This window comes from Gambusia affinis, linkage group LG05 (assembly GCF_019740435.1).
Source record: "Gambusia affinis linkage group LG05, SWU_Gaff_1.0, whole genome shotgun sequence".
NCBI lineage: Eukaryota > Metazoa > Chordata > Actinopteri > Cyprinodontiformes > Poeciliidae > Gambusia > Gambusia affinis.
The window spans coordinates 30,220,268-30,327,984 of NC_057872.1; the positions used below are offsets into that span (position 1 = coordinate 30,220,268).

Sequence of the window (107,717 nt, forward strand, 5' to 3'; positions counted from 1 at the left end):
CACTCAAGTTCTCTTCAATGAGAGGAAGAGGAACTCTCACGGATCACAGACTCAGATCGCTCCAGCAGCTGCTGGACATTTTTCTCATGTTTAAATCTTTATTATTTTCTTTGTGAAGAATGAAGAGCAAAGAGGGAAACGACATTTATCCTACAGCAAAGATCAAAAGGGAAAGATTTCAGATTTCATAAATATTTAAAAGCAACATTGTAACTCAAATCCACTTGATATGTTTTTATCACCTCTATTGAAAGCTGTAATGTGATGTAATGGGAATTATTTTTCTTGTTGTTTGTTATAACCTGAGCTCATGGGAGCATGCACATATTAAACAGTCTTCAACATGGAGCGCTGCATGTGCGTTTTAGAAACTCTGGTTAAATTTACTTGTTGACACAAACAAGCCGCAAAGAAGAGGAAGTGAAAATCTTCCTAACTGTGATTATAAGGATAAGAAGCTGAACAAGAAGAGGAAAAACAAGTGAAAAAAATAGTTAGATCCCAAGAAAGTTTGCATGTTTTGAAGTCAGAACTAAAAACACTGAGAGCTGAAAGAAAATTCAAAGCCAGTAAAGGATTTTGTGACTGGACTGCAGAGATCATAACATCGACACCAATCCAGGCCTGAGTGGCACCAGAGACTCAGGCCTGGATCCAAACAGGATGTAGAGTGAAGGTCAATGAATAATTGAGACATCTTTTACTTTGAACTACATTTAACTGAGCTCAGATTAAAAATACAGCCCCATGTTAGAATGTAAAACTCTGCAGCCATTCTGATCCTCATCGTTTCTTTCAGGTCGAGCAGAAGAGGAAGCTTCAACACTCTGTCGCTGCTCTCTGATGCTGCTGTGTTTTCTCATTTTTTCTGCCCTCGTTGCTGCAAGAACCGTGATCACCATGCAGAGTGAGTTTCATTTCGACAAAATAAACTCTACATGGCTTCTTTTATGATGAGATTTCAAAGGTTAAAAGCGTAGGAAGGCACGTGTAAATCAGTAGAAGGAGTTATGACGGTTAAAAAGGGACGCGGTAATGACGTCAATTTGACTTAATGCTGCCCAGTTTAAACCTACTGAGATGTTAAAGTTTCAGAAGAAGAAGCTGGGAGCTGAGCTGGCCTGCAGATCAGCAACAACAAGCTGAGTGGGACAAACTTTTGCTTTTATGAGCCCAAAGTTGAGCAGAGGTAACCGTATGAGTTTAACTGCTCAATAAAAAGAAATCAAGGATCATAAAAGCAAAAATCTTTCATCATTACTCAAATCAACAAATCCCTGATTCATGCTTTTCTCCCGAATGTCCTGTCACAGGTAAACATGTGCAATGTAATCTTGTCAGTCACTAAACATCAATCAGCATTTTGTTAAAAACTAAAAGACCTTCAGCTGCACCAAACAGATATTAAAAAATACGCTTTTGTGGTTTTGACTCACTGGATAAAAATGGATGGACGGCAAGATTTCCAACATTAAAGCACAACACACATAAAATAGTATACTTAGCAATAAAATGGTATAAAACACAGTATTACAAAATACACATCCATCCACTGTCAATGCAGGGAGGCTAGACAGGCTTTATTTCTAGTGGTCACTAGGCGAGAGACGGGCTACACCTTTCACAGGCTGCCAGTCCATCACAGAGCAACACGGATACGACCAGGGCAAACTACCATGCACACACTCATACCTGAGGGCAGTTTAGAGAGACCAATTAGCCTGATAGTCACGAGTTTGGTCTCTGAGAGGAACCTGGAGTACCCAGAGAAAATCTGCACATTGAAACAGTCATTTTACTGTTTGGTTCCTAGAGTTGAGCAGGTCTTACCACCAGGGGGCGCTTATTGCCTTTCCTTTTGTTGTAATTCTGTACAGAGCAAGAACTTATTTCTATGCTGTTTTACAGAGGAGAAATATCGGTGATGCTGAGGGGTGCAGCCTTTGTGACTTTTCACATGCATGAGAAGATAATGAAAGTTCAGTGCTGTGGAGATCTGGCTTTTCAAGGTCAAAGTGAAATAAAGTGAAAGTGACAAATAAAAAGGCGATTGAGGGAATTTCTAAACCATTAACTTACATTTGTAATTTATCATTCCAAACGGGACAATTTCCCAACAAAATGAAGACAGCAAAGATCAAACCAATGTATAAAACTGGGAATAATCACTAAGTACAGGCCTGGCTCTCTTCTCCCTCAGGTCTCTAAAATCCTAGAAAACCTTAAGAAGAGACTAGAAAGTTCATAGACAGACATTCACTACTTAGCAGTCGTCAGTATGGATTCAGAGCAAATCGCTCAACATCACCATCATCATAAATTCCCAAAGCAACAGATAGTAAGAAATTAGCTGCAGGGGTTTTCATAGATCCAATATAACAAAGTCATTTTCACAAGATATAGAAATATGGGTGATTGTTGGCACTAATGTGTACATTGAGTGGGTGGGTATGGATGTATAGATGTATTTACTTAGACATGGAACCCATATAAAATGGAAAATTAATTAACCTATGTCATTTTATTAATTTTTTGATTTAATAATGTGGATCCATCTGAAAATATAGTATGAGTTTATGTGGTTAGGAGTTCATAACTTTCTTACTTCTTCCTACTCCTTTTCAAGCACATTAAGATTATTGTACAAAAATATGTGTCTTATTTTGCTTTCCTTATTTGTGAGTGATTTTATACTTCTATCATGTTCAAAATAAATAGAATAAAATAAATAAAATTAAGATAATAAAAGTGTGGAATGCTTCCCCCCTACGTCCTGCTGATTCCTGTTAGCGTGGCTAACCACCGATGCTAACTCTTTCTGCAACCTGAAGACATGCAAACTGCACATTCAATCCCTGGACTTTATTGCTGCAAGGCAACAGTGCTATGAATACAGCAGCAAAAATTAACAGTGAAGTGAAATATTAAACTGCTGTTTGACGCTTTTTTTTTACTACAAAACAAGTAATTACCTTAAAATACATAAACATATTGTTGCTTTATCCTTATGTCCTCTAAATTCATGTATTTATAGCTTATAACTGAACTTTGTGGAGGCTTGAAACTGAAGGCTGACTCTTCTTCTCTGATACAGGCAGATTTAATGACTTTCTGATTAATTTATGTTTTACAGTGAGCAGGAAGACGACCACGCTGCAGACAGAAATCAATAACCTAATTAAAGAAAATGAGCGAATGACTGAGGAAAATGAAATGATGCAGAACAAAACCAAGGAGCTGAGCCGAGAGAGAGATGGCCTGAACAAGACTCTGGGATTCATCAAGACGTTTGACAACTTTCCTGTGAAAGACTACTGTTCTAACAAAGGTGATTAATGGATCATCGTTACTTTAAACACAAATCTTCATTATAAACAGTAGTTTAAACAAACCTGACTGTTAGGTAAAGTCCCTTTCGCTCTCTTGTCAGTAAAACTTTTATTTTGAGTGTACCAAGTATAGAGCCCTGTGGTACGCCACTTCTAATTTGAATAGTAACTTAACTTAATCACCTTCCAGCCTCAACTAATTTTGACGACTGAAACATTAAATATATTCACAGGGATTTCTTTTATATATATTTTAATTTATTTTGCCCAAGTTTCATTTGTTTCTGCTCTTTCCTCTCGTCTGATGGATCCAGAGTGTGGGCCGTGCCAGAAAGACTGGATTCTCTTCCAGGAAAAATGCTATTTTTTTTACAACCCACATCCTTGGCTGACCTGGAGTAAAAGTCGAGAGTTCTGTCAGGACAAACATGCAGATTTGATTGTTATTGATGATCTGGAGGAGCAGGTAAAATCTGGCAACGCCACGTCTGGACGTTTCTGTGTAAAATTGATGGCTTGATGTAAGAATATTTATAAAAATCTAAGATAATCTGCTCACAGGAATTTGTCAGCAGTCAAGCCAAATACTACTATGACATTTACCACGGATACTGGATGGGACTACAACAAACTAACAACAACTGGATCTGGGTTGATGGACGAAGAGACACTCTTGGGTAAGAACCAAACCAAACAAAAATGTAAATGAAACATTTTCGCTTTTTCCCCCATAAACCAGCACATTTCCAGGTTGCCTCAGCAGACCAGTGCAGTAATCAGGACGGATTATTTCATCTCTGTTCGGTGGACGTGCTCACAAACAGATTTAACCGATTTGTGAACAATATCTGAGAGAAAGAGTAAATAGGAAAAGTCTTGGATCTTTGTGTTCAGCTCATAAAAACAAAAGTGTGTTTCATGTAAAAAAAAAAAAAAAAAATTAATAAAAAATGTAAATATATTCACTAAGCTTGTAGAAGAGTTAAAGCTTTTACGATGGTTGCCAACCAAACAGGTTGTTATGGTGACAGAATCACCTGATGATGCAGATTTATCCGTCACTGAACTCTGGATTTGTTCCCAATGTGGGTATAACTGAAGAACAAACCCTAAAAAGTAACATTATGATTGTTAGAAGTAAAAATAATAATCTGATAACTCCTGACCAGGGTTACAACCGTTTTTAGTCCATTACAGTTTAGTTTGATTTCTTGTGACTTTTTGTCTAGTTTAGTTTTAATTACTTTCAGCTCTATGCCTGAAAATATTACCGCAGTATTGAGTTGTGGTTTAATATACATCCACTGGGTGAAGAAAACTCAACAGAAGACACTTTGCTGTCGCCATTTTGCATATAGAGCGCCGTAATTTGCCAACAGCTAACATAAACGGCTTGTTTGAGGGAAAAAAAATAAATTTCACGAGTTCAAAAAGCTAGTAAATAAGTTCATAAACACAAAAACGAAGAATATTAAATCTATAATAGCTTGTTTTACAAACATACAATACATTTCCAGTTAGTTTTTACCCATTAATTAGATGTAACGGTAAAAACAACAATATTTAGATACTTATAATCTAATCTTGCAAATAAGATTAACTTAATACTGATGTTATCAGTTTGATATCAATGAGCTGAGATTTAATTTTGTTCTGAGGTTCATGTTTCTGTCTTAAAGGTTCTGGATAAAGGAGACTTTCCATACTTCAGGTCCAAAAGCGCTGCTGATCCCGGAGAGAAAACTCACAGAAAGCTGGGCCAAAACAGAAAATGGTTTTGCAAACAAATTCATCTGTGAGCGTGAAGCTTTTGTCAGGTTCATGTAGCAGGATTTCTGCAGGAAGGATAAAACATGTCAAAGATTTCTGGTAAATTTCAGAACTGAACATGAAAACATCTTTATGTTCAAGTTGTCACACTTTAGAACAGAAAATATATTTAAAATAAACCCAAAGCATAAGTTGATTCAAAGCTTATTTTGACAGGAATGTGGATTCCTGTCCACACTGGGTTCACTTCAGGAGAATCTGGTTTCAGAGAATTTATTATTGGAGTCGACCAAATGAGTCCTGATGTCTGCCACTTCTAGCTAGAAATCTACCTTATACAATATTTATTTTCGTGTTTGTGTTTAATTGGGAGGAGCTTACTGAAACCAAAAATCCTTTATGTCTGCAGAACTTCTTCACATTAAGCAACATATTATTTTGCATTAACAGACTTTCACTTTGCTCATCAGAGTAAATAATTATTTTTAATTCAGTACAAGGTTTATAAAAGGCAACACATGCAATCATTTCTCATGTATCTGTTGCGTTTTTATTTATTATATTTTATGTTTTTCATTTACTTTAGTAGTGAACAACTGCATGCTTATTTTTTTGTCTAATAAAATATGTAAAATAATTTTGTTGGTTCATTATTTTATCTCCCTATGTTTCCTAAAGAAAATGATTTTACTAACACAAATTACAGTACATGAGGAGGTCAAACCGAACATCAGCAGGTGAACTGATGCATTTTAGGCTTAATGCCACTAAGTCCATGTTGTTTCCAAAGAAATTGACTGAAACTTAATCATTTTCACATACTTGAATATTGCTGCATAAAAATCCCCAAAATGTAAATACAATTCACCAAGTTTGGACCTATGGGTTTTCTATAAAGTACAGTGTTTATGAAATCTGCAATCATTTAAAAGAAGAAGAAAAGAAAAACCTTGGGGCCCCAATAATTGTCTACTGCCCCTGTGAGCCTTTCCTAAAGTCTGGCCCTGTGAAAAACTACTTGTGTAAATTTGAAACTGCTAAAACATATGTGAATGTTGAAGTTCACATTTATGTGTTGTGTTACCAGCTGTAGCATCGATCACATCCTGAAATATGCAGACGAAACAATAATTGTGGGCCTCATTCAGGACAACAGTGAAGTGGATTACAGAGAAGAGGTAGAGCATCTTGTGGACTGGTGTAGAGAGAGCAACCAGTGCAGGCCTTGCTCCAACATTCAGATCTTTATATTATACTTTAGAACGACAAGGTCAACTGCAAGAAGAGTGAGATTTTAGAAAAACAGGTACAAGTCAAAAAAAAAAGCTGATTTATTTGAAGATAGTCTCAAGCCTTAAAATCCGTTTAAAAGTTGAATAGAGTTTCTAGCTGAAAAGTGGTTAGCTGTGAAATAGCACAAAGTTACTTACTGTGGAATTTCCATCATTTAAATAAAAGTAAAGGAATTTACAAAAAGTAAAATATGTTAAAGAATAGAATATACTTTATTGTTTCGGTGAAGTGAATATATATATATATATATATATATATATATATATATATATATATATATATATATATATATATATATATATATATATATATATATATATATATATATATATATATATATATATATATATATATATATATATATATATATATATATATATATATATATATATATATATATATATATATATATATATATATATATATATATATATATATATATATATATATATATATATAATGTGATGTAGTGTTGTAGTAAATTTATATATGACTAAAATAAATAGGAAAAATAACAAGCAAACACAGTATATGAAATGGACATATGTTAATCTATAAATAAATGTTAAAAAATAACTGGAAAGGAGCCGAATTAGATGAACGTCTTAATACTTGAGTGGTTGAAATAGCCCAAAGCATATGCAGACGTAAAGACACGCGGCAAAAAGTGTAGCAGCTATAAGGAAGTAGAAAAATAATAAAGAATAAAGAGAAACGGGAAATAAAACAGCAAAACAGACATGTGAATTTAACCGCTTCTCATCTGCACAGACAAGCACACACTAACTGTTTTAGCAGTTTAAAAGAAGTAACGGTCCGCCGCTGGAGACGCTCCGAATGCAGGCGTAACCGAAGAACGGTTCCAAAAGAGCGCGTACGTTGTGTACATCCGCCGATGTGCGCAGCGAGTCCGCCATTAAATAGAACACTATCTAAAGGCCGAGCGATCCGTTGACCTTGCTTGAGGGCATACAAGAGGCTGATTTCTATTTTTACAGGTGGGTTATGTGTAGAACCAAGACATAGGCACCGTTGTTACAAGTGTTTATAAGTTCAGGAAAGTATTTTATTAACATCAATTATATTCTGAGATATTTATAAGTGACTGTTTATTGCCCTTAGCTTATATGCTAACGGCAGTTAGTATTTTGAAGGTGCTTGACAACTCAACACTTCCAAAATACAGGACAGCTCAATTGTGACAACATCGTACAATATTTCTTATTTCCCCAGGAACATTTGAGTTATTTCTAGGGTTGCCAACCGTCCTCTAAAATGCGAAATCGTCCTTTATTTGGTACTTAATTAGGTTGCGTTCCATATTGAACTGATACAGGGCGAAATTTTTCTGTATTTTCACAAATATGCGATATATATTTAACACTAAATGTAACATTAAAATAAAACGTAGGAAAGGTCAGTAAAAATGTCGCAGGGGGGCCAAATAAAGCCTCCCGGTTCGCTGCTAACGGCGCTGCCAGCAGGAGCTGCTCTCCTGGTTGCCTAGAGACAGACACTACACACCTTGACGCTTTCTACATCCGCGCGTTTTTTAAATGTCCGCTCGATAGTCCACCACCTCACCAGAAGAAAATAGGACAGAGTTAATGTTTTACATTAACTGGCCTCCAATGAGCTACAGCTGAGCTCCTTCAAATAAAAGATATTTTCTAATATCTTTTTCTAATACTTATTTTCTTTGTAAAGGATGAAGAACAGCAGGGACAATGACTCCAATTCTACGCACAATGACAGTCGTAAGTAACTCAATACATGTTTTATGAAGACTAAAACGTAACATTAACACCAACACTGTAAAACATTTGAGCTGCACTTAGTTATGTCTATAGAAAATCAGTGATCAGCCAGAGAACTGCAATCGGTGCACCCTACTTTCTTTCTGTAACAGTAATCAGTATGTAATTGAGTAATGATCATTAATACAAACAAAATCTATTTAACAGCTATTGAATAAGTACCAGACATATTTTGAATACGTCTCCATATTTGACAGAATATTCCCAAGGAAAACAAATCTGTACACTAAGGTGCTTATCCAAGATGTTGACAGTCGTTTACTTGCTTTGTCACACAGTATTGGTTGTCCAAGAACGAGGGGCTGTTAGGCATCATGAAAATTTTTATTCTACTGGTGTTTATTCTACCACGTGTTTTGGTCCACTGCTGGTTACAGTAACAAGAAGACAAGAGAAGAAAAGAGATATTATATTCAAAGGCCTCACTATTAGAGCTTACCACATCGATTTACTGACATCCCTTGATGCAGACTTGTTGTTAATGGCTCTTATGAGGTTCCGTGCACAATGTGGGAAACCAGCTGAAATCTGCTCTTCTTTCAAGGAAAGTGCAGTCCGCTCTAGTGACCAGCGCAGCCACTTCACGCATCACATCTGACATCACGTCCGCCATACTCTGGGGCAAGAGGAGGGGGCCCAGCAGGGGGGTTGCGTTTATAGCTTTGAGAGTGTGTGTTTGTAAGTAAGTCTGCAAACACCGTCCCAGATATCCCTCCCAGCCTTTGTGTTTGATAAACGATGGAGCGTCTATCGGTACAGTTCTGATTCAGGTCCACAGATGTCCAAGGAAGGGAGTGAGTAATGGGACCAGGGCATCTTGTTTACATAACATCCAGGAGAAACTGAGATAGCCAGCCTTCCACCGCCGGCACAGGGGGAGCCAATCAGAAAACAATGAGTGTAAAGTCTCACTGGTACGACTCAATAGCAGCTCCAAACAGCCGTATTCGCTGTCAGGTCGACTCAGCCAAGCTTGCCCTTTACCCAAGGTTTGTTTCCTCCCAGCTGCAAGTCCAGGAACCGTAGGTAGCCAGTGATCCTGCAGGATTACATCCAGCTGGTGATTCTGCTCACACTGTGTCTGAGTCTGAGTGTTGATAGCAGCATATTTCCTCACCCTGACCAGAGCAGCTGCCGACATTTTCTAGATTTGTTGATTTGTTGATATATTTGTTGATTTGTTGATGTGTAACTTCAAACTCCCAAAAGTAGTAATGCTGTTAACAAAAATCCAATTATTTGTTATCTTCAACATCCTTGATGAACAAAATGGACAGACGTGATCGTCCACCTGTCCCAGGAGTCCATCGTGTATCCACTGGTTGTGTTTACCTAAACCACTGAGTCACAGCTCATTTTCCAGGTTTTCCTGTCCTGTTTAACTGGCACTAAGAAAATAACTCATACCTCTCTACAGGCATCCAGCCCCTCTGATGAATTATAACTTTTATACCTTAACAAGTTCATTGTTTCTTTCAGGTGAAGCACAAGAAAGATCAGAACTCTCTAACTCTCGTCTGTTTTTGGGGTGCTTGTGGATTTCTTCTATCCTGGTAGCTGGATCAATCATCTACAGTGAGTTTCATTTCAACACAATACATTTTAAGTAGCTTTTAGAGTTTTTAGAGGTCTAATGCATTGAATACAAGTGTCCTGCAAGAGGAGGAGTTATGAAGGTTGGCAAAAAGTCAGGGGCACTGAAGCATCACCAAGCATCAATTTAACCTGCTGCCCAGCTTGAGACCTGTCAAAGTGTTAAAATTTAATATGGAAGATCTAAAGACGAAGTCGTGGAGAACAGGATGTCTGGCTTGTGAACCTCAGGATCTCGTCCACGAAGACTCTCTGGAGGCTGGCCGTGGGTGGCCACGAGTTCAGGGGCTAGTGATCCTGAAACCAAGGAGCCATAGATTGAAAGGCGATGCTACTGGTTCAGCAGCAGGAGGGAAAAAAGCGTCCAGTCCTGCAGACGTGGCTGGTTCTGGAGACGTGGCTGAAGCTGCTGCTAATTGTGCAGCAGTGGGCCAGAGGACATGGGTGTGGTGAAGATGGACTGAGAGAGAGTGGGTGGAGATGGGGAGCCTGCTGCTGAAACACTGGTGGGAATAGCAGGTTCTAAAGTTCTGATAGATGGTGCAAGATGGGAATCATGAAAACAGTGACAGAGACAAGGAGGAGCTCTGGAGGTGACTGACTCACCAACAGGGGGAGCAGTGGAGGCGTCGGTCCGACCCACTGGAGGAGCTGTACTGGTGCTGTTGAGGAATGGTGTTAAACTGAGGTGGATTGTGGTCGAGTGGAGTGGGTCTGTCAACCTGCTGAGCGAATGCGGTTTGCCGGTTCTGCTCCAGCTTTTCAAAAATGTCCATTAATCCAAGAGATGAGAGGAGTGAAGATTCTGATTCTAAAACTGATTTGAGGTGAGCAGCGGCACTCGCCTCTAACCAAGATGGGTTATGGAAATATTGCCCTTTTTTAAGAGTTGTTTTATACTTTCACACTGGACAATTTCTGCTGGGTCCAGCTGGCTGGTTTCTGCTGTCATGATGTGTGTTGGTGTACTTGTAGAACCCAAACCCAGAGAGACTGCAGCAACAACTGAATTGGATATTTTAATGAAAAAGATGATGAAATACAAAAGACTCACAGAAATACCAAAACAAATCCAAAGGACATGCAATAAGGAGAATACAGGGAAGCACGAGGAAATGACGGGAGAAACCAGCAAGGAGGAGCTGAGAATGAGTTTCATATTCTTGTTCAGGTTGATTACTGAGCAAGAAACAAACGGCTTATTAGAAACTAGTTGCAGGTGTGAGGAGAGAGAGAAAGTGGGTCAGGGGTAGAGGGAGAGTACCCTGGGCACTATAAAATAAATGAAACACAAAAGAATAACTTGACTTAAGAAACATAATAAAATAAGAGTAATGGTGCGTTCACACCAAACGCATCTAGTTTACATTCAAAGTCTATGTGGAGGCGCATCTGAAGCGTTTGACCCGTTAAGCTCATATAACGCATCCGACAAACATCTGCATTCAAAATGCACGTTTCGAACCTGAAACGTGGGATCCGTTTTGTGTGAACGCACCATGACTAACAGAAGGACTAAACACTCTAACTAGAATCACTAAAAACTAACTGAAATAAAATAGAAACAATGCAGAACTAATAAAAAGAATTCAGGATCACAAGTAACAAAACCCAAAACAAACTCTAGCAACCCAAGATCCTGACACCCAGGGATTCAGGACCTTATTGCTGCAAGGCATGAGTGGTACTGCCACCCAAAATAACAACTTCATAAAATATTAAAATCAGTTAAATGTCATTTGGTTCTATCATAAAAATACTGTCTGATACCCTGAAAGGGCCTGAGAGAGAAACTGAAAATGTTGATGCTTCTGTGACACAGATTCACTGACTTTGACTAACTTGTGTGTTTTTATAGTGAATGTAGACATGAGCGAGCAGCAGGGAAGTTTTAAAGACCTTACAACAGGAAAAAAGCAACTGATTGACGAAAGAAAGATGGTGAAGCTGAGTCGAGAGAGAGAAGAGCTGATCCGAGAAAGAGAAGAGCTGATCCGAAAGAGAGAGGAGGTGACCCGAAAGAGAGAGGAGGTGACCCGAAAGAGAGAGAAGCTGAGCCAGAAGAGAGAGGAGCTGAACCAAGAAAGAAAGGAGTTGGACCAAAAGAGAGAGGAGCTGAACCGAGAGAGAAAGAAGCTCACCCAAAAAAGAGAGGAGCTGAACCAAGAGAGAGAGCAGCTCACCCAAAAAAAAGAGGAGGTGACCCGAGAGGCGGAGGAGCTGAAATGGGTCCTGGGATACTTCCAGAAGTTTGACATCTTTCCAATTAATGACTACTGTCCTGCCAAAAGTGATTACATTTATAGATTACCTTTAAAACTTTTGACTATTTATTTTATTATGTTTTTTATGAAACCTTCAATTATAATCAGTTTTTCTAAACATACCTGACCATTATTAGTGAGCCAGGATCTGGGCTGGCTCACTTCACAGCACTCTACAGGTTTACAGCAAAGTTTTTATTTCAAAAACGTATATGTTTTGAGTGAACCGAGCATAGAGCCCTGTGGTACGCCACTCCTAAATTTAATCGTCTTCCAATACTGATCTGTGCTCTGCCTTTGAAATCTTGGCTAGAGTAATTTTGACTATTGAATTATTAAATATTACACACACATTAAATGTTATTTTTCTACTTGAGATTATTTTCACCAAAGTTTCACTTCTTTCTGTTCTTTCCCCTCATCTAATGGATCCAGAGTGTGGGCCGTGCCTGCATGACTGGATTTTCTTTCAGAAGAAATGCTACCTGTTTTACGACAAACCAGCTCCGTGGAAGACCTGGGAACAAAGCCGAAGGTTCTGTCAGGACCGACAAGCAGATTTGGTTGTGATTGGTGATCTGGAGGAGCAGGTAAAATCTAACGCTAGAAATCTAGAGCTAATCTGGAAGTTTCCGGAAAATTGATGACTCAAAGTAAGAAGATTAATGGCGATGTAACAAAATCTGTTCACAGGAATTTGTCAGCAGACATGTCAAATCCTACTTTGATATACAGTTGGGATACTGGCTGGGATTACAACAAACTAACAACACCTGGACCTGGGTGGATGGACGTGTAGACACTCTTGGGTAAGATCTACTGTATTATGTAAAAGTATACATTTTATCATGCAAAAGCAGCTTTTCCTCATGTTATTCCCTCATCAAAAACATACCTGGAGTTTTGCCTTGATTCTTTCGTGCATGTTTGAGAAGTGCTGTAATCTCCTGTGGCAATAACTGAGCTGTGCAAAACGTCTGTTTGGACCCGACACCGCCTTCCAGATGCAGCTCATCCTTATTCTGCTTGTATGTTTAGGTAAGATCAGCAGATAAGTGATGGTCCAGAAAAGCAGCAGGTTAAGATTCCCTTCAAAGCTTCACTTAAGACTCAATGCAAAACTGTAAAAAATAGTACAAATATGTCTCAGTTACGTTGTCTGCATGAAGAAATAACACTCATTAACTGAATAAAACTGGAGCAGCTTTATGCTAATGTCTGTGGAAAAATCCACATAGATGCCAACTGTTAGTGAATTCAGGCAAACAAAAGATATAAAATGATCTTTGTTCATATGAGATACGAGATAACCTCAGTATCAGTTATACTGTAAACACAAACACACTCACATATGATGTGATCTGTTACTGTTTGGTTTTCTCACATAGCGTAAAGCCCTTTATGTCCTAAATTTAAAATGTACGCCTGGATATTTTTGCTTATTCTAATTGGTCTCAGTTCTTTAAATGTCCTGTGAGTAAATATATTTTATCCATAACAACTGGAACTTTCCATATGTAGCGAGTTATTTTCACAATGTACCATCTATTAAAAGAGTGCCCCTCAGATTAATTTCACTCCCCGCTAAGGTGGGGGTGAAATGATCGTAATAACCCGATATTGACTGGAAAACACAACGTGTCCCTTTTCAGAAACTGTTGGATTTGTTCCAATAGCTCAAAGTGTGGCGGGATTATGGTACTGCAAATTTGTCTGGATCGCCAGCGCTCGGTTTTGGACTTATGGGTTTAACACTACACAGGGAAACACTAAAGATAGAAAATAACACTGCTGTGAAAATTGTGACCACTAGAGGTCCTACTCTACTTAGTGATGTACTGACAGAACATTATTCTCCCAGGCTAACATAAACCTTTATAACACTGATCCCCTTTTATAAGTAAAACAACCTCAGAGACAAGTCCAGAATAAACCTTTTTAAACCCTGTCCCAATACCCAATACCACTTTACAAACTTTAAAGTCTTTGCAGGGATTGCCATTCACCACCACTACGATGGGCCACTCGTTTCTCTTGAAACATCATGTCCTTCTGACAGGTTTGGCTTCTCCACATGCCTCTTTTGCCTTGGCTGTAGTGATGTCAGGTATTCTTGATGCCAGCGTTTCCTGAACGCATTTGCCAGAGCCTGGATCTGCTTCCTGTAGAGGTCGTTGAGGTCACATTGTCCAGGTGGTGGCAGCACCAGATCAATCCTGGGAGTCAGGAGCTTAGCAGGCGTCAGAACAGTTGGCATGTCTGGACCAGAAGAAACGGGAACCAGACGCGTTTATGATGGTCATGACTTTGGACACGAGCATGACCAGAACCTCGTGTCAGATGAAGTGTTTTCATCTTGAGCAGTAGAGCATCCAGTCCTCTGAGCATCGTTGTATTTAAACAGAATGAACACCTGTCTGTCTGCTGCCCTGTTGATGCTGAAGGTAAGTGTAGCTTTACAGACAAACCGGAAAATAAATTTCATGTTATCCCAGTCTCAACAAGTGGGTACAGAGTTGCAGATGTTTCTGTGTGTGATGAAAGAACCAAATCTTGTCGTTCACAAAGACACAAGAGCTATAAATATCTGGGCAAGAAGAGGTTCATCCTTTAAATCAGGGGTCTCAAACTCAATTTCCCAGGGGGCCAATGGAGGTCGAGTCTGGGTGAGGCTGGGCCGCATCGGGTTTTCCACAAGAAAAGCTCTTACAAAAACATTCCAATGTTAGCAAATGACTTTATTTTTATTTTTTAAACACAAAATAAGATGAAAAAATAAATAAATTAACAATTCATAAGAGAAAAAATTAATCAGTAATAAATAAATAAAATATAATAATAACACAGCAGCTATAGAAGACTAGATAAATGTAATTATAATATTTCAGATTCAAATGGCTGTATTAACAGTTCTTTAACCTTTAACTTTCTGAACATGAATGGAACATTGAACATAAACTGTTATGAATATAACAATTTATAAACTGTTTATAAACAGCGCTTCCTCTCGCATAGCCGAGCCACATTTGGCTTAAGGGAGGACGCAGTTGAGACCCTAAGTAGAGCTTGAAGATGCTCGTCAGTAAGTCTGGACCTGTACTTGGACTTATTAAAGTTCAAGGTAGAGAAGAGCTTTTCGCACAAGTATGTGCTCCCAAAAAGACACATGGTCCGCTTGAACATTTGGGAAAGCTCAGGGAAGCTGGGTGGCAATTCTCTCAAAAATTGCCCAAGCTTGTCTGCTTTTCCACTCACCTCCCTGAACTTGGCTTTGAGTTCAGAGTGGCACTGCGGGTCAATGAGCTCCATTTGAAGCACTGTGATTGGTAAGTTAGTTCAGCTCCGCACACAACACTGAAAAGTGCCAATCATATCAAACTCGCAGGCAGTGTTGGTATAGTTACTTTGAAAAAGTAACTTTAATCGGACTACTGATTACTCCTTGAAAAAGTAACTTAGTTATATTACTGACTACTTGATTTGGAAAGTAACTAAGTTACACTAAAAGTAACTTTTTAGTTACTTTCAGCAGGTGCTAACAACAACGCTCTGCCTCCTGGGAAAATCACATTGATCTTTGCCAATACTTTTTTGTAAGCTATTTTATAATGGTAACATCAACAATGTGTCTCCACTGATAAGGTTGAACTGAAGAGGAGATTGTAGAAAAATAAAAAACGTGAGTAGTTTGTGTGGTCCACTGTTGTCTGGAAAACTCTAAGAAGGATTTTAAAGCCCCCCTTTCCCTCCCCCCCAGCCTCCAGGTTCTGCGTTACGGCCCTGCGTTTGGTGTCACTGCGCACAGAGCTCCTCCTGCAGCTCACAGCTCAGATGGCTGCACAGATTTGTGACACTTATCTTAGTATTAATAATTAGAATTAAGTTGCCATTATAATTATTGGAAACTACGGACACGTTCATTCGTGGCTGTTTTCACGTTTATTGCGCTGTTTAAATTAGTCTCGATGTTTGCAGTTTTCTGGAGCGCAACGCGAAGCTCGACGTCATTCAGAGGTAATACAGTAACTTGCCGTTAACAAAGACACAGCGGGACGGATCATCTGAGAAATGATGAACAGGGAGAGATGGAGTAATGACGAACAAATTCTGGGATTTAGCTATTATGAGTCTCTGCTTATTTCCAAACCCAAATGAGCAACTTCACGTTCAAAAACGAGCCCAAAAAGGCGCAACCCGTCACTCATTAAATCGGCAAGCAATTTTAAAAAATGAAGCCCAAAGCCGCTTATAATAATCGGACTTGTCGGCAGAATCTCAAAATAGTTCCAGTTTTTCCACCAACAAAATGCGCATCTCCCTCCATTGTTTACATTTCTGTCGCATAGAGACGTCGGTCACTCGACAAGATGAGTAGGGGAAATATGATTAAATAACAAAAGAAGATAGTAACGCAAAAATGATTTTGATAAGTAACTGTAGTCTGACTACTGGATTTGAAATAGCAACGCGTTAGATTACTGGTTACTGAAAAAAGTGGTCCGACGTCAGTAACACGTTACAAATTAACGCGTTACTGACATCACTGCTCGCGGGCCACACTAACATTAAACTTTCATATTAAGGTGGGGGCCACAAACTATCGTCCCGAGGGCCGCAGTTGGCCCGCGGGCCGCGAGTCTGAGACCCCTGCTTTAAATCGACTCAAGATGATTAAATAAAATAAAGACTGGACTATAGACATTTTTTATAAATGTCTTTGTGAGCCTACTCCTTTATTATTAAATTGAACATAATTTCAGATTTTTGTATAATTTTTGTCCAGGTTAACTTAGAAACTGAGCCATTATTGTTACAAGTTAATTTTCTAAACTACAGAAAAGTAATTGTAGGGGTGCTCAAATGTGACAATTTGAGTCAATGTTGATATCTAATAGTAACATTTCTGTTGTGGTCGAACTTACCAATCTTTTATTTGATCAAATTTTATTTGATTACTCAATTAATCGTCAGAATAATAGATGGATTACTCGATTACTAAAATAACCATTACCACAGCTCTAAAGATAATGTTAATAAAGTTTTCATATTGTCCAATATTTTTTTGCTGAAACTGTCCAATCAAAATAAATCTGTGCATTTGGTTCACGCAGCCTCTGTGTTCTGTTAAATAATAAATAAGGTCTTAAATGTATTTTTGAAGTGTTGGATCAGAACACTGTACCAGCTGACAGTCAAAATAAAAGAAGGCACATCCCTTTTCTGAGGTTCGTGGTTCTGTTTTAAAGGTTCTGGATGAAGGAGAAGCTCAGAACTCCAGGACCAAAAGCCAGGCTGATGCCAGGAAGAAATCCCTCAGAGAGCTGGAACAAAGCAGACAATTTCTTCCAGAACAAATTCATCTGTGAGCATGAAGCTTCCCTAAGGTGCATCTAACTGACTCTTCTCTTAAAGTTTCATGCAGGAAAGCTCAACTGTGTCATGAGTTTCTATACATAAAGTATAACATCATGACTTTAATAATCTGCTTTGTCTCTTCATTCTTAGTGTTTATGAACTCTCACCTAATGAACCTGTGTGTGTTGCACAGCCACGGCTAGATTTAAATAAATTGATAAATTGAAGCAAGCTTAAAAGTTTTTATTTGAATGATTCATAATTTTATTCTTTTCTCCCAAAAACTGAATGACAACAACCTTCAGTCTGGTGCTTTGGTCTCAAATATATTACAGAGATGCCATATTTCCTTTTATTTCTAGTTTCTGTTGTTTTATTTATTTTGATATTTAAAATGCCTTCCAGTTTCAGTGTTAAATGTTCATTATAATTTAAAGTTTATGGATCTTTGAGAAAGTGTTCTTGCATTTTTATGGTCTCAAAACATCAATATTATTGTTTTCTGCATTATCTTCTGGGACAATTTATCATCCAGCAAAATTTGTTACTGTGACAAACCAAGATGAACGTTAACGATTTTTAGTTTGTGCCACTGGAGTTACAGAGCAAAAAAAGAAAAGCAAAAATCTAAATATGTATCTTACAACTTACAAAAAATCAGACAAACAAAACATTTTTTTAAATCTTTTTTTTTTTTATATATTATTTCTCAATTTTATTAAAATTGAGAAATTTTAACAAAAACTGCATGTGTGTGTCTCTGTCCAGGGGATTTTATTTTGTTAAAACAGACTTGTTCTTCATTCAGTGGAGTTACTCACAGTGGGTCTACCACTGGAGAATCCAAATATTTTACTCCAGAGTAATACCTTTTACTCAAGAAAAAGTAAAAAGTACAACGTACTTAAAATACTCCTAAAAGTATTTTTTGTTGTTGTTGTTGTTTTTTTGGGGGGGTTTTGTTTGTTTGTTTTTTGTTGTTGTTGTTTTTGGGGGGGGGTTACAAAAAGAAACTCAAGTAAATGTAACTAGTTACCACCCAACTCTGTTAACTGTTTTAACAATTTATTTACTATCTTTGGTGACGTATGGCTACGAATACGGCCGTAACCAAAGAACGCTTTGAAAACATCGCGTACGATGTGCACATCCGCCGAGAGCGCAGCGAGTCCGTCGTTAGATAGAGACGTTGGCCAGTTCAGCGGACCTGCCCTGCTTGAGGGCGAAGCCGTTCCGAAGTTTTCTCTTTTCACAGGTAAGTTAAGTGTAGAAGTAACAGATAGGCGCCGTTGTCAGGAGTGTTTGTAAGCTCAGGGGAGTGTTTAATTGTCATCGATTATATTTTGAGATATTTACAAGTTACTGTTTACCGCCGCTAGCCTAAATGCTAATTACTAATGTAGGGTTTGCCAAAATACAGTTAAATTGTGACTTCGTTGTAAAATATTTCTTATTAACCTAACATTTTAGCTACATTTAGGATTGCCACCTGTCCTATTTACCGTCCGCTGCGTAACGGCGCTGCCAGCAGGAGCTGCTGTCCTGGTTGCCTAGAGACAGACACTACACACCTTGACACTTTCTACATCCGCGCGTTTTTTAAATGTCCGCTCGACAGTCCACCACCTAATCAGAAGGAAAAACTCTCATAAAGACCGACGTGAGTTATTTGGAAGACGCTCATCGCAAGCTGAACACAGAGAAGTCAGGAAGTACAAGCTTCTGATTTTCCCTGGTTTTCGTAATCGTATTACTTTTCAGTACATTGAACATAATGGCAGAGTTCACACTGAAGGCTTTAATGCTCAATTCTGATTTATTGTGAAAACTCTTCTCTTTTTTTCTTTTTATTTTTGCATGGTGGTTCACAATTCCAAATAAATGCGACTGTGATATCCTCTGTGTGAACTGCAAACTGGTACCGTATTGCAAACGATCTTAAAATGTCCCGTATGCGTAGTAGAGTGCGCAGTAACGTCACACGTAAAGAGCGTGCTCAGTGTTTGCGGAAGTAAAAATGGATAGTAATGGTGGAGCTTACCTTACAATTTTGAAATTGTTGTCCAACCGGAGCTAGGACATTAACAACTTAATCCTCATTATCGTTCGCCATGGTGGATGTTTTTCTTACCGCTTGGGCTCATACGGGGGCAGAATAGTGACGTTTGTCGAGCATCAATGACGTTTGAAAAGCTCAGATACAAATTGTCTTTTAGAACCAAATGTCCAAGATGCCTGGGTTGCATTTGTAAAGATCGGATTTGTGGTGTTCAGACTGTCATAAAAAGGTCAGATACAAGTTGCATTAAGGCAAAAAAATAAAATAAATAAATAAAAATCGGATTTGGGTCAGTTGGGGCTGCAATGTGAATGAAGCCAATGTCAAACTGCTGACCATACTGCCAGCAGGTTTTTATTAATTGTTGAAGACCAGCACTACAAGGACTAAAAATAACCATGTCATCTGTATACATGAAGTGGTTAATTATGATCCCACCAAAATTCAACACACCCTCTTTCACAATTTTGTAGCCAGTTTGATTAATCATCCCTGTATACTTTCAAAAGCTGAGGACAAGAATGCTTCCCTCCCTGCGTAACCCTGTTCCTTATTTTAAAAGGAGCTGTCGATCTGGGAATCCCTCTGCTATATAGCTTATAAAATAACTTTTCATGATTAACAAGGTCAAAAACATTCCAGTTTGAGACATCAGTAGAACATAAACATTGTGAAATTGGGTTAATTATACAAATATAAGATCTCTTTCAAAGCTAAAATATAAATATCTGTGCCATGGTTTGATTTAAAGTCAAACTGATTATTATGGAGAAAGTGTTCTATCTTATCAGTATAATCTTTTCCTGGACAGTACACTGGATAAAGCTACGGGCCGATCATTTACTTTGCCACTTTTGTCTTTTATAATAGTGTCTAAATGTGAGGTAGGCAAAGTACCATGGACTAAAAAAACAGAAAAACACAAGGCAGGCAAAGGAAAGAGTTTTCTGCTTGAGAATCTTAACACCTCATCCATACCACCAGCCTCATTGTTCTGTAAGCTCAGGACTGGATAATACATTTCTTGAGCTGAAACTTTCATATCTTCATCACTTTACTTCTTCATCTTATAAATACTGCTCACCTTAAAAGAAGAACTTTTAACTACTTCAGTTAAATAGTTCATGATAAGAAAAATCTTCTCTCGACATTAGTGTTTTAATCCTGAAAATGTTCTTCAGGTGATAGAAGACCAACTTTATAATTGTCTTTATGTTCTGATGCTTCATCAAACCCTGATGTTGTCTTTTGAAAGGTGGAAGAGGAACCTCCCTGCTTTCCAGTGAGCTACAGCTGAGATCAGTCAAGGAGACGTTGGACATTTTCTAATCTTTATTCTTTTCTCTGTAAAGGATGGGGAGCAGCGAGGACGATGACTCCTATTCTACACTCAAACATAGTAAGTGACTCAATATATATTATATATTTTATGAGGCTTGAAAGGTAACAGTACTGTCCAAATGCTCTTAATTAGTTATAAGTTAAAGTGGGATTTTTTTTTACATCACTTAATCTCTTTGCATCATCGAAGAAATCTCTTGGCAAGGCAAGTTTATTTGTATGTCCCATTTCATCAACAATTCAAAGATCTTTACATGATGAAAACATAAAAATTGCAGAACACTGAAAAAGATCAGTTGTTTTTACAAAAAAAAAGAAACGGCAGCTGTGATTGCTAGAAAAATTAAACAATACAGTAGAAACAGTTTTTGCTGACCAAACAGTAATTATGGTGTTACGTTGTAAAACAAACCGATTGACTCATAATTTTCTACAAATCTTGAGTGTGATTTTAAAAGGGTTATTTTCATAACAATTTTATCAAGTAAATTTAAGTAACGTTTTCAGTCGAATTGTCTCAATAATGTTATTTTACATTTTCTTCTACTATTTAGAATTTTTTTTTTTTTGTTGTAGATCAAATTGTATTCAGTCTTACTGAAAAAATACTTTGAAACAACAAATTAACTGTTAAAATAAAATTGTAAATGTTTTAATATTTTTAATAAAGATGAATTTAAGTTTACTTTAAACGTTTTATTTTTTGATAATAATTATATTTTCAAATAATATCTAAAAGCATAAAATTTCAAAGAACATTTATCACTTAAATGCAACTTTTTCCCTCCTGTGGTCTTAAGAGATGGGCTTATTTAATTAGTCAATCAATCAAACCTTTTTACTCTGATTCATATATGGTTCTTAATAAACAAAAACAGACAGAACAACAACAACAAAAGGGCACAATAACAATAAAATGATCATCCATTATAATGTAAACTAAGACGCCAGTGATTCCACAGATTAGAGAAGAGCTTCGCTGATCTTTCAACAGAGTTGGTCAAAGTGTGAATGATTGTGTTTACAGAGTCTGTTGACCAGGTCAGCGGTGATGTAACGTCCCAAATGTTTCTCATCACTGACTTGACTTGACTGCTGCCAGACAGAGAGAAGTCAGGGAAAGATAATTTAGTGTCCTTTTTGCTCTCGACAGTCCTGATGTCACTCTTTCTTGCATTATATTTAATATCATAAACCAATCCATGCTGAGAGCAAACTCTGAACAGTTGCTGCAGACCAGCGCTGTCTGGACAAAAGATCACAGCATCGTCTTCATCATCCAACATGTTTAGACCCAGACGTGACCAGAATATCCAAAAACTGCACTATTTCAGCATATTTTTACTCAAGTAAATGTAAAAAGTAGCCATCAAAGAAATTGCTCAAGTAGGAGTAAAAAAGTATTTGGTAAAAAAAAAAAAAAAAGCTACTCAAGTACTGAGAAACTGATCAAATTATCAATCATTTAATATTTAAGAATTACATCATCAGACTGACCAAAATGTAAAGCTATGTAGAAATATTCTATGAAAATAATTAATATGGTTACCAAATAAAATTAGACAAACAAAAAATAATTCAAAATTAATTTGTTTCAAAATAAAACGTATGAAACTTTCACAAACACTGCAGGTTTGTGTCTGGTGAAGTTTTGGTTAAAATATTATGTTTTATTCAGTGAAGTTACTCACAGTGAGAATTCAAACATTTTACTCAAGTAGCAATGCTTCATAAGGTTTCCCAAGTAAAAGTAAAAAGTATAGTATAGTAAAACTACTCCTAAAAGTACATTTTTGGAAAGAAATGACTCCAGTAGCCCAACCCTGTTTAGACCCCATATGTTTTTAACTCTGTGCGCGGTCTGGCTGGGTCACACTGACCCCGTGTGCGCTTTTACAACAAGGTTTTTTTGTGGGTATGTTTTTGGAAAAGGACTATCTGACAGAACAACACTGTCCTACCGTGACATCAACGCTCCTCCTGAATATTGCACTAGGACTGTGTTGGGGTTAAAATACAAGGAAGCCACATATTAAGAGTATCCTCAGTGGAAAAGACACAAAACAGCTGTAGCTTTTTTCTGTGTTGGCTGGAGCTCAGCTTAAAAAGGGTTTGATTCAACCACAGTTTCACTGTTTCTCAGGTGAAAAAGAAGATGAACCATCATCACTCTTTCAGTCTCGTCTGTTCTTGGGGTGCTTGGGGATTTTTGTTGTCCTGGCAGCTGGAACAATCATCTACAGTGAGTTTCATTTCAGCACAATGCATTTTAATAATCTTCTTTTATGACAAGTTTTTAGAGGTTTAAAGCATCAGGATAGAAGTGTCTAACAGTCGGCGGGGTTATGAACCTCAATTAAAAGTCAGGGACACTGAAGTGTCACCAAGAATCAACTTAACTTAATGCTGCTCAGCTTGAGACCTGTCAAGGTGTTAAAGTTTAATATTGTAGATCTAAAGTTGTGGAGAGGACGATGTCTGCTTTGTGAACATCAGGATCTCATCTTTTTCATAGACAATGTGTTTCTGCTGGTTCCAGTAAACTCCTCTAAGTCTGAGGCCATGACTCTGCACTTCGCCCTCTGAGTTGGCGGTAGTCTCTGCCTGGAGTGGAGGAGTTTAAGGACCTTGGTGAAAATCAGCCCAATTAAAGAGAAGACTTCTGACATAAAAGCTCCACACATGCATAAAATAGTATAATTAGCAATAAAATTGTATAGCACACAATAGTAGGCTACACCTTTCACAGGCTGCCAGTCCATCACAGAGCAACACGGGTCCGATCAGGGCAAACTACCATGCACACACTCATACCTGAGGGCAGTTTAGAGAGACCAATTAGCCTGATAGTCACGAGTTTGGTCTCTGAGAGGAAACCTTATTGCTGCAAGGTTACAGTTCTACCGCCATGCAGCCCCCAAACATAAGAGTGTTAATGAAATATTAAATCAATTTACTGTTCTTTGGTTCTAAACTGAGAATACTGTTTGATATCCTGAAAAGATCTGAGAGAGAAACTTAAAATGTTGATGCTCCTGTGATACAGATAAATTCACTGACTGACTAATTTGTGTGTTTTTATAGTGGGCATAAAGATGACAGGGCAGCAGAAAAGTGTCAATGACCTGACAACAGAAAAAAAGAAACTGGTTAAGGAAAGAACGATGATTAAGATCCGCAAGCTGGACCAAATGAGCCAAGAGGGAGAGGAGATGTTCAGAAATAAAGAGGAGCTGGACCGAGTGAGAGCTGAGATGAGCCAGGCGATGGAAGACATAGGACATCTGAGTGCAGAAAAGGACAATTTTTTGCTCAAGAGAGACAAGCTGAGTCAACTGAGAGCGGAGCGTACCAAAGTGAGCCAAGTGAAAGATGAGCTGAGCCAAGAGAAACATAGGCTGATTCAAGAGAGAGATGAGCTGACCCGACAGATTAAAAAGCTGAGCCAAGAGAGAGAAGAGCTGAAGGAAACTCTGGAATTCATCCAGAAGTTTGACACCTTTTCAGTTAAAGACAACTGCCTCAACAAAAGTGATTAGATTTATACATTACCTTTGAAACTCTGGATTATTCATTTAGTTATTTTTTAAATCTTATAATCTTCAGTTATAAATAGCTGTTCAAAACATACCTAACCATTATAATCACAGACACGGTGCTGATGTCTGACAAGGTGAGCCAGGGCCTTGGCTGGGGTGCAGAAAAATGTATTCAATAGCAACGAGTTTAGAGTAAAGTTTTGATTCAGAGAATATTGTTGTTTTTTAGTGAGCTGAGCACCGAGCCCTGTGGTACACCACTTCTAACTAGAATGGTAGCTTAACTTAATCACTTTCCATTATTGATCTGCATTCAACATTAGAAATCCTTGCTTAAGCTATTTTGACTATAGAAACATTAAATATAGACACAGGGATATCTTTAATACATTTATTTTTTGTCCTTTTTGATGTTTTTACTAATGTTCCACTTCTTTCTGAACTTACCCCTTGTCTAATGGATCCAGTATGTAAGCCCTGCACAGCTGAATGGATTCTCTTCAAGCAAAAATGCTACCTGTTTTACGACAAACCAGCTCCTTGGAAGACCTGGGAAGAAAGTCGAACGCTCTGTAAAAGAAGAGGAGCAGATTTGGTTGTAATTGATGATCTGCAGGAGCAGGTAAAATCTAACGCCACGCCAGAAATATAAAGCTCATCTGGACATTTCTGGAAAATTGATGACTCAACGTAAAAAGGTTTATGAAAATCTAAAAAAAAATCTGTTTTCAGGAATTTGTCAGTAAACACATCAAGTACTACCATAGTAAACACCACGGATACTGGATAGGACTACAACAGGTTAACAACACCTGGACCTGGGTTACTGGACCTGTAGACACTCTTGGGTAAGAACTATTATCTATAAATATACATATTTAGGTACAAATGTAAATATATGTTGACAAGCTTGTAGAAGAGTTAAATATCCTGAGTGACAACGACTCCAGGATCTCCAGGACTTCTTCTAAAACCAAACCTTGGTGGACTGTGAGAAATGTTTGGGTTCATTGTTCTGTTTGGACGTCCAATGATGTCAAAGCTCACTGGGCTTCCTCAAGCTTCAGGCGTCCTCACAGACAGCAGGACAGTTTCTCACAGACAGCAGGACAGTTTTATTTTCTGTTTAAATTGAACAGTTTGGCTTCAGTGACAAAACATGTAGATGCTGACAGTTACAGTTTGATGTCAATGAGCTGCTGTGTGATTTTATTTTATGTTCTGAGGTTCGTGTTTCTGTTTTAAAGGTTCTGGATGAAGCACACGGTCACCACTCCAGGACCAAAAGCTCTGGTGATTCCAAGACAAAATCCCTCAGAGAGCTGGAAGAAAGCAAAGAATGGGTTTCTGAACAAATTCATCTGTGAGCAAAATGCTCAACTGAGGTCCAACTGACTGACTGTTCCCTTAAAGTTTCATGCAGGAGTGCTTAACTGTGTCATGAATTTCTATATAAAGTCATCATCACCTTAATAATCTGCTGGTCGTTTTGTGTCTTCATTCTTAGTGTTTATGACCTAGACACCTAATGAACCTGTCTGGTTTGCACAGCCAGGGTTAGATGATGTTTTTCTGCAGCTGCTCAGGAACCAGACTGTCTCTCCATGTTCAGGATTCCTTATCTTTGGTATAAACCCATGTGTGGACTGCCTGACAGAGCAGACACACATCATGTAGTTAATTCAAAATTTCAAAACTTTTATTGATCTGAAAAGGAAATTAAATGTTGTAATTCATATTAATTCAAATTCTTCAAAGAGTTATTGTAGATAGTGATGGCTGTTGGCAGGAAAGCTTTTGTAGCTGTCTGTATTACAGCAAATTTGAAGAAGCCTCTGACTGAAGACACTGTTTTCCAAGACCAACCAGTCATGAAGAGGATGGTTACGACAGGTCTAAGGGCAGTTTCCCAAAACGAGGATAGTGAATTAAGCCGGGATTTTACGCATATCCTAGCTGAATTAAGCCCTGATTTGGTTTTCACAACTTTATCCTGTGCAGCTAACCTGCTTCAGACAAGGCTGGCAGTCAGGTTTAGTTAATCCTGGAGCGTCTGTTCAGTCAGCAGTCACATCGGTCAGAAACCAATGTGTTTTGTCCATGATTCCGTTTTAGGAAAGGGAGATTGGCAAAAGAAAAATATTCAAATTTAATATAATAATAATCATGCATTCATTTTTTTCCTTATTATGCACCCCTGAATTTGAGGTTGAGGTTAAATTTTAAATATAATTTGTCCATCTGACTCTGAAGAATTCAATACGTCACTATAGGGGTCCGAAGAACGGCTTGAAAAGAGCGCCTACGATGTGCACATCCGCCTAGAGTGCGCAGCGGTCCGCTGTTAGAACACTGTCTGGAGGCGGAGTGATCCGATGGTCAGTACAGCGGTCCTGGCGGCGATTCCGTCCCGGAGTCTTCGGCTATCTGGGATCAGTGAAGAAGCTGATTTCTGTTCACAGGTGCGTCAAGATCACAAGTAACATGTTAGAGGTGTTTGCTAGTTCAGGGCAGTTTTTTAAAAAACTTAAATCGATTGTATTTTGAGATATTTCTGTGTACTAGAAGTAACTGTTTACTGGGCTAGCCTAACTGCTAACTACCGTTAGAATAGGACTGCCAACTCAGCATCTCCAAAATACAGGACAACTCAACTGTAACAATATCCTACAATATTTGTTTATTTCGCCAACATTTGAGTTGAATCCATGTAAAAAATATTTTTCTTTTTACTCTCTTACATTTTTTCAGCTGGTGGAGGCTTGAGCAAAAAAGGAAGGATGTTTGAAAAGCAAGATTGCAATTGAAGCAACTTCAATCCGCATTTTTACTCAGAAGCATATAATTTATTTATCATTAAGGTTTACTTAAATCTTAATGGTAAATTAAGTTTTAAATAGGCTTCATTATTAAATAAGTTTATTTATTAAATACGCTTATTGTAAGGTTATTCTCAATGAGAACGATTTCATGGAGATTAAATCATCCTCTTGTCCATTTGAAAACTTTATGGCATAATTGCTAAAAGCTTTAATCACGTCACAACTAATAGGTAACTCTTTGTCTATTTTGTTCCCATCTCTTTTTGCAACTGCATTGTCTCATTTTCTTTGTTGGAGTGCCATTTAGTGTTTGTAAATACAAATTGCAGGGTGCAGTCAAACACGAAAAACGCTGCTTACATATTGTTAGCTTTCATACTAACGGCAGTAAACAGTTACGGCTTAACTTCTACAAAGATGCTAACGTTGTAACATTCAGAGTAACAGTGGCTAGAATTTAGGCTAACGGCAGTTAACATTCGTATTTTCCAGCTGTCCCATGTTAACCGTCATGTACCGTATTTTAAGTCAAATTCAAGTCCTCTGTACGGAGCGCTCTGTTGTGTTTCCTATAGGCTTCGCCCAAAGGCTGCGCCTATACTCAGAATCTGAGGTAACAACCGTTAGCATCTTTGTAGAAGAAGTTGGGGAGCTTTACTGTTACTCCGTCATGGTTTGTAGGCTGGAGGATAGTTAGAAAATATGTTGTATCTTAGTTCAAACGACTTGATAATTGTACTTATAAAATCGTGATTTATTTCTATTATTAGGGTAAACTAAGTTTATGTTTGTCTATACTAATTAACATGTTTTATTGTATTTTCAGTTTGTAAAGACAGTACAAACTGCAATTAACATTTTAGTTTTATTAACATTTTAGTCTACCTTGTGTAAACCCACAAGAAGCTGAGTGTAACCGCCATTACTGAAGAAACTGATTCCAGTTTTCACTGAATAACAGATACTTTATACCCAACCAAATCAGTCGTCCGTAGTGTGTAACAAAGACACTGACAGGCGGTCCTAGCCTATTCGGTGCCCTGGGCAAACATGCTGTGTTGTATCAACCTTCCTTCCAGAACCCTCAGGTCTTCTGGTTCTGGTTTGCTCTGCATCCTCAGAACCAGAACCAAACATGGAGAAGCAGCATTCGGTTTTAATGCTTCTCTAATCTGGAACTAACTTCCATAAAACTGTAAAACGGCTGAAATGTTCAGTTCTTTTAAAGTTGCAGTATAAAACTTTTATAAAAATATATATTTTTAACATATTTGTTAAAAAAAAATACAACAAGCAATAAACATTATATTTGGTCAAATTAATGTTTCAGTTATTATTAATCAAAGACAACTCTAAACAGGTGGGTGCTTAGGACAGTCTGATTTTTAGAGTGTTTCTGAGGTACCTAAGATTGGTGGATTGATTTGAAGCTGCAGTTTGTAACTTATTTAAAAATATCTTTTGTAAATATTTGTTAAAATTCTCCATGTTATCTTTCACAGACAGCTCCAATTGCTGTCTGAAAAAAATGGCTGTTCCAGACAAAAACAACCCATCAGAGCCAGAAGGGAGGTCCTAGTGTTGTCAATAAACCTCACGTACCCGCTGCTCAGTGTGCTAATGGTGAAGAAACACTTTACTATTTTTCCACTGTCATTGGTGGCCATGCTAACTATACTGAACATTCACAAAATTCTCTGCTAACTGCAGCTTAGTAGAAAGGAAGTGGAGGAAAAGAATGAGCAACACCACGCAAGGTGGTGATTGACAGTGCTAAGACACGGCTCCTGGTTCTGAGTTTTTGTTCGCAGTTAGCACTCGGGAGAAGGTAGAGGAGATCAATGTCTTTCACAGGTTATCTGTCTCATGCTATACCATCAGGGCAGGGTGACCCAGCCGCATCTGTCTGAATGATTGGATATTTTTGGTCAGACCTGTGAAGACACAGTTGCAGTAATCATCACAACTAAAGACAAATTCATGGATGAGTTTCTCTACATCTTGTTGCAACATTAGTTCCTAAAGCCTGGAAATGTTCTTCAGTTGATAGAAGGCCGACTTTGTTTGATGCGGCATCAAACCCTGGCATCTTAAAAAGCGGAAGAGGAACCCGCCTGCTGCCCTATGAGTTACAACTGAGATCATTCAAGCAGATGTTGGACATTTTCTAAAATCTGAATCTTTATGATTTTGCCTTTAAAGGATGGACGGCAGCAGGGACAATGGCTCCTATCCTGCAATCACTACTAACATTCACAAATATTCTCATGAAAGTAAGTGACTCCATATATATTCTATGAGTATTAAAAGTAACAATACTGCCGAAATGTACGTAATACATTACTATTTCATCTGTAGGACGTTGCAGTGTTATTTTAAATCACATGTAAACCTTGAGGCTTAATCTCTTTGTGTCATTGGAGAAATCTCTCGGCAACGCAAGGTTATTTGTACAGCACATTTCAGCAACAAGACAATTCAAAGTCCTTCACATGATAAAAACATAAAAAGAGGAGTAGCTACAATACAGTGGCATAATAAAGGAAAGTAAATACGATTTGGAGTATGGACTAATATTAATGTTGTTTCTAGGGGTGCACCAATTTATCGGCCAGGAAATGATTGGAAATTGAAATGATTTCTTTAATTTTGGGACATTGATGTTTGGCCAAAACTTAATTGTGAAGCCGATCTTATGCACTGATGTTATGTACCTCATAACATCAGCCACTGTCCTCCTCTGCTCTACAGTGAGAGAGGTTTGACTGACAGACCAGCCCACCAGGTCATTTTTCCACGTTTGCAGTTAACAAAATTCACCTCACTGTTGCCAACTCTTGCTATATTTAGCGACATTTCAGTTAAAATACTTTAGTAACATCCAGAATTGGCAGGTCAGGCTTTTTAAAGATTAGTAATTGCCAAACCATCCACCAAGTGAACAGTAGACCTTCTTTGGTCTACATGGTTGGTCTCTGAGAGCTGGTTGCAGCTCTTGCTGCAAGGCAAAGGGACGACCAACCGCGCCACTGTGCAACCCTTGTTCAAACATTCAGATCTTAATTTTGAACCTTAGAATAACGTCCAACAAGACGAACGGTGCGTTAGACCCATACTTATTTCTTGCTCTCTCACTGATCCATGGTATGACCCAAGTGGTGGGTGTCCTAAATAGATACTCCATTGATGCTCCTTATTATCAATAGAAATTGTCTAGCCACTGTTCAGTACAATCCAGCAGGAGACGTTTTCTCTCTGCCGTTGTACGGCTCAGAGGCAGATCGGCAGTCCGGTCTGGTCTGACGCAGCTGGTTGTGTTTACCTAAACCACTGAGTCACAGCTGGTTTTCCATGTTTTCCTGTCCTGATAAACTGGCACTAAGAAAATAACTCATACCCCTCTACAGGCATCCAGGACCTCTGATGAATTATAACTTTTATATCTTAACAAGTTCATCGTTTCTTTCAGGTGTGGATGATGTAGAGGAGGAAGCAGAAGAACCATCATCACCCTTTCGGTCCCGTCTGTATTTGGCGGGTTTGGGGATTTTTTGTATCCTGCTAGCTGGAACAGCTATCTACCGTGAGTTTCATTTCAGCACAATGCATTTTAATAATCTTCTTTTATGACAAGTTTTTAGAGGTTTAAAGCATCAGGATAGAAGTGTCTAACAGTCGGCGGGGTTATGAACCTCAATTAAAAGTCAGGGACACTGAAGTGTCACCAAGAATCAACTTAACTTAATGCTGCTCAGCTTGAGACCTGTCAAAGTTTAATATTGTAGATCTAAAGTTGTGGAGAGGACGATGTCTGCTTTGTGAACATCAGGATCTCATCTTTTTCATAGACAATGTGTTTCTGCTGGTTCCAGTAAACTCCTCTAAGTCTGAGGCCATGACTCTGCACTTCGCCCTCTGAGTTGGCGGTAGTCTCTGCCTGGAGTGGAGGAGTTTAAGGACCTTGGTGAAAATCAGCCCAATTAAAGAGAAGACTTCTGACATAAAAGCTCCACACATGCATAAAATAGTATAATTAGCAATAAAATTGTATAGCACACAATAGTAGGCTAAACCTTTCACAGGCTGCCAGTCCATCACAGAGCAACACGGGTCCGATCAGGGCAAACTACCATGCACACACTCATACCTGAGGGCAGTTTAGAGAGACCAATTAGCCTGATAGTCACGAGTTTGGTCTCTGAGAGGAAACCTTATTGCTGCAAGGTTACAGTTCTACCGCCATGCAGCCCCCAAACATAAGAGTGTTAATGAAATATTAAATCAATTTACTGTTCTTTGGTTCTAAACTGAGAATACTGTTTGATATCCTGAAAAGACCTGAGAGAGAAACTTAAAATGTTGATGCTCCTGTGATACAGATAGATTCACTGACTGACTAATTTGTGTGTTTTATAGTGAGCATTAAGGTTAACAAGCAGCAGGAAGATATCAATGACCTTAGAACAGAGAAAAGGAAACTGACTGAGCACGGAAAGATAACAAAGAACCAGGAGCTGAGCCGAATGAGCCAAGCAGGAGAGGAGCTGTTTCGAAAGAAGGAGGAGCTGAACCGTATAAGAAATACGCTGCAGCTAGTGAACGGAGACAGAGCGTTGCTGAGACGAGAGATGGAGGAGCTGAGCCGAGAGACGGAGGAGCTGAGCCAAAAGAGAGATGAGCTGAACCAGTTGTACAAAGAGAAAGATGAGCTGAGCCATGCAAGAGATAAATTAACCCAAGAGATTAAAAGGCTGACCCAAGAGAGAGACAAGCTGAGCCAAGAGAGAGAAGAGCTGAAGGAAACTCTGGAATTCATCCAGAAGTTTGACACCTTTTCAGTTAAAGACAACTGCCCCAACAAAAGTGATTAGATTTATACATTACCTTTGAAACTCTGGATTATTCATTTAGTTATTTTTTAAATCTTATAATCTTCAGTTATAAATAGCTGTTCAAAACATACCTAACCATTATAATCACAGACACGGTGCTGATGTCTGACAAGGTGAGCCAGGGCCTTGGCTGGGGTGCAGAAAAATGTATTCAATAGCAACGAGTTTAGAGTAAAGCTTTGATTCAGAGAATATTGTTGTTTTTTAGTGAGCTGAGCACCGAGCCCTGTGGTACACCACTTCTAACTAGAATGGTAGCTTAACTTAATCACTTTCCATTATTGATCTGCATTCAACATGAGAAATCTTTGCTTTGCTATGGAAACATTAAATATACACGTTTCTATATATGTGTATTTAGAAACATTTAAAAAAAGTTTGGACACGCAGTTGTGTCCAAACTTTTGGTCTATACTGTGTGTGTATATATCTACACACATTTGACTTTGAATGAATGTTTTCTTTTTACTTGACACTATTTGATATGGACAGTGTTATGAGATTTATTTGACTTATGAACAATTTAGGGTACTGAGATCCTCACTGTTAAATATTATTTTTTAACAGGTTTTCAATTGTCCTTTTCATTGAGTTGCTCCTGTATCGTGCCTGCAAGTATTTTACATCTTTTATGTCTAAATTAGATGAATATACTGCCAGATAAATGTAAAAATTTCACAGATAGCATTTATACTTATAGCAAACAAATTCACAGCCAATCCAATTGATCGGAATCGGAGTCGGCAGTTGAAAACCTGATCGGACCATCCCTTATATATATCTTTCTGTTCTTTTCTCTTGTCTAATGGATCCAGGGTGTAAGCCGTGCCTGCAAAACTGGATTCTCTTTAAGAAAAAATGCTACCTGTTTTACGACAAACCAGCTCCTTGGAAGACCTGGGAACAAAGTCGAAGGTTCTGTCAGGATAGAGGAGCAGATTTGGTTGTAATTGATGATCTGCAGGAGCAGGTAAAATCTAACGCCACGCCAGAAATATAAAGCTCATCTGGACATTTCTGGAAAACGTAAAAAGGTTTATGAAAATCTAAAAAAATCTGTTCACAGATATTTGTCAACAAACACATTAAATATTACTATAGTAAACACCACGGATACTGGATAGGACTACAACAGGTTAACAACACCTGGACCTGGATTGATGGACATGTAGACACTCTTGGGTAAGAACTATTATCTATAAATATACATATTTAGGTACAAATGTAAATATATGTTGACAAGCTTGTAGAAGAGTTAAATATCCTGAGTGACAACGACTCCAGGATCTCCAGGACTTCTTCTAAAACCAAACCTTGGTGGACTGTGAGAAATGTTTGGGTTCATTGTTCTGTTTGGACGTCCAATGATGTCAAAGCTCACTGGGCTTCCTCAAGCTTCAGGCGTCCTCACAGACAGCAGGACAGTTTCTCACAGGATTCTTGATTCCTGATTGAATCCATCTTGACCTCCACACTCTGCAAGTTTCCAGAGGAAACCTGGGGTCGGGTCGCGGGGGTAGCAGCTTAAGAAGGGAGGCCCAGACTTTCCTCTCCCCAGCCACTTTTTCCAGCTCTTCCAGGGAAATCTCAAGGTGTTCCCAGGCCAGCCGAGAACAAGAACCCAAGATACTTAAACTCCTCCACTTGGGGCAGGACACCCCCTCAGACGCGGAGAAGGCACTCTACCCTTTTCCGGCTCAAGACCATGACCTCAGATTTGGAGGCACTTGATTTTCATCCTGCCCGCCTCACACTTGTCTGTGAAACACTTCAGCGAGAGCTGTAGGTCACGCCTCTTTGAAGCCAATAGGACCACGTCTGCCAAAACGGATCCCCTCAACACCTTGGCTCGTCCAGAGATTCTGTCCATAAAAGTAATCAATAGAATCGGTGACAAAGGGCAGCCCTGGCGGAGTCCAACTCTCACCGGAAACGAGCCCGACTGACTGCCGGCAATGCGGACCAGACTCTGACACCGGTCATACAGGGACCTGACAGCCCATATCAAGGAGCCCGGTACCCCATACTCCTGGAGAACCCCCACAGGGCTCCCCGAGGGACACGGTCGAACGCCTTCTCCAAGTCCACAAAACACATGTAGACTAGTTGGGCGAATTCCCAGAACCCTCCAGGACCCTGCTGAGTGTGTAGAGCTGGTCCAGTGTTCCACACCAGAACCAGAACCACACTGCTCTTCCTGAATCTGAGGTTCAACAATCCGACGGACCCTCCTCTCCAGAACCCCCGAATAGACCTTGCCAGGGAGGCTTAAGAGTGTGACCCCCTGTAATTGGAGCACACCCTCCGCTCCACCACCACCACCCTGGTCTGCCAATCCAGGGGAACTGCCCCCGATGTCCATGCGATATTGAAGAGTCGTGTTAACCAACACAACCCCACAACATCCAGAGCCTTGAGGAACTCCGGGCGGATCTCATCCACCCCCGGGGCCCTGCCACCGAGGAGCTTTTTAACCACCTCGGCGACTTCGACCCCAGAGATTGGAGAGCCCAACCCAGAGTCCCCAGGCTCAGCTTCCAAACCAGAAGGCATGTCGGTGGGACTGCGGAGGTCTTCGAAGTATTCTGCCCACCGGCCCACAACATCCCGAGTTGAGGTCAGCAGCACACCATCCCCACTGTAGACAGTGTTGGTGCTGCACTGCTTATTGGAGTTATCGGGCCTTTTTGTCCGGTTATTACAGGCCAAAAAGGCCCGATAGACTCCTTCAGCCTGACAGCATCCCTCACCGAAGGTGTCCACCAACGGGTTTGAGGGTTGCCGCCGTGACAGGCACCGACAACCTTAGGGCCACTGCTCCGATAGGCTGCCTCGACAATGGAGGCATGGAAAATTGTCCACTCAGACTCCATGGCCCCCACCTCCCCCTGAACGTGTTCAAATATATTTGTTAGAGTAATTTTATTTTAAGTGTTTAACCTTAGGGCTGCACAGTGGTGCAGTTGGTAGAGCTGTTGCCTTGCAGCAAGAAGGTCCTGGGTTCGATTCCCGGCCGGGGGTCTTTCTGCATGGAGTTTGCATGTTCTCCCTGTGCATGGTGGGTTCTCTCCGGGTAGTCAGGCTTCGTCCCACAGTCCAAAAACATGACTGTCAGGTTAATAGGTCTGTCTAAATTCATCTGAGGTGCCTGGTGTGTGCCTGGTTGTTTGTCCTGTCAATCTATGTGTTGCCCGGTGATGGACTGACCTGACCAGGGTGACCCCGCCTCTCAGCCATTGACAGCTGGAAATAGGCACCAGCACCCTCCGGATCCCAATGGGATATGGGTTTCAGAAAATGGATGGACGGAAGTGTTTCACTGGTTTTACATAATTGTTTATATATAAGAATGTTTCAGTTTTGTCAAAAATGCAATTTTCTGTTTAAGATTAACAGTTTTAGATCCAATTGTGAAAACAAAGACGTCTAAATCTTAAATCTCGCTACTATTTACAACTCCTTTAATTTAATTACTACTCTGGCTTCTTTTTAAATCCGTCTTTATTTATATAGTGACAAAACATGTAGATGCTGACAGTTAACAGTTTGATGTCAATGAGTTGCTTTGTGATTTTATTTTATGTTCTCAGGTTCATGTTTCTGTTTTAAAGGTTCTGGGTGAAGGAGGTCAGTTCAAAAACACATGGATTGATACTCCCAAGAAAAGACGCCACTGAGAGCTGGGAACGTCAAGACAAATGGTTTCAGAGCAAATTCATCTGTGAGCAAAACGCTCAACTGAGGTCCAACTGACTGACTGTTCCCTTAAAGTTTCATGCAGGAGTGATCAACTGTGTCATGAATTTCTATATAAAGTCATCATCACCTTAATAATCTGCTGGTCGTTTTGTGTCTTCATTCTTAGTGTTTATGACCTAGACACCTAATGAACCTGTCTGGTTTGCACAGCCAGGGTTAGATGATGTTTTTCTGCAGCTGCTCAGGAACCAGACTGTCTCTCCATGTTCAGGATTCCTTATCTTTGGTATAAACCCATGTGTGGACTGCCTGACAGAGCAGACACACATCATGTAGTTAATTCAAAATTTCAAAACTTTTATTGATCTGAAAAGGAAATTAAATGTTGTAATTCATATTAATTCAAATTCTTCAAAGAGTTATTGTAGATAGTGATGGCTGTTGGCAGGAAAGCTTTTGTAGCTGTCTGTATTACAGCAAATTTGAAGAAGCCTCTGACTGAAGACACTGTTTTCCAAGACCAACCAGTCATGAAGAGGATGGTCACGACAGTCCATTATTTTCTTGATTTTATTGAAAGTCTCCTATTATGCAAAATTCACATTTTCAAATTTCATGTTTCCATCTTTCCATTTGGGCATCTCCTGTTCCTAGAGACAGTACAAGAGCAAAAATAAAAACACCCAGCAGTTTTTTGGGAATAAATGTTTCGCAGGTCGTTTTTGAAACAATTAATTTCAAAAACTTTTAAATTGATGCATCACAATTTTATAGCTAGCAAGCTTGAGCCAAACCCAGTCCCTCACCTGGCAACCCAAGTGGAGCTCCGCCCACTTCTTTCCAAGTTACCGCTGTACAATGGCTGCTGGAAAATAAAAAAGTTCACAGAGCTGCAACGCTTCATTTTATCTTTGCCGTCAATGTCATTGTGATGTTGCCAAAGAAAGTTGTAGTTTGCACCAATCAGCTTAGGAAGGATTCCTCTAAAACTACCAACAGAACAGAGAGGATTCACCTGGACTGAAGGAAGCCTCTGTCTCTATGGTTTGTCACAAATCTGCAGTCTTGTGTGCTTTATATTATTGTTCGGCATGAACATGATTTGTCATTTAGGATAAGCTAACGCTGAACAATAGCCTCTGTTAGTCCTGTGTCTGATGTTACTGTCAGTGTTGAATTGGAAATGATAGTCTATAGCAGGGGTCCCCAAAGTGGGCCGGCCTTCTGCATGTTTTAGTTCTCTCCTTGGTTTAACGCACCTGGAACCAATGATGGCTCATTAGAATGCCTAAGAAGAACATTGACATGCTGAAGAAGTTGTTACTACCACCAGGGAAAGAACTAAAACATGCAGAATCCCGGCCCTCGAGGACCGACTTTGGGCCCCCCGGTCTATAGGTTCAGGAGTCGATTGATCACAAAGCTGATTTGTTGGATTCTGTGAAGACGTTTACAGTCTAAGGACATCCAACCCAATTCCAGAAGAAATGGGCCTCATCTCTTCAAGTAATCGTTTGGTTTCATAAATGAAGCTACAGGCCTCAATATGTTTCATGTGTTTTTAATTCTTTGAACCGATGAAACCTTTCCATTCAGGGACTAATGTTTGGTCTCCTGTTGGACATTTGGTCTGTTCAACACTAAGGTCAACTTAGTGACCCCTGCCAGTTCGGTCTCCTGTGTGGAGAAGGTACAGATGAAGATGCTTCATGGCAGTGAGACAAGAAAACACCACACTGATCTGTCTACTTCTGGTTGGACCTGTGGACAACATGGACATTGACTGAGAGACGGTCAGCACAACCCAAAGAACCAACACAGTGACCCAACGGGAGGATTACGCTGCAGCACCAAGAGGGCAAGCAAGGCGGTCCACGAGCCACAGACTGAAACTGCAACTACTAAGTTCAGCAACGAGCCAATAAAAACGAATTTCACCAACTAAAATGTAGAGATGTTCTAAGTTATGAGTCCTAGAGTTAAAAACGATTATATTAAAATAAATTTAAAGGAGTTGAAATAAATATTTTTAAAAGATTAAAATGGTAAAATCTTTTCCCACTTTTGAAGATGGGGACACAGGCATGTGCAGAGTGGGGTGAGCATCTAGAGAGCTTTTTGAGTTTTCTTCCATTTTTTTATCTTCATCTGTGTGTCAGGAAGCATGCTTGAGCCCCTCAACATTAATATTTAGCTAAATATAACAATTTTTCAAAATAAGAGTCTGGCTGCCCTTGGTGTCATAATGAAGATTCTCAGGTCCTCCATGTTCAGACAACATGGTGAGGCCCATAGTGAAGGGGGGGGATCTGCACCATCAATCAAATTATGGGCAAGAATATATTTCTTTCCTAACATACACTTGTTTGTGAATAAAAACGTAGATCTGATGTTTAAGTTAGAAAAAATTTATTCATTTTTGTAATTGTCCTGCAATAGCAGGAAAAACCCTCATCGCCCCTAAACACAGAAATGGTTCGGCTGCAGAGAAAACTTCTGACTTTAACTTGATCAGGCTGCTCCAGAGCTGCACAAAATGCAGCCTGGGTCGGTTCCGCCGACGGATGTAAAGAATGCCTGATATAAAGAACCGGTACCGGATTGTCACAGGTGGTACCTGCTGACTGTTTGCTCTGCTTTACGTTTCTACCAGGCGGGTTAAAGCCGCTGTTGACGGGATCTGGGCTGGAGGTTTGCGGCTGTCAATAGAAGTTACTGCAGAACCTCAACTGTTAAAGGAAGATTCCCATAAACATCAACAAAAATACTGTAGCAATAATTAGAACTGCAGCATGAAGCCAAACATGCAACAATTAAACAAATCAAAATGTCCTAAAAGCATCAGTGGACTGACATAGAGGCCACTGGGGGATTCCAGGTAGATTCCAGGTAGATTCCAGGTAGATTCCAGGTAGATTCCATGCATGAAGATGCAGCAGCTCTTCATGCAGGGTCGGCCCAAGGTAATATGGGACCCTGGTCAGAATCACCATTTAGGCCCCTGCCCCTCCTACTAAGAACCTCAGCATTACCAACATGTTTAAATATGGATTTAGTAAAGTCTGTGATAGGGAGCCCAGGTTAATTGGCTGAGTTTAAAATCAATAATTGATTATTGGTTATTATTTGCTGTGATGTATTTGTGAGCAAACCCAGCTCAAACACAAAGATCACACAACATTGTAGCCATGGTAACACAACAATCAAACTATCAAGATGAATCTTTAGGCTTTTACAAAGTAAACTTCTTAATTAAATCCCAAATGTACTATACATTTTACTTTCTTTGAATGCATTAAATAAGATTTAATAGCATTATCATTCTCAGTAAATGAATGCTGCAGGTTTATATACATGGTCTGTGTTACAATTCAACCATTTATAAGAACTCTGAATGTTTGGAGGACATGGAAGAAAAAGAAACAAAGACTTAACACAACTGTGTGAATATCGTCCCAATGGCATCAGCAGGTATACAGAACAAAGGTTTTCTACATCTGTACTGTTAGAGGAGGCTGGTATCAATGTAAGGATGAAAGGAAGAAGCTTTAATGTCCAAAACGTTCTTTAATCGAGCTGAATGTGGTCTAAAATAAAGAGCAAAGGAAAACTATCAGTGGACACTTTATAAAGTTATTTCTGATTTGTCCCAAACGAAAAACCAACCATGCCTTCCTGTTATCTGAACTCTTAAACTTACTATATTAATATATTTAGGTTGCAGATTCACAGCCTCCTGTTCAAACATAGAGAAAACTTACTTTTCTTCATCTTTACTAATTCAGCCTCCATCAACTTGATGAACCACGATCATGTAAAACCATGATCATGGTTTTACATGATTTAACAGTGTGTGAAACACTGTTACATTCGGCCATTTTAAACCTCAGTGTAAAGGCATGACTCACTCACTCATTCATTCATTCATTCATTCATTCATTCTGGAGTGACAGCCATTACCACAGGTCACATGTAATGTGGAGTTCCTGACTTGGATCTTGGAGACACCAAAACAAAACGTAACGAGTCTCCAGTCTGATTAATCCTGTTAGTCTGAGCTGAAAGTGAAATGCCGTTTACAGCCAGTTTAATCTGTGCTGTGAATAAAATATTCTGTAAACTTCATCTTCCATTAATCTAATTTGACTTTATGTATCTAACTTGTATACCTGCAGTTTGAAAAGTGCTATTTTTTAAATAAAGCCTAACTTTTTATTTTTATGATCATCAAAAATAATCAGTTCATCTGTTTCTTTGCATGCTACTCTGTCACCTCAGACCTCCAGACTGTAGTGAGCCTGGTTCTGGTTCTGGTTCTGCTGGAGGTTTCTTCCTGTTAAAGGGAGCCTTTCCACCTGCCTCCACTTTTAAAACTTTAGATAAAATTAATAATAACTTTATTTGGCAAAGGAGGAAACCAAGAATCAGACAGAAATTACTGTTAAGCCCAAGAAGAAAAGGTCTGCCTAATTTGAAACTGTACTACTGGGCAGCACAACTCGGCGTTGTGGTCGAGTGGCTTGTACAGGATGAGGAGACCAACTAGATTGGTCTGGAGAACAATGCTTGCCCACTGGTACGTCTTGAAGCGATGCCATTTATGGAGGGAAAAAATTGGAAGGATTTAAAAATTGAAAACGAGTGGATTAATTGTACATACAGAGTCTGGTCTCTAGTGAGGAAGAAAATCAGAGCACCTTTAACTATATCACATGATAAAAATAAGCAAGATTACTGACTTTTTTCCAAACAAACTAGATATAAAAAAAACTAGAAAAAAAAAAGGGAGCCTTTCCTCTCCACTGTCGCCTGTGCATGCTGGTCGTCTCTGGATGCTGAAAGTCGTTGACTCGGTGCAATCTGCTGGGTTTCCTTAGGAACCTTTTAAAACACTTTGAATAATTAAGTGAGCTTCCAGCATTGAGAACTTGAATCAACAGGAATGTTTTGTACGACTGAACTGAAATTATTTTTTGTAAAGTGCCTTGAGAAGTTTGGCATTTTGCATCTAATTTTAGGTATTTCTGGTCACTTTAGCTGGTTTAAATGTCCAAAATGTTTAGTGACTCATAAACTCAGGTTAATGTTTCATTTCAGTTAAATTTAAATGTATTTAACATTTAGCTATGACACTTCTCTGCCCTCTGGAAAGACTTTGTTACTCTGACTTTGGAAGCTGATATTCTGTATTTCTGTTTCACATTAAGCCTCAGGTTTCATTTTAATGTTAACATTCTGCATAAAAACTTTTAATCGCTTGTGTTGAAAGGATTTTCATTAGTCTTGTTTTCTCTCTCCACTTAGAATAAGATAATATAAAATGACCATCAGATTATTAGAGTAATGCTGTAATACCTTGTATACAGAAGTTAATGACAGTTAATATTCCAGCATGAATATTTAAGAGAGCAGTTAGATAGATTAAGGATGGCGAGAGTCACGCTCACAGATGAATTTGTTCAGAAACCCATTCTTTGCTTTCTTCCAGCTCTCTGAGGGATTTTGTCTTGGAATCACCAGAGCTTTTGGTCCTGGAGTGGTGACCGTGTGCTTCATCCAGAACCTTTAAAACAGAAACACGAACCTCAGAACATAAAATAAAATCACACAGCAGCTCATTGACATCAAACTGTAACTGTCAGCATCTACATGTTTTGTCACTGAAGCCAAACTGTTCAATTTAAACAGAAAATAAAATTTTTGACAAAACTGAAACTTCTTTAACATTTTCAAAAAACTAATCTAAAACATGTTAAACACTTAAGTAGAACTAATGTAACAAATATATTTCATCCAAATTCAGCATGAAATCCTACTTTCAGTGACGCAGTATTAAAATGATTCCTCCCTCTGAACAGATTTCTTCAGATGGGCCTGCGTTTGTAAAGCAGGTGTTTTATCTTGATCTCCCCTGATGTAACAATGACGGCCCTCACCCATCCTGTTTGAGGAAGAACACTTCAAATGCCCTGATTACTCACCTCAATGTTTCATTGGATGCTACAATAATGGCCTAGTCCAAGGAAGCCTCCAGAAGGTTCAGGGAAACCCATTACCATTAAGAGAAGCACAAAGGTAGCAAAAGCCTGAACGTTCATAGAGTTACAGCTGGAAGAATAAAACCCAACTTTAAAGTTACAGGGACAATGGCTACGCCCCCTAGTGGCAGAAACAGAAAGCCGCCACATTCCCAAGGAGGCAGGTGGTAAAAAACCATCAACTATCCTGGGAGAAACTGTCCTGCTGTCTGTGAGGACGCCTGAAGCTTGAGGAAGCCCAGTGAGCTTTGACATCATTGGACGTCCAAACAGAACAATGAACCCAAACATTTCTCACAGTCCACCAAGGTTTGGTTTTAGAAGAAGTCCTGGAGATCCTGGAGTCGTTGTCACTCAGGATATTTAACTCTTCTACAAGCTTGTCAACATATATTTACATTTGTACCTAAATATGTATATTTATAGATAATAGTTCTTACCCAAGAGTGTCTACAGGTCCAGTAACCCAGGTCCAGGTGTTGTTAACCTGTTGTAGTCCTATCCAGTATCCGTGGTTTTCACTATAATAATATTTGATGTGTTTGTTGACAAATTCCTGTGAACAGATGGTTTGTAGATTGTCATAAATCTCTTTACTTTAAACCTTCAGCTTTCCAGAAACTTCCAGATTAGCGTTAAGCTGCTACAGTTGGCGTTAGATTTTACCTGCTCCTCCAGATCACTAATTAGAACCAAATCTGCTCGTCTGTCCTGACAAAACCTTCGACTTTCTTCCCAGGTCTTCCAAGGAGCTGGTTTGTCGTAAAACAGGTAGCATTTGTCCTTGTAGAGAATCCAGTCATCCGGACACGGCCCACACTCTGGATCCATTCGACAAAAGGAAAGAGGAGAAAGAAGGGAAAATAACATCAATTAGAAATAAAGTGTAAATTTTTAATGTTTCAATTGTCAAAATTTCTCAAGCAAAGATTACAAAGGTAGAATGCAGATCAATATTGGAAGCTGATTAAATTAAGCTACCATTTCAATTAGAAGTGGCGTACCACAGGGCTCTATGCTTGCTCAAAAACGTAATAATTATCCAGAATCAAACGTTTACTGTAACCCCGTTGCTAATAAATCAATTTTACTGGATCAGTTTGTTGTCAGACAAGTGGTCTTCGCTCTTCCGGTGATAATAATGATCTTGTGACAATGACAATAAAGATTTATCTTATCTTTAGTGGCTTGCAGAATTATTCATACACCTTAAATTTTCCACATTTTGTAACATTACAACCACAAACATAAATAAATTGAATTCATTGGAATTTAATTTGAATCCTGAGCACATTATGGGGTGTGAATACTTTTGCAAGCCATCGTAAGTCTTGAAAATTGTTTATAACTGAAGAATCTAACAACAAAAATGAAGAGTTCCAAAGGTAATCAGGAAATCTAATCACCTTTGTCGATCTCCAGGGTTAGTGCGTTGATCTGTCCCTCCATTATCCTAGTTTCCACAAGCAGCTGCCTTTTATTTGTTGTAAGGTCATTGATATTTTCCAGCACCGTGACCATCCTTACACTCACTAAAGAAAAACACAAATTAATCAGAGTTAGTGAATTTATCTGCATCAGAGGAGCATCAACATTTTCAGTTTTTCTCTCAGATCTTTTCAGGATATCAGACAATATTCTCAGTTTACAACCAAAGAACTGTAAACTGATTTAAGCCTCTTCACAAAGCAGATATCGTCCTCTGCACGACTTTAGATCTTCCATATTAAACTTTAACACCTTGACAGGTCTCAAGCTGAACAGCATTAAGTCAAGTTGATTCTTGGTGACACTTCAGTGTCCCTGACTTTTAATCAACGTTCATAACTCCTCCTGCCAGGCCTGCTCAATGCAAACTAAGAAACTGCTTAGGGTGGAACTGATTTATTTTTTTAAGTAATGATTTCTGTGACTATATTAACAGAAACACAATTTCAATGTAAAGTTGTGATTGTTTGTTGTTTTTTTTACAAAAACATATATTTGATTATGTAGATTATGTATTGTTCATAGTTGCACTTGCCCAGGTAGGTAACACTTCACTGGTAATATGAGCTACAATGAGCATTCCTCATTCAAACTGCCAAAGCACCAGTGGAAGATAAGTCATCAAAACAATGTGACAAAAAGGACAAAATCCTTCAGGGACAGAGAAAAGAAAGAGGAAAAAGAGAAAAACCCAAGACCAAGGCTTGTTTTAATGAGTCTTTGTAAAGTAATTTTTATCCAGAAGATTTGTGGAGCTGCGAAAAGACAATTGAAAGTCCAGAACAACAACCAAAAATTTATGCTAATGTCTTTGTATTTGCACCAATTTCCCAAAATGCAGAAAGGTGGCCCTGATTAATGTCTCCTTTATGATACATGCATATAGGATATAATGTAAACAGCAGTTTGAGATGCTGTTTACATCTCAAACTGCTGGTGATAGTGATATCTCACTATCACCAGTGCTATCTCACTGGTGATAGCAGCAATCCACATTATTAGCAGAAACAGAGGGCCCCAAAACTCTGCCTCCTACGGTTAGACACTTGTATCTTAATGCTTTAAACTACAAACTCTTCATAAAGGAAGATATATATATTCTGTTGAAATGAAACTTACTGTAGATGAGTGTTCCAGTTACCAGGCCAACAAAAACCCCCAAACCCACCAAATACAGACGAGACTTAGTGAGTGCTGCTGTTTCCTCTTCTGCTTCACCTGGAAGAAACAAAGAGGACTCCTGCTGGATTGTACTGAACAGTGGCTAAACAATTTATATCGATAATAAGGAGCATCAATGGAGTATCTATTTCGGACACCCACCACTTGGATCATGCCATGGATCAATGAGAGAGCAAGTAATAAGTATGTGTCTAACAGAGTGGGTTTATGTGTTTGATGTCATTCTGAGGTAAATAATTAACATCTGAATGTTGGAACATGGACTTCCTTCAGCCTGGGACTGTTCATCACTGGAACCTGTACCTGAACTCTGATGATCCTGAATAAATGTCCAGATAGGAATCAGCCGACTCTCGTCCCCTTAATAAGAACAACACAGAGTTCTTGAAATTTAATAAAACCAGTGTCATTGATGTTATTTTCAATCAGATTTCTTTTGACAACTTTACATTTCAACATGTTTTTTAACTTGAAAACTTTTAACCTTAAAACTTTCCAGTATACTTTTACCTCTCTGCTGAAAGTTAGATACCAATTAAATGTAATCAGAGTATTTTGCCTGCTGCTACCTGATGCATTACTATTTTGGGGAAAACATGTGCATAAAACAGTAATAATCATCCTTTTGTATTGACATAAGAAGTGCAGGATTCAGAGGGAGAAGGAATTATAGAAATGCTAATTTCTGCTGGCTAGTCTGAAGGAGCTGAGTGAGGATGTTTTCTCTCAGTTGGCATGGGAGACTAAAGGATTTCTCAAACATTCATGAAAGAATGAAAGCAACACTTCAGGCATGCTTTGGATGAAACAGTAACTTTGTATTACTACTATTAATAATTTATTTTATTTATAATGTCCGTATATGTGTCTAATTGAGATGTCAAAGGGCAAATCCGCATGCTGATGATGGTTATAGCTACTGGATTGGAGCCACAGCTGCCGTTGGGCAGTCGGACAGAAGCGAGGCAGCCATTTTGAGCCATCAGCCCTTCTGACCACCGTCAGCAGCCGAGTCTGGTGAAGTGTCTTGCCCAAGGACACAAACGACAGGGACAGGCAGCCCTGGAATCGAACCGGCAACCTACTGATTGCGGGGCAAACTCCTACCCGTTGCCCTATTAGGTAAAGCTTAAAAAAGTTGATTTTACAAAATACTGGCCCTTTAAATATAAAGTGTACAGTTAACAAAAACTGTAAGAGAATGTAAGAGTATCAGTGGTAGCATAATTGGTTGCAGTGGGAGATTTTCGCCTTCTCTTCTTTGGGGCTTGTTTGTGTCAACAGGTAACTTTTACATTGGAGTTTATGTTCCATGTTCTGGACTCTTATTTAATATGTACATGCTCCCATAATTAATGTTATAATCTGACCTCAGGTTATGACAAACAAGATGAGTTTCCATTACTATGCAGGTGATGCTGCTCTCCATTACAATGTCACCAGGTGACTGTGAACCATTGAAGCACTGAGCAGATTAATTAATGAGTGGATATGCCTCAACTTTCTTCAGCTGAATAAAAACAAAACTGGAGTTGTTATTTTTGGGCCAAAGGAGGATTGATATTCTCCAAATCGTATTTACTTTATTTTATTATGCCACAGCAGAATAGCTTCTCCACTTTTTATGTTTTCATCATATGAAGGACTTTAAATTGTCTTAAACTTGATTTGCTGAGAGATTTCTGTGATGATACAAAGACATTATAGCTTATCTGTGATGTACACACACACACACACACATATATATATATATATATATATATATATATATATATATATATGTATATATATATATATATATATATATATATATAAAAACACTACAACTTCCTACACAGAAACAAATTACTTGCATTTGACTAGCACTGTTACTTTTCAGTCCTCATAAAACACACAATATATAGAGTCACTTACTTTGAGGAGAAGGTTTGTCTTTGGTGACAGTGTTTGTAGAATAAGAGTCATAGTTCACTCTGTCCTCCATCCTTTACACAGAAAATGATAAAGACTTTAGAAAATGTCCAATGTTTTTTTGAAGGATCTCAGCCGTAGCTCACTGGAAAGCAGGCAGGTTCCTCTTCCACTTTTTAAAAGACATCAGGGTTTGATGCAGCATCAGAACATAAAGACAATTACAAAGTCGGCCTTCTATAACCTGAAGAACCAAGGGAGGAAATCCCATTTCATTATTGGGCGGACAATAAACAGATAACTTTTTAAAGAGCAATTTGGGGATGGGGATTGGCAAAGTTACAGTGAAATGTAACATAAAATGTGGTTTAAAATGTTTTAATGTGCTCAAGTTGCAATCATTACTTGAAAGTAATGATGCACATGAAACATGTATTTGTCCTCAGTAAACAAATTGTTGAGATCTGCAGAAGTCAAACTAAATTGAAATGGATAGATACGAGTTTGATTCAGTGTCAGAAATCTAATTTCTGCACCTTTACAAAAATTTAAGGTTCAAAATAAAAACAAGTCTGAATGAGTAACTCCAGTTAATAAAATTCCTCATAAATATTGATTTATTGAAGTGGCTCTCAATACAATTTATGTGTCATTTACTTAATCTATAAGTAGGTAGGAATAATGAAGATCTGGGAAGTATCAAAACTTAAACTTAACGCTCGAAGCACCAGGGTTTTTATAGAAAAAAAAATCTGATTTTTTTGTGTACTTGTGTGGTTTTAGAGGCTCTGTGTTGAAGAGGGTAAGAAATAAAAGGATAGATTTTTGTTTTTCTCTATCCCTCTCTGCTCCCACATACTGAGCTGTCAGCTACTTGTAGCGCTTAGCTCCTCCCGTTTCAGATTTTCCTCATTAATGTAAGAGTTGGAGAACTAAATATAATTGAGATATTTGCTACCTTTGACAAAAAAGCATAAGTCTATCAAAGCAATTTAGCCAGTTTTGATTTCCAAGGCATAACGAGGCAGTTTAACATTCAGCTAAAGTAATGAAATAACAAACTGCAGTCTGATGTTTCTTCCTATTGAGTAGTGAAAATAAATAAAAGGCTCTCATTTAGCCACCTACAGGTTTAACCCATTTCTTTTTGCAGTTTAGAAATTAATTTATTTTGTAGATTTCTATAAATTAATCTTCAAAGTAAATGTTTCTAATTAGTTGTGACTTTGATTGGAAAAGCCTTTTGCAGATGAAGCACTGCTACGCCGCGCTTTTTACTTCATTTATATTCATCGATGTCTTGGTTTGAAAGGAGCGGAGTGCCATCTAGTGTTTGTAAACACAAATTACAGGCTGCAGTCAAACACGAAAAACAGAGCGTCCCGAACAGAGGACTTAAATTTGGTTTAAAATACGGGACGTGACGGTTAATACGGGTCAGTTGGCAACCCTACATGAGACTATTAACTGCCGCTAGTATAAATGCTAACTAATGTTACTCTAAATGTTAACCGTTAGCACATTTGTAGAGGAGCTTGAGTCGAAACTGTTGACTGCCGTCAGCATGAAAGCTAACAATTTGTGTTAAGATTTGATTGGAGAAGCAAAACCCCTCTTTAGGTGCTTGTCGCTATATCTATTATTGAACTCTTCATTATTGCCGCTCTTATGCTTCTCCTTTTAACAAGTTAGCATTTAGGCTAGCGGCAGTAAACAGTCACTTATAAGACACACAAATATCTCAAAATACAATCAATGTCAGTAAAAAAAAAAGCATCCTGGATTTACCAAACACTTTTAACATTGGTACCTGTTACTTGTGAACCTGACATACCTGTGAAAGCAGAAATCAGCTTCTTCTCTAACCCCCGACGGCCGAGGCCTCCGGGACGGATTCGCCGTCAGGACCGCTGCACTGACAAGCGGATCCCTCCGCCTCCAGACAGCGTTCTATCAAATAGCGGACCGCTGCGCACTCTAGGCGGATATGTACATCGCAGGCGCTCTTTTCAAGCCGTTCTTCGGTTCCAACCGCAGACAGCGAGATTTCTCCAGCGGAATAGAAACAGTCGCGTAAATTACAAAACGCAAATGAAAGCAATGTGATCGTTCACGAACGATTAGATTCTTTTGAAAGTTTTTTACTACGAACATAGGACTCGAGTCTCAGTGAGAGCAGTTTTTGTTTTAGTAAGTCTCTTCACACACTGCAGTAGCCATTACACTATTTAATTTAGAATTATATTTATTTAATCGGCGACTAGATAAAATAGAATATAACCGATCACCATTGTGTTCTAACTCTAGGACTACACTATATTTCTAAAAGTATTTGCTCACCTGCCTTGATCCACTGGGTTCAATGACGTTGGTCCACCCTTTGGAGCTAGAACAACTTCAACTCTTCTGGGAAGACTGTCCAGAAGGTTTAGGAGTGTTTTTATGAGGATTTTTGACCATTCTTCCAGAAGTGCTTTTGTGAGGTCACACACTGATGTTGTATGAAAATGCTTGGTTCCCAGACTGCTCTAATTAATCCCAAAGGTGTTCTAAAGGGTTGAGGTCATGACTGTGCAGGTCCTGACACCATGGATGACTCTGCTATCCATGTGTTTAAAGACGTGGCTTTGTGCTCATAGTCATGTTGGAAGAGGAAAAGGCCAGCTTCAAACTGTTCCCACAAAGTGTGGAGCATCGAATTGTCCAAAATGTCTTGGCATGCTTAAGCACTCAGAGTTCCTTTCACTGGAGCTAATGGTCCAAGCCCAGCTCCTGAAAAACAACCCCACACTGTCATCCCCCCTCCCCACCAAAACTTTACACTTGGCACAATACAGTCAGACAATTACCGTGCAAATGATTCACTGGGATGTGCATTTTTAGACTTAATACAGTAAAACTTTTTACAACTATAAGAATTGGTTATTTATCAGCTTCTTCAGTTTAGTTTTCCACAAGGAACATAGTTCATAACATTTATTGAGGAAAAATTTGCAGCAATATTGCTAATATTTCAGTTTGTCAGAGGAGAAGAGATAAAAAGTGTATTACATTTTGCATTAACAATAAAAAGATTTTGTCTATTTCCTGGGCTTTTTCTGCGAGCTACAGTAACTTGCTTATGATGGAGTATAAGGGCCAGCCTCATCGGACGTCCAGCCGAGGGATCCGGCCAACGCACCGTATTGTTGTGGAAAATAATTAATTTCCAAGCACTTTTAAAAAAGTGCATTTTTAAACACGTGCATGGTGTGAGAGCCACAAGACCTAACAGGTCAGATTAAAGCTCCAGGTCAGAGTACGCTCTGAGTCTGCTCTGTCAGGCAGTCCACACATGGGTTTATACCAAAGATAAGGAATCCTGAACAATGGAGAGACAGTCTGGTTCCTGAGCAACTGCAGAAAAGCAGCATCTAACCCTGGCTGTGCAAACCAGACAGGTTCATTAGGTGAAAGTTCATAAACACTAAGAATGAAGAGACAAAACGACCAGCAGATTATTAAAGTCATGATGAAATGCACTGTATATACACATTTGTGACACAGCTGAGCACTCCTGCATGAAACTTTAAGAGAACAGTCAGTTGCATTAAAATTTGCGAACATCACGCTCACAAATGAATTTGTTCTCAAACACATTCTCTTCCTTTGACCAGCATTCTTTGGGATTTCGTTCTGGAATCACGATTACATACAGTCCAGGAGTAGAGATCGAATTCTTCACCCAGAACCTTTAAAATAAAGACAAGAATCTCAAAACATAAAATTAGGCCACATTGAAAGCAAAATGATAACTATCAGCATCTAAATGTTTCGTCACCGTCAATCAATCAAAATTTATTTGTATAGCACATTTAAGCAACAAGGCATTTCAAAGTGTTTTACATTATAAAAAAAACAAAAACCTAAAGTCATGCAACATAGAATCAACAATCAAAACATTAAATTAAGTCAAGTGCCATTGTTAAATTCCTAATTGATTATGTTTCAAAATCAACTCTAAACAGTTGGGTTTTTAGTCTAGATTTAAAGGCACTCAATGTTTCAGCAGTTTTCTGGAAGTTTGTTCCAGATTTGTGACGCATACAAGCTGAATCAGTCAGTCAGTCAGTCAGTGAGACAGAAAAAGATAGAGATAGAGATAGATCTTTATTGTCAATGTCACAAGAACAATGAAATTTAAAAAGTGCCATCAGTCAGTGCATATGCTTAAAAATAACTGTCTCACAATTTACACACAATATAAAAAATACATAACAAATAACTGATAAAAAAAAGTAATAAATAAGAATACCCACATTCTCACACACATCATTCATGATGATTAATGGTTATTTTTGATTGCATTTTGTTTTGTTATTGCTGTAGGGTAAAACTGTCTCTGAGACGGTTGGTTCTTGTTCTGATTGCTCTGAACAAGAACCAACCGTCTCAGAGACTGTTTTTATTAACTAACATCAGTATTTTAAAGTCTATTCTTTGAGCTACAGGGAGCCAGTGGGAGAACTTTAGAACTGGTATTATGTGCTCCATCTTCCTGGTTTTAGTGAGAACACGAGCAGCAGCATTCTGGATCAGCTGCAGCTGGAAGATTGATTTTTTTTTTTTTACCCAGACCTGTAAAGACACTGTTACAGTAATCAATGAGACTAAAGATAAACGCATGGATGAGACATCTTGCTGGGACGTTAGTCTCATTAGACAATATGAATAAAGACAGATTTAAAAAGAAGCCAGACTAGAAAATAAAAGAGTTGTATGAACTTGTACAATTGGATTTTAAAGATTTAAAGGTTTTCACAAATGGCTCTAAAGCTGTTCAACTTAAACAGGAAGTAAGGTTTCAAGCAAAGCTGAAAATTTCTTATATTTTTTAAAATAAACAAACTATCTAAAACATGTTAAACACTTAAGTAGAACTAATGTAACAAATATATTTCATCCAAATTCAGCATGAAATCCTACTTTCAGTGACGCAGTATTAAAATGATTCCTCCCTCTGAACAGATTTCTTCAGATGGGCCTGCGTTTGTAAAGCAGGTGTTTTATCTTGATCTCCCCTGATGTAACAATGACGGCCCTCACCCATCCTGTTTGAGGAAGAACACTTCAAATGCCCTGATTACTCACCTCAATGTTTCATTGGATGCTACAATAATGGCCTAGTCCAAGGAAGCCTCCAGAAGGTTCAGGGAAACCCATTACCATTAAGAGAAGCACAAAGGTAGCAAAAGCCTGAACGTTCATAGAGTTACAGCTGGAAGAATAAAACCCAACTTTAAAGTTACAGGGACAATGGCTACGCCCCCTAGTGGCAGAAACAGAAAGCCGCCACATTCCCAAGGAGGCAGGTGGTAAAAAACCATCAACTATCCTGGGAGAAACTGTCCTGCTGTCTGTGAGAAACTGTCCTGCTGTCTGTGAGAAACTGTCCTGCTGTCTGTGAGAAACTGTCCTGCTGTCTGTGAGGACGCCTGAAGCTTGAGGAAGCCCAGTGAGCTTTGACATCATTGGACGTCCAAACAGAACAATGAACCCAAACATTTCTCACAGTCCACCAAGGTTTGGTTTTAGAAGAAGTCCTGGAGATCCTGGAGTCGTTGTCACTCAGGATATTTAACTCTTCTACAAGCTTGTCAACATATATTTACATTTGTACCTAAATATGTATATTTATAGATAATAGTTCTTACCCAAGAGTGTCTACACGTCCATCAACCCAGGTCCAGGTGTTGTTAACCTGTTGTAGTCCTATCCAGTATCCATGATAGGGATCATAGTATTTGATGTGTTTGTTGACAAATTCCTGAGAACAGATTGTTTGTAGATTGTCAGAAATGTCCAGATGAGCTTTATATTTCTGGCGTGGCTTTAGATTTTACCTGCTCCTGCAAATCATCAATTACAACCAAATCTGCTCGTCTTTTCTTACAGAGCGTTCGACTTTGTTCCCAGGTCTTCCAAGGAGCTGGTTTGTCATAAAACAGGTAGCATTTGTCCTTGTAGAGAATCCAGTTAAGTGGACACAAGTCACACCCTGATTCCATTAGACAAGGGGAGAGAGCAGAAGGAAGTGAAACTTTAATAAAATAATATAAAAAAACAAATACCAAAATATCAAAGAAATCCAGGTGTTTTTATTTAATGTTTCACTAGTCAAAATTGATCAAAGATTTCTAATGTTCAATGCAGATCAATAATGGAAAGTGATTAAGTTAAGCTACCATTCTAGTTAGAAGTGGTGTACCACAGGGCTCGGTACTCAGCTCACTAAAAAACAACAATATTCTCTGAATCAAAGCTTTACTCTAAACTCGTTGCTATTGAATACATTTTTCTGCACCCCAGCCAAGGCCCTGGCTCACCTTGTCAGACATCAGCACCATGTCTGTGATTATAATGGTTAGGTATGTTTTGAACAGCTATTTATAACTGAAGATTATAAGATTTAAAAAATAACAACACAAATAATCAAAGGGATCAAAGGTAATCTAGAAATTGCAGCACTTGTGTCTTTCTCTCCCATCAGATAGTCGATGTCTTCCTTCAACGTCATCCTTCTCTCCATCAAGTTCTGTGTGTCTGTTGTCAGTTTATTGATCCATTCCTGTTGCGTGGTCGTCTTTACGCCCACTATAAAAACACACAAATTAGTCAGTCAGTGAATTTATCTGTATCACAGGAGCATCAACATTTTCAATTTCTCTCTCAGATCTTTTCAGAATATCAGACAGTATTCTCAGTTTAGAACCAAAGAATATTAAACTGATTTAATATTTCATTAACGTTCTTATTTTTGGGGCTGCACGGCGGTAGAACTGTTGCTTTGCAGCAATAAGGTCCAGGGTTTGAAAAACTAAAGTTCGTATGCTGAGTTTGCATGTCCTCAGATTTCCTTGCTAATTATACTATGTAATGCATGACTGAAGTTTTTATATTGTAAGTTTTGAAATAATTGTGCTGATTTTCCATCCATCATGAACAAGTCACAAAGATCCTTAAACTTTCCCACTTATGTAAAGTAGAACTGCAATGCTTTGGTCTGAATCCCTCCTTACTGTAGCTCCACTGATTCCATAGCGTGTTTTAAAGCAACTTGTTTTAATGCGGTCTTTTGAAATGTGAATGAGACATTTCACGCTCCGCCCCTCCAGGTCACACAGCGTTCTTTTCCACCTAATTCAGCCTCTTCTGTGGTTTGATAGCAGCAACATCTTTAATAAACTTTGGAGATAAAAGTGTCAACAACTGAAGACTTTACATGTTGGAGCCAGAGTTTGGCCCAGAGCAGGAGAAGGAAGAAGACAAACCTGCAGAGCCACGCATTCAAATTAACGCATCACAATGGTGTTATTACTGTATTTACACCTTTTCCATTCAAACCAACTACCCAAGCCTCCATGAGACCCCAAATGAAATTTGGCTTTGGAGCCCTTTATTTATGCTCAAAATGTGGATTGCTACGATCAACAGTCAGACAATTAGATCATCCTCACACCTGCTATAAACTCACTGCATCTCTGACATTGCTGTTTACATTATATCTTATACGCATGTGTATCATTTAGTTGATGTAAAAATAATTGTTTTAACCACATAAATTATAATGCTCAGCAGCAAACGTCATATCACCAAGTACAGCTTAGAGTAGCTCATTGATATGTTGACACAATGCAGCCTGATGCAAAAACATTTTGATAGTCAATATAAAACTTTGAGAAGTTTTAATTATTGTTAACAAACATTATGAGGCCAAAATGAGGCTTCCTGACTGTAAGCAGTAAGCTCCTCAATGCTAAGTGTTTCAGACTTGGCATTGAGCCACTCCAGAGCATGATGAGAGCCATGGCCTGGAGAAACCAACAGAAACACACCATCTATGAAAAGCAAAGATGAGACCATGAGGCACACAAGCCAAACATCGTCCTCTGCACGACTTTAGATCTTCCATATTAAACTTTAACACCTTGATACGTTTCAAGCTGGGCAGCATTAATTTGAATTGATTTGTGGTGACACTTCAGTGTCCCTGACTTTTTAATCAACTTTCAGAACTCAGACGCTTGCATCCGGATGCTTTAAACCAGTGTTTCCCAATTCCAGTCCTCGGGGCCCCCCTGCTCTGCATGGTTTAGATGTGCCTCAATACCAGAACAGCTGATTCAAATGATTGCATGACATCTTCTGCAGCCACCAAGTACTGCAGGAGCCTGTTAATCACCCAAAGATTCAATCCAGGTGTGTGGCAGAAGGGAAACATCTAAAACATGCAGGCAGGGGGCCTGAGGACTGGAATTGGGAAACATTGCTTTAAACCTCTAAAATCTCATCATATAGGAAGATAATTAAAATATACTGTGGTAATGTGAAACTCACTGTAGATAGCTGTTCCAGCAACCAGGGCACATATAACCCCAAAACCCACCAAATACAGACGAGACTTAGTGAGTGCTGTTTGTTCCTCTTCTGCTTCATCCACACCTGAAAGAAACGATGAACTTGATAAGATATAAAAGTTATAATTCATCAGAGGTCCTGGATGCCTGTAGAGGGGCATGAGTTATTCTTTTAGTGCCAGTTTATCAGGACAGGAAAACATGGAAAACCAGCTGTGACTCAGTGGTTTAGGTCAGGGGTGGGCAACTCCAGGCCTCGAGGGCCAGTGTCCTGCAACTTTTAGATGTGTCTCTACTTCAACACACCTGCATCAAATAACGAGGTCATTAGCAGGACTCTGGAGAACCTGACTGCACTTAGGAGGTGATTCAGCTGTTGGATTCAAGCGTGTTGGACCAGGGAGACATCTAAGAGTTGCGGGACACCGGCCCTCGAGGACCAGGATTGCCCACACCTGGTTTAGGTAAACACAACCAGCTGCGTCAGACCAGACCGGACTGCCGATCTGCCTCTGAGCCGTACAACGGCAGAGAGAAAACGTCTCCTGCTGGATTGTACTGAACAGTGGCTAGACAATTTCTATTGATAATAAGGAGCATCAATGGAGTATCTATTTAGGACACCCACCACTTGGGTCATACCATGGATCATGCCATGTATCAGTGAGAGAGCAAGAAATAAGTATGGGTCTAACGCACCGTTCGTCTTTCAGTCATTTTTGCCTCATTTACTGTAAATGACGTGTTTGACATTATTTACAGTTGTGTTTCTCAAAGTGGGCGGCACTGCCCCATGGCGGTCGTTCAGAGGATAACAGGGGCCGCTGACAGAAATATTTACAAAAGCTGTGTTTGGTAGAAGGTAATGTTTACACCTAAGATACAAAACAATAACAGTTTAAGAGTTGAATCACTTGAGAAAAATTGGTCCGCGACATTAAAACATGCATGGCTGCAACTCTTGTTCTCTTCAAGGGTCTGTTTGCTTCTTGGCACTCCTGCCACTGATAGCTTGACAAATTTCATTTAATTTCATTGACCCTGGTGTTGATGAAATTAAATGGAATTTGTACTTATTTCAAAATCGTTCAATGTCAGAGAAAAAATAAAATCCCTATATGTACACATAACAATAATCAAACATAAACAACAAAACTTTCATATCCAGTTCAAAAAGCAGGATTTTTCACAGATTTTTGCTGATCACAATATCTACACTCTCTAAATTATATCCATTTATTATTATGCAGTCTTCACCATGTAATATTCAACTTTGAGAAAACAACAAAAAGATAAAACCTATCCTCTGATATATAATCCATCAACGCCTCTCAGTGCAGTCATGTTTAATCTGCAGAACTACACCAGCAGATAAAACTCATGTAAAAGTCAGAAATATGTACAAGTGATTTTAATTCCTTCAATTACCTTTTTTGTACTATTATACCAATATCATTACAACCAGTTGATGCTTTATTTTTACATTTTAGGACAGTGTTTAAAATCTCTGTTTTTAATGTTAATCTAAGAATAAATAAGGTGGGATTAATATCCACCTGATTTATCCTTACATCAGATTTTAAAGCGGTCTCTTCAGCTAGCCATTTAAAAAGAAGTTATTACCTTATAACAGCTTCATCTTTGTCTTTCATAATTTTTTGTTGTTTGTGTCAATAGGCAACTTTTGTTGCAAACCTCTTATTTAATATGTACATGCTCCCCTGAGGTTATAACGAACAACAAGATGAGTTTCCATTACTGTGCAGGTGATGCAGCTCTACATTACCATGTCACCAGGTGACTGAACCCTTGAAGCGCTGAGCAGATGCACAGAACAAATCGATGAGTGGATGTGTCTTAACTTTCTTCAGCTGAATAAATGAAGAAATATTTTCTACCAAAGGGTGGTCGATCAAGAGTCAGCACACAGCTTCGGATATTACAGTCAGAAACTAGTGAGCAGAGCGTTAATCTGGCTTTAGTGACCTGAGCCTTTAGAGACACATAAAGACGTTTACAAAGTCTGCCTTTTATCTTAAGAATATGTCTAACTTTATCAGACAAATGTCCTCAGTAGATCTAGACAGAAACTCATCCATGTGTTAATCTTCAGTCGAATTGATCTGTGGAGGAGTGTCTTCATGGCTCTGCCTGTGCACGGCTAATTCAGGCTAGGCCTCTGACCACGGCCAAATATGGTAATAGGCAGGTGGAAAGGTTTGGCTGAGGAGCCCATTTGTGTGAATAAAACACCATCAGACAGGTTGTAACTTCAAGTTATTGTATTCAAATTTATACATTTGCAAAGGTATTCAGAAAGGCATTCAATAACAATAATAATATTTTCCTAAACACAACAACAAGAACAAAAATAAACCCAGATGACACCCAAGAGTTTTTTTTTCTCTTATTCAAGTCTGTTGTAATCATCCTTTGTAAGCAGGAGGATTAATCCTCCATCAATCAATAATCCAAATGATTATAGATCCAAGGGCAATACGTCTGGAAAAGAAAAGTAGTTTGGTTCAATAAAGTTCTACCGCAAAGCTGCGATGATCCAATAGCTCGCCATCATGGGTTGAAACAGGGGGTGGAAAAACCCCCATGACCTAAACAAGGTCATAAATAAAAACAAAAATTAGCATTCACATTTAAACATGGTTAAACTACTATCCAAAACAACTAAACATTCATCAAATAAATAGGTTCTATATTCCATAAAGCATTTTTCAAGTTACAGGACTTTCAAGCATTGTTTCAATAAACAATTTATTGGTTTTTTGTTTTGTTGCGCAACTCCAAATAAATGAACCAATTCCAGAGTTCTATAGGCCGTCTACAAAATCAATGAAATGTAAATAAAAGTATCCTAAAATGGACAAATTTACAAAAATCAAAGGGCTTATTTAATTCTTTATGGATATATCTTCTATTCGGCCACAAAATTAACAAAAAAAGAATTATCTTTTAATCTTTACAACCATTTTTAGTCACCAATACATAGATTTTGAGTGGGTGTGTCATTTTTACTACTAAAAAAAGCATAGTACGTAAAATAAACGACTCACCGTCGACTGGTTGCCAGAAAACACACAATATAATCCTTCGGCTGTGTTAATTTGGCTCGATCCAGCAATATTCTTCAACGTTTTTGGAAAACAGCAAGCACAAACAGCTAGCGACAGCAGCAATGGCAATGAAGGAGATCCGAGATCTTCTTCTTCTTCTTTTTTATAGCGGTTGGCAAGCAACTTACTGATGTGCTTTACCGCCGTCTACTGGAATAGAGTGAGGCTCAGGATGCTACATATATATTCAAGGAGGAGATGTGAGGTCACCTCTGACCAGTGATGTCAGTAACGCGTTACTGACGTCGGACCACTTTTTTCAGTAACGAGTAATCTAACGCGTTGCTATTTCAAATCCAGTAGTCAGACTACAGTTACTTATCAAAATCATTTTTGCGTTACTATCTTCTTTTGTAATTTAATTGTATTTCCTCTACGCGTCTTGTCGAGTGACCGACGTCTCTATGTGTAAACAATGGAGTGGAGATGCGCATTTTGTTGGTGGAAAAACTGGAACTATTTTGAGTTTCTGTCGCCAAGTCCGATTATTATAAGCGGCTTTGGGCTTCTTTTTTTTTAAGTCGCTTGCAAATTTAATGAGTTGCTGGTTGCGCCTTTTTGGGCTCGTTTTTGAACGTGAAGTTGCTCATTTGGGCTTGGAAATAAGCAGAGACTCAAAATAAATCCCAGAATTTGTCCGTCATTAAGGTAGTTTTACTCAGTCTCTCCTTGTCCATCATTTCCCGGATGATCCGTCCCGCTGTGTCTTTGTTAATATCAAGTTAATATATTACCTCTGAATGACGTCGAGCTTCGCGTTGCGCTCCAGAAAACTGCAAACATCGAGACCAATATGAACAGCGCAATAAACGTGAAAACTGCCACGAATGAACGTGTCTGTAGTTGGCAATGATTATAATGGCAAGATAGCACCATTATAATTATTAATATTAAGATAAGTGTCACAAATCTGTGCAGCCATCTGAGCTGTGGAGCTGCAGGAGGAGCTCTGTGCTGTGACACCAAACGCAGGGCCGTAACGCAGAACCTGGAGGCTGGGGGAGGGGGGGGCTTTAAAATCCTTCTTGGAGTTTTTCAGACAACAGTGGACCACACAAATCAGTCACGTTTTTTATTTTTTTGTACTGTTTTTTCTACAATCTCCTCTTCAGTTCAGCCTTATCAGTGGAGACACATTGTTGATGTTACCATTATAAAATAGCTGATAATTAAGTATTAGCAAAGATCAATGTGATTTTCACAGGAGGCAGAGCGTTGTTGTTAGCAGCTGCTGAAAGTAACTAAAAAGTTACTTTTAGTGTAACTTAGTTACTTTCCAAATCAAGTAGTCAGTAATATAACTAAGTTACTTTTTCAAGGAGTAATCAGTAGTCCGATTAAAGTTACTTTTTCAAAGTAACTATGCCATCACTGCCTCTGACCAGGAACTTAAAGTGTGCTGTCAGTTTGACCAGCCAAAGTAAAACACGGGTTGGCTAAGAAGAAGACTGACATGCTGAGGAGGTTGTTACTACCACTAGGGAGAGAACTAAACCATGCAGGATGCCAGCCCTCGAGGACCGACTTGGGGCACCCCTGTTATAAAACATATAATATATATATACGGAGTCACTCACTTTGAAGACGACGTTGGTCATTGGTGACAGCAACTGTAGTATTGATGCTTTCGTCCCTGAATTCCTCCATCCTTTACAGAAAAAATAATAAAGATTTAGATTTTAGAAAATGTCAAACGTCTCCTTGAATGACCTCAGCTGTAGCTCACAGGAAAGCAGGAAGGTTCATCTTCCACTTTTTAAAAGACAGCTTCAGGGTTTGAAGCAGACAAATGGAAGGACCACATGGCAACATTTATTTTTCATCAGAGGACATCTCCTTCTCTGAACAGGAACAACTCACATCTCTTGTGCACTGCAAAGCCACAGAGGCCCAGGGGCCAAATCTGGCCCACCATAGCTTTTTATGTGGCCCTCTCTCCTGAGGAATTGCATAATACAAATCAAGATAACAAAGATAACAGTTGTGTGCTGAAATATTGCTATATTAATCAAATCAGAGCATTTTTGTCTGCTTACTGCCAAATTACATTAGTCTATAATTTCAGTTTGATTTTGATCACAGAAACTGACGCAAAATCAACAAATCGCGTCATTTGTTTGTGCTTGGCATAACGGAGTTTATTGAAAATCTTCTAGAAAAATTGTCAATCATTGGTTTTAAGAGATGCCAATTCTCACCTGCAGGTGGCAGTACATTTTACTTCGACACTTATTTTCGAGTAGTAGAAAGCCACATTTATTATCATACTTAGATGCAAATATTGTAACATTTCTTGCAAATATATCTAAATTAGCACCAGAAAAGTTTTGATTCTTATGGCAGAAAAAAAGCAAAATTCTGGAGGAACTGATCGATACGAAAAGATGTTCAATAATATTTAATTTTAAGAAGAACTTATCGCATATCACAGGTCTGTTTATTTATCAGGTTTGTTGATACATTACATACATACCGGCCCTTTAAGAGATCTGTGATCTTCATGTGGCCCAAAATCAAAACGAGTTTGACGCCCCTGTATGAGATAGACAGCTCCCTCCAGGAACAAAGACTCAACAGTCTTATATTTATAAGAGGTATTCAGTGAAGAATCTTACAAATGTACATCATTCCTCATTGCGACAAATAAATGTTCCTCAAAAGTACCCATGCCTCCTACAGGTACAAAAACAGGATAGTGGACGCGGCCTAGTTGAAAAGAAACATCAACATTTCCGCATAAAGCACAGCAACAAGCTTCTGACCAATCAAACATTTTGCACTTAGCATTTAGACTAGCGGCAATTAACAGGCACAATATGTAGGGTCGCCAACTGTCTCAATGTCACTCCGCTCCTTATCTACCTAGACAAAATAAAGCAATATAGTTGTGCCTCATTTGCAAAGACATTTTCCGGTCAGAAAACGCGGCTAATTCGGAAATTTTAATTTAATGAGAGGATAACGACTTATCCCAGCTGTTTAAATAAAGCTTAACGATAAATAAGTCGTATGATTTTGAGTAAAAATCCAGGTTGGTATTCCATTGATTTTGAAGTTGAAATCTTGCTTTAAAAACATCATTCTTTTCACTGAGACTAACCACCAGCTGATAAGATGTAAGGAAAAATATAAAAACATTGTGTTAATTAAATTCCTTTATTAATCCATTATGTTGCATGGAAATAACATAAATTTTAAATGTTGTTTAGGTAGACGATATGATGACGTCACAGTCGAGCTGTCCTGTATTTTGGAGATGCTGAGTTGGCGAGCCTACAGTAACGGTAGTTAGCATTTAGGCTAGTGACAGTAAACAGTTACTTCTAATACACAAAATTATCTCAAAATACAATCAACGTCAGTAAAAGATTGTTAGAACTTATAAAGACTTTTAAGAATGGTGCCTATCTATTAGTGGTGAACTTGACCCACCTTTGAAAACAGAAATCAGTTTCTCCAGAGATCCGCGACAGCGGAGGACTCCGGAACGGATTCGCCGTCAGGACCGCTGTACTGACTAACGGATCACTCCGCCTCCAGACAGCGTTTTATTAAACGGCTGACCGCTGTACTGACCTGCGGATCACTCCGCCTCCAGACAGCGTTTTATCAAACGGCTGACCGCTGTACTGACCAACGGATCACTCCGCCTCCAGACAGCGTTTTATCAAACGGCTGACCGCTGTACTGACCAGCGGATCACTCCGCCTCCAGACAGCGTTTTATCAAACGGCTGACCGCTGTACTGACCAGCGGATCACTCCGCCTCCAGACAGCTTGCTGGCAAGCAGCGGACCCATCGTATGCGCTCTTTTCACACCGTTCTTGTTAGGTGCAGTCGGAGTTCTACAACGAAATTCTCAAGCGTAATATAAATAGTAATATTAAAGAAAAAAGAATAAATAATAGTAATTGTTCACCAATAATCCGATTCTTTCGAACGGCTCTTTACCATGAACATAGGACTCCAGTTTCAGTCGAAAGTCGGTCTTTAGTTTTGTAATGTACTACACACACTGCAGTAGCTATGACTATTCTAAATAAATTAAGAATTCTATTTATTTGATCGGCAAATAAATACAATACAAAACGTAAGAGGACGCAGAATGCATGCAGAGGAGGGAGCAACGTTTGATTATTTCTATCTCGATTTGATGCTAGGGCTCCAGCATTTCCTGTATTTGTGCCATTTGTCCCGCGCATGTTTTTCAGCCGTTACAACTCTTTAATACATTGTTAACATGTCACAACGTATTTGGGGAAGTGGAGCGGTGTTATTAATTTCAGTAGAAGGTGATATGAGCCAGCAACTTCACCTAAACTAGAAATGAAAAAGAGGTAACGAGTTTGAAGGGTGAGTGAGCAGTTTCAAAAACCAGCCAGTGAAAAATTTAAATCATTTATTACAATGAATTCATTCCTAAAAATACATTCAGCTCTAAATCTTACCGCAATCTGTAAAATAAGATTAAACAAGGGGTATCAATAAAAGTCTTCAGGAGGCGCGTGCCGTGGTGGTGTATGGGATAGCGCGACCCATGTTTGGAGGCCTTGAGTCCTCGACGCAGCCGGTTCGACTCCCGGATCCGACGATACTTGCCTCATGTCTTCCCTCCTCTTCTTCCCCCTTTCCTGTCAGCCTACCACAAAACCCCCTGGGTTTAAAAAAAGGTGTTTTTTTCCAGATCTGAGCTGGGAGCGTGGTCCTCCCGCCCTCTGCGCTCCTTGGCGACCTCAAGTGATTCCCAGTTCAGTCTTCCAACCTTGACACCAGACATAGACAACTCCGCACCTCCCAGCTGTTCATGATCCAACTAGCTAATATTAACGACTATACTTTTTTGTGCATGTGTATTATTTGTGTGTGTCTCTGTGTATCCGACACCCTGGATAAGAAAACCGAGAATGTGTTGAATGACATGCAAAACCTGTTGATCAATGTGTTCAAGATTTGTTCTTTGTTCTTCTAAATAAAATAAAAATTTATAGCTATATAAATCAATGCTTGACTAAATGAGCCAGAAAAGAATAGAGTGCCTTCTCTGGGTTGAGGAGGGTGCTCTGTCCCAAGTGGAGGAGTTACAAGATCTCGGGATTTTGTTCACCAATGGGGGAAAAATGGAGCAGGAGATCGACAGGCAGATTGGTGCAGCGTCTGCAGTGAAGCAGGCGCTGTACCAGTCTGTCGTGGTGAAGAGAGAGCTGAGCCAAAAAGCGAAGCTCTCGATTTAATGGTCGATCTCTGTTCCCACCCTCATCTATGGTCATGAGCTTTGGGTCATGACCGAAAGAACAAGATCACGGATACAAGCGGCCGAAATGGGTTTTCCCTATAGGAAGTCTGGGCTCTACCTTAGAGAGAGAAGCTCAGATATCCAGAAGGGACTCAGAGTAGAGCTGCTGCTCCTTCACGGTTCTGGTCAGGATGCCTCCTAGACGCCTCTCTGGTGAGGTGTTCTGGGCACATTCCACCAGGAGGAGGCCTCGGGGAAGACCCAGATCACGCTGGAACTATGTCTCTCGGCTGGCCTGGGAACGCCTGGGGATTCCCCCGGAGGAACTGGAACAAGTGGCTGGGGAAGGAAGTCTGGGCCTCCCTTCTGAAGCTGGTACCCCCCCGATCCGATCCCGGAAAAACAGAAGAAAATGGATGGATGGATGGATGGATGGATGGATAAATGCACACACATCCATACACTCACACTCAATGTTAGCTAGCGGGGTTACCACCTAGTTTCAAGATACATGCTCTTTCACACACACCTCATGCCCACACACACACACGCACATGCACACACACACACACAATGAATATTGGCATTGTCCATTATTGACATTTCATCATTGGTGTTGTAAAATTGCTGTTATCATTTTGTTTCAAAAATGTTCTACAAATTGTCAGTTCTACAAATTGTTCTAAAAATGCTTAAAAAGGTAAAAATTTAAACTATTTCAAACATTAAATAATTATTGTGTGAAATAAAACACAGTAGCAAGTATTATACAAAACATTATTTTGAATCAAAATGACAAAAGTAGCATAAAAACACATTGATTGTAACCAGGGTCAAAAAAGACCCACTGAGTCACGTGAGTGACTGACTGTATAGTCAGTCACTCACGTATCAGAGGGTTAAAATAATAAACATATTAAATCATTCCGAAGTACCACAACAAAATGTAAATTATTCCAAAAATAAACACAGAAAAATATAGAAATATAAACATGCAAACAACTCCAAAACCACATAGCATCATTTTTCTGAGCAGACTTTAAACACGACATGAGCGTTATAATGCTGGCGCCAGTTTAACGCCTGCTGCTGTGCAGAGCTGTGCAGGTGTGTTAGAATCATGGGAAAAAACCAGCAAAAGGCAAACAAATTTCTCCCCAAACTAACAAAGCAAGTTGAGTAATACTGTTGGATGGGGACAATATTAGCAACATGATGACTAGCTAATCCATGCAAACATATTTAGCTAGTTATTAAGAATATGCTACTCAACTGGTCTATGTTGAAAAGTCTGTAGTACTGATTACGTTTACTTGTGGGGGAAAAGGTACCTATAAGACTAGTTTTACTGTACGGTACTTTTTAGTTTTAACTATACTGTAATGTTTAACCTAACTGTAATGTTTTTGGACTGTGGGAGGAAGCTGTCATAAAGTGGGGTGTGGTGATGGTGAGGCAAACGCAGCAGACCCAGATGAGGTGTAGATAAGGAGTTTTAATGATGATAAACCAAAATATGGAAAACAGTCTACAGACCTGGCAGCACTGTTGAGCTGAAGGCTAATGCTCACAAACAGGTAGCGACAGGAGAAAATGAGGACTTAACAGTCTACTCCAAAATGAGACTTTCACGAGACGTAGCAAGACGTACAGACGTTAGCAGACGTAGGACCCGACGAAGACAGACACCCACAGGTGACACTAAATACACAAGAGGTAATCAGGGAACGAGACACACCTGGGAACTAATCACGGGGAGACAGGACAACACAGAGACTCAGACACACAGGAAACTCAAAATAAACACAAAAAACACAGATCACGACAGAAGCCGCAGAACCTGGAGAGAACCCACAGATGCACCAAGAGAACAGAAAGACCCCAGACCGGGACTCAAACCCAGGACCTTCTTGCTGCAAGGCAAAAGTGTTACCTGCTGCGGCACTGTGCAGCCTGAATGTAAAAAATTCTGAAGAATAAACAGATCACATAACATGATCAATAGATTATTATAGTTATTATGTAATACCTTGTATATAGAAATTCATGACACAGTTAAGTATTCCCGGATGAAACTTTAAGAGAACAATTAGTAAGGTGGAATTTTGTGAGTGTCTCTCTCACAGATGAATTTGTTGAGGAACCCAATCATTCCTTGTTTCCAACTGTTGGTGGGATTTCTTTCTGGGAGCACGCATACTTTTGATCCTGGAGTGTAGGGCAAGTCCTTCGCCCAGAACCTTCAAAACAGAAACATAAAATAAAATCACACAGCAGCTCATTGACATCAAACTGATAACTGTCAGCATCTACATGTTTTGTCACTTTATAAACAAGAAGGATTTTTTTTAAAAAGCCAGACTAGTATTAAATTAAAGGAATTGTATGAACTTACAAGATTTTAGATTTAAATGTCTTTGATTTCACAACTGCATCTAAAACTGTTGAGAAACTTTCTTATATTTTTTTAAATAAACAAACTATCTAAAACATGTTAAACACTTAAGTAGAACTAATGTAACAAATATATTTCATCCAAATTCAGCATGAAATCCTACTTTCAGTGACGCAGTATTAAAATGATTCCTCCCTCTGAACAGATTTCTTCAGATGGGCCTGCGTTTGTAAAGCAGGTGTTTTATCTTGATCTCCCCTGATGTAACAATGACGGCCCTCACCCATCCTGTTTGAGGAAGAACACTTCAAATGCCCTGATTACTCACCTCAATGTTTCATTGGATGCTACAATAATGGCCTAGTCCAAGGAAGCCTCCAGAAGGTTCAGGGAAACCCATTACCATTAAGAGAAGCACAAAGGTAGCAAAAGCCTGAACGTTCATAGAGTTACAGCTGGAAGAATAAAACCCAACTTTAAAGTTACAGGGACAATGGCTACGCCCCCTAGTGGCAGAAACAGAAAGCCGCCACATTCCCAAGGAGGCAGGTGGTAAAAAACCATCAACTATCCTGGGAGAAACTGTCCTGCTGTCTGTGAGGACGCCTGAAGCTTGAGGAAGCCCAGTGAGCTTTGACATCATTGGACGTCCAAACAGAACAATGAACCCAAACATTTCTCACAGTCCACCAAGGTTTGGTTTTAGAAGAAGTCCTGGAGATCCTGGAGTCGTTGTCACTCAGGATATTTAACTCTTCTACAAGCTTGTCAACATATATTTACATTTGTACCTAAATATGTATATTTATAGATAATAGTTCTTACCCAAGAGTGTCTACAGGTCCATCAACCCAGGTCCAGGTGTTGTTAACCTGTTGTAGTCCTATCCAGTATCCATTGTGTTTACTATGGTAGTACTTGATGTGTTTACTGACAAATTCCTGAGAACAGATTTTTTTTTTAGATTTTCATAAACCTTTTTACGTTGAGTCATCAATTTTCCAGAAATGTCCAGATGAGCTTTATATTTCTGGCGTGGCGTTAGATTTTACCTGCTCCTGCAGATCATCAATTACAACCAAATCTGCTCCTCTATCCTGACAGAACCTTCGACTTTGTTCCCAGGTCATCCAAGGAGCTGGTTTGTCGTAAAACAGGTACCATTTGTCCTTGTAGAGAATCCAGTCATCCAGACACATGTAACACCCTGGTTCCATTAGTTAGGATATAAGAGTAGAAAGAAGTGAAACTTTGGTAACAATAATATAAAATAGAAAAAAATGTTGCATAAAAGAAAACTTGCATAGATATTTAATGTTTTACTAGTCAAAATAGCTCAAGCAAAAATTTCAAAGGTAGAGTACAGATCAATATCAGAAAGTGATTAAGTTAAGCTACCATTCTGTTTAGAAGTGGTGTACCACAGGGCTCGGTGCTCAGCTCACTCAAAAACAACAGTATTCTCTGAAATCAAGACTTTACCGTAAACCTGGTGCTACTGAATCAGTTTTACTAGCACACTTTGTTGTGAGACAAGTGACCTTGAGGACTGTAATTGTCAGGTACAGTCAGACAGCTGTCTACAATTGAAGCTTATAACAAAATAAAAAAAAATAACATGAATAATACAAAGTTTCAAAGGTAATTAGAAACCTAATCACCTTTGTCATTGTCTTGGCCCAGCTCTTGGTTCTGCATCATCTTTCTTTCCTTAATCAGTATCTTTCTTTCTGTTGTAAGGTCATTGATGTTTTCCCTTTGGACGGCCATCTTTACACTCACTGTAAAACACACAAATTAGTCAGTAACTGAATTTATCTGTATCAGAGGAGCATCAACATTTTCAAATTCTCTCTCAGAATATCAGACAGTATTCTCAGGTTAGAACCAAAGAACAGTAAACTGATTTAATATTTCATTAACTTGCTTATGTTAGGGGGCTGCATGGCGGTAGAACTGTTCCCCTGCAGCAATAAGGTCCAGGGTTTGAATCCTTGGAGTCTGTGTGCATAAAGTTTGCATGTCCTCAGATTTTCTCTGGGTACTCTGGCTTCCTCTCAAAGACAAAACTCATGACTATCAGGCTAATTGGTCTCTCTAAACTGCCCTCAGGTATGAGTGTGTGCATGGTAATTTGCCCTGGTAGCATCCGTGTTGCTCTGTGATGGACTGGCGGCTTATGAAAGACAGACATTGCGCTAGACTTTTTTGTTGTCTGTCATTTGTCAAAAATATTCCGTCACATACTATTTTTATCCATCAATTTTGAAATGTTATTAACGTAATCTATGATGAAGCCTTAATTTTATGCAGTTTAACCAATATTCAACAAGTTGAGCAGACAGTCCAGGTCCCATCACACATTAATCAAGCAGATGAACATATCTAACTTTTTCTCCACAGTAATTAAAAACACTGATAGAACAATCTTATTAGTTAACACCACTTATATGATCAACAGTTTAAACAGTTTGTATTTGAAGTCTATAAATGTAAGTGGGCAGTCGATACCTTACATAAATCACAATTATGCACCATATCCATCCTTTTACTAAAGGATGCCTATGGTCTTGAGCCATATGCATCATGGAGGTTGTCAAAAAAACAAAGTCCATGTGTGCCCAGTTCAGATCTGGCACTTTGTCTTTGGAGTCCGGACGTTTCCATTCAATCCCAGAGGAAGACTGAAGATGTTTTTGTGATATGGGGGAAATTGAGAGTGAAGTTGATTTTAAAATGGTTTATTTACTGAAATAAGTGATGCTTATCCAGATTTCTTTTATTTAATGGATGAGGATAAAATGCGTGATTTAATTATTTTTTCTTTCAGTTAGCACAGTTTACTTTGAAGGCTTTTGTTTAAAGAATATTCATCTGTCTGCTTGTATATGTTTTATTGTATATTGTAAGCCCATGTGGGCTGAGCACCTGTAAGGGTGTATGACACATTTGAAAATAAAATCTACTAATACTAGCAGTACTACTAGGATTACTATTAGTGGTCCTAGTAGTACTGCTACTACAGCGCTTCAGCTGCTGGGGTCCGAACACGCAGGCTCACAACTTCTCCCTGGTCAGCATCTGGAGAACCTGAGCTAATATTCAACCTAAAAATCAAACCCAACCCGACTGAGTCCTTAGACATTATGTCTGAGCCCGATCCATCCCAACTGATTGGCTTTAATTAGAGATTGAAGTCTGGAGCAAACCCGACATATTTTCTTATTTTTGTTTATCAGGAGATTACACACATATTGACATTACTTTTTAAAACTTACATAAGATGTAAGTTTTCAGATGTTTTTCCTTAATGAACATAAATCACCATACTGACATAACAAAAAGGACAAAAAAATAATAAATAAATAAAAATTACAAATTAAATTAAATTGAAAAAAGAAAAAAATAATGAAATTACATATATAAGGGGGTGGTGTTGGGGAGCTAAAAGGTAATAATATTTTATCTATCTTTTTAAATGGGTCAGTTGTGTGGAGCTTTTATGCTGGAAGTCTTGACCCATAATTGGGTTAATTTTCTATCCATTGTGAACAAGATCCTTAAGATCCTCCTACAGGCAGAGACTACCACCAACTCAGAGGGTTCAGTGCAGAGTTATGTCTTCAGACTTAGAGGAGTTTACTGTCTATCCAGCCACTTCATAACTCCTCCTACTGTTAGACACCCTCATCCCAATGTATTAAATCTCTAAAAACGTGTCCTAAAGGAAGCTAATGAAAATATATTGTGTTGAAATGAAACTCACTGTAGATGACTGTTCCAGCTACCAAGGCACCAAAGATCCCCAAACCCAACAAATACAGTCGAGACCGAGTGAGTGGTGATGGTTCCTCTTCTGCTTCTGCTTCACCTGGAAGAAACAATGAAACTGGTAAGGTAGAAAAATTATAATTCAGCAGGAGGGCCCGGATGCCTTTGTCAGGATCTTGTTTAGTTTGAGATTGTTTTGGGTTTTGTTATTATTTGTGTTCTTTTGTTCTATTAGTTCTGCATTGTTTCTATTTTTACTTCAGTGATTCTAGTTTTGTTTATTTCTCGTGTCGAGTCCTTTTCTTAGTTACTCTAGTTTTTATTATGTTTGTTATGTCTACTTATTTTGTTATATTCATTTCCTAGTCCTCAGTGTGCTCTCCCTCGCCCCCTGTGTCACTTCCTCTTTTTCTCTCTCTCCTCACAACTGCAACTTGTTAGCTCATTAGCCCAGGTTGTTTGTTCAGCATTCAACCTCCCAGTACATGAGCACCTCATTCTCAGTCCCTCCTTGCTGGTTCTTCCCATCCAATCTTGTCACCTCCCTGTTGTTCCTGCTTGCAGTTATTTTAGTTCTCTGTTTGGTTCTCTGTGTTCTGCATGGTTTTTGTTTAGTCATTTGTCATTAAATATTCAAAATCACCTGCTGCCTGTATCTCTCTGCATTTGGGTCCAACATCAACACCATACCATGACAGCAGAGGGGTAAATCTTATTTTTAATTACATTAATATATAAAATTGAAATGTTAAAGGGCATATTCACACTGATAATGGTAAGCCCCTGGACTGTAGCCACAGCTGCCCTGGGGTGGTCAAATGAAGGGACCATTCATTTGACCCTTGGCCCTTGGACGAAGTGTTTCACTGATGAACATAGTCGACAAAGACAAATGGACCGGGAATCAAACTGACAATCCACCAATTGCAGGGAAAACTCCTACTGCTGTCACAACCTTTGCCCCCAGTATTGTTTACAGTTGCCTTTGAATTTTCTATTAATACTAAAGATCACTAAATACAATTTGGAGTCCGTCCTGGACTCCAAATCATCAGCAACAAGTTGTCTTGTTGCTGAAGTGTGCGCTACACATAATTTGCCTTGCAGAGAGATTTCTCAGATGATACAAACACTCGATGTTTAAATGTTATGTCAAAAGAAACCTTCTTACAGAGGAAATTAAAATGTACTAAATACATTTTGATAGTAATTTTACTTTTAAAAGGTAACATATATGAAGTCACTTACTTTCAGGAGAATATTTGTCATTGTTGACAGTGCCTGTAGAATACACTTCATTGTCCCCGGTGTTCTCCATCCTTTAAGGAGAACATTTAGGAGAAGATTTAGATTTTAGAAAATGTCCGACATCTCCTTAAATGATCTCAGCTGTAGCTCCCTGGAAAGCAGCCAGGTTTTTCCTCCACTTTTTTAAAAGACAACATCAGCATCAGAACATAAAGACAGTTACAAAGTCTGCCTTCTATCACCTGAAAAACATTTCTGTTAGCATTTAAGCTACCGGTAGTTAATTTTAACAAAAATGTTTTTATTTTCTTCCTTAGCTAAATATGTTTGCTGGGGGGGGGGGGATTGTAGATTTTTCAAAATAAGAATTTAAAATAAAGTTTTCGAATTAGCTGTGACTTCTGACTGAAAAATCCTTTGCAGATAAAAGCAAACCCAAGCTTTCTACTTCGATATTACTTTATCTATATCTCGGTAAGTAAGAAGCAGAGTGCCATCTAGCGCTTGTAAATAAAAATTGCAGGCTGCAGTAAAAATACCAAACACAACTTACTGAACATGACGGTTAATACGGAACAGTTGGCAACCCTACAGAGTGTGACCGTTAAATCCTTCGTTTTAATCCATCAATTTACATGGACATAACAGAAATAAGATTTGTTTAGGCGGATTTAACTAAAATGTTGGCGAAATAATACAATTTGTATGACGTTGTCACAGCTGAGTTGTCCTGTATTTTGGAGATGCTGAGTTGGCAAGCCTACACTAACGGTAGTTAGCATTTAGGCTAGCGCAGTAAGAAATCACTTATAATGTACAGAAATATCTCAAAATAATAATTGATGTCAGCAAAACAAAAACTGTTCTAAAATTATAAACACTTCTAATAATGATGCCTATCTATGACTTGTAAACTTGACCCACGTTTGAAAACAGAAATCAGCTTCTTCCGTGGTCCCTGATGGCCGAAGACTCCGGGATGGATTCGCCGTCAGGACCGCTGTACTGCCCAACGGATCACTCCGCCTCCAGACAGCGTTCTGACAAACAGTGGACCGCTGTACTGACCAACAGATCACTCCGCCTCCAGACAGCGTTCTGACAAACAGTGGACCCATGTATGCGCTCTTTTTAAACCGTTCTTCTGATAGCGGCAGTCGGAGATTTACAGTGAGACAGAATAATAATATCAATATATAATCAATCAATCAATCAATCCATCCATCAATCAATCAATCCCTGTCAGTACAGCGGTCGGTCCTGACATCTTAAACACCTCACTGTCACTGGCATCTCTGCCCACCTGCTTAAAGACCGCCACTATTGTCCCTGCCCCCAAGCACTCCACACTGACAGGTCTGAATGACTACTGACCTATAGCCTTAGCATTGGTGATCATGAAGTGCTTCATGTCCCACATCAAGGTCTCCATCGACAACACTGTGGATCCACATCAGTATGCCTACAGGAAGAGCCGCTCCACCTCTGATGCCATCTCATCAGTGGTTCACACAGCCCTCATCCTATAGAGACCAGGAACTCTTACTGCTCTTTCTGGATTTGAGTAATTTGTTTATTGAAAATATGTAACAAATTTTCATTTTAGCCAAAAACCTAATTCTCTGTTTAAGTTGAACAGTCTTGGATCCAATTGTGAAAACAAGGCAATTTAAATCTTTAAAATTCAATCTTGCAAGTACATACAAGTCCTTTCATTTAATACTAGTTTGGCTTTTCTTTAAATCCGTCTTTAATCATATAGTGACTATTAGCGACTGTCAAATTAAGTCTCTGAGCGGCTGAATAGGGGAATCTTTGTTGACGCGCCAGCTGATCAAAACTCAAATCCAGAATGCAGTTTAAGATGGTTTATTTTATCGACATCCAAGACAGAAAGGTGTCCAAAAGGCATAAGAAACCGGATCCGACAGTTTAACAGTGATCAAGGACAACATATGACGTTACAGCCGCGGCGGCAACGGCGGTCAGCAAAAAGTAAAACCTCCCCCATCACCCACTCACTCCAGTCCCCAGGTGCACAACAGGTGATCTATAAACTCTAATAACCCCACGTGATCCCACGCTCCGCCTGTCCACAACAGTGACAAAACATTTAGATGCTGACAGTTATCGGTTTGATGTCAAAGAGCTCTGACTTTATTTTGTGTTCTGAGGTTTCTGTTTCTGTTTCTGTTTAAAAGGTTCTTGGTGAAGGAAGTGTTCTATGCTTATGGACCGTATGTACTGATACTCCCAGAAAGAAATCCCACAGACCGCTGGAAAGAAGTATACTCTGGGTTTCTGAACACATTCATCTGTGAGCATAACACTTGACTAAGGTCCAACTGACTCTTCTCTAAAAGTTTCATGCAGGAGTGCTCAATTGTGTAATGAATTTCTATATGTAAATTATAACATCATGACTTCAATAATTTGCTGGTCATTTCGTCTCTTCATTCTAAGTGTTTATGAACTCTCACCTAATGAACCTGTCTGTGTTGCACAGGCAGGGTTAGATGTTGTTTTTCTGCAGGAACCAGGTTCTCTCAATCATTCCAGAGCATTTGTCAGCAACTGACCAATTGGCATCGCCAGTACACACCCCTTGTCCATAGGAACTGATCTCAGACAATATTGACAATATTTATCATAGCAAACACACTGTCCAAATTCAGTGGTTAACCTAACTAAATGACATTATCTAAAGCATGCAAAGTGTGTTACTCTATGCACAAATTGAGTCAAAGGAAAATTTTTACCTAGATGAACAAATAGTTTTAACTTTTTCTATATACAGTATATATAATTAATATAAGGCTCTACCAACAAAAAAGGCTTTCAGAGCAATATATAAATATGTGACTTTTTGCTTGCATTTGTTTAACAACCCTGGTTGTCATGTATTCTGTGGACCTCATTTTTTATTGTCATTAGCTCAATTATGTTTCTTAAGAAAAATATATTTTTTCTCATATGTGGGCTCACTGATATTTTGAGATGTGTACATTGTAAGTGATTTTTAATATAGTTTGTCATGTTGCTTTTCATATGTCTTTATTTCTTTTATTCTTCTTATATTTGAGGGAGATGTATAGGTATTATGTATAATGTGTGCTTAATTTTGAGTATAGTCTGTGTTCTAATTCTAATAACATCTTATTTAAAAAAATATTAATAATAATAATAATAATGGCACAATTGCACACCAGAACTGAGGGGGGTGATATTTCCTGTCATAGGCACAGTATCCATTGTTTCTTTTATTATTAAAAGAAATACTAATAATATACCATAATAAATTTATTTACAAATTATTCTAGTTTATTTTTAATTTTATTTGAAGACAAAATATTGAGCATCAATATTTTAGCATAAATATCAACATAGTTATACAAAATTACATGTATACACATATATGTGCAGGGTTGAGAAGTTTTGTTAAACTAGCACTACAAGTCTGCAGCAGTTCAATCATTTAAAATCTGTTTCCATGCCAGACCAGAGCTTTTGTTAGAGATTAAATTATTACTTTATGGAATTCGGACAAAGGGTTTATTAGTTTTTTTTGTTTTTTTTTATGGATACCATCATCTGTAGGGATAAAAGGATATTGGTTGGCAGATAAATATGCAAAACAAGCAACAAAAAATAGTTAAATTTATATATTGGTAACAGTCAGTAAAGGAGAAATCAAAGCAGTGGGAATATGAAAGATTTGGCAGGTGGCTCTACAGCATTCAAAGAAAAGTTGGTGTCATGAGAACAGGACGAAATAGAAACGAGGAAACCATTATATCCGATTACGTTTTGGTCATACCGGGTTAAATAGTTCATTTAAAATGGGAAAACATCCAACAGGAAAATGTGATTTTTGTTTTCAAGAAGAGAGAGTAAAACATGTTTTGTTGATCTGTTCCAAATATTTTTGTTGAGAGAAGGGAATTTGTATACAGACAACACAATAAATTAGTTCCAGTCCATTCCACACTTCATACCAGACGGTGGCGGTAATGAACCAATTTCATTGCCTGCCAACAGCCAACAACCGTCAAAGAAGAAGATGATGACGTCAACATCGCTGCATATCCAGTACTGAAGACTGTGATTTCTGTTTTCACAGGTGGGTTAAGTGCCTAACAGATAGGCAATGTTCTTGTAAGTTCAGGACATCGATTCAATTTTGAGATATTTCTGTGTATCAGAAATAACTGTTTACTGCCGCTAGCCTAAATGCTAACTACCGTTATAGACGCGTTGGATGTTATTTTTTAATTTCTGGCATACACTGCGCTGGGGAGCGAAAAGACGACTATTTTACCTGCCGCTTACGCGATTCCGTTTATAAAATGAAACCATGAGATGTAGGTATTATTAATTTAGGGCAGTTCGTCGCTTCAAGGGAAAATAACGCAGAAAAACCGTTGACGAACAGCTCCAAATCACTGTTCATTTTTCTCGGTCCCTGTGTTTGCTACGCTACGCAGACCCGTTGCCATAGAAATGACTGACAACAGTTACACTATTATATCAATATTCAACAGTAAAATCCGTTTCTTGTGTGTTAATCCCAAATTAAGGCTGTTGCTAGTGGCTTTACCCCTTGTGCCCAGCGCAGCACTGAAAAACTTCAGTCCACCTGCTGAATGGACGCCCTTCCGGTCTGTATAAATAACGGTCACAGAGCGGACAATCAGCTCCCAGATTGATTTATTCTCCATCTATTTAGGAACCTGTGAGGCCCATTGCTGTTTCCAGTAGGGTTTGTCATTTAAGGCTATTTCTGTGGGGTTAAATGCAAAGCAGTCCGTCCAGACCACAACAGTGATGGGTCTGCTATGTCTGCTCAGACATAGCAGAACCAGACTCAGAGTCCTGAATGTGTAATTATGCACTATAGAGAGGAGAATAATGTCTGGTTGAGAACGCTGAAATAGCAGAGCTGCTGCTGTGAAAAGTAACAACGGAAATTACGAACTGTAACAGTGAAGATGAGCAGAGCAGGTCAACAACTTATGGTATGAGGGGGATGAACCGCTTAACACTCCTTAGGTGAACTCTGGTTTTTACAGAAAGCAGGCAATTTAACTGGACCTTCAACTCAACCATCTGCACCCAGTTCAGGTTTATCATGATTGCTAATTGTATTTATTTGTATTTTAATATTCTTGCAAATCACTCTACGTAATTACAATGAAATAGTTTGTAAATGGCACAATCGCCTCAGCCCAAAGCTGTTACAGCAGCTGATGTTTCTAAATAAAAAATGTGAACGAACTTTCCTCAGTCTGTTCCCAGTCTTTAATAAATTTGCCTGCAATTACTTTTTAAATCCAGAAGATGTCACTGCAAGTGACACAACAACACAGTTTCAACACAATGTCGACACAGTATGGGAAATGTGCCATACACCCAATGAGGCCTCATAAGAATCAGAAGCACAAACAATACTCTGGTATCTGGCATTATCGGTAGTTTCTTCTTCTGTGGATTGTAGGAAGATAATATGTTTTGAATCATAGTACGCATGAGCTGCTTTCAGAAAAGATCCATTTATTCTGTTTACAAGATAACGGACACCAGAATGTTTTAGAACCACTCTGGAACCCGTTCTCAAATCGTGCCATTGTCAAAGGAAACATTCGCTATTTTTGTGTAAATATGCAGTACAAACACAACAAAACTTCCATTTTGTTGTCATGTAAACAGAGCCATAGATTTCTCTTTCAATGCTGGCAGGACAAAGTTAATGTTTTACATCTGGTTTGATCATCAAATGAGTAACTGTGGTCACGATTCTGGCAGGTCACCGGTTTATGAGCTTTGTGTGTGTGGTTTGGCGAACTGAAGAGTCCAACACCCGGTTGGACAACTGTTTAACCTGCTACTGGTGCGTTCACACAAATGATGTAATAATGACAAAACCTTTATACAAACACTGTGTTTTAATACCATCGATCTGTATTCAGCTGTTCTTAGGTCGGCTGCAGGCATATATATATATATATATATATATATATATATATATATATATATATATATATAAATGTTCTGTTTAAAGCTGCCTTTTGCATGTTCCCCACTGAAAACTTTTAACATTTTTTTCTGATTATTTTCCACCAAATCTCTATGACCACAGCGCATTTACTAGCTAACAATCATCAAATCTAGCCAGACCGCAGCACATGGTAGACCCAAAAGGGGTGTTTACTGTTTACTTCGGGACAAATTGCGGCAAACCCACCAAATTGATTGACAGGTGCCATCATGTCAATTGAACAAGTGCGTAACAAGGAGAATTGCAGAAATGTTATGAGACAGAGTGGGAACTGGCTTCTTGGCATGAAAGGTTTCTTACAGAAGCAGACTTGTTTTCCAAAATTGTTTGCGCAACAGTTTTGGGCAGAGCTGCTGAATCACACGCTGATGACTTTTAATAAGAGGAAGAAGAACCTGCCTGCTTTCCATGAGATACAGCTGAGATCACTCAAGCAGCTGTTGGACATTTTATAATATCTAAATCTTTATTTTTTTCTGTAAAGGATGGAGAACTACAGGGATGAAGACTCTTCTACAGTCAATGTCAACAATGCCAAACATCCTCTTAAATGTAAGTGACTCTATACATATTTAAAATTTTATGCGGATTTAAAAATAACAATGCTATTCAGATACACTTCATACATTTTTATTCCTTCTGAAGGAAGTTATAGTTTCTTAACATGGGCTGGAACAGGAATTGTTTTCATGTGTTACGACTGGCTCAAGGTCATAACAAAAATGGGAGACCATGCAGTGGTTAAAGTGCTCAACAAGAAATATTTATTAACAAAAGCAACAATGTATTGTGAATGTCGGTATCAGTGGTGTAATGCAAATGTTTGGATGTGGTGCATGAGTGCATATGGAAGTGTTGAAGTGCAAAAACAAAGAAATTTAAATGTGCAGAAGGAGGGGAGCTGAGGCCTGGCACCTGTTAAAGGAAAAGTTTCTAAGTTAGCTTAATTTGGAAAAAAGTTTGGCTCACTCTTCCTTTCTGGTTCCCGGGTCTTCCCGGCGAGCAGCGTGTGGCAGCAAGGAACAACGATGCGTGATGACGCCACAGAGTTACAGAGTTTAATCTCAAGGCAAGCAACGTCTAAGTTAACAAGAAAACTGCAGAGATACAGAGATATACATTCTTTACCTGAGACAAAAGAAATAGAAAAGGAAAAATAGTGAAAGAGGCAAAGACATGTCTTTGGAGAAAGCTGGTGCCAAAAAGGCAAAATAGTGGCAGCTATCGGAATTATTATCACTGTGTTTGAACTTTTATCCTGGAGGTGTGTCTTAACTTTTTAATGTATTCCGAAAGGCGTACCTCTCTTTCGACCAACCAGGAGCTCCCCTGGACACTCAGAAAAACTTAGGCCTCCCCTTAATTTCACGCCAAGATCAAAGGCCACTTTTGTCTCCGATAGGACAAAAGAGCAAGAATCTGTATCCTGGCCCCATGAGCTTCTAGGGCCACCTGAGCAAATAGACCCTTAACATAAGACTTCACATATACCTGTGAATTTTTGAGTGTCTCCTTCACAAAGTTAAACTCAGTAATTTGGTTTAAGGAAAGATTACCTTCACAAAACCCAGTTTTTGCTCATCTGCACTCAGCATCTCAAAAGATTTGAATCTTTGCCTCGTCACATAAAATCAACAATACAAAATGAGGTACAATTGCTTTTCTTAACCTATAAAACATAACATTCAAACAATTTCCATTTGATTCTGATATCATCACGGATAGTACAATTTTCAAATACATTCATGATTCACTAGATTAGTAGTTCTAAACTTAGATAATACACTTTGGTTAAAAACCTGCTATTAATACTTAGAAAAATGTCTTAGAAATTAAATGTTAATGATTTCAATATTCTATGTTGTATTTAGTTTAAACCATGCCAGATGTTGGTTCTGGAAGACCTTTGATGTTCTGTGAACCATACAGGGTTCTGTCCTGCAGGCAATCTAATTTTATGGCTTCCTGGGCCCTGATAACACAGCAGGAGCCTCCTCGAGATCCCCTTTGGATCTGCATTTGGTTCCTGTTTCTGAATACTTACCGATAGAGTAGTTTAGTTTTAAATCCTTAACCCAAACCTGTTCAAAATTAAGAAATTTGTTCAAAATAAGAATGTTCATTATAGCTTTTTTCACATGGCGTAAGATTAACTGTATTAGCACTAAAAATAATCATTTTTCCGTAACACACCAAAACACAACGAGCGTCAAGCGGCAGAGCGGGCGGCGAAGGCGACCCAGAAGGTGAAGACGACCAGGTTTAAATGATCTGTGCTCCAAATGAACTAATCAGCAGCATCTGTAAAGGGGAGGAGCACAAAGACAGACAACCAGGCACCTGCAACTCAGCCCATAAGGCCCAGGGCCGTAACATCATGTCACATGTAAACCTTGTAACTATGTAACTTGGTCTGTTGAGATGTTTTTCTTTGAAATAGTTTTTAATGTTAGTAAATGTGACTACTTAATGCTGCACATTCAAAGATTGACCATTTGCAGTTCTGTATAATCCGTAAAATGTTTTGAAAATCTGCTGTGCATAGTAATTTGGAAGAGTGCGTTTTGAGTTTATTTTTGAAAAAAAGTAGTGTTATCATTGGGAGGTTCAACAAAAGTTGATTTATAGTCTTAAGATGTCATGACTTGAAAATTATACTGATCATCATTGATGTATAAAATAAAATGTTATGGTCCAATGACTGACCCCTGGGGTCCTGCACAGTTTATATAATGTGAGTCAGATCAGACATTGTTTATCTCTACAACTCTACTTTTTTGTTTTCAAAATAATTGGAGATCCATTCATATTTAAGGCCTCTATACAGTGTTAACATAACTTTTCTAGCAATATAATGTGAGCAATGGCATCAAAGGCCTTTTAACTTTACGTGTGCCACACTTTTCAAACACTTTTAGTCTTGAGGAAAGTGGTATTGGAATCCACCATTCAGACACACCCACATGTTTCATCCACCAGCCAGTGTTCAGAGAACGATTTAGCCTGATGTTGTTATTAAACACATCTTCGAATTTTTATGAATTGTAGAGTAAAAAGGAAGAGAACCAGCAGAAAAACTAAGTATGCATGGGTCAGAGTTGGCCTTGGGGACTGTATGTTTTCACACCAAGTTTGCTGTAACCTAGTTTTCTTTGATGCATTAAACATAAGGTGTATTTTGGACATATTTATATGTGATTCTTTTTATGTAGTGACAAAAAAATACAAAAATTATCAAGGTATTTAAAAAATATATTGCAATATAATCTTTTGGCAATATTGTCCAACCCTAAGTGATAGACTTAGCGCTGAACATTCAGAGCCACATAAAGGCAGTTACAAAGTCGCCTTTCTATCACCTAAAGGCCACATCCGGCCCGCGAGAAGATTTTTTACGGCCCCTGGGATGATCTTGATTTATTATTAGAACCGGCCCGCAGACCGCAGCAAGCCGGCACCCCGTCTGAAAAAAAAAATCTTCCTTATTTGAACTGTAAGTAGTTCTTTAAATGTTCTGTGAGACGATGTACTTACCCATGTATCCATAACAACCAGAAATTTCAATATCTACCAAGTTATTGCCGAAATATACCGTCTGTTAAACGAGTGCCCCCCGGATTAATTACACTCTCTGCAGCTGCAGCTGCGAAGTTACCGTATTAACCCGATACTTGCTGGAAAGTGCAACGTCTCCCCTTTCAGAAACCGTTGGAATTTTTCCACTTAGCGCTACGTGTGGCGGAAATACGGTACTGCAAATTTAGATGTGTCGCCGGCGACACGTCCGGTCTAGAAGGGTTATATAAGCACAGCAGTCGTCAGCATAACTGTAAAATTAACTTTCAGATACCCATTTAAAATGGCAAAAAGGAAGGTGGACACTGAGTTTAATATTTGTTTTCACTGCATGGTACTTCTTGATGAAAGTGTTATTTTTGATTAATAGATTTTTGCACTTTATTTTATTGTATTTCGATCCAATTATATTTTAAAAATATTTCAGTTGTGTCTGTTGAAAATTAAAGATTACTGACAGAGCCATAAGAAAATATTGCTTTATTTATCTGATCATATTGGAATATATTTGTTAGGTTTTCAGTAGGTTCAATTAGGTTCACTAGACTATATGCGTCATTTAAAAAAATTTAACTGAACATTCGATCAGTCCGGCCCTCGGCTTGTAGCTAAATTTTTTATTTGGCCCTCCGTCCATTTGACTTTGACACCCCTGGCTTAACGGGTCCGGAAAACCTCTAACCCTTTGAGTATTACCCTAAAGCAGGCTTGAGAGAGATGTATAAGCTGGTGTAGAAGACTTCATTGTTGCTAAAATGTGCTGTACAAATGAACTTAATTGATTGATCAATAATGATATTGATTCCATTTTTTCTTTCAGCTCGAAGAGTTTTATCAGCAACAGTCCAGCACCCTTTTCTGTTGTTGGTGTGTTTGGGGATGTTAACTGTCGTGCTGGCTGCAAAAGTCGCTTACAGTAAGTTTAATTTCAACAGAATTAATTTTAAGTAGCTTCCTTTATGTGGAGTTTTTACAGGTTTAGAGACGATTTAGTGCAAACTTTCAGGCTGAGGACCACTTTACACATTTAACAAACACTCATGGACCAGCAAACTTGAAAATGTCCCACAATAACACAACCTGAAGTGAAAATATTAGTGATGTCTTTATGATGGCTTCACGAAAATATTAGTGTCTTAACAATAACAGACTTATTGTTATTTTCTCTGTTCATTCTAATGAGAAGAGTGGTGTTGTTTTGTAAATGTGACTGGCCACAACAAAACAATGAACCCGTCTACCTGTTTTGACTTATTTATAGTCTGAAAGTGTGGATTCTAAGCTTTCCAATGATGTCAGACACAGTCAAAGAAGTTGTGTGTATTAATAACGTTTTAGGGATATTTGTAATTTAGAATCACAATAAGAAAAATGAACTTGAATTGCTTTGGCAGAAACAAAAATCTTTATCTGCACCAATAAGTCTAAAAATGTTCCACTAATTTCTATCAATTGTATTTGTTTACTGGTTAAATAATTTTTAATTAAATAAAAAACCAGCTGATGTGTGAGCAGAGCATTATGAGCAAACAAAGTGGTAAAAAACAAAGACCAGCTCTCACTAATTGAGACTGGAGTCTTACCATTCAGCAAACAGAAAAGAGGAGGTTAACAAATAATTTAGTTCTTGGTAATATTTGCACATCTTCTCTCTCTCCTACCGATTGCTTATTTTGAAAACCTGTTGGAAATAAATAGTCAATCTAATCAAAGAGCCATTCAAATCAATCGAATCACTCATGAATGACACATCAGTGCTCACTCAGCAGGTATAACTTGGCTTCCTCTAGTACTATCGTACTGGCAGGACTCCAAGCTGCTGTGTGCATGCGTTGTGTTGGAACCGCCTAACGTGTTGAGACTAGCTAGTCATTTTGCACTTCGCCATGGGAAAATAAGTTTTCACAACTTTGGTTTGATGATTTGAGATTCTACAGTCCTGGCATTGATTTCTTTCCACTGATATCTTCAGTTTTGAATGTGCCATAAGAAAACTGTCTGAAATCCTGAAAGGGTCTAAGAAACTGAAAATGTTAATGAAGATAGTTTGAATGACTTTCTGACTAATTTGTGTGTTTTTACAGTGGCTATAATGATGTCCAAGCAGCATGAAAATATCAACACCCTTACAACAGAAAAACGTCAACTGGTTGATGAACAAATGGCCATGAATAACCAGATCAAGATCCTGGCAGAAGAGAAACAGTCGATCTGGATGAGAGAACAAATTGACAAAGAAAACGAGGAACTGATCAAAGATTTAAAGCAGCTGGAAAAAGAGTTAGAGGAAATGGAACGAGAGAAAGAGAGACTGAAAAAAGACATAGATGTGATGAGAAAAGACAAAGAGGAGCTGAGACGAGAGAGAGATGAACTGAACCGAGAGAAAGAGGAGCGGAGGCGAGATAGAGAGGAGCTGAACCGAGAGAAAGAGGAGCTGAGGCGAGACAGAGAGGAGCTGAACCGAGAGAAAGAGGAGCTGAATCAAAAGATAATGAAGTATAACAAAGACCGAGAGCAACTGACACTGGAGAAAGAGGAGGTGAGGCAGAAGACAGAGAAGCTAAACAAAGAGAAACAGGAGCTGATCAAAGAGAAACAGAAATTTAATGAAGAAATGGAGAAGTTGGAGAAGGACAAAGAGGAGCTGAGAAAAGAGCAATTGGAGTTGAAAAAACAGCAAGAGGAGCTGAGAAAAGAAATAGAGGCCTTGGAAAGAGAGCGAGAGGAGTTGTATACATCAAAGGAGATGAGAAATATGATAGAGGAGCTGAGAAAAAAGGAAAATGAACTGAGAAAACTAAAAGATGAGTTGAACAAAGAAATAGACGAGCTTATCAATCAACAAGATCAACTCAGAAGAGAGAAACAGGAGCTGAGCGAAGAGACAAATGAGCTGAACAAAGCGACAGATGAGCTGAGAACACAGACAGCAGAGCTGGACAAGCAGGTAGAGCTGATGAACAAAGAGGAAGAGGAGCTGAGAGAAGCAAGAGAAAAGTTGAAAACAATGGCAGAGAAGCTGAGGAGAATGGAAGCTGAGCTGAGGAAAGAGGAAGAGGAGCTGAACAAAAGGGAAGCTGAGCTGAGGAAAGAGAAAGAGGAGCTGAGGGAAAGGGAAAAGGAGCTCAGAAAAACGAAAGATGAGCTGACTAAAGAGAAAGAAGAGCTCAACAAAAAAAAGGAGGAGCTGGCCAAAGAGAGCGAAGAGAGGGACAAAGAGAAAGCGGCCCTGATCAAAGTGGAACGGGAGCTGGAGAGGAAAAGAGAGGAGATGAAGGAAAAAAGAGCGAAGCTGGACAGAGACAAAATAGAGAGGGATAAAGAGAAAGAGAATCTGGTCTTAGCGAAACATGAGGCATTGAATCGATGCAGGGAGATTGATATCCTAAAACATCTCTACACTTTCATCCTAAAGCATAACAGTTTTCCAGTTGAAGATTTCTGTCCTCTATATAGTAATTATATTTCTATATTACCTTTGAAACTCTTGATTATTCATTTTATTTTTGAACTATTCAGTTATCAGTTTTTCATGACGTAGCTGACCATTATTATCACAGGTAGAGTGCTGAAGGTCACTTTTCTGACAACAAAGTGAGCCAGTAAAATTGAGTCATTAGCAACAAGTTAACAGCCAAGTTTTGGTTTGTTGTTTTTTTAGTGAACACTGTGGTACACTACTTCTGACTAGAATGATATCGTAATTTAATCACCTTCCAATATTGATCTGCACTCTACCTTTAAAAGCTTTGCTTGAATAATTTTGATGATTCAAATATTAAATAAGTCTGCATGGATTTCTTTTAGAATTTATTTTTCCTTTTGAGATTATTTAACCAAAGTTTCACTTCATTCTGCTCTTTCTCCTTGTCTAGTGAGACCAAAATGTCGGGATTGCCAGATGGGATGGCTTTACTTCAGAGAGCACTGCTACTTGTTTTATGAAATGAGTTTATTTGGGTTTAACTGGTACGATAGTCGACGGTACTGCCAGGATAATGCTGCAGACTTGGTGATAATTAATGATCTGGAAGAGCAGGTAAAACAAAATGCCACCTCTACTCTTGAAGTTTAAAGCAAATCTGAAAGTTTCTGGAAGATTAATGGCTTGACAATGGACCTTACCAGAGGGGCCGCTTTTCATTGGCTGATGCCCATTCTATGTGATCACGTGATTGGCCGTCTCACAAACAGGCTTCCTGTTAGCTAAGTACAGCAAAATAGCAGCAATGATACAACTTCTACACCTTGTAGCCTGTCTGCTACAGTCTCACGTTAGCTAAACAGATCAATATGCAACGTGTATCTGACACACACTGAAGATTTTATTTTAGCAGAAAATGCTTTGGACTAAACTGTTCCTCCTGTTAGCCTCTCTAGCACCAAGTACAGCTGGTCAGTCAACCATCGCTGGGTTCAGGGAACCAACGATTAATAATCCAGAAATAAACTTGGTATCGTAACGGACGGAATGTTTTGTTTTTAACGTAATCTTTGCTCGCCTTGCGGGATGCAGGCGGTTGCCACGGTAACAGGTGTGCTTAAGAGAGAGAGATTAAAAAGTTAGGAGTGGTTTTGAGTTGATCACCTGTTCGGGTTATTTTACCTTTGTTTACCTTTGCTGTGGCTCATTACAGCCGCTGTAGTTCCTAAACGTTGGACTAATTACCTCGTTCTTTTGAGTTTACATCATTGACGACAAACATCAAGTAGAACAAATAGATTTCATCAAATTTTAAGAAACAAGTGGCTTCTACCGCAATAATTATGTGAAATTAAATAAATGATATCCCAACTTCAGAAGATTTGCCTTTACCTTTACAGAGCTCTTTGGTTCCTCCTATTAGTCTGTAGCTTCTCATATTGAGGTCAAAGTTCAGATCTACCATAACTGCCTGACACCTGCTGGCCTCAGGTTTGCAAGCATCTTGTGACTGAGAAACCAGTAACCTCCTCCCAGATGATGACATGAACTTGTTAGTTCCTCCGTTCATTCTAGTAGCTGATATATTGTGAAAATCCGGTAGAAATGATGCACTAATCCGGTCATGTTTCCATAGAAACAACGCGCTGCCAGGCTTTGTTTGTGAGACTTGTGGTCACGTGGGTCGGTTGTGGGCGGAGCTTAGTAAGGTCCATTCTGAATTGCCCATGTAAATTGAATCAACACCTCCTAATGAAATTTTTTTAAGTGAGAATAGAAAACAAAAAAGGAGGAAGTGTTGCCCTAATCCTTAAGAATTTCTTCAATTAAAAGAAAAAACAACTTTTTAGGTAATTTAACTTTTGAATATCTGGGAATTGAGGTGAAAGACCATAAACAAGGTCTGACTCTCACTATACAAAACCTCAACATATATGCAATATGATATTATTGACTTTAATGAGCTTTTATCTCTTACATGCACCAATTATGACTGTTTAATAATTGTGGGAGATTTTAACATCCATGTTGACAAGCCCAAAGACAGAGGCAACAACCTGTGATATTCTTGATCATTTTGGTCTAATTCAGCATGTTGAACAATCTAGGACACACTGGACGTGATTATCAGTAAGGGTGTGAATATTTCCAGTGTCTCTGTAACTGATGTCATCCTGTCTGATCATTTTGCTGTTATGTTCTAAAATTCTTTCTCCATCGACTCACTTAGTAAAACAGCCACTATCACAAAATGTTCTTTCACAGACAGCAGAAACGTTTAATCAGTTATACGTCTTCACTTTATTTGTGCTGTAACTATGAAGATGTGTTGGTAAATAACTTCCATTCCAAAGTTTCAGATATCATTGATTTCATTGTGCTAGGGCTTGGCGATATGAGGAAAATCTAATATCCCAGTATATACGTTACGATACACAATAAATATATCACAATATTTTTAAATCTGCAGTTGTTTTAAGCTATGTAGTATGTAAAATGTTTCTGGGGTACTCTTTTCAAATGGACCATTAATGGCTGTTATTTTTTTTTACATTTGCATACAAAATCAGAATAACTGTAAATATTTTATTGTAATCATCAGTTGCACAAAGATATTTTTCACTACTGAAATTACTACCACTGCCTCTTTCTGTGGTCAACACTAGACCTTTAATAAGCAAGATAAAAATAAATACATAAAAATCACCAAGCAAGAATCAACACAGAAACGCTAACAGCTTGTAATGAAAACTGAAGATGGTCAGTTAGTGGATGAATGTGTGTGTGTGGTTTCTATAAAGATAAATAAACAAATACAAATTATAAGTACTAGTCTGAAAATACTCCTTTCACAAAGACAACCAAAAATTAACATGTGCTTGAAGTCTGTAACAACGCTAAAAGCTGTTTAATACTTAACTATGAAAATGTAAATCCTTATGGCACATAAATAATTACCAATCCTGCTAATAATGTGTCACACGATAAAATATAAAAACAAAATAAGGCATTTCAATTGGAAAATGAGAACCACAAACAGCTGCATCAAATCACATTAAACCGAGCCTAATTATGTAATGCTAAACGACTAGCTGTTAACTCTTCACAGTATGCATAAACTACACTGTTATGAAAACAGACCCGATACCTCAGAGTGTCATTCTGTGGACACTCTAGGAAAAAAGTAAAGAACTCGTGCAAAACCATAAATTTAACAAAATGATTTTTAAAAAAAAATGTAAATAAAAAATGACCATACAAAATCAGTTATACAATTCCTTTTCTTTCGTTCCAAAAAATACACGGCATACACGGTCAAAAACTGTATTGCTCCGTGATTATGCAATTCTTCTTCCGTCTGTGTGTTTTTCTAATGAAATATGAGGTTCAACAGGAAGTAAACTTTGAAAATAAACCTAAGTTCTGATCAAATATTAACATTCTTTACTAAAAATGACTAAATTAAAAGACAAAGCATTTTACAAATAATCGAAATATTTCTTATTTATGGCTCTAACATGCAACAAAATGACCATAATTTTCTACAATATAAAGTGCAAAACAGCTGTTTGGCATTTAAAAGACAGAGCTAAATCTCCAACAGCATTACTTACTTTGAATGGATGCACACAGTTGAGAAGATGTAATAAACGATGTCCGTGTTCAAGGGTTGCTAAGCCGGGTGTCTGGGACACGAGGCGGTCCACCAATGACCCACCGTGTTTTCTATTAATAGATGTTAAGTTGACCGGAAATGTAAAAATATTACTGGGTGATTGAATGTTACAGGAAGACATTGTCAGTGAAATGCTATTTAAACCTGCAACTATAGAGTCTTAAAAAGAAATTAAGAAAATCTAACTAAAATGAATATCAATTATTACCTTAATGGAAAATTCTGCAAAGAAGCATGAGTCCTCGCCGAGGGCTGACACTCATATCAATATAGGTCAGCCTGTGGAAGGAGGCGCACGCTTTCCACACCAAGGTAAACTTCACAGACCCAGCTGCTTTTTTAATTAAAACAAAACCAAGCAACGCTTAACCTGGTGGGTGGGCAAGCAAAGCCTGGCTGACCACCAGGTTATAATTCACTGGGGGAAACCCTGCTGTGTTGATAGCCGAGAGCAGCTACTTAGTGACGGAAAATAAATACCACATATAAAACACCTTGATGAAGGAAAACTAGAGGACTGAAAACAAATAATTAACAGTCTTTTGCACACTGCTGAAAATAGGTGCATTTAACATAAAAATTACAAAATAAAAATACCCTGGATGAGTCCAGATTAAAGAAACAAAAATGTAAATGACTAAAATCGGCAGACCCAGAACGATTCAAACACAGCAAATCCATCAAGCTCAAATTAACTCTGTCAGATTTGATTTCAACACTTTTAATACTTGTACAGTCTTAATTTTCTGACCCGCCTACAGGTCAAAAAAGCCCCAAAATAAAGCAGCTTACATAAATTTGAAATCCAAAATCTATTTTGCATGATGAAACAATCAGTTATTTATCAATTCAATTTTTATCATGTATTTTTTGTTACACAACACAAAAAGATGAGCAACAGTATTACATTTTCTTTTTACGACAAACCAACTGTCAAGTTTTCTTTTAGACAGTAAAGGTTTATTATTGTAATTATATAAGTGTGAAGTAATTACTTCGGTATTAACTTTACTAAAAGGGAAAAAAGTCAGTAATCTGTAACTTTTTTGTCAAAAGTTCATGCTGAGGTTCTTAGTAGGAGGGGCAGAGGCCTAAATTATGACTCTGCCCAGGGCCCCATATTACCTTGGGCCAGCCCTGCATGAAGAGCCGCTGCATCTCTGAGCTGGAATCTACCTGGAATCTACCTGGAATCTACCTGGAATCTACCTGGAATCTACCTGGAATCCCCCAGTGGCCTCTATGTCAGTCCACCGATGCTTTTAGGACATTTTGATTTGTTTAATTGTAGCATGTTTGGCTTTATGCTGCAGTTCTAATTATTGCTACAGTATTCTTGTTGATGTTTATGGGATGTTTTGTGAGCTCCAAACCCAACGGGCCGAATCTTTGAGGTTCTGCAGTAACTTTTATTGACAGCCGCAAACCTCCAGCCCAGATCCCGTCAACAGCGGCTTTAACCTGCCTGGTAGAAACGTAAAGCAGAGCAAACAGTCAGCAGGTGGTACCGGGTGGTGGTACCGGGTGGTGGTACCGGGGGGTGGTACCGGGGGGTGGTACCGGGTGGTGGTACAGGGTGGTACGGGGTGGTGGTACCGGGTGGTGGTACCGGGTGGGGTGGTGGTACCGGGTGGTACGGGGTGGTGGTACCGGGTGGTGGTACCGGGTGGTGGTACCGGGTGGTGGTACCGGGTGGTGGTACCGGGTGGTGGTACCGGGTGGTGGTACCGGAGCTTTGAGCTGCATTGCGGTGACAATCTGGTATCGTTTCTTTATATCCGGTTATCTGGTTCTGACCAGCAGTGGTTGGACCGATTCAGGCTGCCTGTAGCGAACCAAGATTGATTACCATTTAGTAACGATGGCACTTGACAAAATGTAACGCTTCAGTTAACTGTGTTCTATGACTTTGTATTTTTGTGTTTTTATGATATAACACTTTGAACTGCATTGTTGCTAAAATGTGTTGTTCAAGTAAACTTGATGGATTAACAGCTTGAAGGAAAAAAGATTTATGACAGTCTGAAATAAAATCTGTTCACAGGAATTTATCGACCTTCTAGCCTCATATTACCAACCTTGGCATGGATACTGGATAGGGTTACAACTTAAAGGAGGCAGATGGCGCTGGGTTAATGGACAACCGCTCACCACTAAGTAAGAACTATTATCTAAAAATATGCATTTTTAAAGCTGCATGACTTATACATGACTTCTAAACTTTTATAAAAATAATTTTTCATATTTGTTGAAACTGCTATCATGTCCTAACAGTATGGAATCAGACTAATAAGATGTGAAAACATTGGGCTCCTCTGCCTTCTCCCAATGCTCTGAGTGCTAACTAGAAGCAACCAATCAGAGCCTGGGGGCGGGTCTTAGCGCTGTCAGTCACAATCTAGTGCGGCTGCTCTCTGCTACTGCTTTTCCCAATCAGCAGATTGGGAAAAGCCATTGCAGTAGCCATTGTCCCTTTAACTTTAAAGTTGGGTTTATTCTTCCAGCTGTAAATCTATGAACATTCAGGGCATTTGCTACCTTTTTGCTTCTGTTAATGGCAAGTCCTTTGACTAGGCCATTATTGTAACATGCAATGAAACACAAAGTTCTTCCTCACTCCGGATTGGTGAAGGCCTTCATTGGTTAAATCAGGGGTGATCAAGAAAAACCCCTGATTTGCAAACACGTGCTCTCATGAAGCATTCTGTTCAGAGGGATGAATAATTCTTAGACTTCATCTTTGGAAGTACTTCTTTATGTTGGATTTGGATAAAATATTTTTGTTTCATTGGTTTATTTAAATGTTTAACTCCTTGAAGTGTCATTTATTTTCTGAAAACATCTGAGAAAATTTCAGTTTTATTAAAATCCTAAGTTGCTGTTGCAGTTGAATAATTAGATTCAACTGTAGAAACAAGAACATTTAGGGTGCGGCGGTGGCGCTGGAGTGAAACGTTCGACTCCTCAGTCTAATCAGTTATCACAGGTTGAGTCCCGACCTGTTGACCTTTGCTGCATGTCTTCCATCTTTCTCACAACCCGGTTTCTTCTCCACTGAAAGCCAAATAAAGATTACTATAGCCAAAAAAAATCAAAAAAATTTGATCTTTTTTAAAACATTATATCTTTAAAATACAATCTTCCAAGTTTGTAAAACACCTTTTATTTACTTTGAGTCTGACTTCTTTTAAAGTGTCTTTATTCATATAGAGACAACAACACATTTAGATGCTGACAGTTATCAGTTTGATGTCAATAAACTGCTGTACAATTTTTATTTAATAAATGTTCTGATGGTTCATGTTTCTGTCTTAAAGCTTCTTTACAAAGGAACATACCTATATTTTGGGAGGAGCAATGCATTTGCCAGGAAAAAAACTTGAAGAGAGCTGGGTAGCAGCAGCTGAAGAGATGCACAACAGATTCATCTGTGAGACTGAGAAGGTTAATTGGCTTTCCTGATTAACACCGTTCTAAAGTTTCAATGAGGAATACTCAACCGTTTCTTCAGTTTTTGGTAAATCTCATAAATAAAAACAATCTCATCTGTTGGATTGTTGAAGCAATTTTTAAGGTTCTTAAACTTCCTCTGTTTCCTGTTTGCTCATCTGAATATCACTGACAAAGCTGCCACTGAGTGACAAGTGACAGCCTTGTTACTCAGACAGACATATTTAAAAACAATTAGTAAATGCAATATTGTCACAAAGTTTTTGTCAAACTCACGTTTAGTAACAGGAGAGTAAATTAAATCCTATTTAACTAATCTTTTTTAGTTATTAAAATGATTTGTAGCCAATCCTGGTATATGTTGACTGTCAGTGGCTGTTTTCTTCTGTCACTGACTGATTTAACAACAGACATTTGTTTTAGTGAATTCAGAGTGCAGCTTGTTGGGGCAGACAGTTTCCTTTTAGTTTTGATTTGCCTCCTGAAAATCTAAAATTCTTCAAAAATTCACTTTTTCTTGGATTTCTATTGGCTCTCTGATCTGATCCCTTATATTTTTACTCATCAGCCAGGATTTTACTTTTCCAACAGCTTTAAGTCTGTTTCTGCTGTTAGAGACTGATATATTTTTGCAGAACAAAGAAATAGTGGAAATTTCCAGAAGGTGAGAATTTTGGAGGTGAAATGTTTAAATATTTTTATTTAAGAATCTTGTTATCGATCATCTCAGGTTTTCCCTGATGTCAGATTTTTTCTTCTTGCTGGCTCCTTTTCAATCAAGTTTATTTGTGTAGCACATTTCAGCAACAGTGCAGTTTCAAAGTGCAACCAGCATGAAGTTAATTATTAACAATATTTATTGTTACACACATAAGAGGATTCCTTATTAACTTTACCCATTCATTGTCTATCCAATAATGTTCGACCCAAATTTCAGGCAAACAAATCCACATAAAACACTACAATGTTCACTGCAAACTTAAGATGCACTTGATTCACTGCAAAATGATCACATGCAATCCAAACTCAAGATCACACCAAACAGGATTGGGTCTTAACTATTTAAGATTAACAGTGACATGGGATATAAATAATCGGGGAAGTGATCCAAAAACAGGACAAAAACAAAATAAATGAAAAGTTGTTAGCCCAGTCTTACAAACACTAGGGGGAGACAAACAATCCAAAACTGGGCGGACTAACAAAAAAGAAAGTCAAACTCTAAAATGACAGCAGGAAGCAGTGATAAAAACTGTAAAAAACAAAAATATAAAAGTTACTAAATGCTTATTAAATCACTTTAATCAAATCAATCTAAAACACTGCATACCTGCATCTTATAAACCAGCACTCTAAAGTCAAACTTGATGTAGCAGATCTGGTGCAGACCTACCAGATAAAAACAATATGAAAAATAAAAACAAACTATTCAATCTGATTAAAAGAGAAATGTATAAGCCTACCGGGCTGCACAGTGGCGCAGTTGGTAGAGCTGTTGCCTTGCAGCAAGAAGGTCCTGGGTTCGATTCCCGGCCCGGGGTCTTTCTGCATGGAGTTTGCATGTTCTCCCTGTGCATGGTGGGTTCTCTCCGGGTTCTCCGGCTTCCTCCCACAGTCCAAAAATATGACTGTCAGGTTAATTGGTCTCTAAATTCTCCCTAGGTGTGAGTGTGTGTGTTTGTGTGTGTGTGTGTGTGAATGGTTGTGTGTCCTGTCTGTCTCTGTGTTGCCCTGCGACAGACTGGCGACCTGTCCAGGGTGACCCCCGCAACCCTCCTGACCCCATTAGGGTCAAGGAAGACCAGAAAATGGATGGATGGATGGATACAGTGTCAATGTTTGATATTTTAGCATGAACACATTATTTACTTTATTAAACAACATGACACCAAGTTCCACTGTTATTTTTATTCTTTGCCATTTTAACCAAAACATTAAAATATTAAGACATAAGGCATACATAAAAGGCATACTTTATTAGCCTAAAGTATACACTGAGATGTAACTTAAAACATACTGTAATTAATAATTTAAAGTAAGCTTTCAGTGACTTTTAAAAAATTCTATTTTGAGCATATATTTTAAAATATACACAAAATATCTGACAATTTTAAATCTCTTTTTAAAGATACTCTTGAACAAGAGTATGTTTACACTTGGGCAAATACATATTTTGCTCACTTAAAGTATAAATTTATTTAATATATTTCTTAAAAGTGTATTTTGGTGCAGTTATATTTAAGTGTGTTTAAAGTTATAATGTCAAAATTGGTACAAGCATACTTTTACTACACTTCATATATATTTATAGGTAGTACACTTAATACTTAGCATACTCAAAATATACTTTCACAAATGTAAGTATGTTTGAAATATACTAAAGTATACTTTCTTTACTAGGGTTCTCCTGGTGGTGTTCTCTATGTGGGTAAAGAAACTAGGACCCATCATGTTTGTATGCACTACTAACTAATGGATACAAACCTAAACTTGTCATGTTGGATTTAAGTTTCTTGACATGCAGGTTCACACATCAGACCAGAGACTTCTTATTTCGGAAGTTTATTACAATCAGCCTTGATCGGATTTATTCCAGATCGCTCTCTGGAGTCGTGAGCGGCTCGCCGGCTTAACGGGTTTCCCAGGCGGAGGGGGGCGCAGAGGAAGAGGAGAGGATGCAGGTAGGTGCCAAGTCTCCGGGCTGGAGGCGGTGATCAGTCCGTGATTCGAGCCTTGGCTTGACGGGGCTCCGGGCTGGATCCAGACCGACAATCGGGGTCTGTGGATAGCAGAAGACAGAATAACTTGAAATAACTGTGACAAGATCTTCAGGTTGACTCTGACCAACAAGTGGGGACCATCGACGACTGACAGCTCCACCGCTTCTTAAGAGGTCATCAGCCGATTGGTGGAATCCGCTTCAGGTGCGCCAGCCCGTCAGAACTCTCCCACAAAGATCATCTATGGGAAGAGTTCTCACACCAAACTGAATCCTAACAAAACTGTGCGTAGTATCAATAAAGTTATCTGTCCCTTTAACCTTGTTTGGATTCAGTGTATCCAAGTTTCCACAGAAGACAATTCTCTTTTGGTAAATCTTAGCAAACAATGTTTCCATGTAGTTTGTGAAGACTTCAGTGTCAGATGCTGCTGCTCTGTGCACATAACTGATTATAATATTTTTCTGCTTCTCAAACTGGATTTCAATAGTAATGCATTCCATTACATCATCAATTGACACTGACATGTCTAATACCACCTTGTATTTTAATTAATTATCTATGTACAAAGCTACACCTCCCATTTTTTATTATTTATGTTAATATAATTGAACTCATATCCTTCATTGGAAAATCTGTTGCCTTCTCAGAGGTGAGCCAGGATTCAGATATTGCTATAACACTGAAGGACTTTTTTAGTTTATATAAATATTCTTTGATATTTTGATAGTTAACATAAAGGCTATGGCTGCTGAGATGAAAAATTGACCTTTCTTGATCTGAATTAAAGCATTGGATATAGTTATCAGTGTAGTAATGGCAGTTGTTCAAATAATCAAGGTAATGCTTGTCTGGATCAATATCTGTCTATAATCATGTGTATATTTTTGATTTATTACTGGATTTTACAGCAGAAGTTGCCTTGTTGTCTTCTAGTTTCTCTGATATTTATCCAGCTCTTCCATTTGTCTGATGGGCAGGACCTTGGCTTCCTCCGGTGAACCGTTTAATTTGATGTAAATCTTGCAGTTTGAGGCCCATGTTGGCTGTATTTTCTTTTATTTACTGAGAAAACGTGCTCGTCTTGCTATATAATGTTATCTGCTATTTAGAGATCATTGACCTTCATCCCTTTCTTCATTAGTGTTTGCCTCTGTCACGGCCCAGACATATGATCGTGGCTTGGTTTCCAACCCACTAATTAAAACATCATTCATTCAACTGTTTTGTTCGAAGTCAGCCACACGATGTTCCAGGAGAGCTAGTTGCTTGTCTTTCTCAACATTCTGTCTCTTCAACTTTTTAACCTCCCCCATTAAGTTCATTATTTGTTTTTGTTGCTGTGAGATTTTTGATATCTCATCAGACATAAAATTTAAGGATTTCTTTATTTCCTCAAACTCTTCCTCTGTCATCGATCGGTTTTGCTTCATATTTCTTTTTGACATTTCGGTTTATACTGACAAAATCTGATGATTAGGTGTGGTAGGCCTGGCTCAGGACTTCTTTAGATTTTAATAGCAAGTTGCATCCATTATTGTTGCACTACTGACATCTGTTCGATCCTAATATTTATTCCTCAAAATCTCCTAATGAGCCCCATATTCTTTTGAAAAGCAAAACATCTTCTCTTTTCCTTAATTACTATTTAACTGAGCAACTACATAATCAAATTTAAATTCCCTATTAAAACGTAATCCTGTTTTTATAATCTTCTTTGATTCACATATTTCCTACAGCTAATAAAAACATGTTCCATTGTTTCTTCCATCTTAGAGTGTCATTTAATAAACTGTGACCAGATCTTATTCTATTTATAATTATCTCCTCCCTCCTGTTTATTCCTCTAATACTTATAACATCAACTGTGTAGCGGCCACTTGGAATAAACAGCCAGATGCTGGGAGTTCCAAACGGGTGCAGTTTAATCTGGACTTTAGACACCGTGAAAACTGTAGCATGAAATAAAAGAATACAGAATTGTTGTACATGCTTAACTTTTGTATAAAATTAGCATATTAATGTTCACACATACGAATACGTGTTCCTTAGCTCGTCAATACAGTTTCGTTTTTAAACAAATAAACCAATGACGTTTTACTGTTTTTAAATAAACATTTCTTATTATAAATCACAATTGCGCATATTCATACCTCATTCTGCTTTCCAAGGGCGCTATTTTAACGATTTTCTTTAGTTTTCTACAGGATCTAACGCTGACTCATCACGCTTAGCAAGAACAGGAAGTGCCGAACCATAAAACACACGAAGAAGAAATCTAGCGTTATTCAAAATAAAAGCACAAATGAACCACTAGGTGTCACTGTTTGACTAATGAACAAGAAGGAGAATTTTAACATTTAGTAGCCATTTACACTCCCACCAAATCCTGTCACAATGAATGAACAAAGTAACATATAAAGGGTAAATTAATTGAACAGGATTTCCTGACTCTACTAAATGAATATGTTTGCATAAACTATCAGGAAGTAAATGAACTGTACAAAAGTTGTTCTTCTGTTCTCATTAATTTTCCAAAAGAAGAACCAATTTCTGGATTGGCCTCTCAATAACTGAGGGTTTGGAAGAGGAATTTGACTTTCCCTCTCCAACTTGAACTTTGACTTGACGGACCAAGCCATCACTGCCTTGAACAGTTTCAACCACTCGTCCTAGTTGCCACTGATTCCTTGGAAGGTTATCATCTTTGATAATGACAATGTCCTCTTTTTTCAGGTTGCGCTGAGCTGAGTGCCATTTCTGTCTCATGGAAATGTTCAATAAATATTCTCTTTTCCAGCGACTCCAGAATTGTTCAATGAGATACTGGACTCTCCTCCACCTCTTTGTGGCATATAGGTCCTCTTTGACAAACACTCCAGGGGGAGGAAGAGCAATCTTAGATTTCATCATAATGAGATGGTTCGGTGTTATGGGCTCCAATGCTTGAGGATCATTGATTCCATCCACTGTTAATGGGCGGCTGTTGACAATAGCCATGGCCTCATACAGCAATGTTCTGAGGGAGGCGTCATCAAGTCGGCCTGAGCACTGTGCAAAGGCAGCATTCAACACGTTTCTGATGGTTCTGATCCGTCTTTCCCAGATACCACCTGCATGACTGGCAGAGGGGGAATTGAAAACAAATTCACACTGTTTATCAGTCAAGAAAACTTCTAGTAACTTGGTGTCACATTGTTTCAGTGCTTGTGTGAACTCATTCTTGGCACCAACAAAATTAGAGCCTTGATCACAGTGCAGTTGTCGTACAGCTCCTCTAATGCTGATAAAGCATCTCAGTGCATTTATGAATGAGTCAGTCGACAGATCTTCAAGCATTTCGATATGGACAGCTCTAGAGTAGAGACATGTGAAAATTAGGCCATATCTTTTGTACTCTTTGCGGGCTTTCTTCACAAGGGCCAAAACAGTCCATGCCACTATATGTGAAAGGTGCAGAAGATTCGACACGTTCTTTAGGAAGGTCAGCCATTCTCTGCTTTTCTGTTGGCCTCCTAAGTTTTCTGCAAAACACACAATCGCGTATCAACTTGGCCACCACTTGCTGGGTAGTATCAATGGGTGCTTGACTTTAAGACAGAGAGATGACTGCTTTAATCTCCCACCCACACGGAGAAGTCCTTCAGACCAGATAGGATCAAAACTGAAAAGAGCGCTGGTGTTTGGAATGTTCTTTTCACCTTCAAGCATCTTTATCTCATTTGGGAAGGCTTGTTGTTGTACAATCTTAATCACTGTTTCAGCAGCCTTTTCACGCTCTTCAACAGTCACATGTTCACCATGTCGTTGCTTTGAACCCAGTCTCTTGATTCTTGCAACCACCTTTAGAAGTGTTGTCCAAGAGGAAAACCGATTCAGGTGTTTGAGGATGTCATTACTGTCTTTGACTTCAGTTACAAGCACCTGAATTGTCTTTACTTCAGGATCACCGACAAGTAATTCTGGTGGATTGCTGGGTGTTAGGTGTAACTCATGCTCCCAAAGAAACCTCGGTCCTTGGAGCCAGTTGGTCGAATGAATATCTGAAGCACAAAGACCTCTGGATGCATAATCCGCAGGGTTTTCTGAGGTTTCAACATAATGCCACTGATTAGGATCACTGTTATTTCTAATCAGTTGAACACGGTTGGCAACAAATATGTGAAACCTGCGAGCATCTTTATTGATGTACCCTAGTACAACTCGTGAGTCAGTCCAGAAAAATTCTTGATCAATCTTCAGGTCAAGTTCACATTTTAGCATAACACTTACCTTTGTAGAAACCACTGCTGCTGCTAGTTCTAATCTTGGGATACTTGGGAGCAACCCTTGCCTTTGCTATCACAAGACTGCAATGGACTTCATATTTGTCATTTATGTACCTCAGGTAAGAACATGCACCATATCCTACACAACTGGCATCAGAAAAATGGTGCAGCTCTACTCTGACAATGTTGTGGAAGTCAGGGGGGTGATAACATCTTGGAATCGAGATCTCTTTCAATATCAGTAGATCATTTATCCATTTCTCCCACCGTGGCTTTATATCTTCTGGGAGAGGATCGTCCCATCCTATGCCTCTGTGACAAAGCTCTTGAAGGATAAGTTTTCCACTAAGGCTGAATGGAGCAATGAATCCAAGAGGGTCATAAAGCGAAGCAACGATGGACAAGCAGCTATGGCGGGTTGAAGGTTGATCCTTTAAGCTGATGTTAAAAACGAAGGTGTCGTTCTTTATCAACCACTGAATGCCGAGTGCACGCTCTGATGAGGCTGGATCCAAACCACGGGGCTCGATGGCTGCTGCTACTTCCGAAGGATCCAAGCAGGCGAGAGCAGCTTCCTTGTTTGAGTTGACTTTATAAAGCCGTAAGCCTCCTTTTTTACACAACTCTTGTGACTCAATGATCAGTTTCTTGGCTTCCTCAACTGATGGCACACTAACTAAGCCATCATCCACATAAAAAATTTTCTCAATAAATGTGGCTGCTTGAGGATAGTTAGTCTTGTGTTGCTGTGCCAGATGTTTTAACCCAAAATTAGCACATCCTGGAGATGATGCAGCTCCAAAGAGATGAACTGCCATTCTGTACTCCTGTGGTTCTTTCTCCAAATCTCCACCTTTCCACCAGAGGAATTTAAGATAATTCCTGGATTCAAGAGTGACAGAAAATTGGTAAAACATTCTTTCAATGTCACAAATTATTGCTATGGTCTCTTTCCTGAAGCGACATAGCACTCCTAACAAAGGATTGATTAAATCAGGCCCTGTAAGCAGTGTGTCATTAAGGGAAACACCATGGAATTTGGCTGAACAGTCAAAAACAACTCTCAGCTTATCTGGTTTTCTGGGATGGTAGATACCATGATGTGGAAGGTACCACTCTGTTTCTCCCTCAGATATTGTAGGGGCAGGCTCTGCATCACCCTTATTTATGGTTTCTTCCATGAATGTTTTGTATTGTTCATAGTAGTGTTTGTTGGCCTTTAATTTTTTCTTAAGACACTGCAGGCGAACTTGGGCTAGTCTTTTGTTGTTCGGTAGATTAGGCGGATTGCTGCCTTTGAATGGGAGAGGCATTTCATAATGCCCGTCATCCTTCTGTGTGATGTTGTTACTGAGAAACTGTATAAAATTAACATCATCTTGGGACACATATTTATCTTCGTAGCTTCTCTCCATGAAATCCGATTCTAAGGTCTTTAAAATGTCAGTTGCCGATGGGATTGGTAGCTCCTTTACTGAGAGTCGATGCACAAAGCTTTGACTTCCTTGTCTGTCTAGGTGGGGATTTGATGAGCCTATTATACTCCATCCTAGTTCTGATCTCTGTGCAAAGGGTTGGTTTTGGTCACCTGTTATAACTTCAAGTGGAGCTAAAGCAGCTGGACAGTCGTATCCAATGAGAAGCCCTACATCACAGTCTTGAACAGGTGGTAACTTATCTGCCAAGTTTCTGAGATGAGGCCACATTAATGCAGTTTCTTTCGTTGGGATGTACGACTTGTCCACTGGGATAAAATCTCTGCTGTAAGCTTGATGTAGTTGGATGCGACTCTCAGAGTTAAGTCCTCGAACTTGTAGACCATGAACACTCTTGCTGGAAATGATTGTGTCGACAGCAGTCACAGTACTGAGTTTCAGCTTTGTTGGATGAGAATCCACATTCAATCTGTCAATGACATCTTCTAACACAAACGTTGAGTCACTTTGCGTGTCCAGCATTGCATATGTTAGTATTTCTCTATGTGGCTCTTGTAGTGAAGACACAAGTACTGGTACAATACTGGTGGTGGCAGAAGTATGCTGTGTTGATGTATGGGACACAACTCTGTGTGTTTCTTGGCTTGAAGGTTGTTCTGTGGAAGTGGAGCTATTTGTTGTTGTCTCCACAGGTTTTTCCTTCCTCTCTTCATGTAAGCAGGTTGGATGACGATGTCTGCATATATTGCATGTGTGTCGTCTCTTACAATCCTTGGTCACATGACCTCTTCTCAGGCAACCAAAGCAGAGTCGATTTTCATGTATGAATGTCCTTTTATCTTCAACACTCTTTGAAGCAAAAGCGGGACACCTGGTGATGCCATGGTCCTCACTTTTACAAACATAGCACAGTGATTTTGGTTTACAGCTATTTGTATCTTGTGCCCCATGACTGAAACCTTTTTGTTGTGCATTTGTGTTGAAAGTTTTGGCTCTCTTTGGGGTTCTGTCATCTGCAAACTTGAAATTGCCGAACAGGGGTGAGGCGATGGGATTACACGCTATTTTTGCCTCTTTGCTCAAAAACTCTGTGAAGCATTTAAAATCTGGATAATCACCTGATTCATCAAGTTCATCCACAACTATTCGACTCCACTTGCGAACAATCCATTCAGGTAATTTTTTGAGCAACGTATGGTTTTCTTCACAGTCATTGAGGATAGCTAATCCCTTGACATGTGGAATTGCTTCTTTACAGCCTTGGAGGAAGTCAGAAAACCCGCGTAGTGCAAGTGAGTCATTTGCATTGATCTTTGGCCATCTTGCAAGCTTGTCACGAAAAGCTTTCTGTATAATGAACGCGTTGCCATATCTGTCCTGTAAGACTTTCCAAGCACCAATGTATGCACTTTCTGAGTCATGGTAAAAGAAACCTTCAACAGCTTTGCGTGCTTCTCCAGCAAGATAGTTTCTGAGATAAAACATCTTCTCACTAGCTGGGAGGGGCTTTCTGTCAATAAGAGTCATAAATGACATTTTCCAATCAGTAAACCTTAAAGGATCTCCACTGAATACTATGGGTTCAGGGACTGGTAAGCGACTCATGCTTAATGAGCTGGCAATTGCTTCAGCTAGATTGGATGTCTCTGGATTTGTTGTCACCTCTGGAGCTGATTGGTAAGGCTGGAACGATGTAGCATCTGGATTCAAGCAGGGTTTATCTCTAGAGAAGACAGGGTTAGTTCTGTAATTAAGATCTTCAACTTCTTTAACATTGCTTACACAGCGTTCAAATTCATCGTATGCTCTCACACGAGCTGCTGCTACAGCTATTTCCTTTTCTTCTTTTAACCGCTGCAGTTTTGCTCTTTCTTGATCCAGCTGTTGTTGCATTTCCACTTCTTTTTGCTTCATTTCTGACAGCATTTTTGACTCTTTAAGTTTCCATTCGTTTTCTAATTTTTGGAGCTGTGCTTGTGCTTGAATTTCTTTTGTGGCCTTTGATTGTTCCACTTTAGCAGCAAGCTCTGCTTGTGCATCTGCCTTGTTGTCATTAGTACTAGATGAGTTGGAATGGCTGCTTGAACCCTCTGATGATTTAGATGAGCTTACAGTTTCAGTTTGAGTGTGACCAAAGATAGATCCATATTCATCTTTGTTTAATGTTTCTCTTACTCTTTCTTTCTCAAGATGACTATTATAATCTTTATCAATAGTCTCTGTACGATTGTTTATGAGGTCACAAATTTCTTTTGTGAGCGTAACACAGGCTTCCATCTTTTTGACAATCTCTGCTGTGGTGTTACTGTTACGTAGAATGGGTTTGTACTGTAGTCTTACAGCATCATATTTTGCTTGAATGGTTTCCTGTAAATCATTGAGTTCTTCTAATGTACAGAGGGCCTTTAGTTTTTTCCTACTTTCTCTTGCCACCCACTTCCAAGAATCATAGACCTTGTGGAATGTTTTCTCACGTTTTTTGTTCTCTTGGATGTGCATCTCTTGGCCTTTTTCTGTTAGTTTTCTTTCTCTGGAGCTAGACCTGAGTGGCATGTCTACAGCATTATCTGTTTTCTCTGTTGGAAGTGACATTTTTTTTGCTTTCTTCAACTGCTTTGGGTTCACTGAAGACACACTACGCCAATTCAGTTATGTTGTGAGCTTGTTCATGTGATGGTCCACTTTAACTTTATGGTTTATCTTGCCTGTGTGAGATCATTGGTCCGACTGGAGACAGCTGGCTTCCAGAAAGGATGGTGTCAGCTTCACTGCCGAAAGATCTGGTCTCTTGCGATGAGTTTTCACTGTAGCGGCCACTTGGAATAAACAGCCAGACGCAGGGAGTTCCAAACGGGTGCAGTTTAATCTGGACTTTAGACACCGTGAAAACTGTAGCATGAAATAAAAGAATACAGAATTGTTGTACATGCTTAACTTTTGTATAAAATTAGCATATTAATGTTCACACATACGAATACGTTGTCCTTAGCTCGTCAACAAACAGTTTTGTTTTTAAACAAATAAACCAATGACGTTCTATTATTTTTAAATAAACATTTCTTATTATAAATCACAATTGCGCATATTCATACCTCATTCTGCTTTCCAAGGGCGCTATTTTAACGATTTTCTTTGTATTATTTGTACTTCCCTTTTCAATACTCAACAATGCAGATAATGAATCACTACAAACTATTATTTTATGTATATTAGTATCCTCCACCCATTCTAAAGCTAATAATATAACACATAATTCTACTACATATGTAACCTTCATAAAGTAACTGCATAAAGACAGTTACAAAGTCGGCCTTCTATCACCTGAAGAACATTTCCAGGATTAAAGGACTAATGTCTCAGCCAGATCTAGAGAAACTTATCCATGCGTTTATCTTCAGTCGTATTGATTATTGTAACGGCGTCTTCACAGGTCTGTCCAACAAATCAATCAAACAGCTGCAGCTGATCCAGAATGCTGCTGCTGGCGTTCTGACTAAAACCAGGAAGATAGAGCACATAACACCAGTTTTAAAGTCCCTCCATTGACTCCCTGTAGCTCTAAGAATAGACTTTAAAATACTGTTAGTTTATAAATCACTGAATGGTTTAGCACCACAATACATTAAAGATCTGCTGCTGTTGTATCAACCTTCCAGAACTCTCAGGTCTTCTGGTTCTGGTTCTGCTCTGCATCCCCAGAACCAGAACCAAATCAGGAGAAGCAGCATTCAGCATCTATGCACCACAAATCTGGAACAAACTTCCAGAAAACTGTAAAACAGCTGAAACACTGACTTACTTTAAATCTCAACTAAAAACCCACTTGTTTAGAGTTGTATTTGAAATGTAATCAATTGCAAATTTATTGACGGAACCTGACTTGATGTGTTGTTATTGTTGATTCTATGTTGCATTGTGTTTTTGTGTTTGATTTGGTGTAAAGTACTTTGAAATGCCTTGCTGCTGAAATGTGCTGTACAAAAAAAATTTGATTGATATACTCAGATAATTAGATGTTCTTTTTGAAATATTAATCTAATTCAGGAATCACTACTGCTATACTCAGCTCAGGAGTTGGAGAGTATAGCTGTGGACAAAAATCTGTATGATAACAGATCAGGCTGAGACTGGCAAATGGCAAAGAGCAAAGCTTTATTTCGTCTGCATACAGAGAACACACATAGCAGCGAGCTGCACTGAGTTCTGATTTGGAGTAGTCATTCCAGTTTCAGTTGAACAATATACAAGCCACGTAACCACACTGGAGGGTCAGTTAACTCCTTGGATGATAAACATCTTGTCAAGAAACCTGGCATGTGAGAGTGAGATCTGTCCAGACTCATGCAGAAAAACAGATCATAAAAGGCTTGAGAGACTGCCGCAGCCTTGTATGTTGATTAAGGATGATTACATAATGTGTATTCTCTGTATTTTAATATATTGTGATGATGAACCAAAACCAAATAATCTATGATTGTTGGAATGCAGTGAATTGATAATTATATAAAGAAAACTTGATTGATTAAAGGTGATTATAAGTTAAAATGTATTACAGAATCATAACTGTAAAGAAGTAGGGTCAGGGTGTGTGTGTGTGAGTTCAGCAAATTCCAGGCTGAGGGTGTGAGTTTAGAGGATGCAGCTGACTGCTCAGGATCAGCTGACTTCTCGAAAAAGGAGTATTGTCAGTCACCAGGGCGGAGGCCTGAGTTGATGGTTGGGGCCTGGTTGCGTCATCGAGAAGATGCGCACAATGTTCTTTTTCTCTCTCTCTCAGTGCACGCCTATAGAGCGGGAGAAAAGTATAAAACCTCGAAGACGAGGTGAGACGATGTTCTCCGTCCCCGGCACTGAGACTCGACACAAGTGCAGCAGGAAGACCAGCAGAGGACCACACCCTGGAACCGAGGGGGAAACCAAGTACTTCACACCGGAGCAAAGGGACGGGATCCATCGACCCACTGCCTCGGTTCCTGATTGGATTTCAACACTGCGCTCAACCCGATGATCTCAAAATACATTGCAACAGACTTGGGAAACTGAACAGAGGTCACTGGAGTGATGAAGAGCAGTGCGGTTGGATATAACAGACAGTTCACTTTGTTTCAATTCCAAGGAGGATTTATGTTTCAAGGATAAGACTCTGACCAAGGACTACAAGGACTTCTGTTGCCAAGATCCAATTTCATCAATGGGTATGAGTAGAGTTGCACCCCAAAGCCTTATTTGAAATACAGATGACAGTGTAGGGAGGTTGTTAGGAAAGGGTTAAATTGATCTAAATTGTATTGATTTTATTTGAATGGTGTAATCTCCAATGAATTTATATGCTTGTCATTTACCCTGCTAAAGCTTGCTTAATAAATATATATACTTTAAAATTCTGATGAGGTTTGTGGACATTGAAATTAATTGAGTCATTTGAATTACAGTTCTTCTATTTATAGTAAAACCAGAGTACATGATTCCAGAAATGTGGTGGCTTCAGACTTTCCTTTAGTGAGTGTAAATAATGATCCTGGGACTTAAATCTAAATCACTAAATATAATCTAGCCGTTTCCAAGTACACGTTATTTTTAGAATGGGGGCTACCATTAACAGAAGTGGTTATTGAAGCCATGCAGCTGTGAGGGCTACTCAGCTGATTGTTTCTTAACTGAAAAGGGTCATAACTTCTGGATTAGAGGTAGTTAGAGCTAAACGAGTCCCTTTCGCCACCAGTTTAAATAGATTATCTCTTATAGATCTTGTTCAGGGTAAGACCCAGGTCTTAGAGATTTTCCGGACCTGTTAGACAGAGAACTGGTCAGTAGTCAGCCCTGAGGAGTTGTGAAGAGAGGGTGTGGCTGGCTATTGCGTAATAACGAACAATCTTCTTGTTCAAATATGAGTTTCCAAAAATCAGGTTTACTAATGGAACAATTTTGCATAACAATAACATTGTCAAACCAGAAAATCCAGCAGGTGCACCAATTTCTTAAAACTCTGAGGTGGTGATTTTCTATAGAGAAACTTCTTAAGACTCAGGGCTTCTTCCATCACACTATATCTATCTAAACTATCTGTTCTTTTCTGTTAAATACTGGCGCCTTGCTGTGGTATGTATGGTGAGGCATTGTCGTGATCAGCCTGCTGCAATTGTTGCAGGGAGAGGTCAACAGGAAACCTTATCTAACTGGTTCTGCAGAGACTTGTTAAGAAATCTGGTATGTAAATGTGAGATCTGTCCAGGTTCATGCAGAAAAACGGATCACAAAATGCCTAGGAGACTGCCACAGCCCTGTATGTTGATTAATAATGATTGCTTACTGTGTATTCTTTGTATGAGAATATGTTCTCTGTAATTTAATAATGTTGTAACAAGGAACCAAAATTGCTTACTGTGTATGAGAATATGTTCTCTGTATTTTAATAATGTTGTAACAAGGAACCAAAATCAAATCATGTATGATTGATGATTAAAGTTGTATAATTAAAGTTAATATAGAATCAAAGGAGAAGTATAAGGTTGGGGTGTGAGTGCATGCAGCTGTTGCTGCTGCTCGGAAAGTTTCCAACAGTCACAGGTGTCACAAGTACATTATCTCGCAATCGGGTCATTGCAAAGGCATGCAGCGCTCCTGCTATCTCTCTCTCTCCATTTGTGGCACACTCCCACAAGTGCAGAAAAGTATAAAACCATGACACCGAGGTGATACGATGTTCTTCGTCCCCGGCGCTGAGACTCGACACAAGAGCGGCAAGAAGACCAGCGGAGGACTACGCCCTGGAACCAAGGAAAGCAAGAAACACCGAGGATCACCTCACGCCGGACAGAGGACAAGATCCACCGACCCACTGCCTTGGTTCCACATTGGATTTCCATACTCTGCGCTCGACCCAACGATCTAAAAACACATCGCAACAGACTTGGGGAACTGAACAAAAGTCACAGGATCGACCAAGAGCTGTTCGGCTGGATATAGCAGACAGTTCATTTTGTTTCGGTTCCAAGGAGGAGTTATGGTTCAAGGATAAAGACTCTGACCAACGACTACAAGGACTTCTGTTGCCCAGATCCAATTCCACCGATGGCTATGAGTTGTGCCACACCCCAAAGCCTTATTTGATAGATAGATGACAGTGTAGGGAGGTTGTTAGGTAAAGGTTAAATTGATCTAAATTGTATTGATTTTATTTGTATGGTGTGATCTCAAGTGAATTCTGTATGCCTGTCATTTTCCCTGCTAAACTTGCTTAATAAATACATACATTTTAAAATTCTGATTAGGTTGTGGACATTGAAATTAATTGAGTCATTTGAATCAAAGTTCTTCTATTTATAGTAAAACCAGTATACATGATTCCAGTGATGTGGTGGCTTCGGGCTTTCCTTTGGTGAGAGTAAATAATGACCCTGGGACTTAAATCTTAGTCACTAAATAATATCTAGCCGTTAACCTTTCGAGGTCTATGCCCGCCCTGTGGCGGGCATGACGTCATGCATTTAAAAGACTTCCATTTAGACCCAAGACTCCGAAGGGTTAACAAGTGCACGTTACGACAGGAAGGGAACTACCGTTAACAGAAGTGGTTATTGAAGCTATGCAGCTGTGAGGGCTACTCAGTTGATTGTTTCTTAACTGGAAAGGGTCATAACTTCTGGATAGGAGGTAGTTAGAGCTAGACGAGTCCCTTTCACCACCGGTTTAAACAGATTATCTCTTATAGATCTTGTTCAGGGTAAGACCCAGGTCTTAGAGATTTTCCGGACCTGTTAGACAGAGAACTGGTCAGTAGTCAGCCCGAGGAGTTGTGAGGAGAGGGCGGGGCTGGCTATTGCATAGTAACAAACAGACTCTAGCCTCATACTCTAACAGGTTGAACAAAACTAATGTGGTTAAATAAGTAAAAGAATTAAATAATATTGTTAAGAGACATAATAAACAATTTTTACTTCACAATTCCTCCCTTTTGTTCCTTCACAGGAACAACAAAAAATCCTGCAACAATTGTTTCTAGCTACATATCCTAGGAGGAAATGCCAACATAGTATGGCATCCCTTATCCATGTGGGCATTCTGGTACGGTGTTGTCTTGTCCAGGCCATGTTCTTAATGCTGCCTCAGCTAGGTGCTAGGTGACCTACTGAGTGGGCCGATTAGTTGGGAGCTCGAGTTAGCTCGAGGTGCTTTGCGGAGCCTCTCGGTTAGACTCTTGTTCTGTCTCCAGGGGCCTTCCTGTGAACTCCTTGGAGTGGATGACGTGGCCCCAGGTGGCTCTTTCAGCAACCTTGATGGTGATATGGGTGGTCAGCAAGTGGCCCTGTCCACCTCTTGGATCTCCAGTTCTTCCTCCTGAAATTTATTTATTTTTTATTCTTTTTTTTTTCTCTGAAGAGTTTTTACAGTGCTAGTGGCTCATATTTTGGCGACAGTAGGCAGACAGGAAGGAGGGTGAGGAGAGGGGAGAAGACATGCGGCAAAGGTCACCGGGACCGGGAGTCGAACCTGCGACGTCCGTGTCGAGGACTAAGGCCTCCAAACGTGGTGCGTGCTAACCCCC

The 107,717-nt window shown here is 38.9% G+C and overlaps 6 protein-coding genes across 10 annotated transcripts; 3 read left to right on the top strand and 3 right to left on the bottom strand.

The window, feature by feature from the left end:
* The first annotated feature begins 7,286 nt into the window (after positions 1–7,286).
* On the top strand, positions 7,287–25,838 carry LOC122831844 (C-type lectin domain family 4 member M-like). Of its 2 annotated transcripts, XM_044118346.1 has the most exons (13): positions 7,287–7,390; positions 8,100–8,149; positions 9,689–9,784; positions 11,661–12,092; positions 12,502–12,656; positions 12,760–12,875; positions 17,313–17,450; positions 20,833–20,879; positions 22,965–23,063; positions 23,906–24,352; positions 24,828–24,982; positions 25,093–25,208; positions 25,608–25,838. In XM_044118346.1, the coding sequence occupies exons 2-13, from the start codon at positions 8,101–8,103 to the stop codon at positions 25,753–25,755; spliced, it is 1,998 nt and encodes a 665-aa protein (XP_043974281.1). In that variant the 5' UTR covers positions 7,287–7,390; position 8,100; the 3' UTR covers positions 25,756–25,838. The 2 variants fall into 2 exon arrangements, with proteins under 2 accessions (XP_043974281.1, XP_043974282.1); XM_044118347.1 differs by lacking the exon at positions 22,965–23,063.
* Positions 25,839–26,713: 875 nt separating this feature from the next.
* LOC122831846 (oxidized low-density lipoprotein receptor 1-like) lies at positions 26,714–35,910 on the top strand. Its single transcript, XM_044118351.1, has 7 exons — positions 26,714–26,822; positions 29,385–29,455; positions 30,652–30,765; positions 31,599–32,045; positions 32,890–33,044; positions 33,141–33,256; positions 35,686–35,910. The coding sequence occupies exons 2-7, from the start codon at positions 29,386–29,388 to the stop codon at positions 35,825–35,827; spliced, it is 1,044 nt and encodes a 347-aa protein (XP_043974286.1). The 5' UTR covers positions 26,714–26,822; position 29,385; the 3' UTR covers positions 35,828–35,910.
* Positions 35,911–41,103: 5,193 nt separating this feature from the next.
* LOC122831847 (natural killer cells antigen CD94-like) lies at positions 41,104–48,330 on the bottom strand. The gene is made up of 8 exons (XM_044118352.1): positions 48,227–48,330; positions 46,396–46,466; positions 44,785–44,841; positions 44,419–44,517; positions 43,218–43,343; positions 42,478–42,632; positions 42,252–42,367; positions 41,104–41,336 (listed from the first exon to the last, which is right to left on the bottom strand). Exons 2-8 carry the CDS (start codon positions 46,463–46,465, stop codon positions 41,195–41,197), a joined length of 765 nt encoding a protein of 254 aa, XP_043974287.1. The 5' UTR covers position 46,466; positions 48,227–48,330; the 3' UTR covers positions 41,104–41,194.
* A 1,557-nt stretch (positions 48,331–49,887) lies between these two features.
* LOC122831856 (C-type lectin domain family 4 member A-like) lies at positions 49,888–72,011 on the bottom strand. 2 transcript variants are annotated; one of them, XM_044118376.1, is made up of 9 exons: positions 71,939–72,011; positions 71,489–71,708; positions 70,565–70,635; positions 69,312–69,416; positions 67,207–67,326; positions 66,598–66,752; positions 66,397–66,486; positions 52,086–52,111; positions 49,888–50,123 (listed from the first exon to the last, which is right to left on the bottom strand). In XM_044118376.1, the coding sequence occupies exons 1-9, from the start codon at positions 71,994–71,996 to the stop codon at positions 49,982–49,984; spliced, it is 987 nt and encodes a 328-aa protein (XP_043974311.1). In that variant the 5' UTR covers positions 71,997–72,011; the 3' UTR covers positions 49,888–49,981. The 2 variants fall into 2 exon arrangements, with proteins under 2 accessions (XP_043974311.1, XP_043974310.1); XM_044118375.1 differs by lacking the exons at positions 49,888–50,123; positions 52,086–52,111 and adding an exon at positions 65,206–65,390 and having other exon boundaries at positions 66,371–66,486.
* Positions 72,012–74,554: 2,543 nt separating this feature from the next.
* LOC122831850 (golgin subfamily A member 6-like protein 6) lies at positions 74,555–90,849 on the top strand. Of its 3 annotated transcripts, XM_044118357.1 has the most exons (8): positions 74,563–74,684; positions 76,367–76,451; positions 77,104–77,171; positions 81,016–81,111; positions 82,280–83,653; positions 84,074–84,237; positions 89,343–89,455; positions 90,616–90,849. In XM_044118357.1, exons 2-8 carry the CDS (start codon positions 76,378–76,380, stop codon positions 90,758–90,760), a joined length of 2,034 nt encoding a protein of 677 aa, XP_043974292.1. In that variant the 5' UTR covers positions 74,563–74,684; positions 76,367–76,377; the 3' UTR covers positions 90,761–90,849. The 3 variants fall into 3 exon arrangements, with proteins under 3 accessions (XP_043974293.1, XP_043974294.1, XP_043974292.1); XM_044118358.1 differs by lacking the exon at positions 76,367–76,451 and having other exon boundaries at positions 74,555–74,684; XM_044118359.1 differs by lacking the exon at positions 81,016–81,111 and having other exon boundaries at positions 74,561–74,684.
* Positions 90,850–93,462: 2,613 nt separating this feature from the next.
* Positions 93,463–102,304, bottom strand: LOC122831155. The gene is made up of 3 exons (XM_044117112.1): positions 102,265–102,304; positions 100,291–102,061; positions 93,463–93,527 (listed from the first exon to the last, which is right to left on the bottom strand). Exons 2-3 carry the CDS (start codon positions 101,762–101,764, stop codon positions 93,463–93,465), a joined length of 1,539 nt encoding a protein of 512 aa, XP_043973047.1. The 5' UTR covers positions 101,765–102,061; positions 102,265–102,304.
* Between the last annotated feature and the right edge of the window lie 5,413 nt (positions 102,305–107,717).

Excerpts from the sequence above, each read along its gene's own strand:
- LOC122831844 (XM_044118346.1), top strand. The coding sequence starts at position 8,101 with ATGAAGAACAGCAGGGACAATGACTCCAATTCTACGCACAATGACAGT. Across the intron at positions 8,150-9,688 it reads TTCTACGCACAATGACAGTC|GTGAAGCACAAGAAAGATCA; the intron begins GTAAGTAACTCA and ends TGTTTCTTTCAG. Across the intron at positions 24,983-25,092 it reads TTGATGATCTGCAGGAGCAG|GAATTTGTCAGTAAACACAT; the intron begins GTAAAATCTAAC and ends ATCTGTTTTCAG.
- LOC122831846 (XM_044118351.1), top strand. The coding sequence starts at position 29,386 with ATGGACGGCAGCAGGGACAATGGCTCCTATCCTGCAATCACTACTAAC. Across the intron at positions 32,046-32,889 it reads AGACAACTGCCCCAACAAAA|GGTGTAAGCCGTGCCTGCAA; the intron begins GTGATTAGATTT and ends TAATGGATCCAG. Across the intron at positions 33,257-35,685 it reads GGACATGTAGACACTCTTGG|GTTCTGGGTGAAGGAGGTCA; the intron begins GTAAGAACTATT and ends TCTGTTTTAAAG.
- LOC122831847 (XM_044118352.1), bottom strand. The coding sequence starts at position 46,465 with ATGGAGGACAGAGTGAACTATGACTCTTATTCTACAAACACTGTCACC. Across the intron at positions 42,633-43,217 it reads AACCCTGGAGATCGACAAAG|AGTGTGGGCCGTGTCCGGAT; the intron begins GTGATTAGATTT and ends GAATGGATCCAG. Across the intron at positions 41,337-42,251 it reads GGACCTGTAGACACTCTTGG|GTTCTGGATGAAGCACACGG; the intron begins GTAAGAACTATT and ends TCTGTTTTAAAG.
- LOC122831856 (XM_044118375.1), bottom strand. The coding sequence starts at position 71,996 with ATGGAGACCTTGATGTGGGACATGAAGCACTTCATGATCACCAATGCT. Across the intron at positions 70,636-71,488 it reads GCTGATTTCTGTTTTCAAAC|GATGGAGAACACCGGGGACA; the intron begins GTGGGTCAAGTT and ends TTCTCCTTAAAG. Across the intron at positions 67,327-69,311 it reads AGCTGGAACAGTCATCTACA|TGAGTGTAAAGATGGCCGTC; the intron begins GTGAGTTTCATT and ends TGTGTTTTACAG.
- LOC122831850 (XM_044118357.1), top strand. The coding sequence starts at position 76,378 with ATGAGCTTTGTGTGTGTGGTTTGGCGAACTGAAGAGTCCAACACCCGG. Across the intron at positions 76,452-77,103 it reads AACTGTTTAACCTGCTACTG|GATGGAGAACTACAGGGATG; the intron begins GTGCGTTCACAC and ends TTTTCTGTAAAG. Across the intron at positions 83,654-84,073 it reads AGATTTCTGTCCTCTATATA|TGAGACCAAAATGTCGGGAT; the intron begins GTAATTATATTT and ends CTCCTTGTCTAG.
- LOC122831155 (XM_044117112.1), bottom strand. The coding sequence starts at position 101,764 with ATGTCACTTCCAACAGAGAAAACAGATAATGCTGTAGACATGCCACTC. Across the intron at positions 93,528-100,290 it reads GGATGAACTTGATGAATCAG|ACCCCGATTGTCGGTCTGGA; the intron begins GTGATTATCCAG and ends TGCTATCCACAG.